We start from the raw sequence: 141,013 nt of genomic DNA, 5'->3' as shown, positions 1-141,013 counted from the left end.
TACATGAGCTCTACTTTTGAATGGTCTCCATTCTGCAACACTTAAGTTGCAACACTTAAAAATGTTAGATAAACATTTCACTAAAAAGAGTTTCCGAAAAAAATAAAAACATTCTATGAACAATGCATAAATAATGTTTTTGTGCTAATGTTTTGAGAACATTATTAAAGACTATTAATAATGGAAGAATGTTTGTTCATAACTTTGAGAGAACCTCGCCAAAACATTCTGAGGATGTTCCCTGTTAGCTGGATACATGCATGATTTGCAGATAAAAATTCTGCATATCAAATATGCATCTCTATCAGTAACTGATGCAAACAGATACAGGCTTGCCTTTGCTCCTATAAAATCTCTAAAATATTTATTTTCTTTTGTGTTCTTTTTTTTACTATGTGAATAAAGAAGTTTTAGTATATTATTCTATACTTTTTACGTTTAATTAGCTGGATAAGATATGCACTGTCATCTTTATGCATTAATATACAGCAGACATGCTTGTGTTTATGTGTGTCTATTAATCTGAGTTTTAAGACCTCAAGGTATCTGGCATTGTGTCACAAAGGGTGCGTGTTCTGCGGCCTGCCTTCACACTCACCCACACAGTTTCACACACGCACACATCAGACACCTCTGGCATTTTGGACTTGAACCAAAAAAATGTGCAGAAGAAACAGATTAGAAGAAGTAAGGAAGGAAGTCAGGGATGTTGGTAATGTTTTTAGTTGTTTAGTGTTTTTGAGTTAATGAGTTAGTGGACAAATGTGATTTTTTTATTATTTTTTGTTGTTGTGGTGTAGTTACATTGCATTTGCAGTTTAAAGCCAACTATGCAGTGCATATCACACATATCCGATTTGTATTAAAATCTAGCACATTTTATCTGTCAAAACTGTCAGTTTCTCACTAAAAATGCAGACAATCTCATCTCTATTATCCTTTCTTGATTGAGTTTTTAAATACTCAAATAAAAACTTTACTATCCTAGTTCCTGCATGCAAATAAATAAGTCTCCACAGATCTTTTCTTTGTCATTAACATATGACTAAACAGAATTACACTGATCTTATGAGCAGATCTAATATCAGACTTAAAGCAGCAAGTGTGAACAGTCTTGTGTTCTGCTGGAAGTGAGAACGCAGGGAAAGAGCTTTTCTAAAGGGATCATTTCACACCTAGAAACCGTGCTTAACACTCAGAAACCAGAGTAAATGCACCATGTCTGAGGTACATGCAAGAGAAAGCAAATATAGAGAAAGAAAAAGATGGGAAATGAATATAAGAAGTGTTCCCACATCCAAGAGGCCATGAGAGGGTCCCTATCACACGCTCTTGTCTTTTCACGGTTTCTATTGTGCTTCTTCCATCCCTGAATCCCTGAATGTGACAAAAATAGCAACCACTCAGGTTTTCTAAATCATTGCTGCTTTTTTTAATTTTTTTTATGATTTATTTTTTTGTGTGTGAATGTGAAATTTTTATTTTCTATTTTTAATATTTTTAATCCAAGTAATCAAATGTGCATTTCTCAGGATATTGTGATTGTCACAAAGCTCATAATTACTACTTATACTACAGATGAATTAAATTATATATTGAGTGAGAAAAAGTAGTCTGATGATGATTCTATTTTTTTTTTTGTTATTTTAAAAACGCATTTTACATGGCAAATTATATATATTGTTATGAATGTTTTTTGTAAGAGGAGCTGGTGGAATGATGCAAATTTTTTTATTTATTTATTTTTTTGTAGTAGTATTGTTGTATTATTTATTTTTTATTCATGTCAGTGTGTTTATTTGTTTTAAATGTTAGAGTATTCTATCTTAAATCAGATTTTCTCATTTTAAGGCTTTTGTATTCTACTGTATGATTTTGTGATATTTAAACATCACATCATCAGAGATTAAATTGCCATATGAACTGTTCAACATCAGAGCTGAATATAATAACCAAAATCAGTGTCTGTTTCAGTGTATTTATAGAGTGTGCAGAGCTGATGAAATTTAGAGCTGTGAGAACAAGACACTTTGTGCACCTGTTAATGCACTGCATCTGTCATATATTCACCTGCACTAACACTACTTATACTGCTTGGTTTATCTATTAAATGAGAAGAATGATAAAACAATCTTCAAAAACACATCTTATAAATTTGGTACAGCAGCACTACTTTTATCGTTTTACTCCTCGGATGAATCACCTCTGCTCGTATTATTCCCATTGGTAAATTACTTTGCATAAATTATCTTCTAAGTAAATGCATGTAATGCAAATGTGAAATCTCACTAAGGTTAGATTTAATTTTGGTGAAAATTGCTCTAAAGTTGCTCGCTTGGTGAAAATGTGATCTATCTACTCTAAAATGTACAACAAGATAGCAATGATCTAGCAATGATTCAATGATCTGAAAGATTCAGCTCAATTGTGATTGCACATTCAAACTTCCTCTGAGATCCAATGAAACTGCCAGATGTTACTCAAGATGTGCTTAAAATATATGACTTAGGGTCAAAACCCCAGATCACTCTGAATCATTCATGAAGCACCAGGACACACATGTACATTGTAATGGTAAAATTACAGGTGGTAGAGGCGTGACCTGTAATATCTATTGGTCAGATCTAATCCCAGTTTCATTCACACACACACAAATCTCCAAATCTGAGGTCGTCTTCACCTTTCTCCTCAGGCTGCACTGTGACTGTCGTAACTGAAGGACACAGAGTATGAAAACACACACTGACATTCTTGCAAGATACAATTGTCTCATATTTCCTTCCAGGGATTTGATCTGCCCATTAATGCTGTAACAGAAGAGCAGAAATGTGACACACTGTGTTATAGCACTTGCATATCATTGCTCTTTTGTTGATTTTGATTGCTTCCATTGTCCTGCAAAATGAGTAAATGCAAATGTGTGTGTGTATGTATGTATATATATAATATATATATATATATATATATATATACTATATATATATATATATATATATATATATATATATATATATATATATAGTGAAACTAGTATTTAAAAATCTATTACTTTTAGGATGATTTTAAATAAAAAAATCTATTGCTTTTAGGATGATTTTAAATTATTATAAGCTTAAATATTTTATCGTGTACTTTTTCTAGTTTTTACAAGTGTTGACATGCTACATTTGTCAGAATTTCTCTATGTTGGTATACTTTGCAATTAATTTATGTTGGTCTACTTTGCTATTAATTTGTAGTTTACAATTAGGGACTTTTTACTTTTTCTAGGAAGTAATAAACTATAAATTAAAATTGCACAGATACATGTAATATACAAGTAATTTTCAGTTAACTGGGTAATTGTACAATTTGGAGTGTTTATATAACATTTCATGCCAAGCATTTATGCAAAACAATTCACAAAACATTCATTTCCCCCCTAAAAAAGTTTGATTTTGTTATTTTTATTTTTTGTTTTGCAAAAGATTTTTGCAAAAGAGAGAGCATGTTCATTACATATATATATATATATATATACTTTATTTATTTTTTTTTTTTTGTGAGTGGTGAGTGGGTTTAAAGCAGCACACACACACACACGCTGTTCTCTTGTCAGATTAGTGTCTCATGTAAAGTTTGTGCTAGTGTGGTGTTCGATTTCTATCAGCAGAGCCGCTGAGGTATAATATTTGCTAAGCTCTTGTGATGGTCTGTGGGATCCTCACTGGAAACTGGCAGCAAAATTGGCATAAATAAGAAGCAATCCCTCATTAGACCAAATGAAAGAGGGAAGCAGAGAGTATGTGTGATAGGCATCTGCCTCTCTCTCCCTTTCATTCTTTCCCTGGATGGGTTAAGATGTTCCCGTGGGATTGTGAGGTTTCCGTGCTTTCCAGGATTTGTTACCACATTGGGAACAGCATTAGAAACTAAACATGTCGAGACCCCGCATACAAACGCTGGCGTACATGCTTATTGTAAATAACCTTGGAAGCAAGTCCAAACCATCACCCTGCTAGCCTTCAACACTCCTGTAACACGCACATGTGCCCCCTACAAACACACACACACACTGCATCCTTAAAATCTACCCACACAGAGAAAATGATCCCCTCACCACCTCCTACCGCTCACATCAAATTTGCAAGTACTTTTGTTCCAACTTTAGAGAGCACACACACCTCTCACGTGTGCAACACAAAATCTCTCACCCAGTTTCACTCTACAAGTCCTGTCTTGTTAGAGAGAATGCAAGACATACAAGAGAGAGAGAGAGAGTGAGAGGAAGAGAGAGACATTTTTTTGGATTTTCATCACAAGTCTTAACTCTATTTAAATTTTAAACAATTCATTTGTAGAGCTCAGATAACTACTGAAATCCTTAATGTTGCTAGATGTCCTTATAAAGAGGAAAATAATGAATAAAAATAATAATGAAATAAAAGTTTCATTTAATAATACATTTAGTATTATTTATTTATGAAACTTATATAAATGAAACTTAAATAAAGTTTCATTTAATAATACATTTAGACAAAGACAAGAGAAAGTTTTTGCTTTAACACCCGTTTTATTTATTTTTTTAAAATTTTGGCATTACACTGCCATTTATATAGAATTTGAAATAATGATCACAATTATCTACTACAAATGTTAGATGGCAATCAGAATCAACAACTTATCTCTAAGCCATGTAAATAAATGTAAAATACAGTTGTTACACAAAACAAAAACTAAAATCATAAAAACTTTTATATATATATATATAGAGAGAGAGAGAGAGAGAGAGAGAGAGAGAGAGAGTAATTGTATAAGTAATAAAGTAATTGTATAAGTAATTAAAGTAATACGATTGTATAAGTAATAAAATAATCTTTAATAAAATATTATATTCTATTTATAATACTTTCTTTAATAAAAGAAAAATGAAATAAATATTAACAGAAACATTTTATAATTTAATATAATTAAAAATTAAAGAGCATTTTATTTTCTTTTTTTATTTTCAACTTATATTTATTTTATTTTATTTTGCACTTTCATTTAGTTTAACTTTAACTAAAATATCTAAAACAGAAATAAAAATTATTAAAAACTATATAGTCATATTTAAAACAAAACAAAACAAAATTACCCACTTCTAAGGATAAAAACACACAAAATTACTAGAAGTGTAACTAAAATTAAAATCCAAAAACATAATAATAATTTCAATAATCGTAAAAAATAAAAAAATAAAAATACTACAATAGTATCTTAATGATACTAACACTGGTTTAAAAAAAAAAGTTAGCTAACAAATATGCCATCCCTTATCAATCCATTTCATTTGAAGCATTCCAATTCCAAAAAAATCACTGAAAACACTGAATAAATACATACAACAAAGGCTGATATATTTTATAAACATAGTTTTTGCATTTAGTCATTTTTACAGTTCTTTCAAATTTTAGACATTAAATGATGCTTTTTAAATCCTTTCCTATTTCCTGTTAATATACTTTTATAGTCTAAATGTCTGAAAATGTCTGTATTTCACATTTTATTTATTTATTAATACATAAATAATATATAATTATAATATGTAATCTATTTCAAATTTTATCTGAACTATTTAAGTGAAATTATTATCTGAAAAAATATATACATTATCAGAATTCCAGAATTTTGTCATATTTGCTCTTTCCTCCTTTTGCTTTGACATCACATGATCAATGTCACAGATTTGTTCATTTTATCAGTAACGTATATATAGTGAAAAATCCTAAATATTTCTTGTTCCTTTTGTTTCGTTGCTTCTTTTTTTTTTTCAAATCCCCAAACTGTTTATTTATTTAATTTATAAATTAGATTTTCAATCCTAGATTTTCAATGTGGACCACTTTACTGTATACCTAAAGCTTTAGATGTTTTTTTTTAACAGTTTCTTTTCATGCATTCTCTAATTAATGACTTCCTGTGTATATCACTGTATTTAATCCCAAAGTATAATGGGCTGGGAAAAGGATTATAATCTAGTGAAACTCCGTGGATTAACCAGTGAAGGGGAGTCATGGAGTGAAAGAATGCTCAGACACCTGCTGAAGAACAGAAGAGACTCGGCTAAGACAAATGGTGCATGTCATTATGGCTTTAGTACATCGTAAAACACGCCTGTAAATTAAAGGACGGGGCTAAGGAGAGAAAGGGGCGAACGTGTAAAGCGGAGGAGGTAGAAGTAAAAGGTGCTGGTTTGTGCCCACAGTCACACAACAGGTTCAACCTGAACCGAATGCTAACAAAGGCTGTGATTACAAGGTGCTGAAAAAATGAAGGAAGAGACAAACAAACAGAAAGAAAATGAAACAGGGCCTTTTGTTTCGACATGATGGCTTTTGAAAAGTCAGGGCTCATCGTAGAAAGCTCCTATTCCCCTGCGCCTGTGCTGTGTGTCTGTCTGTCTGTATGTCCATCTCTCCATCTGGATTAACCTCTCTTCACCACACACACAAGACGGTTAACATCAAGTCTGCACAAACAAACCATTATTGCATCAACACTGACCGAGACAGGTGACAATTCACTCGAAAAGTCGTCAAAGACACACACACACAAAGGTTTGCTTACCTATCCAGTTAGGACATCCCATAGATGTCTATTAAAGGCCTAAATCCTAGTCCTAAAAAAAACTTTTTGCAACTTTAAAATAAAAATAAATTATGTATTTAACACATTTTATATACTACAAAATAGTATATAACATATATATAACACATTTTATATACTTTATTTTATGCTTTATTTAAAAGATTTTTATGTTGTTGTGATCTAACCCTAACCCTAATATATTTATGAACTCATGCATATAAATAACCCGCTTGAAATCATCATATGCACGTAAGCGATCTTTTACATGCACATATGACATGTAATCGTGTAAATATAAAGGTTAAAACCGTGCATGAAATTCTAAATTCTTATTTAGTGCTTTATGGGATGCTGAAATAATGAAATGCTAAATAAATTCTCCTACCAAAAAAATTAAATAAAAATACAAATAAATAAATACCTAAGGCCCATAAGAGACCCAGAGGCTCCATAGGCCCATATGACACAGTAGGCTGATTATTATGCACATTTAGTTTCAGCAGACATTATTATAATTGATATCTGTGTTGACATGCAGCATCCTTCTACCGAAGAAAAAATAATGTGAAGTGCTGCATCCACAGAAACTTATACAAACAGTCATACTGTGCTCAGTTACAGCATTACCTATGTGTATTCATCGCCTAATTATTTGTATGCATAAGGCTTTACAAAACCTTTACTATCTGCCATGAGAACATTTTAATTAGTGTTTCTAAGGCAAATGTTATGACACATTATGAAGGTATGGATACACCCTGTTATCCTCTAATGACTGTCATTCTGATTAAACGAGTCACAGCCGCGTTATGCTTCATTTCTCCCTCATGGCTGCGCTCACATTTGGACTGAGGTGTCATTGTCATTGTTGTCTCTTGGATCAATGTTTAAATACCTTTGAGTGGGTACCAAGGCAAGTCTAAACCTGTGGAGGTTTTAGGAAAAGCCTGCCTTACCACAACCCTCTAACGAACCTTCATTCCATCGCAAAAAAAAAATCAGGTATCACCAGAAACTCACTTCCGGAGTAAAATATGAAGGCCAGAAATAGAGTGACATGGAGCAGCTAGCTTCGTTTTCATCATCGCTGCTGCAAACGCTAACGTTCACGCATTCTTGACTAATAAAACAGGACTGAGTTTATTTGCTATTTCAAAAACCCTTTTGTCAGAGAAGTTTTCAATACCTTTGGTCTGTAACTAACGTTTTGTGCTGGAGGGGTGGAGACAGCCACCCACATATGACAAGACAGAAGAAGTGACATGAAAAGAGAAGATGAATTTTAAGGCTGGAGGTGAGAGTCTGTGTAGAACCGCTCAACTGTGACTAACTCATTTGCATGGCCCCATAAAGTCTATGATGAATAATTATCTATTTTGAATCATTTATATATAAACAAAGAAATAAATAGTACTAAAAGCAAATAATAGAAAAATAAAAACATTCAGTTCAATATTACAATTATATAAAGCATATTGATGGCCTGCTAAAAAATGTCTTGTTTCATGTGGGTGTTAAAATCAAGGTGTGTCATACAGAGAGACTGAAAGGAATAGTTCACACAAAAATGCAAGTTTGATGACAATTTACTCATCCTCAGGCCATCCAAGATGTAGATGAGTTTTTTCTTCATCTGAACAAATTTGGAGAAATTTAGCATTACATTTGCTCACCAATGGATCCTCTGCAGTGAATGGGTGCCGTCAGAATGAGAGCTGATAAAACATCACAATAATCCACAAATAATCTACAAGACTAAAGTGCCATTGAAGTATGAGCCTGATGGGAACATGAATACAGGTAGAGTTGTAGAAATGCCTGACTTATTAGAGGGATGAAATGCCGACAACTGGTCTGTCAGCTAGTCTGAATAACCCCCTGAGTGTGAGAGCACACACACACACAGTATCATAAAAGCATAGGAAGGATCACAGGGCCGTAAAAGGATATGAAGAATCATAAGACACTGTGCCCTTAAAAATATGTCTAGTTTAGTGAAATTCAAGTTATGTTTTGTTTATGCTTTGTTTACACTGCTGCTTGATGCTTATCTGCTGTAGGCTATCTGTGCTGTGGAAATTCTCACTGATAATGAGTCTCTGAGAAATTCAATAGCAACAATCAGGTAAACCTGTTACAAAATGTGCATAATGTAATATGATATTTCCTGCTGTTAAAGTGGGTTGGAGGTTAATTTAGTATTAACATTAAGATTAGCAATTGCATGTATTCTAGCTTTTTTTAATACAACAAAGAAAGAACTGACTGATAAATGATGAGGTATTATATACCAGACCAGAGGAATACATTTTACTCAAACTTTCAAAGACTCTCAGGAGACGTTATGGGGTTATGAGTTTAAAAAAATAAATGTTTCTCAGAATTTGCTAGGGGAAAATAAAAATAGAACAATAACAAATGTTCCTGGAGATGCTGGATGAGAAATGTGTTCATATTTAAAGATTGGTCTGTTATAATCTGAGCACAGATTGTGACATCGCTAAAGAGACACATAAGAGATCTTTTTTAAGGGGAAAAATCTGAGAAGCAGGAGAATTAAGCTCCATTTTATCTTACTTGTCCTGGAGAAAAAATAAATCTTTGTCTTTCCTATGAAATGCACTAAAGTAACACCCTTGTTTTGTACCAAACCCACTTTCATGTATAACAAAAAGAAAATTATGAAGAATTGTACTGTTAATTTTTTGTCCTTTTGTTTGTTTCCAAGAAACTGAAGTTGTTACTTAACTGAAAACTAATATATTTCAGAAGACTTTGAATACAGCGCACAAGTTATATAGGCCACTTTAATTACTGTATTCTGTGCTTTTGCATCCTTTTTGAAGCTTTAAAGTTGCAGTCTCTATTAATAGTAAATTCATGGAGAGAAATTAATGACACTGCACAGTCTTCAGAATAACTCATTCTGAGTCAGTCAGGTTTCCATTTGTGGATGAACTATGTTTAAATAGTTTATGTTCCTTTTAATTGTCACAAAAACCCAATTTTAAAATCATGACGCAAAAGCAACGTACAGATATTGCTTATTTAAAATCATCATTACAGGTCTTCACTAAGACACCTTTAAAACAGGTTGCTGTGGTCACATACTGCAAGCTAATTTTGTATTATTTAGAGAGCCTTTGACTTACTCATATGTGAAGTATGTTTTCATTTCTGAGGTGTGATCTGAATGTGCTTCATATAAAACAACAGAAAAAAAATGCTGTGGTTAAAAAGGAATGTTTTAAAGAATCCTTTTTCAGAGAATATACACTTGCAACATGAAACAAAAACCACAGTTTTTAGCAGATGTCAGTAACAACCCAAAGTAATCCATACGTTAAAAAAAAAAAAAAAAAAAAAAAAAAAAAGCTTGTAAAAAGTTCAATTAAGTTGTGTAATAAAACGGAATGACACAGGGAAAAAGTATTTAACATGTGAAAAAAGGGAGGTAGAAATTAAGTTGTGTAATAAAACGGAATGACACAGGCTGTCAGGAATTAGAAATACTGCCTCTTGTCAGTGGAAATTAATATTAGCTGGTTCAGTCCCAACCCCTACAGTACCAGGATGAAGATGAAACTAGGGTAGACATTTCAGCAAGACACTGGTCCCAAACACAGCCAAGGAAACTTGCGATTGGTTTCAGAAAAAGAAAATAAAGCTGCTAGAGTGGCCCAGCCAATCACCTGACTTGAATTCAATAGTGTAATGATCAGGGTCGTGTAGGCAAGGTCAGATCCAATTGCAGCTTTTATTCAAACAAAGAGCATAGTCAGACAGGCAAAGGTCATACACCAGCAACCAGTGTCCACAGGGCAAGGCAAGAGAATAATCCAATACAGGCAATAGTCAAAAAAGGCAAGCAGCAAGTGATCAAAGGTGAGAAACAGGCTAGGGTCAGAACAACAAGACTAGGAAACAGAATACAAACACTTGGTATGGCAGCTAGGCTAATCAATACTCAGGCCCTGTATGTGAGCGAGTGCAACTTTTATGGTGTCCGGGTTATTGGAAACAGGCGAGTGAGTAATCAGAGGGGATCTTGGGAAATGGAGTCCAGGGTGAATGTCTGAGTGGCAACCTCTGGTTGTGAGCAGGGAACGGATCGTGACAGAGCCCTCCCCAAAGGAGTGGCTTCCAGACGCTCCCAACAGTATAATCCAGAAAGAAAGGGGAGCGGAGGCGGAACGGGGGAGGGATGGAGGACCAGGTTCATGTGCAGGAAGAGAACCTGATTCCCGAGGCAGAGCCGGCGGAACAGGGAATCATGGCGGAGCTGAAGAGTACCAGAGCAGAGCATCAGGGTGGAGCCGGCAGAACTGAGGACCACCAGGGTGGAGCAGATGGCCACAATAGCAGAGCAGATGGGTCCGAAGATCCCCACAATGGAGCAGAAGACCACCATGGCGGATGAGGAAACCAGGGCTGAGACTGAGAACTCAGAGGAACTGAAACATAGGAAACAAACAGTTTACTTATGGCCCCAAAGACCAAGGTAGAAGGCACCGTGAGTTCATTGAAAAACTCCTCGGCTGTGATAGACAGGACTGAAGGTTCATTAACAGCCTTCATAGCCGTGACAGGACAGGCACAGGTTCACAGACGGCCTCCATAGCCATGACAACAGAACGAGGATTCACAGGCGGCCTCCATAAATGCCGCAAAACAGTCAAAATTTTCACAACCCACCTCCTTTGTAAACCATGATTTTACAGGCTCATTCAGTCCAAAACAAAAAATGTCTTTTAAAGTGACTTAATCAAATGGAACTTGGCTAGATAACTCACAAAACTGCTGAACATAGTCCTCAATTGATGAGTCTCCTTGCCAGATACATAGAAGCTGGTCAACTGGGCTAGTGTCTTATAGCAACTTTTATAGTGGGTAATTGGAAACAGGTGAGTGAGTAATCAGAGGGGATCTTGGGAAATGGAGTACAGAGTGAATGTCTGAGTGGCGTGTGTGGCAAACTCTGGTGGTGAGCAGGGAACAGGGGGGTATTGCACAAAAGCAAGATAAGGGATTAAGCTGGGATTTTCCAGTTATCCTGGCTGAATTTAGCCCTGACTCGGTTGCATGAAGGGAGGCTAAATTAATCTACATTAAGTTACTATGGAGATTTACACTTTGCAGCTATCCTGCTCCGGAGCAGGCTAACAACCAGGCTAAGATTAATCTTAGTGATTTATCTGTTAGTTCTGCTGTCAGTCCTTCTAGAAATTAATGTTTTACAGTCACTCCATGGTCTTCTGCAAATGTTGCATCATTTTAATTATCATGCATTAAAATACAACATATACTGTCATTCATCTAAGTATCCCTATTTTAGTGTTGTTATGAAGACTGTTCATATTGCTGTTAGAGGTTTGATGAATGCATATGTTATTGCACTTGTTGAGATTATAAGAAATGGCTGATGAAGTTGCAAATGTGGTTTCATTTAAGTCCATGACGAGGTCAGTATGTAGTGTATATACAGGCTTATTCTAAATAAATGTTCCATTTGTTAGTATCTTTCAACTCGAATAAAGGAATAATAAAATATATTTTGAAAATGGTTCTACTCTTGAGGATGGCAACAACCTTATAAATATTTTCAGTAAACAACAAAATACCTTTATATGTTCTGGATCATCTGATTCTTCTTTTGAAGTTCTATCCAAACCTGTATGAGTTGCTTTCTTATGTTGAACATAAAAGAGGGGAAAAAATACTATGGAAGTCAGTAGGAGCCACCAACTGTTTGATTACCAGCAATCTTCAAAATATCTTCTTTACACAAAATTGACATGACACCTCAAGCCTTCTGGAGTCCAGTGACACGATCTCATCATCGTCAGATGTGCCTTCCCTCTGCCATATTCAATAGAACTTGTACTGATAGTTTTGACAGGATGTGCCAAGCCTATGATTTTAATAAAGAGAAGTCACCATCGGATCATAGTCTGGTGGCTCCAGAACTGTAAGTGTGTTACCAGACACTGCAAGGTAAGGCAAAGTCAGACAGTCCACATAACAAAATCTAAATACTTGATTGTTTTCCATGTGCAGTAGTACGGCAGTAATGTACCTTGTATGAAGAGGCCAGTCTTTCTTGCTGGGCCAGAGTCAGTGGCTGTCCCTCACTGTGTCCCTTCCATCACTGGCTTCCCTTTCAACTCCAGGGCCAGCTCCTCTGCTGTGGTCAAGTCTTGGGTTGGAGGGCCACCCCCCGCGCCAGATATAAATAGATAAAAGAGACATGAGATAGATTAAATAGACAGATAAAATGTACAAAATAGATCAAATACTGTAGATACGCATAGTGGATAAGTGGGTAAGCCTGGCAGACAATAGCGGACCAACTGAATGCATAAGTAGTCCAAATAACCAGTACTCCACTGAAGCCATCATAATTACAATTCAAGGAGTTATTTGTCATTTCCCTCATTCATTACAGTGAGGTGGTCTTTCTGCTGGACCTTGAGGCCTGTCGCACCTCCTACGGTGCCTATGGTGGACTATGCATGGCAAGGGCGTCCTTTTCCCTGAGGCAGGCCTAAACCTTGTTGATAAAACATACCATGTGGTTTTGCTGCAGGGTCTTCAGCTGGGGACCACCGCTCATTGACGTTTCGCCCCTTAACCCAGAACATCTCCTGGTGGTGGGGCAGTGAACAGGGACGTCTCCCTGACACTCCATGCAGGAAACCTAATTAGATGTTACTCCCCAAGCCTTATCACGTCGTTTCAACCAGAGCCAATGGCTTGCTTTCTCTCCTTCCTCCTCAGAGAGCTCTTTGGTGGATCTGCTCAGTGTGGTTCCCCGTAATCCCAGGTCCTTGAGCAGGCATGATATTGATCTGCCCATAAAGCCTCTGGCTCCCACCTCCACCGGGTACAGCCTCACTCTCCATCCACTTTCTCTGCACTATGCAACCAAGTCTGCATACTTCGCCTTCTTTCTCTCGTAAGCAGCTTCGAGTCCTTCCTCCCATGGCACTGTCAGCTTGATCACTATCACTGACTTCACAGCTGCAGACCAGAGCACCACATCTGGTCTTAATGTGGTGCTGCATATTTCCTGTGGGAACTGGAGCTGCCTTCCCAGGTCTACTTCCATCTTCCACACTGCCCCTGGTGTTAATAACTTGGCAGGTGGTCTCTTGCTGGTATGCATTGCGGGTTCCCCCTCCCTGAGTAAGTGGATCCTACATCAACTCTCTAATGGACTCTGATTATTTGCCTCCTGCCGACTTTTCTCCAGCACCTCTGCCAGCTTCCTAAGCACTTGGTCATGCCGCCATCTGAGCCGACCCTGTGTTAGTGCTGTTTTACAGCCGGACAGAACATGCTGGAGTGAGGCATTGATGGTCCCGCAGAGGTCACAGGATTGCTCTGTACCAAGCCATTGGTGGAGGGTTTTTGGGCTCGGTAGGGTGTTTTATGTTGCCCTAATGAGGAAACTGAGCCGGGCTTGTGGCAGTTTCCAGAACTCTGCCCAGCTGATTGCTCGGCTTGTAACACCCACCCAAGTTGTCCACCACCCCTGCTGCCCCTGTGCCACAGACCTTACTCTGAGCTCCTCCTGCTCAATCGTGGTGACCTCTGCAACAACTAGGTCCTTCCTCTCCTTCCTACTTGCCTTGGACCATAGGATGGGTGGCTCCCTCCATCCAAGGCCTGTCCTCCCTGTCTGGACCGTTCCCACAATTTGTTGGTGTTGCAGCCTTCTTATCACTCTCTGCACCTCTTCTTCCCTCCATTTCCCTCCAGTCTCAACTCTGGCATTTGCATCAGCCACTGCCCTGTCAGAGGAATCACTTAATTCCATCACCAGCCTTGCCTTCTCCTGCCTATAGCCCAATTTGATGGATTTCAGGGGTAGCTGGAGGGAATTCCATCCATACAAACCAGCAGCTGAGAAGCACCGTGGTAGGCCAAGCCATTTGCGAATGAAAAAGTTAGCTTTTGCCTCCATCCGGCTTACTGCTGTTGAGGTGACTTCGCACAGCTTCAGAGGTCACATCACCCTTGGGTACAAAGTGAAGTGATAACACCACACCTTGTACTTTCCAGGTAGCTGGCTTGCGTCAATCTTGGACAGGCCTTCTGACAACTGCTGAAGGATGAATTTCCCCATATCCTTGTCTGAGAGACCTGATGTATAAAGTCTTCCCAGGCTTCAGATGGGCTGATCCACGATGCGGAGGATATCTTCCCCACTGATGGTGAAGGTGACTCTGTCGTTTCTTTCCCCCTTTCGCAATGAGAGGCTCCTTGACTTCTGTGGCTTGAACTTCATTCTGGCCCAGGTGATCAGCTCATCCAACCTCCTGAGTAACCTGGTTGTACATGGGGCGGTTCGTAGCAGGCAGGTAATGTCATCCATATAGCTCCTTAAGGGTGGGAGCCTCTGACCTGCAGGCAGCCGGACTCCACCCACCACCTGCCTTGCTCCGATCAGGATGACCTCAAATGCTGCCACAAAGAGGATGGGAGAAATGGAGCATCCCATTGCGATCCCTACTTCCAGTTTTTGCCAACCAGTGGTGACTTTCTTCAGTGCAAAACACATGTGCATGTCCTGGTAGTAGTTCATGATCATGGTCCTGATGTTGTCTGGAATGTAGAAGAATTCCAAAGCATAGGCTATGAGCAGGTGTGGCACTGACCCATAGGCATTGGCTAGGTCTAGCCATATAACGTGCAGATCTTTCTTCTTCCTCTTGGTGGTTTGGATCTGTTCCCAAATCATGGAAGCATGCTCTACACAGCCAGGAAAGCCTGGGATCCCGGCTTTCTGACAGGTGGTATCTGAAGGTATCGATGTAGTTGTTCTCCGTATGCTGCTCGATGGTCTTAGCATTCTGTTGTTTGGGAATAGAGACTGCCACTGCCCTCTGCCACTCAGATGGTATAGTCTGCTTAGTCCAGGTGATTCTCATCAGGGACCATAACAGCTTCAGCACTGCTGGGCAGCTCTTATACAGCTTGTACGGTATTCCATTCGGGCCTGGTGCTGAAGCAGATCTTGCCCGCCGGATCACCTGCCTGATCTCGCTAAACTTTGGTGGAGATATGTCAAACAGGGCTGATGGTTCTGAGGGTCTGGGAACATACCCTGGCAAATCTAGCGGATTGTTCCTTGCTGGGTCACTGTACTGAGTGCGGATGTACTCCTGCAGTTCTTCTTTGGAGACATCCAGAATTAACAGTTGGACACTTTGCCTTAAATATGACCAGTGGACATGCATGTTACTTATGCAAGCACATGTATGATTAATTGCAAACACTTATACACTATGCGCATCTACAGTATTTGATCTATTTTGCTCATTTTTATCTGTCTATTTAATCTATTGCATCTATCTCTTTTATCTATTTTTATTTAGGTTTTTTTCTATCTAATTGATTTTATCTAATCTATAATCTGAAATAAAACTTTGTCTTTGTTATATTAAAGAAGCTGTATTTCCCTTTTTACATATTATATGTTTCAGCTCTTCATATGTTTCCATTAGAAGCTGTTGCTCAGTTGGCGAGAAGTATGCCGCACAGGTTTTATCCATTTTTGCATCATTGATTCTGTGATCGATCCCGTGGTCTGTTTCAGAATGCCGTGAACGTGCACTTATATCAACTATCTACACTTGGCTTGACATAGCTGCACACTCTCATCCTGGCTTAGCAAATGTGCAACAGACTAAGCCAGAATGTGCTGATTGAACTAGGTCAAGACGCGCCTTTTCTGTTATCCTGGCTTTCTTAATTCTACTTTTGTGCAATACCCCTCAGATCGTGACAAATAGAAAATAAGAACTAAAGATCAGAGTTCATAGAAAAGGCCCACAGAACTTTTATTTGTATTAATGTATTACTTGTGTTGTTATCAACATCTGGTTGAAAATGTCATGTTAACAGCATCTATAGAAATACATTTACTGAAAAAAATGGCGACGTGTTCAATAATTATTTTACCCACTGTATATATATATATATATACTGTATGTTAGTGCTGTCAAATGATTAATCGCGATTAATCGCATCTAAAATAAAAGTTTTTGTTTACATAATATATGTGTGTGTACTGTGTATATTTATTATTTATATATAAATATACACACATACGGTATATTGTCACAATACGCTACTGGAAAGAACGAAGGAGTCATTTATTAAATTCAACACGCAGCGTAAATCCACACAGACTGAAACTAAATACATGACTTTGGGAGGAGCACAGGTGAACAGAATTGCTAATTAAGAGACAACGAGGACAGGAACAGGAACGACCAAATAAGGGCACGTGAGGGAAAAACACAACAAAGACAGTCCAATCCTGACATATATTTTTTCAAAATATTTAAATGTATTTACGTGTACATATTTATATTAATATAATTTATATTATATATAGGCTATATAAATCTAGTTAATATATAAACGTATTTTTTTTTTTATATTTATATTTGTATGTTTTATTTTATATATATATATAAATCTAGTTAATATATAAAAAATACATATATATATATATATATATATAATAAACACAGCACACACATAAATATTTTGTAAACTTTTATTTTGGATGCGATTAATAATTAGCATTTGACAGCACTAATATATATATATGGTCCATGTGTGAAAATTATGTTGCATGCTCACTGAACCACTCTTTCACAATTTGAGCCCGATGAATCCTGGCATTGTCATCTTGGAATATGCCCGTGCCATCAGGGAAGAAAAAATTAATTGATGGAATAACCTGGTAATTTAGTATATTCAGGTAGTCAGCTGACCTCATTCTTTGGGCACAAAACATAATCATCCATGCAGTAATCATCCAATGGGAGGATCTTAACTATTTGCTTAGTTAAATCCAGGTGGTGACTTTTTTTTTGGATGGGCAATGTATATATATAACATGTATGTGTGTGTGTGTGTGTGTGTGTGTGTGTGTGTGTTTGTGTGTGTGTGTGTGTTTAAATACATATGATTTTATTCTTATTGAAATCAATTTTTGAGTGGAGTTTTGAATGGCTTTTTGAGTCTAGTTTATACTTTAGTCTTGCCATTGTATCCTATAAATATTATTGCCTCTTATGACAAATTGCTTGTGATGCTCCTTATTCGTAAATTGCTTTGGATAAAAGTTTCTGGTGACTAAATATAAATGCAATAAACAAGTAATAATTGGAATGATTAATAAACAAATGAATACATAAATTAAGAATAAAATAACAGAAAAGTAATTGCACTAATCAGGAAGTGCGTCTCACGGTGTTTAATAAAATAATTCATGAGTCAACAATAATTATGCAGCCTTAAGCCCAAAATTACAGTAGTAACATGTCTATAGATAGAATAATAGAGTTTCAGGAAGTGAAAAGTGTCAGTGTTGTGGACTTGTGTTGCCTTGTTTTACCCCGTCTTAGTTCCTGTTTCCCTTTTTTGGTCATACTACCTGTTCCTGTCCTCATTATGTTTATTTTGTTCCAGCTGTGTCTTCCCTCATGTCATCATGTTCATTATTTCCAGGTGTTCCATTTATGCATTTAGCAGACGCTTTTATCCAAAGCAACTTATAGTGCATTCAGGCTAACATTTTTTACCTAACGTGTTCCCTGGGAATCGAACCCACAACCTTTTGCTTTGCTATCGCAATGCTCTACCACTGAGCCACAGGAACACAGTTCCCTCCTTAGTTTCCTTGTCTACTTGAGCCCTGTGTTTCCCTGTGTCTAGTGTCGGCAGTTATGTTATCCCAGAGTTCCTGTGTTTGTAAACCTTTGCTTGTTGGATTAAAATCTAAATCGAAGAATTCTCCTGCATCTCCTCGTTCATCCCATTGAATCGTGACAGAACAACTGACCGTGACCGTAAGTGGTGCTCTTTCCACCCGTGTTTGTTTTTCGTTTTTTGAAAAGTGTTTTGTTTTTTCCCGTTTATTTCTACCCGCCTAAATGGAGGAATGTAGGCGGGTAGAAATATGACCCTCGTCATATTCCTTTGTTGGGGAAACCTTTTTGAGGTTTTTCGGGTTAAAAAACCAACCCATTCAGCACTCAAGCCTGCCGGCCACCACGAAGTCAAACCCGCTGGCCACCCTATTCACCCATAACCAAAAAAGGAGGACGAGGAAAATGGATGGCTCACGGCCCCCTTCTTCCCTCCTGTGTCTGCTCCAGTGCCCGAGTTTAGCCTAGCGAGGGCTCCAGTGCCAGAGTTTAGCCCAGCGAGGGCTCCAGTGCCAGAGTTTAGCCCAGCGAGGGCTCCAGTGCCAGAGTTTAGCCCAGCGAGGGCTCCAGTGAGTTTAGCCCACGAGTGCTCCAGTGCCCGAGTTTAGCCTAGCGAGGGCTCCAGTGCCAGAGTTTAGCCCAGCGAGGGCTCCAGTGCCCGAGTTTAGCCTAGCGAGGGCTCCAGTGCCAGAGTTTAGCCCAGCGAGGGGGCTCAAGTCCCCGAGTTTAGCCCAGAGAAGGCTTCAATCCTTGAGTGTAGCACAGAAAGGGCTCTAGTTTCCATGTCCAGCCTAGGGAGGGCCACTCTTTCTGAGTTTGACCTGTGGCGGGCCTCGAAAGACGAAATTCTCCCCAATAATTTTTTTTTGGGTGGGGGGAGTATGGGTTCTTATGTCCAGCCATGGCCTTCTGCGTTCCCGGTTCCACCATGGCTCCCCAAACTCCCTGTTCCGCCATGGTCTCCTAAACCGTATGTTCCATCATGGCCTCCTGAATGTCCTGCTCTGCCATGATGACCAACCCAGCCCCAGTGGAATTGTTACTGCGTGGGACGCGCCTTCCGCGAGGGGGGAGTAATGTCAGTGTTGTGAACTTTTGTTTCCTTGTTTTACCCCAGTCTTAATTCCTGTTTCCCTTTTTTTTGGTCATATTTCCTGTTCCTGTCCTCATTATGTTTATTTGGTTCCAGCTGTGTCTTCCCTCATGTCGTCATGTTCATTATTTCCAGGTGTTCCCTCATTAGTTTCCTTGTCTTCTTAAGCCCTGTGTTTCTCTGTGTCTAGCGTCAGCTGTTATGTCATCCCAGAATTTCTGTGTTTGTAAACCTTTGCTTGTTGAATTAATCTAAATCGAAGAATTCTCATCGTTCCTCCCAGTGACAAAAAGATAATTTTCTGGTATTCCCCAAATACATCAAAAGGTAAAGAGGAATTACACCTTACACAATCGTCCTGGAAGTCATTTTCCATTTTAGGCTGATTTCATGCCCCTTCTTTGAACTTCTGTTTTTTGCATATTTAGAGTCTGTTTGAGGGGTTATTTCCTGCGCCACAGATTTTTTGACAATGACATGCATAAACAATTTTCTGGTATATTATACTCATAAAATAACTACAAAAAAAAATTATGTACATGACAAATTGTACAAAACTCAACTGCAATGTCTTCACTGTTAAAACCTTGAAAACAAGCTAAAACTTGACTTCTCTAAGAAAGACTTTCTCTAAGAAAACTGAAATTGAAAGAGGCCATACTAAAGATTTTACTCTGAAACTTCACAGTAAGTTACACCATTCCATCAGGAGTGCTGTTCCCCTCCTGAGGACAAGCCTTAAGGGAAAGAATGTTCCTTTTTTTTCCGGGTGTCAGTGCAAAGGCGTAATTTACCACAGAGACAGAAGCATTATTAATTATTCATAATTAGTGTTGGAAACATCACGGCAGGAAAGCCTGATGCTCTGCAACTGCCTGATGCATCTACAGGCTACTGTAGCATCTCTCCAATGTTTTGTAAAATTCTTGTGCTTTTTATAAAACTATTGATATTCAGATCTTGCCTCAAGTCAAATCATCATTCCTGATATATTCCATGGAACCAGACAAGAAATCTGATGCCTTGCTGTCAGAGATGTTTTCTGTTCCTATTTTTACAGGTTATTTTTATTGCTAAAAAATAATAATAATAATAAAAACTACAGGTTTATTATTGATTCTATTTATTTATTTTTGTGCAAAATGTTATTAAAATTATTGTTAGGTAAAATGTCTTCCTTTTTATTTCCAATCCATTTGAGCTGATATCCAGACTAATCGATTAAATGTTTCTGGTCATTTTGCATATACTGATCAGGAGTTAAAAATAGTCCTGGTACTTACACTGGATGAAGGTTCACTTTCCACAGGCCTTTCACACCCAATCACATCTGAACATCCATACAGTGATGACACATTTCTAATAACATCAGTAACATGGGTGTACCTCGTCTTCTCTACAAAAAAATGAAATGACTATAGTTCCTTTTATCCTTAACTAAATGGTGAAAGGTCACAGATTTGTTTCATGTCATTCACACCATAACCTATTTACAGTTACTCATTATTGTCACAGTGTTTTATCTGTCACTGGCAGGTAAAAAAAAAAAATGAGAATACACCTGTTTCGCCTACAGGAATTAGTGGACCCTAAAACAACAGAAAGGGTTTGTGCGTCATTTTAGCCATGATATAACTGATGAATGTCACAATTATTGTTCCTAGTTAGAGCCCCATAGCTCTGGGATTTGATAATGGAAAATTGCAAAATATCAGTGTTGGAACGTTGTATTACTCAAGGTGAAGTCATAACTGCTTTCAGGCAGAATATCGTGGTCTTTGTCTCATATAAACACGTTGTTTGTGGGTATGTGGGTCATTACTCTTAATTAACTAAATAATTTCCAACAAAATACAGATGATAATTACCTCAAGCACAGATTGACACAATATCCTTACCACTGCAGGGAATTTACAAGACCTCTATGACTTTAAAATACTTAGCTACTGTATAAAATCAGCATTTGAGTTCACAAAATCAGATCTTAGTCTGGATATCGGGGGTCTGGTGTAAGGATGTAACTAAACATTCAAAACTGGTTGTTCACCAAAAGTAAATGTGTTTTAAGATATATTGTTGTTATACTCTTTTGTGTGTTGTTTTTGGGCCAGATGTGGTATTAGTGTGGTATTGGTCTGGGTGTAGGTCTTGAGAAAGTTGGATCTTAACTCCAACTGTGCTTTCTAGAGGTAACTACTCTCACAGAAACTGTATACCCAAAGCTGAGTTTTATGCCATGCTGTGTGGTACAACAGCAGAGTGTAACCATGACCAGACTTTGGAATTTTTTTTTTTTTTTTTTTTTTTTTTTACGAAGGTGCACTTGTGCCACCTGCTGTCCAAAATTGATTCCAAGTGAAGAACAGACCAAATTTTACAAATAGTAAGCATGATATTATAAAAGGTAAGATGTTGTATCCTAAATTAAACAACTGGATAATATTTAACTTACCTATATTTATTTCCGATTCCAATTTTCACTTTATTTTTAAAGTGCATATTACAACAAAGCGGTTTTATAGCCTCCATACTGTCACCATCAAAATAAAACTCGTCAAAGCAGTAAAATAATGTTATTGTGAATTCACTTGTTCTCCATCATACATAGCGTTTTTGTTGTTGTTGTTGTTGTTGTTTGCACAGAATGCGGTCCTCATCACATCCCTCGAATTCGACGTCACACAGAATCTGTGTACAACGTCACAAGTCACTTGACAGGTGTACCCGGAAAGAAGTACGACTTTTCGAAAATGGCGATCCGCGAAAGTCGCTGCCAAAACAGAGGAAAGTAAGCTGACTTTCGTCCGAGTTTCGACTGGACCGAGCTGTGAAACGGGCTCGGGGATGCGTATATAAACGGGAATGTCATCTGATGTAAGGATGAACAGCGTGAGGATGGCACGAGAGGAGGACGGTGTGGCGGAAGACTCTTATACCGTGAGTCTATGACGTGATGTTTGTAGTAAAAATCAAACTACACGTACAAACGAAACTCTTTTTTTACGAGTTTACAAAAACTGATCTTGAAATAACTAGTGTGTTTTTCTAAACTGGCTGTTTTAGAGCAAGGCAACCATTAAGTTCCTTGTAATCCAATTTATTTGCTGTTATACAGTATATTACATTCTTATTACATACACATGTACCGTAAACATTGTTTCCCGATGGTTGCGTGATGATTTACGTGTCCTGTGTTTTGTTTTTATATACACTAAATGTTGTATACTATTATCCTGTTCATGGGTGACACTTCAAAGCCTTGTTTTTGTGATTTATACACAGGAAAACCTCATTGGAACATTGTTAGCTATCTTTGGAAACCTGTTGGTCAGCATCTCAGTCAGCATTCAGGTAAGTGTGTATTTGCATCCTACATTTCTTAATTGCATTGTAATTCAGGGTCAGGGTGTGTTCAGGTTACGCCCTGTCAGGTGAAAGTCAGACGCTTTTATTTACTTCTCAACATCTTGTTTTATAACCCAGCTGTTGTTTGTTACAGTAGCTAAGGGAGTGGGTTTAATAAAGAGGTGTGAAAGATAAACACACGTTATCACGACTGATGTTTTCTCTTGCAGAAACAAAGTCATGTGACGTTGGCAGGAAATAAAGACCCGAGGCAATATTACTACACTAAGACCTGGTGGTCTGGCCTGATGCTGATGGTTCTGGGGGAGGGCGCCTTGTTTGTGTCTTATGCATTTGCACCGCTCTCTCTTATAGCACCACTTAATGCTGTGTCTGTTATATGTAGGTATTCATATAAGTCTGACTTACTGTTCACTTCCGTTTTACTGTTTCACATATGATATAATTAAAATATTCATGTTAATTTGTGATACAGAGTGTTATTTTAGTATCATGATACTATTATAGTTTTATTAATATTTTGAATTACTTTTCTTTGTAATTTTAGTTAGAATTCTGTGTATTTTTGACATTTTTATTTTTTTCTTGAAATATGTCTGTAGTTTTTTTTTTTATTTTAGTTCCAGTATATAAAGTTAAATTTAATACAAATGAGAAATGTTTCTTTAGCAACTATCTGAAATAAAATTTTTGTTATATTTTAATTTTATTTCAAGCAACAACCAATGGTTATTTTGATTTTCACAGCAAGCTCCATCTTGGGTTTCGTGTTTTTGCGGGAAAAGTGGAAGGCTCAGGAATTCTTGAGTGAGTTCTGCTCATCTTTCTCAGTACATACAAAGGAATACAAGAAACAAAATTCTGAAAAATCATACTGATTGCCTTCAGTTGCATAACTCACAACATAATGCTAGCTTTGATGTGCCAGGTGTATTTTCTCAGCTATTTATTCAAAAGATTGAGGCCATGAGTTGCTAAGCAACAAGTAACTAATTGCTAATATATTGTATTAGTAAAATAATAAATTAAATGCAGAGCAGTATAACATCCCTGTGCTTGTCTTTGTAGAGCGCTACATCTTAACTTTCCTGGGCTGTGCCTTGACGGCAGGCGGTACTTACCTCTTTGTGACGTTTGGACCAAACTCTCACGAGAAGCTGAATGCGGAGAACATAGTAAAACATGTTATCGGCTGGCCCTTCCTCTTATACTTGGTAATACACACCCTCATGTTTTAGAAAGTTATTGTGTGCTTCCAAATTTTAAATTTATTTCACAAAGGATATCGTTTTGATTTACAGTGCACATTATTTTTGATATATAGAAATATAATTTGTTTTGATGTCTGAAGGCACTTTACTTGAACAGTTAATTTTGTATCATTTTTTATTTTTTTCCAGCTTCTGGGGATCATTACTTTCTGTCTGGTGCTGTATTTCTATAAACAGCGAAATGCTAACTACCTCGTCCTGATTCTGCTGCTGGTGGCACTACTTGGTAGGACAATAGAGTCCATTGTGTGCATGCAACATTACTCAAAGTACTTGTTTAGCAAAGTAGCTTTTTTTGACATGGAAGGAATGCACAGATCAACAAGTCATCGTCTATTTTGCCCTCATAAATGCACCAGAGACCAAAATAATGGAGTTGACCTTTCCCTTGACCTTTGCCCTTTTAGGTTCAGTGACTGTAATCACAGTGAAGGCGGTTTCAGGAATGATTGTTCTCAGCATCTTGGGTCCTCTACAGCTGTCCTATCCCATTTTCTATGTCATGTTCGTCTGCATGGTGGCAACTATCGTCTTTCAAGCATCGTAAGTTCTGGTGTTTGTTGTGGTAATGTTTTGCTGTAGGTCAGTGAGCTTGGAGTGGAATGCTGTATGTTTTTATCTGACCTGACTTTCTTTATTAGATTTTTAGCACAGGCGTCTCACCTGTATGATTCCTCTCTCATCGCCTGTGTGAATTACATTTTCTGCACAACATTTGCAATTGTGTCAGGTAGGACTCCAAAATTTCTTTCTCTATCTCTGTCTCAATTAAGACGACAGGGTTGTCTTCATTTTGTATCAGTGGTCTCATTCTCATTCTGTTTCTTTTAAAACAGGAGCCATATTTTATCAGGAGTTTAACCACGAAGATGTTCTGCACATATGCATGTTTCTTTTGGGGTAGGTTTTATCTAAGTTGTATGTACATTACCGCTAAACAGTTTGGGTGAGATGTGGTAAAAAAAAATTTGTTTTGTTGAAAGATGTTGCTCATGTTCACTGAGGCAGCATTTATTTGATCAAAAATACAGTGAAACCATAAAATTGTGAAATATTTTAATGTTTTAAATATATTTTAAAATGTAATTGATTCCTGTGATGGGAAAGCTGAAAGTCTTTAGTGTCACATGATCCTTTAGAAATCATTCTATACTTTTTTTTTCAAGATTCTTTTTCTACAATTCTTAGAATTGTAAAACTTTAGGTTTTTTATAGTGTACTTTTGATCAGTGTAATGCATCCTTTGAATGGTAGTATGTAATCTACAAAATTGCTGAATTTATTAATTTGTGAAAAAGCTAATTATTTCATTTTCAAATTATGAAAAAAATAAATGTTTATATTCATTGACAGCCCTAAATTTTACATTTAATTTATCAAGATGGAAAATGCTCACTGTACTGCTATTGTATAATACTATGTGATACTCTGTAACACATCCGTGTGAGGAAGACAACTATTTGGCCATGAAATTCCACACAAGTTTGTTTTCTTAGCGGTAGCGGTGACTAACAGACTAGCGGTGAGGCCCTTGGAATCTAGGATTTGTTACCATGTGTCTGTTTAACATTACTGCAGGTGTGCTATATGCTTTCTTGGAGTGTTCCTGATCACTAAAAACAAGAGGAAGGCCAAAGCTTTTGAGCCATATGTCACTATGGACATGGCAAAAGGTATGAATTGTCATTTCTGTCATCAAGCCAAACAATTAATCATCCTATTAGATTAAACATTTCTTGTCTTATCGGTCAAAACAGGCATTCCAACCATTCACAACAAAGGCTGGGCTGTGCAGCCCGATTATAACGGCTCTTTTTCATATGGAGCACTGGAGAACAACGATAGTGTGACACCTGTGACGCTTCCAGTGGACCAAGAGCTATCTATCTCTCCCAGTCCTGTTAGCCCGTACCAACCATCAGAACTGAAAAAAGACTGAGCGGAAATGTGTCTGAAGTGCAATTAAGACTGATTTTACTTGAGAAATGCTACTGTGTGTTGACGCATTACTGATTTGCTTATTCACCGCACTTCTAGAGCACAGTTCCAGAATATTAGCTCATTCTAGAACTTTCTCTCGTCTGATCCTGAGCCGGGTAACCAAGTTATAAGAGACTTACTGTATGTTAGAACAGTGGTTCCCAACACTGCACATTTTGCTTGTCTCCTTTCTCTGACACACCAATTTCAGGTCTTGAAGACTCTACTAATGAGCTAATGACCTGAATCAGGTGTGTTTGATTAAGTAGACATGCAAAATGTGCGGTGTTGAGGTGCCTCCAGGACCAGGGTTAGGAAGCTCTGTATTAGAATGCAAATAAGGTCTTTCATTGGTGGCGTTGATTTTAATCTAAGATATTGGCATGTTATCTTTGTATGATACTCATATCTGTAATCATACCTTAAATGCGCTGACTTGTATCATGATCACTCTCGGTTTCCTATATAAAAATAGCAAATTTTGATAATAATGATAACCTGAACGCCTAAAAATACCTCTGAAAATTTGGATTCTGCTACTGCTTTGTACCAGAGATACTACAGCCAGTCCAGCTTTATCAACCCAAGGCCAAAGACTAATGTAGATTGCACAATGCCCAGCTAGTTATATACAAATATATATTTGGTACTTACTCAAATTACTGTATTCTGAAGTTCATACGCACTGTTCTCTCATTTTCAGGCCTGAATGTCTGCTGTGCCTGTTATTTATTCTCTCTGCTAGTCTGAAGCACACCAAATAGACATTTCTATACATATCTGCAGATTTGTAGATGTTACACTGGATATCTGAACACTGCTGGTGGTTGAAATGTACAGATGCCTTCTGTGAAAATTTAAGAAACACTGGTTGATATTTTATCATAAATTCCATTGCTTAAAATTATGTGGTACATTTTTTTTTTTTTTTTTTTTTTTTTTTAACACAAGTAATAATTGATGCTGTATTTTATCAACCAATGAAAGAGACACCATTGTTGAAAGATAACTTGACTAGTTATGTTTAAGTGCAATTACTACTGTTAAGAAATTAATTTTTTTTTTTTTTTTAACTTAATGTTGTTTATGCTATAACAACCATTCCACAAGGACAATCATTATGCCTTTAATAAAAATAAAAAATGTAAAAAAAATACCAAGCTTCAGTCAGCAGGTAGTTTAAAGCTTACCAGTGTATTAAAGCCTTGAATCTCAGTCATATTGCTGTGGACTGCTCTATAATAGAGTATTGAACGGAAAGATTAATTTTAGTATCACAAGAACTGACTTAAAATTGAGTATGTAAAACAACCTTTGTGTAATTTAAGAATATTATTTCACTAATTGTCTGTGTATCATGTATCGAGGACCATTTCTGTATTATTAAGGAGCCATATATTTACAGTACAGACTCCGAGTCTGCTTGTGCAAATAAAGTTAAACAGGCGGTCAAATTAATTATTAGTGGTCCCAACATCCGGTGAAAACATCCTCATACTGAGCACAGATATTGCAATGACCATTTCGACAGGAATTTTGATACTGCTATATGAAGGATAGCAGTTACATCCAATAAAATGTTCAGTTAGACAGTTGTTTTTAATTATAAACGGTCAAAATGAGTCAATTCGTGTGGTAAAAATGAATGTGTCAAAGATGATCCGTAATGCATTCTGATGTGACACCAAACAGGGCAGGTCGAGTCCGCTGTCACACGTCATCAATCACTGCTGTCAATCTTCCACGAGCTCGAACCCCATTGGCTGATCATGAGATAAACCTTAACATCATTGGTCATTCCTCACTGTCACGGCGTTTGATAGCATTAAACGAATTTACTGTTTATATGAAAAGACGCATTTCTAGTTGAGATTAACAATATTCCATTATTGTATTAAAGTTTATGTAGCTCGGATTTTAAAGTGGATGGCCTCTTGCCTGGGCATCGATTTCGAATCAGCTGCAAAGATAACTGGTAAGTCATTTATACAACTTACATGATCATGCTATTATATTTGACTTGATAGTTTCAGCGTGCTAATCGGTTTGTTATGAAATATAGCAGCAGCGATGTTTTTTCCCAGAAAATATTAATTATACGTAACGTTACATTATTCATTTTTATCGCCATGAATATACATTCAGCACTACGCATGTTTGCATTCGCTCCAGGTGAGCGAACACAACACTCTCTGTTACAGAGACACGCTTATAATAAGATTACACTCATAATGTACACACTTTGTACTCGTGTAACAGCCACTAGATGGCAACTTTTCAGTCTACCCTAGCAACTTTTTCTTCCAAAAGCACCTAGCAACAAATTTAGCAATTTAAAAAAATTATTATTTGGCAACTTTTGAGAAGTGACTCAGACAATAAAAAGGCACACATTTTCCATCCAAATTACACAAAAAGAGGAAACTACAGATGCCTAGCAGTACACACATCACGTGAAATGAGTTAGCTGCTATTGTTCAGTTTAATAACAATAATATTAATTGAATAATTTGATAATTTAATAGTTGTTCGTTTATGATACACTTTGTTAGTAGCTTGTACTTGCAGTTGTTAATCAGTTAGTACACTGTAAGAAAAATGGAAACTCTTTCAGGACATTATCCAACATCCATTGTAACCCTGTAACTCGAAAACACAATGCTTAATTTAAAATGCAGGTAAAAAACCATTAACATAGTAGATTGTGCCTTATTTTTTACAGACCTTTCTTAAAGTGTAGCATACTAACTACTTATACACTGCTTGTCATTGCGCAATGACACCACAACGTTACATAGCAACTTTCAGCAACAAATCAACCTTCCTTTAGCAACTTTCTCTGAAAATTAGTTGGCAACACTGACTGTGCATCAAGTCACTCTCATGTCATTTTGACTTTCTTTCTTTCTCTGTTGAAAACAGAATGAGGCAAGATATAATAAAACTCATGCTGCTAGTTTTATAAATGAAAGCGAATAATGACCAGATGTTAAGCACCATAAAAGGAAAATAGTACATTGGTCAAAGCATGAAAGTTTAATAGGTTTTTTTTTTTTTTTCATACGTTAGATTGTGTCCTCTCTTTAAAAATTTTTTTTTATTTTTACAGTGGAAACACCCACCAAAAGGCCATTCAGAGTAACAATAGCTCATCTTGTAAAATATACACTCTAAAAAACACTGGGTTAAAAACAATCAAATTTGGGTTGTTATTAACCCAAGGGCTGGGTAAATATAGGACAGAACCCATATTGGGTTAAATTTACCCAGCAAATTGGGTTGTTTATTTAACCCAGCTAATAGGTTTATTTATTTTTACTCTATTACTAGCTTATGTTTTACTTCATACATTAAATAATGTTTACAGATTAACTTAATTCCTCTAAACTTTTCTAAAATACTCCACACAACCAGTGGTTTGCATGATAACTTCCTTTATTTATTATTTACAGCATTGTTTATATCGTTTTTAATAGGCTATACATATTTCATATATTTAAACTCATTTCACAAACATTAGAAGAAAAAAATCAACATTAAAGAGAAGTAATTCACGTGTAATCGACCAGTCTCTGTTATTCTGTTTCCACCGCAACGGCACTGGTTGTCATGCCCGAGCTGGAGTCGTGTTCGGCGGGGAACTGTTAACGGATCGCCGCCCTGCGTTTCACTCTAGCCGAAACATGCTGTGACTCCATAACCTGTCAATAAACAAACAATGAACAGCTCTGAGGACATGTTTTAACATCCAAAGTATTATATTCTGTATCTTTATGAATAAAATCATTTATTTTATGCAAAGCATCAGGCTTTTCCGTCACGCGAAAACACAGCGACACTCCTTAAAGGTGATTCACCCCATACGCCTGTATGTTGCTCTGCATAAAATTGAACGATATACAGCACAGTAACGATTTTGTAGATAAAATAAAATGTACACAAACCTGTATTTTACCGAAGAATGCATCAATTCAATGGCGCTTAGAACCGCTCTCTTGTGAAGAAAAGAGCAAAATCCCCGCTTAACCTCATGCACGATTGTTTGAACTTATTTTTGACATTTTTGTTTTGTCACTAAATAATTAGTTTGGATGTCGCGAGTCAGTTTTAAGTTAATGACAAAAATTAATAAAGTGTTTAAAATAGTAACAATGAAAAATGAGTCAACATTTCCAGTTTATTTAAATGGGTGCTATTATGCTTTTTCACTTTTTCAACTTTAGTTAGTCTGTAATGTTGCTGTTTAAGAATAAAAAAGATCTGCAAAGTTACAAAGCTCAAAGTCCAGTTCAAAAGTAGATATTTAACAGAAATCACTTTTCAAAAACTACAACGAACGACTCATTTAGACTACAACACATATTTTCCGGGATTTGTGATGTCACAAATATTGACGAATGGGACGAGACCTGGTTGAGCTGCACTATGTCGGAGACACGCTAGTTTTCCCAAGGCAGACGAACGTAGAGGGGTTACAATCATCCATCCGGGTTTAAATCGTGCTCAAATTGATTTGATTTTGACACAATATTTACACTGAAGCTTGCAGGCAGCTAGGGTATAGTTTGTCAACATTTCAATTGGATGGTGTCATTTGTTCTAATGCTGTCTTCTGGTGGGGCAGTGGAATGATGCGTGAGGGTGGGAAATTGTGGAGCAACTGCTCAGAGGGTCACAGCAGTGATCCTGAAGAGGATGATGAAGAAGAGATGGCGTTTGGCGAGACTGAGGAAGACTCTGAAGAGATGATGGACTTGAGTGATCTACCTACAGCTCTGTTTGCCTGCAGCGTGCATGAGGCTGTGTTCGAGGAGGACGGGCAGAGGGTAAGAACTAATGTTTAAAAAATCTCTTTCTGTTCACAGTTGCAAACATTTGTTTATTCAATAGTTAACCCGAAAAATTAAAATTAAAATTTACTTGAAACGTGTCTCAGTGTTTTTTGGCCATACTTTGAAGGTCATTGTTGTTTTGGACCTCACTGACATTGTGCGGGCAAAAACAGTCTGTACAGTGGTAGAAAATTGAGTGAACTATTCCTTTAAGGGTCTATCTGAGCTTGAGATGAGGCATTGTGGGATGAAAGGCTTTCTCTTCCACACAACACACTCAGTTCCTCAGGCTTTGAGTGATTGCTAGGTCTCTTTATCTTGTTCAGCAAACTCTAGTTTTCCAAAACAGGCATGTCCAAAGAGGTCTTGTGAGCAGTACATTTTAACCTACATTCTGAAGCCAGCACTTTTAGGCCCCGAAGACAATTCTGATGTTCACACTGCGTTGCCTCAGCAGCATTCATGGCATATTTTTGCTGCCTGTTGAAGCTGTAACCTCTTACCTGAGGAGGGGCAGGGACTGAGAAAAGCTTTTACTTCCCCTGTGGTAGAGGAGATAAGGCGGAGATGTGATTTCTCTGCAGAGAGAGAGGGAGAGAGAGAGAGAGAGAGAGAAACAGAGTCACTCAGGTCACTGGCTGAAAATAGAGCATACCTGCTTCCTTCTGAAAACCTCTTGTGCTTCTCTGAAGAAATTAAACCTGAATATGTAAATGTTGTGGTGGGAACACAAATTAATATCTTGTTTGTGTACACACTCAGCAGTAGAACTAAAACCTGTTTCCTTATTTTCAGCTTGGTCTCTTCTTTGAGGCATCATATGCATCTTTAATTATTTTTTCCTTTAGGTCCACTTATAATATTAGTCAGGGTTTTTATTTTTCGGTATGGTTTGTTTAGCATCCTTTAATAACTGCTTCTTTACAAAGCATTATGTTGTGACACAAGAAATGTGCTGTACAAAATGTTAAGGTCAGACTGAAATGATCAGGGACCTGTTTTCTGACAAAGAGGAGGATTTGGTTGACCTCTTTTTCATTTTTCTCTTCAGAAATAATAATATTTCCCCCCTACATCTCCTTGCATAATTTGCCCAGTTAACATTTTATGTGCCGATAGTTATTTATTAGAAAAAATAACTAAAAAAAATTAGTTATTTCAGAAAATAGACCAGAAATCCAAGAATTTAGGAAAGATGGGCTGCTGTCCTCATTCCCGGAGGATGGCAGTCGACTTTTAGTCTTTGGCAATTTCAACATTCATCTGGACAAGCCTTATGCTACACTCTTCCATTCACTCCTTGCTTCATTTGATCTCAAACGACTTACCACTACAAGCACGCACAAATCGGGCAACCAACCTGACTTAATTTGCACACACAATTGCATTACAGACAACATTTTGGTAGAACCCCTACATATCTTGGATCATTTCTTCATTACATTTAAGCTACATTTTGCTACCTGTGTGTAGGGGTGGGCGATATGGAAAAAAATATCTTATCACGTTTTTTTTTTTTTGTTTGTTTTTTTAGAAATATCACGATTCAAGATTTTATCATGGTTTTGGTTATGGTTTTACTATTTTGCAAGTTGTCTGAGCATTACAGCCAAACTAATTTCCCTATTATAAAGACGAAGCCTTTCAAGGTAAAAAAAAAAAAAAAAAAAGAATGGCACATATTTAGGCCAAAGAGGGCGAAGATAAAAAATCTTTGGTTCTTATTTTTTAGTAACAAAGATAAAAGAATGACAAAGATACACATTACTACTACACATAATAATATACAAATAAAACAAACAGTGCTTTATTTTCAGGTACAGTAGGTGTATTTAGCAGAAGCATTCAAGAAACTGAATGAGTAAATATAAAAATAAAACACTATATAGATTCATTCCTATAGAAGTTGTATTAAATTTCTTCATTCAAGAGCAGTGAGTGATTTTTGTTTTATTAACGTTAAAGGAATAGTTCACCCAAAAATAAAAATTTTGTCAGCTGTCTGTCAATTCTGTCATAGTGTTTTATATTTATACCACCATTTACTCACTTAAAAGTGGTTTTAAACCTGAATGAGTTTCTTTCTTCTGAATATAAATGCTATTATGAGGAATGTGTAAAACCAAACAGTTGCTGGTCCACAGTGACTTCCATAGTATTTTTTGCTACTATCAAATTCAATGTTGACCAGCAACTGTTTGGTTACCCACATTCTTCAAAATATCTTCTTTTGTGTTCAGGACAAGAAAGAAATTAATGCAGGTTTGGGACCACCTGCCAGTGACTAAATAATGAGAGAAATGAAATTTTAGGGTGATCTATCCCTTGACAGTAATGACAGTAGGCTGCATGTTTAATAGTCCTACCTTCACTTTAAGACCTGCACGCATCTAATATCAGAGTATGTGAGCGGAGTGGAGCGGCAACAATTTCCCCTCCGCGCTCCAAGCATTTAATAATCACTCTGCTCCAGCTCCGCTCCGGGTTCACCATTTTCACAATTTTCAGAGTATGTGAGCGGACCAGAAACACTGCTCCTACTTCGCTCCGTGGCCAAAGTATTTCAGTATGTTTGAAATGTTCATAACGTAGCCTATATTAAAATAATAAAATAAATAAAAAACAGGAGAATACTTTTTTTTTCACATGCCAAACTAATAACATGGTTCTCAGCATTAAAAGGTATAATTGCTGCTTTCTGTTGTGACAAATTTTGTTTGTGATGAAAATAACAGTTTACATTTTCGTCTGTTATTTTATCTACAGATCGATGCATTTCTTACATATTTCTGCTCATTCGAAATCAGATACAGATGAAGTAGCACTGTACGTTTAGCAATTACGAAAGTGATTGCAGGTGAATGTGCTGTACCTGTTTAAATCATGCTTTAACCCGAAAATATTCAGTAAAAGGAACAGACAAACTCCTTGAGAACTAGCCTATAACTTCCCGCTCGGTTATTGCCGTCATTTATAACCTTCTGATTGGAGAGATCCAACTGTATCAAGCTACAGTATAGCTAAATATGTTTAACATGTGAATTCTTGCTAAATACGCAGTTATATTACGGGCCATTGGCATGAATTTTACAAGTGGTGGAGCACTCTTAGAGCGAGAGAAAACCACTGCACTGACTTTTAAAAAATCTGTCCCTCGTGCTCGCTCCAGTCAAAATCACACTGATCCACTCCGCACTCCGCTCCGCTCACATACTCTGTCTAATATACAGACACGTATACGTTTTTCTCTCAACTGTTTAGTTTCATTTTAGACATAACCAACTTCTACATTGTGTGTTTTGACAGTATAAGCGCAAAAGATAACTTCAGTAATCAATAAAAAATAAAAGAATAAAAGTTCAATAATCAGGCGCTGTTTGACAGGCTATACCGGGCGCGCTTCAGGTGTATGCGGCGCTCAGAAAAAGCACAGGTCAGACCAGCGCGCGAATGAAACATTTAGCAAGGAAGCAGAAGCAAATAATATGAGAGTAACTCTAACGCTGAGTCAACACTGATGTGAATGCATGTGGAGTTGTACAGTATATGATGTAGGCGCCAGAACTGCAGCTGATAGAATGTGTGCTGTAGCACGTGACGGTACTACGATATTTCTTCAAAAGCAGATCGTGGAGACATTTTTATGAGTTGTCAATGTCATATATTGTCATATCGCACACCCCTACCTGTGTGCCACCAACCCCTATACCGGTTACTTTTAGACGAAACCTACGCTCCCTTTCACCCTCCCATCAAACCAAACTCAGGACAGCAGAGAGAAAATGGCGCAAAACAAAAGATCTGTCAGACCTGAGTATCAGTTTTTTCTTTCATCTTTCTCTGCTGAAGTCCATACTGCCAAATCTTCATACTTCCACAACAAGATCAACAGTGCCCCAGACACACTTCATCTCTTAAAAACATTTAATTCCACCACTTCTATAACAGCTGATGATTTCGCCACATTCTTCACAGACAAAACTAGAACAATCAGTAGTCAGTTCTCAGCCCCCCACACACAGGACCTCAAACCAACCACACCCACTGCTAAAACTCCCATCTTCTCCTTCTGTCCCTTCACTGAGGCAGAGGTATCAAAACCTCTCCTCTCTAGCCATCATACAACATGCCCTCTAGACCCAATCCCCTCACACCTTCTCCAAGCAATCTCTCCTACACTTTTACCAGCACTCACACACATTATCAACACATGTTTCCTCACAGGCACCTTCCCCACTGCATTCAGGCAGGCTCAGGTAACCCCACTGCTCAAAAAGCCTATATTAAACACTTCTCTTATAGACAGCTATAGACCTGTCTCTTTCCTTCCATTCATAACGAAAAACCTCAAAGTTGTTTTCAACAAGGTATCATTGTTTCTTTCACAGAACAACAAACTGGATGCTAACCAGTCAGGTTTCAGGAGTGGCCATTCAACTGAGACTGTGCTACTGTCAGTCACAGAAGCCTTTGCGGATTGCAAAAGCCGATTCCAAATCATCAGTTCTTATTCTGAAAGATCTATCTGCTGCTTTTGACACTGTCAGTCATCAGATCCTCTTGTCCACCCTCTCATCACTGGGCATCACAGGAATTCCACTTTGGTGGTTTAAATCCTATCTAACTGGTAGGCCTGGGGAGGGGAGGTATCCAAAGCACATCAACTGGTCACTGGGGTTCCTCAGGGATCAGTTCTTGGACTCCTCCTCTTCTCCATATACACTTCATCACTGGTTCATACATCTACATAATCTGGATAATTCTACCATTTTTATTCTTATGGGAAAATGGTTTATCTTTGTTTTGATGATGATGATCAGACGGTAGTTTCATTTATCTCAGGCTGCCTGGTGGACATCTCGACATGGATGAAAGAACATCACCTACAGCTCAACCTGGCAAAGACTGAGCTTTTTGTCTTCCCTGCCACTCCAACTCTACAGCATGATTTCACCATCCAGCTAGGTTCTTCTACAATTACCCCATCAACTTCGGTCAGAAATATTGGTGTAATCTCTGATGACCAGCTGACCTTCAAAGATCACATTGCACAGACTGCTCGATCTTGCAGATTTGCATTGCACAACATCAGAAAGATCAGGCCCCTTTCTAATGGAGCATGCTGCACAACTTCTTGTCCAGGCCCTTGTCATGTCTAGGCCGGACTACTGCAGTGCTCTTCTGGCTGGACTTCCATCAAGCACAATCAAACCTCTAAATGATTCAGAATGCAGCGACACGACTGGTCTTCAACGAGCTCAAAAGAGCCCATGTTACACCTCTCTTTATCTCCTTACACTGGCTACGGGTTGTGGCTCCCATTTAGTTCAATATATTGATGTTTGCATATAGAACAGCCACAGCTCACATGAAAAAATACTATAGTAATTTATAGTAAATACTATAGTGTTTTTGAACCATACTATACTAAAATACTTGAAATAATTTGTTGTGGTAATTCTTTAGTTGTTGTGGTAATATAACAACTATAGTAATATAAACAGATTTTTTACCCAATCCCAATTTTAAGTCTTCTACAACTATAGGGTATGATACACTACAGTTTACTGTAGTAAAAACTAAAGTATATTACAGTATTTATTACAGTTTTATCAGTTCACTATAATTAATACAGTATGCCGTAACATTCATTAACAACGTGTTGTAAAAACTATAATACAGTATAATACACTTTACTATAGTATGGTTCAAAAACACTACAGTATTTACTATAAATTACTATAGTATTTTTTTTTTTCATGTGGGAGCTTAGCACCCGCCTACTTCCACTCACTACTACAAATCTACATTTCCTCCAGAAGTCTGAGATCTGCTAGTGAGCGATGCCTCATAGTACCATCACAGAGAGGCTCAAAGTCACTTTCCAGAACATTTTCGTTCACTGTTCCTGGCTGGTGGAATGATCTTCCCACCCCGATCCGGAATGCTGAATCCCTGACAATTTTCAAGTGACAGCTGAAAACTCATCTCTTTTGACGCTACTTGACTTCATCCTAAATTTTAAATTTTTTTTAATCTTTCTCTTTATTTATTCCTTCTCTTTCTAGCTTGTACTTATTTGAACAATCCATAAAACTTGGTATAGCGAGCACTTCCTGTGTCCGCTTTATCGCTTTATGTATTCCCCAATTGTAGGTCGCTTTGGATAAAAGCCTCTGCAAAATGACTAAATGTAAATGTATTTGAATATATTTTTAATATGTAATTTATTCCTGTGATGGCAAAATTACATTTTTAGCAGCAGGTCCTTGTCACTAGATTCTTCAGAAGTCATTTTATTATCCCAATTTACTGCTCAAGAAACATTTCTTATTATCAGTTTTTAATAAAACAGCATTTATTTGAAATACAAATCTTTGTAACATCTTTGTAAATCTTTACTGTCACTTATGATTAATTAAATGCATCCTTGCTAAATGAAATAATTAATTTCTGTTAAAAAGTCTTACTGACCCAAAACAAAAAGTGAACAATAGTGTCTTTATTCATTCATATTCATTTTTTCACAATCTTGCCCCATGCCGAAGCTTGCTTCTAGCTCATGTTCACATCCAGACTTCGTAAATGGCACATTCGAAATAATTTTTTTTAAACAATGTAAAGGTCTTTTTTAATTAAATTATTAATTTCTTAATCTCTTTGTGACTCCAGACTTTTAAATGGTAGCATAAAGAAAACCTAAAAATGACCATTAGCATATATTCTGTTTAGATTCCTGTTAGGTTGCCACACAAACCTCCCTGCAACATTCTTGGAATGTTAGTACGGTTCACAAATATAGAATCTAAAGAGGTGTTTCTAGAAGGTTAAGAAATAGTTCTTTAAAAAAATAACCAAACAGGAAACATATATTTAACTTGTTTCCAGGTAGATTTAATGGTCTTTTTTCAGAGCCATGCATTTGTTAAGTTTATATGTTTTCATAGTACAATTTGTTTTTTGCTTTCCAGAATAATTAAATTTTTAATGACATGATCACTTTGTAAGTTCAGCGGGCCGGTAATATTGCTTCATGATACTATGCATTCATGACCTGTCAATGAGTAAAACTGAGGCTTGGAAAACATTGCAGAGTGTTTCATTCTCGAGTGTTTGCTATCAGTACCAGTAAGAGCATGACTTACATCTCTGATATTGTGTGTGTGTGTGCTTTATGACTGTGAATGTTGGTGCAATTTGTGTGTTTGAATAGTATATTTGGGTCATGTGATTTGTGTCTTTGGGTGGAGCTGGGAGCATCTATGTGGGCAAACAGCTGGCCTTTATTTCTGCTTCAGAAACTAGAGCTCTCACAGACACCCCCACCCCAACCCTAAAAATCTCATTTACTTTATGTGAGTGGCACGAGAGAAACTCTCTTTCCCTCCTTGCCTTTCGCTCTCTCACACACACATGCACACACACACACACACAAATACACACTTCATAAGTCTTTCATTTGGTTGCGTCTGGCAACCTGGCGATGTTGTTTCATTAAGACTGTTGACCTGCTTTGGTGGCACGTGCCTTGACCCCTCCTCCCCAGTCCCCACTCTGTTCACTGAGCTGTATCAGGGTCAAAGTCCTGCCTGCCTGCCCCAGCGCCGAGACTCTTCAGATAGAAATCAAAACAGTGGATCTGAGCCATGTATCCTTAGATTAGGGTCTATAAATAGTCCCTTTATAAACTCACCCAAGAGATCAGGCTGTTGGGAATGATGGATTTGATGTGTGATCCGTAAAGATACAGTAGTTTACATTCAGCAGTCATACAGACTCACCCTGGGGTTTGAGATTATCTTATGCTCACCAGGGCTGCATTTAAAATACAGTAAAAGCAATAATATTGTGAAATATTATTGCAATTTAAAATAACTGATTTCTATTTTAATATATTTTAAAGTTTAATTTATTCATGTTATACCAAGGCTGAATTTTCAGCAGGCACACACGTGTTACATGAATCTTCAGAATTCATTCTGATTTGCTGCTCAGGAAACATTTCTTATTATTATCATTAATTTTGAAAACAGTTGCGCTGCTTAATATTTTTTTTTTGTGGAAAACCATGATACATTTGTTTCAGGATTCTTTCTGTAAATTACAGCTACTAATACAGTATTCGACCCAGGGTTTGTTCTATGTAAAAAAACACATTTTGTTTTTGTTATGCATGTTGTCTTTTTCATTTTTTATCATGTTAATAGTTTTACTTATTGTTGGGCAATTGCACTTTGATTTTAAAAACATTTTTTATTTTGTACAATAAAAAGTTTTGCTACTGTGTTCCCTGTTGACAAATCCAGCATATTCTGGTTAGGTATGTTTTGAAGCATGGCTGCTGGTCAGGACCAGCTTAAACCAGCTCATAACCAGCTTAAACCAGCACATGACCAGCTAAGGACCAGCTTAAACCTGTTCAAACCAGCTGCCTTGCTTTAAAACATACCTAAGCAGCATATGCTGGGTTTTTTGACAGCGTTGGATCAGCACTTAATGTCCAAGCAAAGCCACTTCCTTAAATGACACATCCACGCATTATTTATTATATAATAAGGTCATAAATAGATATACTGCATTGCTCATTTCAGTGCTGTGGTGAGCAGTCCATAGACCTGCTGCTGACCCGTGGATGAAAAAGAATTGTGAAGAGGATAATGAGAATATTATGCTGTTATTATTCAGGACAGGATGTGGCTCATTTACATAGGTGACATTTTGGTGTTGTGTATAAACAAGATCCACAGGGAACTCCATAGAAACTGCAATAGATCTAACTCAGTGATGGCTAGAAATGCACAATACCTTACCTCTGCAGTGTACTGAAAATACTGTCTGATCTGTTTTGTATGGTTTTTTACCTTTATTTTCCACATGCTTTTTTTCTTTTCTTTTCAATTATTTTTTTTTCAGTTGATAACTCAGCTTGTCTGTCATATTAAGTACCTGGCTTGCGGCTTTCCTTTATCTCTGTCTCTTCTGCATCTCATATCTGCTGCATCACCTTCTACTCCTCTATAGTTGCCTGCACTCTCCTGCACCTGAACTCTCTCTCTCTCATGTCTCTTTGAATCTCTCTCTCTCATTCTTCTCTTTGTGATATAAATAGCTTGCCCTAGTTTGTGATAGCTGCAGTGGTGCCAGGGGCTGGTACGGCATGGTATGTACATGAGCGAGGTAGACTGGCATGCACATTCGTAAGTCATGATGATGGTGCAGTGTCTCTGCAGTGCTGAGTGCATGTGTGTCTGTGTGTAACGAGACTGACCCTGTTAAGCATTGTCTCTTGCACAGATTGTCATGCAGAATCATCCTTCACTGTACTTTCATCATGTTTTGTTTGAAATACAAGTATGGGGAAGCTTTATTTTGATTGGTGTGATTGAATAATAACAATGGTTGAAATAGTGCTTTGTGTCTGAATGCAATTTATGGTGCACAAATTTAAAGGAACACTGTAAAAAAGTCAGTAGAAAAGAGAAAAGGTACTGGTCATTTTCTGCCAGGACATGTTTTTCACATGCAGTGTGCAATGTCAAAAATTAATGCAGAAAATAACATACATTGGACCCTATTTTTACTGGCTTTTTTAGAGTGGACAGTCCATTGGAAACAGCTTATTGCAAAGGGGGGGGGGGGTATATTTAATTAATTGAAGTAATGAACGAATACCTATAAAATGTTTATACCTATAAAATCTGTTTTAAATGTATAAAATGTAATAATATTTTCATATATATATATATATATATCAAAGTTAATCACAAATAGCTTTTCCACAAGCTGAGGGAATACTAGTATATAAAAGGCGCGTGGTGCACACACCTTTATTATAATATAAAATCCTTTTTAAAAAATAAATTGAAATTGCTCCGTTATGACACAACTCAAGTTTGCATTTTCTTAGCATAATTATCCAGCAGGCAGAAACTTCCCTCAGAAACTTACCTTTGTGGTAACTTAAAAATTTAAACCATTACTATAAGATATATCATCACACTATAGCCTACATAGTGATTTAAAATTGTCAAGACTCCCCAACCTTTTGTTTTGACTTCCTTTAGAGATCATGCTTTGAATAGGTGTATCAGTTACCCACCTGTAATTCACATCTTTATTTATTTATTTAAGGTCTGTGGTCATTCTGGCAGTATTCTGAGGTAATTTTATAAATTAGGAATTTATGACGTTTCCCCTCTTTTACTGCAAGTTTAGTTGTCACCTGAAACTGTTTCATGTGCTGTTAGTAAATCAAAGGAGCAGGACAACAATGACGACATCGTTTGTTGGCAAAACCGAACTGTTCTGCAACGTTCTGCGTTCACTTCTCTGAGGAGCGCGTGCACATCAGAAGACAATCAAACGAAGAAGGCGGTGACGTCAACGTGGCGGCTGAGCGCTCTGATTGGTCAGTACGGATGAACCTGAGCAGCCTTCAAGCGCTCACAGAGCAGCATCTCAGTCAGAGACAGCCAGAGAGTTTGAGTCAGTCCCCTCACCAACACACAAAAGACTTTCAGTCTCAGAGAGCCGCACAGATACAGAAAGAAGACTAGCGAGAAAGAAAAGAAGCGTAGGAAATAAAAAACCCAATTTCTTTATTTATCTGTTTATAAGCTGCAAAAGAGGGCATGCCATCGATAAACATGAAATTGGAGATGTTGACGCTCATCGCCTGTGATGTAGACACGGAGGTGTTTACGTCGGACAAAATGCAGGTACTGCAAGTTTATCTATAAACAAATTTAAAAAGAAAAAAAAATAGTTAGTGCATGCTGTGTTTATGAACAGTCTGTGTCCCTGCGCGAGGAGCGCTTTAACTGCATGCGCGCGGTCTGTGTGACGTTGCACGCCGCCAGTTCATTGTTTCTCATCGCTGGAATTTTTCTGAATGAATCCGCAGTTCACATTAACATTCTGCTGCATGCGCACCGATGGCGTCAATGCTCTGAACGACCTCGATGCGGAGCAGCTCCAGACGGGCTGCGCCACCCGTTTGTATGGGATGTGCACACTTAAGTTGCATTACATTAAGGCATAGTTCAAACCATAAATGAAAATTCTGTAATCATTTACTCACCTTCATGTTGTTCCAAACCCTTCTTTTTATTTCTGTAGAGCAAAATGAGCAGAATTCACTTTCATTGTATGCCCGAAAACTGTGAGTTCATGACATTATTCCTAACATTTGCCTTTTCCTTTTTTGTGTGTGATCTATACCCTTAAAATATACCCTTATAATCTGCTGAGATCTGCTGTAGATGCAATTGCTCCTGCATACACATACTTACCTTTGTCTTTTGCAGGTAAGCCAGGTAGAACTGCATGTATTCACCTATTATACTGCAATAATCGATGATAAAGCTTATCAAAAGCTTGGGTAATGGCACTTTATTTTAAATTGCTTTGAGTATTTGTTAGGATTCCTCATTTGAAATTAGTCCAGAAGTAGAGCACACATGCATTTCGGCATGAGCCAGTGCAGTTTTCTGCAGTGTGCAGCACTGAGAATGCACAGATGCATTTTTATGTCAGGATTCGTAGATTTAATATTTAGAGTTATATTATTATATATTTTTCTGTTACACCTTTAAACATTTGCCTCACTTAAACAAGCTTACAAATACACAAGTTTTTGCATGGACATGCATGTATGATGTTTGTGACAGTTGCTCAAATGAGGTTCACAAGAAACACTAGATACTAAAATTAAAAGAAAAAAGTGCCATTAAGCATGTGGTGTCAAAGTGTCAATCTAGTTAATGTGTTTTCCATGTTTGGTCAGTGTTTCTGCGCCGTAAACTGCAAATAGAGAGGCAGGCATTCAGACAGACAGGTGTTTCTGTGGCTATACTGCAGACTGCAGTGTCCTGCCCTGAGCGAGAAATGTCAAGAGTGAAAGAAAGACAATTTAAGATCTATGAAGAAAGTCAGAAAGAAAAATTGTCTGAAAATGTCAGTATGTGTGTGTATTGCTTCTAATCTGGGTTTTTGGCTCGGTTTGAGGACACAGGAGATTATAAAATGCAGCACGTGGGCAACAGTCACTGATTACACTGATCTCTGCACAACAGCTTGGTTTTGTTTTTACATTTTCTTTTTTATCCACCGCTTAAGGGTTTATTCATTTACTCTCTGCTCTGATTTTCTTACTGGACAGGAGCATTGAAAATTCACTAGATGTGTGTGTTTATATAAATAAATCGATAAGGCAGTGCATAATGAGTCATCTGAAGTTTTAACTCGTTTCATCAATGGATAAATTAAGGAATTAGAAATTATTTTCTGATAGGGTACATGTTGCGTTTACATGAGACATTATGATGGATAGGTTCACATAGTCTGTTAACCTTTCATCAACATTTGTCAGACTTGTTAGTGGAGCAACTGGGAACTGAGCGCACTCACTGGAACAGGTGTGGCCTACAGTGTGCGTGTGTGTTCAATGGAAAATGATGTGCTATGGAAAATATGCAGACATCAGCACATTTAATCTGAAGGTTATGGGCAGGACTCTCGACATTCACGCATAAGCACACACATGCAGATCCCCTCTAAATGGTTAACACATTGATGGCATGTTTGCCATAAACACGTGACTTTTAAAGTTTTACCAGATTTTGGCAAGTTTGTATTTTACTTTGTGCTGATTCCCATAAGAAGGAGTAATTGTCCATTAGGCATGATCAGTAGGCTCAATGTCCATAGCAGCTGTCAGATCTTGCCACCTTTCAGTGCACTGTATTTGTTTATACTGGCTTTTTAATTGATCTGTTTGTCATTGAATGGTGGTTGCATGATGGTCAGTGATCTATGTTTCGTCCCAAGTGGAAGTGACAGGAATTTAAGAGTTCTGGAGTGACAGTTCTACTCTACTTGCCTTTGAGCAAAGCATGAGAGACTTTTCTTACAGTTAGAGTGCTGTAAATCCCTTTGCAAGAAAGTCAAATAACAGTTAGTGATGGTCAGTCTTTCAGCTGATGAGCCTTTTCAGCTTTTAAACTGCTTAGTTTACAACAGTGAGCGCAAGCTAGATTAAAGTGATTACTAAGCTTTGAATATGGATATTTTTCTTACAAAAACGCATTAATTCGTTACAGGAGGCCTTTTTTCACCCCCCGGAGCCATGTGAGACACTTTTTATTATGGAAGGGCACTTTTTATTTCACGTCTTTTGGACTGAAGCAATTCAACACCCACTGAGTGCCAGGAAACAGCTTGAAAGATCAAAGACCATTTTTTGTTGAAAGAAGAAAGTCATATATACCTAGGATGCCTCAGTGGTCAGTAAAACGCAGCGTAATTTTAGGGTGAACTAACCCTTTAAGTATATTTGATTGTGCTAAAGTGGAACTATTGCAAGTTTACTTAAAGTACACTTCAAATATCTTGCATTTAAAAAACAATATTATTTAAAGATCATACAGTGATCTTCCTCACATCAATAGTGACATTAAAGGGATACTCCACCCCAAAAAGAAAATTTTGTCATTAATCACTTACCCCCATGTCGTTCCAAACCCGTAAAAGCTTCGTTCATTTTCGGAACACAATTTAAGATATTTTGGATGAAAACCGGGAGGCTTGTGACTGTCCCATAGACTGCCAAGTAAAATACACTGTCAAGGCCCAGAAAAGTATGAAAAGCATCGTCAGAATAGTCCATCTAGTCCAATAGTAGTTTGGCATAATTTTTGTATGTGTGTGTATAGAAAGAAACAGTAAAACAGTTAACATATTTGAAAAATGTGTCTACCAAATTGCCAACATGCAATAAAAACGTAAAACAAGGTCAATATGTTTGTATCAAAGTCAATGAGTGTTTTAATCTATCAGACAATTTGACCTTTTTATATTTTTATAAGAAGGCAAAGTTAATTCAGTTTGTAACATGTTATGTGTGACCCTCCAAAAATGTACCAGTATTTATGAATGAAGATAATTAAAAAAAAAAAAAAATAACATCAACATTGAAACATTTGAAAATAATGATTAAGGTGCATACACTCCTGAGTTTATTCAAGGAATAGGAAAAAGGAACATTTTTCAAAGATTTTGATTTTGGACAGACTATAGTCAAATGCTAATATTCTCAAATTGCCAAATAAATTGACGATTAATCAACACTGCAGATATCTCTGTCTAGAGTGAATGTCACAACAAATGGCACATTAGCTACAGCAGTGAGTGACAGGTAAAACTGAAGGTAGCATAGGACTAAAGCATACGTGGATCAGGTTCTACTCAGGTAGGTAACAGGATCTGAGCTTTGGCAGGTGGGGAGGCTAAAGCCTGCAGCCTGAGATATAGCCCTGCAACAGCCATACTAGGACTGTATGTCTCTCTCTCGCTCTCGCTCTCGCTCTCTCTTTCTCTTGCTCTTTCTCTCTCTCTCTTCACTCATCTTAGATGGACTGATAGATGGATGAAACCGAAAGATGGATGGAGGTTAGATATATCTGTAACCCAAGAGCTTAGGCAGAGCTCCGATGTCACTCTGAAAAGTTAAAGGCATTCGTAGGTAATGATGACATTAGACAAAAGGCTGCTGGCCACCCACTTGTGTCTGTTTTCCTGTGGGTCGGGTTACCAGCCGACACAGCCTGCACATTCTAGTCCTAGCACTTCAAACAACCTTGCTGAAACCTCAGTGCTTGCGGATGATAGAGCCAGGAATAAACATCTACTGATGTGACAACCCCGCCAAATTATGTAACTTTGTGGTCCGAGAATTAAAGTTATGCTCTGTAGGGTGGCACAGTGTAACTGAAACTTGGACCAGTGTCTTAAGTTTTGTTACAAGTGTTTCTTAGATCAGGATATCTGGACATTTCAAAAACATTTATAATTTTACAGTAAATTAACAGTATTAAGTTTACAGTATCAAGTAAATGCTGTTCTTTTGAATCTAATATTCATCAGGAATCCTGAAAAAATAGCAGCACAACTGTTGTCAACTTCAAAAATAAGAAATGTTTCTTGAGCACCAAATCAGCATTTCATATAACACCGAAGTCTAGAGAAGTGGCTGCTAAAAGTTCAGCTTTGTCCTCATAGGACGAAATTACATTTGAAATGTATTAAATGTATATTTTAATATAAGATTAATAAAAATTGTATAATATTTAATATAAAATTAATAACATTTATAAAATGTAAGAATATTTTCACAGTATTGTTTATATATTTATATACAAACAATACTGTGAAAATATTATTACATTTTAGAAATGAATAAATATAATAAATTATTTAGATATAAATAACAATTTTACATTAAAATGCATTTTAGCATCATAGCATCTCTGAAACATGCTTGTAAGATGCTCCTGGTCAGCATTCGTGAGAACTTACAGCGGTCCAAATAGGGAAAAAAATGCAAATTGGTTACAGCATGTGTATGGATCATCGATAGTAGAAGGTCTGTGGAGACCCTTTAATGATGGGCCTGTGAAGGTGCACAGTGGTCAGAATGCCCATGATGGCCTCTGTCCACACAGCCAAAAGCTCATAGAATGGGCACAAGCAACAGAAGGATGGAAGAAGGATGTCTGGTCTGATGAGTCCCCTTTTCTTTTACATTGTGTATACGTGGATGTAATGGCACCAGGATACACTACGGAAAGATGACAAGCTGGCGGAGGGATTGTGATGATGTGGGCAATGTTCTAATGGGAATCCCTGTTTCTGGCCATTCATGTGGACGTCAGTTTGATACAAGCCACCTACCTCACCTACCTCAACTTCATCTCAGACCAGGTTCACAGTTTATTACAATGGTATGGCAGTAGCCCCTTTCAGCAATTTTTCAGGAATGGTTTAAAGAAACATAATGAAGAGTTCAAGGTGTTGTCCTGATCTAAATATTCTTCAGAAGTTAATCTGATTGAGAATCTATGGGATGTGCTGGACCAACCAGTCCAATCCATGGTGGCTCAACCTCCCAGCTTAAAGGGACAGTTTACCCAAAAATGAAAATTCTCTCATTATTTCTCACCCTCATGTCGTTCCAAAACTGTAAGACCTTGGTTCGTCTTCAGAACACAAAGTAAGATATTTTTGATGAAATCTGAGAGCTTTCTGACCCTGCATAGACAGATAATGGTGGAGAACGGTGACCTGGAAGAGAAGAATTGTTGAATAAAGTCATTATTTTTGTTTACTTTGCTCACAAATGTATTCTCGTAGCTTTCTAAAATTACGGTTGAACCACTGATATCACATGCACTATTTTAACGATGTCCTTACTACCTTTCTGTACCTTGGAACATTTCAGTTGCATTACTAGCCCCTTTCACACAGCATGTTGGTCCCGGAAAATTGCCGGATCGCCTTCTGTGTGAACGCAAACACATCCCGGGATTGATTCCGGGATCGATCCCAGGTTGGGGACCTAGTAACATTGCCGGGTTCAGTCCTGGAACAAGCTCTGTGTGAACAAAATTTAGAACCAATCCCGTAAAGGGCGTGTCGTAGTGATGATGCACGTTACCGTGCAACTCTTTTACCGGGTGTTTTAAAGGCAGATCAACGTTCGCGATGAAAAAATATGTTCAAACTGTAATGAAGCAGAGATCAGGTAGTTCCTCACTATCCTTTCTGAAGCTGAAATTGTTCGCCAGCTTAAGTGAAAGTTAAGGTGCCTAGTGTTTTCGACTCGTACATTACACGTCACATCCTGATGTCACTTGTCATCACGGGACCTTTACGGGTTGTGTGTGAACGCACGCACAGATTCCGGGAGTGTGAATGAACCAAAATCTAACGATCCGGGAACAATTGCCGGGACTTATTACCATGTATTATCCAGAATCTCAGTGTGAAAAGGGCTACTGTCTTGTCAGAGAGCTCTCGGATTTCATCAAAATATTTTCATTTGTGTTCTGAAGATGAACAAAGGTCTTACAGGTTTGGAATGACATGAGGGTGAGTAATTAATGACAGAATTTTCATATTTGTGTGAACTATCCCTTTAAGGACATGAAGGAACTGCTGTTAACGTCTTGGTGCCAGATACCACAAGACACCTTTAAGGGGCTTGTAGAGTCCATGACTTGGCATGTCAGTGCTGTTTTGGCAGCACAAGGAGGATCACCACAAAAATAAGGGCAAGACAATTTTTTCATGTCAGAGAACCCCTATCAGATACCTTTCTATAAATATCTTGATTGAATTCCATATTGAAGAACTGCACTGAACATAGAAATCAGTCAGTTTAAGGCTTTTCCAGATATCAGAAATTCCCATAACGGCATGGAATTCTAGGATGGATATCACTGCGCCCATCTCTGAGTTCTTGAGAATCTCTCGGGGCTTTTTCATCAGGTCTGTCAATTGGATTTGTTCCCTTCCATTGATTCTAGTATAAAACCCACAACAGACCTGAGCGATGGCACCAATTCCACCTGAGCCAATCAAGATGACAGCATTTGTTGTTGTTGTTTAACTCTGTGCTGATAACGCTGAGGGAAAACAGTGCCCTCTGCATTTATGGCACTTGTGATGAATTGCTTCTGCCACTTACAGAGATTTCCTTTCACAGAAGGTCAGGGATCAGCTTATTTTTTGTTTTGTTGTTTTGTGTTTTGTGTGTTGGGAGTTTGGATCTTTGGTATGTGTGTGTATTGTTTGTGTTTGTGATTATATTTAGATTTTGTGTTCTGGGTTGGTCCTCCTGTTTCCAGACTCTGTTTTGGACAAAGACTTGATTTAAGGCAGCAAAAGTTCACTCATTATTTACTGACAGGCTGAACAATGAGCAACTGAATTACAGGAAACCAGATGTGATATAGTCTTTCTGGGGACATGTAATAAAATTTGTGCGTCTGTTGAGTTGAACTGTTTTTCGAGTGAATATGTTTTTGTCTATATTTAGGAATTTGTAATTGTAATACAGTGTTTCTTTGAATCTGCTCCAGTCACCCAAGGGCTTTTTGATTGGCGGCTAGTCGTCAGGGTTGTGTAACATCAGCAGGGTAATTAAAAACATCTCCCACTCGTTTAAAGGATTAATCTTCTTAATTATTTATGGTTCTATTCTCAGCCCAAAATCATGCTAGCGTCCCAGTGCACCATATGCCCCAGATTCTTGGGTCATACTCGCTTTTTAATGGCTTTCTGTATTCAGTACATGTGTGGAGCTTGTCCTAAAGTCACTTTCTGAGGAGACTGTAGTATGAGGACAAGAGGATAAGTATACTCTGAGACATGTAGTGTATGGGGCTGGTGATCAAATGCACATGATATTTTCACAATAATTTACCTGACGATATTTATTTAGGCAGCATTGCAAATATGTAGTCTCTTAACTAGTATTTCTATTAAAATCTTTATCAAATGTTGCTGTTTATCATTATGTAATACTATATAGGTGAAAATATAATTCTTCTTATTCATTCAGTGTAAAACAGTATGGAAAACATGGATGTATTTAATTTATTAAACTATTTTTTCATGTGTTTTACTCAAGCTATTTCCAACAATAGCTGTTTGGCTTAAAAAATGCTTCCTCTGTTTAGAAAAAAAAATCACAGTTACCATCTCAGTAGTTTACATTATTAATATTCAGTGCTAAAACTATACTTCAGTATAACATTTTTTAATATATTTATAAAGTTTTTGAGAATTATAAAGATAGGACTGAACTCATTGGTGCATCGGACAATACACATCAGTTGCATTACAGTTTTTCATGCATATGTTCTATCTGTAACATAATTGTTCATAATTGTTCATAAGTGAATGCAGTCATCTAGACACCACTGTACTTTGTGTTTGACAGACAGAAAAAATTTAATGTGTTTTGCAAACAATTAAATAGATTACAGTCAGATGCTCCACACATATTGTACTCTGCTCAATCGCTCTCTACTCACTCTCTCAAACAATTCTCTCAGTCTAATTCTCTGGCACTTCTTTTTAGAGGCTTTTTACTTCTAAGAGGCTTTTAGAGACTTTTTTTTATTTAGAGTGTCACCTCTCTAAATCTGTCTGTGACTCTTGGTCTGACTCTTCTATTTTAAGGAATTTCTATCCCAAGACTGTTTAGATCTCATAGTCTTGTGCATTCCATCTTTCTAAAATACCTTTTACAGAGGTCATAGATGGACTGTCCTGGACTAACACTTGATCTCACTAGCAAGATGTGTTTCCACAGAGGAACAGAAGCCTCTCCAAAGATTTCATCCAAAATGTCTACAGGATAGTGTGAACTATGAAGGTTTTGTTTTGCTTTATTTGGTTGCATTCAAATAAAAAAGCTAAATTATTAAATTAATTAGATGGATATTTTAATGAAGTGATAAAATAGAATAACACTATCATTTCAATCAGCCTAATGAATTACTTTTTTAATATGTAACTATCGCTTTTTCTGCTCTGTTGGGGTGTGAATATCTGCAAGATTGTAGTTTTCCATCAGTTGTAAATATTTCCCTCTGTCCTCCATTAAAGCTGACCACAGTGATCTCATGTGTCGCCACCTGCTTATGCTTTCCAGGCAGGTAAAAGGTGTATAATACATGTGATTGGCAGAGGTGTGAAGTGAGCTAACACACACACCTGTGCTGTTGCATAACAGAGTTACATAGGCCTTACATCACACCAGTGTCCTGAACAATTATCTGCAATGCTGCTTTGAAAAGGGGCCTGTTTCCTGCCTGTGAAATGTTGGTATCGGATTAAACAACGAGCTTTTGTTTACTGGATGCTGATGTGATCTTTGAAGTTTCGCTGCAGTGTCTGTCCAGCAACACACTGAAAGAGAAAACCTCGGCTCTCCTTTTTTGATGCTGGGCCATCATAATAGATACAATCATATATTTATATATTATATAATTTCTTTAAAAAAATGCATTAGGGATGCACAACATATCAGTACCATACAAATGAAATAAAATCTTTAAAAACATTTGTTATTTAATTAGTAATTAAATCAATTAACTAATTAATATTGTTAAATGTAATCTTTTGTAAAACTCAAAATAATTATCCATTGTTCATACTGTACATTTAAATTTAATTTGTCAAAGTGGTAGGCTATATAATTTTAATATCAACCACAGCATGAAAATAATAGTCTTCTTATATGTATTGGCCAGAATTTTAATTTTGTGCACTTTTATCAGTATTTATTTTAATTATATTTATTTTATTTCAATTCATTTTTGCATTTATGCATTCATATTTTACAGTTCATTTAATGTAGAAGCAGGTCATCATGGTATGTGTCCTCCTTATTTCCACAAATCTGATTTCAACATCACTAAACTAAAACTTCTTTGCACACGTGTTAATCTTTAATATGTTTCATTCTTCATTAAAGAAATAGTTCATCCAGAAATAAAGTCATTTATTCACCCTCATGTCGTTCCAAACCTGTATACTGGAATTTTTAGTGACACGGGGCTGTCAAGCTCTAAAAAGGGAAAAAAAGAACACAATAAAATTAGTCCATACACTATATATTCTGCCTTCTTAGCCAGCTTAACCAATGAAATATCCATGATAAACAAGTTTCACTTATGCATTTTATTTTTAGATTTGCTGGTGAACAGCATGGCAATTTTAGCACTAAAAGCATGGTGTTTTTAGCTGGTGTTGATTTTACATGCCACACACGCTGTCCCTTACAAACACAAAGAGCTGGCGTGACATGAAGGCGGATGTCCACTCCTTCCACCTGGGTAGTGTGTAAGTCTATACCGCTTGCAGGAAAGACTCAGAGCTGCACATGAATTAGTGATTGGCACATCCCCTCACCTCTTGTTACACAGTGTCTGAGTCCACAACAAACCTTCTGTATTTGTGGGAACAGAAACACTGAAATGCATATGGACAGCAAAAATTCTTCTTCTTCTTATAATTTAAATATTAGACAGTTTTCTTGCTCTTTGCTTGGTTGTTCTGCTATGAATGTTTTGTTTTGTGGTATCAATTTAAATGCTGGATTTTGTACTTTGGCACAGGGGCTGCAGACTTGACATCAAATTTATATCAAAACATATAAAACACCTTTAAATCTTAACAGTTAATGAGCCTAATCACATCAGTATTGTGTGGGATAAATCTAGAAGTTGTTCTAGTGTCCTTGAATGAACCTTTTGCTTTATTTTCTTCCTGTCACTGTTCTCTCTTTACTTGCTCCATCAGCAAAATAAAGGTCACTCTTCATATTTCACCTGCCCCCTTCTGTTCAAAACTATCCAAATCAGCACTGAAGGGTCCTGTACTGTGCTTCTAGGGCACAGGAAAGCATGATGCTAGTAGTTTCATAATAACACAAATGCTAAAAACATCAGCAGAATGGTGAAATTACACACTGCAAAAGTTTACAGTAGACAGCAAGTTATTTAATGCAAAACTGAAGCAGTTCTGAATTGTGTTTTGTTTGTAATTCTCCTCAGGAGCGGTTTGAGGCTCTGTTCAGGATCTATGATGATCAGACGTCCTTCCAGATGTTCAAGAGTTTCAGAAGAGTTCGGATCAGCTTTAGCACTCCAGAGGCTGCTGCACGTGCACGCATCGAGCTCCATGAATCCGATTTCAATGGCACCAAACTGAAACTGTACTTCGCACAGGTCAGTGCTTTAATCTTTATGTTTCATTCTTCATTAAAGGGATAGTTCTTCCAGAAATTAAAAATCTGTCATCATTTATTCACCCTTGTGTTGTTCCAAACCTGTATACAAGGAGATGTCTCCAACTCCAAAACGGCACAAATGAACATTATAAAATAAGTCCATGTGACTTGGGAATCACCCTTGTGTTGTTCCAAACCTGTATACAAGGAGATCTCTGTAATCAGATTTTTTACTGATTACAGATTACATGACAAAATTTGTAGTCAGTAGGAACAGTGATATTGTATATCTCTTAGATTACACATTCCTTTTGGTAACGTAATCTGATTACTTTTGGATTACATTTAGATTACATTTGTGCTAACCCCTATTTGATATCCAGAAACATAGAAGAATAGAAAGTTCAATATAACATTTATTTAAAAAAAAAAAAAATCTTTGCAATATAACATTTATTTAAAAAAAAAAAAAATCTTTGTAAATGCCTTTAATGTCACTCTTGATAGATTTAATGCATAAAATCTAAATAAAAGTATTAATTTCTTTTGAAACTTGCATATAGCCAATGTTCAATGTTTTTTCTTTGTGTTTTTCAACACAAAGGCAGATTTTTTTGTTTTTTGTTTTTTGGTATGTTATGTTTATTGGAGCATTTACAAATTCAACAATTAAAAATATCCAAAAACAAATACATACAAAAAGAAAAAAAAAAGATAATTATACCATCTTCTTTTACTTAAATTTAGTTTGTTGCTACACCAGATGTAAACGAGGAAGGGCATAGCAATCTTAACTTATGAATCTCAATCTTATGAATCAAGCAGGGTGCATAAGGCATTTGATTCATTTAACACATTGTCTTTGACAATAATAGCACAATAATAGGAAGCAGCATGAGCTGAGATCTTATGACTCTCAGTGTAACATTAGCAGGAGAGAAGAGGAGAGGAGAGTTCTTCATTTCTCCTCTCAGAGGTCTGTCAACTGGAGATAGTCAAAGAACACACAGTTCTCAGCATAGTAACACACACACACACACACATTGCTATTAATTATGTGAAATCAGACAGACACAATTATATTTCTAGAATCATTATGTAGGAAATGTGCTCCACGTGTTTTATTCAGAGCACAGAAAGAGTGGACGCACTCCTCACAATGATTCTGTGTATTTGTGTGCTGCTGTGTAGGAGTGCAGATATGATCTAGGACACCGTGTGTCTTTTGAACAGTAAAATAATAGCCTGTAGTAACTATGGTGAGAGTATTCCTTCAAATCAATTAGATCTGGGCCTGAACTGTGCTATATTTAGTTTAGAGGATGTATTTAATTTAAACGGAGAGGAGAGGAGTTTTTTTCTTGTACTGATTAGTCTTGTTTTTCACTTTATCACCCCGTCTTCTTTCTATCTGACCACAGGTGCAGAATTCAGGGGACGACGTGGACAAGACATACCTTGCCCCACCTCAACCTGTCAAGCAGTTCCTCATCTCTCCACCTGCGTCCCCACCTGTGGGATGGAGCCAGAACGAAGATGCCACACCTGTGATCAACTATGACCTGCTGTGTGCTGTGGCCAAATTGGGACCAGGTACAAAACACACACACACACACACACACACAGACAGTCAGCATACAAGCATATGCCACATACTCCCACACATACAATCAAGCTGTGCCGAGTGTAAGTATGTGTAACCATCTGAACCAAATGTATGTGTCCTCACTGTCTCAAACACTGATTATCACACCAAAAGTGGAAAAAAAAACACATGCAAACTTCTGTAGATAGATTAAGTGACCCCAAAAGCAGGAGTAAAAACATTTTCTTAAACTGTGCCTGTGCTTTTTTGTGAAGAGTGTTTTTTTTTTGTTTTTTGTATTTATCTTATGCCGGGGGCTATGCACTGATAATATACAATATAGAAAGTTCTTAAAGGGGACTGATATATTTATCAGTCCCCAAATGTGGTCAGTTTCTTCTATAGCATTATTTTGTTTGCCTCGGAGTGTATAAACCTTAAAACATATATTTCTGTCAGGCACTGGATGCAATGAAACCAGGATATGTAATGGTAAACTGAGAAACTATCCGTAAATTTTTTTTTTTATGTATTTAAAAGAATTGTCTTATACACACCAAGGCTACATTTATTTGATACAGTAAAAACAGTGATATAGTGAAATATTATTACAATTCAAACTGTATTCTATCATATGTTAAGATATAAGAAATAAGAAAGTAACAATGTAATAGTCTTTACTGTGATCAATTGAATGTGTCCTTATTGAATTGTATCAACCTTACTTTCGTTTTGATCAGTAGTGTAGATCAGCACAAGTTGTATTGAATGTTTATTCATGATTACATGAAAGTTATTATATATAAAAAAAAGTTATTATACAGTCAGTGTTACTGAGCAGATGAAGCATATGTGGGGGGGTCCCTGAATTGGAAAATGTTGACAACCCCTGATCAAATTCAATGGCAGATAAATTTTTTTAATGTGACTTTAGTGTTAAAATAATTTTTGGTGCCACATTTCCAGATCCCATTCCTCCATCTTCTTCAACATCTCCTGATATCCCTTTAGTGTATTATGAATTTAAATGGCAAGAAGGCTAAAATTATATTACAAGGATGCTGTATTGTAAAAAACTAATTATGTTATCAACTAATGTTTTAATGTGTGGTTGGTGATCAGATATTGTGTTGAAAAACTGAACTGTAATAGGTGGCAACAGTAAACAGAGATGGACTGTAAAACAGCTTTAGATGTTCCTCTTCATGTGTGCTGTGTCTGCGCCCCCTGCTGGTACATATCACAACACACACACACTCACACACACACACACACTGACTTCCTGCCAGACAAACCTTTCATCACCTCTTATTGGTTGACTCGTTACTATAGCAACCCTCATTCTGTATCTCAGTGTTTGTGTGTTCTCAATGGTGGTGCTTCTATTACTTAATCTTGGGGATGTAAAATAATTCTGTTTTACTAACAGTTGTAATCTTTTAATGTCTTTCAAATCTCATAATTGTTAGTGAGAGGACATTTATTTGGACATTTATCTATAAAATGTCAACCCGATGTGGAAAAGTTGGCAAAAACAATCTAACACAAAATGATTTAGGCTCCATTCTTCATATCTGGATTACTGAGTTTTCTAATTTTAATTGTTGATGATATGACATAATACTCTTATTCTGCTCTCCAGTTGGAGCGCCATATACATGTTGAACTAAATGCTATATATATATGTATATAATATATATATATAAAATATGTATATAATATAGTCAAACTGGCTGCTTTTCCAAGGCTATATTATTGTTGTTTTTGTTAGTAATGTTGATGATGATAATAATAAGGATAGATGGAAATATGGATGGATGGATGGATGCATGGATATGTAGCCTGAGAAGAGCACCATGTTGAACAAGAGACAAAAATAATTTTGTAAAACATTATTATTACAGAGTGTCTATTTACACTAAGTGCAAAAAGCCCACCTTGTCGGCAGAGGCTATCTCCACCCACCAGCATGTGATTCATCTAGTAACAATATTACACAAGACAGTCAACTGTCATTAGCGCCAGTGGCGCAGATGGTAAAACGTGTTTCGTATTCATTTTGACACGATCGACCCAGGTTCGAATCCACCTTTTGGCGAACTTTTTTCTATTTTAACAGTGTAAATAGAACCTATAGCTATTTGCACTTAGGGTAAATATATCAATAGACAATGCAAACATGACGAATGTAGAATGTCCGGGAATGTATTTGTACTAGACTTGAAAAGTTAAAAATGTCCTGCCCACAGAATGGCTTTCTTCAATGACGAAGAAGTTCATAACTAAATTGAGGACATATTTGGCTGAGAAGAAAGGCTTGAATTCTGAAACTAACTTCATTTTTTTTTTTAGTATGTGCATTAATTTCAAAAGGTGTTCACCTTTTATCTCTCTCTCTCTAGGTGAGAAGTACGAGCTGCATGCGGGTACAGAGTCCACTCCTAGCGTGGTGGTCCACGTGTGTGAGAGTGATACTGAGGAAGAGGAAGAAGCCCGGCCAAAAGCCAAGATCGTCCAGACCAGACGCCCTGACGGTCCCCCAAAAGTCTACAACTAAAACCACTGGCACACTTCACACGCTTTTCTCTCTCTCTGTGTCTCTTTCTCTCATCCAGGGAAAGGCACGCTTTATTTCAATAACAAAAAAAGCTAAACTAAGAATGGGATGGATGTGGAGGGGTGCTCCGTGCACAGGTGACGTGTGGTGTTCTGAACTGGACTCCTGGACTGAACACACTGTCTCACTGCTGCCTCACGGGACAGCCAGGGGGCGATGAGCTTGCGACCCCCCTCTCACAATCATAGCGCTTTCATTCCCTCATTTAGAGTCTTTGTACTGTAGCATTGAAGAGCAGTAATTGTGTTTAACAGTCGTAGAAGTAGGTTACATGTAAACGTTGTTACTGTTTGTCACTTTGATTGATCATCAGAGAAAATAGCGCTTTAAAAAAAGGAAGCAGACCCATTCTGCTTTCTCCATTTCTCTCTCGACAGCCGTGTCCGCGTTCATCTCCATATCGGTCAGGTTGGAACACCTGCAGAAGTGGCGCGGCTCGCTGGGATTGTGACCCATTTGCGTATTTATGCCTGTTCATACCATGCTAGAATGAAATGACAAGTTGTTTAATGGAAATGCTAAAAACGAAGGTGTCGATTGAAGTGTTTGTGTCATGTCGGTTATGATGAGAGGGTGTTTACTAAGTTAGATGTGTATTATTCTTACGGTGTATTTGATACCACACATTTTTGCATGCTGACTTGCGTGTTTTATACTCTATGTTAAAGCAACTTTAAGCATATCTGATCGCTGTCTTTCAGAGTCATTGGCCTTGGAAAGCGAAGAAACAGGTGTAAAGTTTGATATTTTGTATTTGTATAGCGCATCATTCACTTGCAGGCCAGATAAACAATTAGGAAAAAGCACATGGTTTTGGTCTTAGTTTTACACAATCTCTGTTTGGTGTGATTCTGTACCACTTGCATTGTTTAGCACTGACAATGTTTGGTGTTTTTCATATCTTCATAGATTTATTGACTATACATTGACATGCTCAAGTTTCTGTACTGATAATGATACTGTCATATCATTGTTAATTGTTAAATTGTGCGTTTTGCAATGACAGATCAAATCATATAAAGGGATAGTCCACTGAAAAAGGATAATTCTCTCATCATTTACTACAAACCTGTATGACTTTCTTCTGTGGAACTATCCCAGTTCTTTTCTGTCTCATAATTTATAAGCCTCCACTGTGTGAATTCATACCAAAAAGGTAAAAATAGATGAAAATGGATGGATGAAAATGTCATTTTAAGATATTTGTTTTAGTAATAATGTACAGTCAGTGAAGTAGAATGTCATGATTGACCAATCAGATTGAGAATTGCAGAGAGGCTTGTAAAGATGGTGGTTAAATTAGCCTTATAAAAAGTCACATTTTAGTCAAAAAATTCTTAAAAAAAAAAAAAAAGAATGAAAATTCAGTTAGACATTGAGTGATATTCAGTCATATTTTGAAATGCAATGAAAAAGAAATAATGCAAACAAATAACTGTGAAATACATGTGACTTTATAAATTGCCTTGCACCCTTGCTTACACGTGAGAAAAAGATTTCAAGTGTTTTGTTTAAAAGCCAGCAAATAACTTACTCAAAATAACTTCTTTTTTTTTTATTTTGTACTTCTGCATGCTGTGACTTTTCCATAGATGCAGTCTTTCCTGTTTGTATCTCACTCTGAATGCAGCCCTTTTCTCCTGCTTGTTTCATCCTGTTGTGTTTCAGTCAATACAGGGGTGAGAAACATGGTGAACAAAGCTCTTTGAGTTATTGATAACCAGCATGAACAAATGTTTTAGACTCTTTGAGGTTTGTGTGTTAACCTTTAAGACAAAAGGAAGAAGTGAAGTATATGAACACAAGAAGCATATTTGTACCGAGTTGTAAGATAAGCCTATCATTGGCAGCATAATGTATTGATATTTTTTACTGTCTTTAAGGCTGTTGTTGCAGTTGCTCCATATCAGTAAAATAATCTTGTTCTTTCTTTTCTTTTTATAAGGAAGTCTACAGATAGTCAGTTCTATCACCGTTGCTGTTCTGTTTGGATCTAGATATTGTCTAGTACTTTAACTGTAGTTCATGACCTGTGAACACGAAGCAATAATTTACAGTTATATGTCTGTGTCTCATATGGTATAGAATTTTTTTTTTCTATTTTTTGCAGAGCTCTTCTCTGACTCTTAGCTTGCTTTTGTTTGTGTAAATATGATTGTTATTTGTTTCTCATTGGCATATAAATATATAAATAAAGATATATATAAAGAACTGATTCTTAAAAAAAAAAAAAAAGATATTGTAATGTGTTTATTACACCCAAGTAGTCAAGTACCTCCCAAGGTGACAGAAAAGTGTGCATCTAGATTAAAGTCCATTATGATTCAATACTGTTTAAGGGTGTGAATAACGTTTATTGGCACCATATTTTATTAATCATAGATGAATAGGGTGTCCCCAACAGAAAATATTTACAAAATTGTGTGTGTGTGTCCCCTTCTCTTCCTCATTCCATCTGTGTTTAAAGGAGTGGTCATGCGTGGGCAAAAACTTCAATTCTCAATAGATATTGTCTGTGTAATTTTTTTTTTTTTTTTTTTTTTTTTTTTTAATCTCATTAATGCAAAAACAAAATCAAATTCAGATTGGGCCAAGCTTTATAAATAGCTCAGTTTGTGCTTATTGTCTGTTTTTGCCTTTTTTTTCTAAACCAAAGGTAGGTTTAACTGTCACACAATTAGCCTACTTTCCACTATCCAGTTTTTCTTTATCTGATAATAAAAGGAGGATCATCTCCACCTCACCAGGGGAGAATGGGACACACCTGACTTTTGTTTTACCTGTCAGTGAGGAGATCCCAGCCCAGTCTCCTGGGATACAAATACAGATACGAAGATACTAATTATACAGGCTCTCACATGTCCTGTTGGGAATTATTCTTTGAGGGAAATAATACGGAGCTTGTGAATCATATCCAGTAGCTTTGAACAAGATGTACTACTAGAACTAGATCTGCCTGTATTTGTAACGTTTTTCCCCTTGCGCAATGCAAATCGATGTGTATGCTGAAATCTTGCTTATAACCACTTAAAAGTGTAATACAAAGAATCTGATAATATACTGAAGATTGGATCACATATTACTTATACGGTATAATATTATCGACTTATTCATTTATAAATATCGCATAAAGTGGCCCCAAAAAGTATTTGCACACTTAATTGTAAGTCAAACTGAACAATAAATAAATAAAAAGCACACACATAAGCAAAATATTTAATAAGAGGTTTGTTTTATGTGCATATTAAAATCCTGGCAGATATCAATGACCACATATATTATAGGTGATATAACCGATAAATTGCCGATAAATATGTAAATTATAGGCCTATACTATTTTATCCAATTAATACAAACTCAAAATATCATTAAAAAAAATCAAGCACCAGATATCAGCAAATAGGCAATGCTATCTATATCCAATATCAACAAATGTTGATAAATTAAACACATCAATTAAATAATTTTATCTACTTTTATTTTGTTATCGATTGCAATGTAAATCATGCCATTTTAAGAGACCAAACTCTTGGGGCCACTGTATTGTAGGTTATGTAATACCTTGTTTTTGCAGTCTCTCTTTGAGGGAGAAAAAAAGGTAGCCACAGTGTGATATATGGACAAACGAAAGCAGCTTAAACTATGTAAACAGAGTAATCTTCGGGCCGGATGTGTAACTGCAGTGCAGTGTGTACCTGCGCTCGCCATATATTTGCTGATGACCAATGGAAACTTCAGCTCTTATCTTGTGTACGTGTAAAGCAGACAGTCTATGCAAGATTATTTGAAGAGCGAGTTGTTAATTGACTGAATTATTAATTATTGTTTTAATCATGCATGTCTATTGAAGATACTTAAGGGTGGGGATAATGGTGCTACTGAGTATATGTTGAAATAACATGAGGTCAAAATAAAGGTTTGCAGGATATTTTTGCTCTACAAAATTATCTAGTTTTCAACAGGAATTTAAAATGCTTTAGTAATAATAACGGTAAGATTAGAGTGTGCAACTATATATGACGCCAAAAATCTCTGAAACGAACCCACGAAAGTTACACACACACACACACACACACCAGACGAGGAAACAACACTGCTCACGCGAGTTTAATTGCAAACATTTTTGGGTAGTACGTCGATAAAGCAAACAAGCACTATTATTAAGTAGGCTATCACTTTATTACATAAGTACATATGACACAAAAAATGTGTTGTTTAAATTGTCTTTAAACAATTGAGGTGAGGCTAACTGCTAGTGGCGTCAAATTACAGTTTGTATCTCGAGTTGACGAACCTCGACAGACTGCATCTTGAAAACATGTACATTTAAATGTTTAACAAGTAAGCAGAATTTAAAATATCCTTTAAAAGCTGACATTTCTGTAAAGATGCAGAACAGTCCCTCAGAATTATTTATTTTGCAAAATAAGGAACAGCTCATTCCATGGCTTTGTAAAATTCCAATTAATCAATCAAACCAGATGATGTAAGACTGGCAGCGGTGACCATTGTGGATCAGTTTTGTTTGAACTAGATTGAGGCCAAGGACAATAGAGTCCCTTCTGTAAGTCTCCACTCTCCTCCAGTTGTTTGTGAAAGTTGAGCAGGACATTTAAACGTGTTCTTGTTATATAATGATGCCATCTAAAAAAAGAGTGCAAACTGCCAAACACAAGAACCACGAAATTTCCCACTGGGACAAGCTGTATCAGGGACCATGAAAAAAAGAGTAGAGAAAGTATGGTAATACCTGTTATTTCATTTCGAACATATCTAAAACAGAAAGTGGCTGTCTCACAAAAACAATTAAATAAATAGAAATACAAAAAGAAAGAAAGAAGGAAAGAAAACACTTTTGCTCTTTACAGGTAACTTGACTCCCGCTGAGGCATATTGCACTGGCTGGGCGACTGGAAAACCCATGAGTGAAACTCTATCATGAGATCCCTTAGAGGAAGGAATCCCTCAAAAAGAACAAATGTTCCCTTTCTTTTATTGACGCATTGTGTGTGTGTGTGTGTGTGTGTGTGTGTGTGTCGGGGTGGAGGGATGAAACATACCCTTTTCTGAAGAAACTGCTTTTGAAAAGAAAGAGTTGCAGAAATCACCAAGGTATGACTCATCTTAATTATGCTGTTATAGTAATATTCAATTTAAATGCTAAATAATTAATTACACAATAGAGTTTTGTCCAATAACTTTATTTCAAAATAAAAATGATTTGGTCAATAATGTCTGATAATTCGATTAGAATAGGTTAATTGACTGAGTGAGAAAAACAGGATATTCATTAACCAAGTGAATCACAACAACTCTGATGTTCTGATATCTGCTCAAATCTATTTGCAGTGGAGTGTGTGTTAAGGATGTATTTGAAGGGAATCTTATTGGATATTTAAATGTGGCTGATAAGACATCATCTGTAAACCACATCAGCTCTCTCTGTGGCTCTCTGTTTTTGCATGTGTACAGCATGTGTGCTAATCTTGTAATGATTTTCTACTTTTCTACATTCTGTTACACAGATGAAGTCAATGAGAAATGCAGTGCATGTGTATGTGTGTGTTAAATTAAAGGTGAGTGCTGACCGAGAGCGGAGTGTGTGAACTGTGTTGTGAATGTGGCACGCCTTGGGGGCCAGGCCAGACCTGAAAAACCAGCTACCGCTTTCAGTCCAGAGAGCTCTGATATGGCACGTCGTGTCTACCTCTCTGCCAAGGGCTGAAACCATCCCTCGCTTTCGACTTCTTCAGTTTATAATCACGCCTGAAGTGAACATTCAGTCATTTCACCTGTTCAGACTCATTTCAGACAGGCTTCTATTGTGTTTTTAATTCCCAGCTCTGTTGGCGGCAGCGTGTGTGTGAGGGAAGGAGCGTGTGGACTATGCTCACTTCAGTCAACTGAAGGAGGGGGAGTGGAGGAATTGACACTGTGGAGAGAGAACTCCACAACGGGAAACTGATCGTACAGGTAAGCCAATAGGCAACCAAACTTTACCTAGTATTACTTTGCACCTTCAATTTTCTGTGTGATTTGTCACCTTTCATCTTAGGACCCCTGAGGGTCCCTGGCTGCATGCCTCCAGGTGTGTGTAGGAAAGATACATAGATTGACAGACTGTATATTTAAAGCGAGTTGAATAAGTAGCTATTATTCAACAGGTGCCAAACAGGTGCAAACCACACAGTAAAAAAATATTTTTCAAACTTGTAAAGAAAACATTATGTTTTAGAATAAAATGCTATTTCGTCAATATTATTTGCAGTAACTTTAAAATTATTTGTGAAATTTGCTAGCAATTACCAAATGAAAATTGTTTTTACATTTTAGACATTTAGACACTTAAAAATGACTTGTTGTTATGTAATATATTCTGGTGGATTTAGTCAAACTGAATCATATTTTTCACTCTTTCCAAGTTTCCAAATGAAGTTAACACATGAAGCACCTAAAATTTTAGTCTGAGAAACAATAAGCACTATATGATGTCATGATTTAGAATATTTGATGTTAAGCCTTGATGTCGGTTTCCTTCTGCATCTTTTGTGTTTCTGACTAATGTCTAAAAGATTAAAGATTTTAAGATATTATTATCTATAAAGGTACTGAACTAATAAGTTCCTTTTAGGAACTATTGCAGAATTGCTTTCCCCTTTATTGAGAGGACCCAAGAGGATTTTCTGTTTTGTACATCTTGTAGAATCTGAATAACTTTAACTTTCCTTTTCACTTGCTTTTGATGTGATTTTAGACTGACATTGCACACAAAGCTCTGGCAGGGCAGTGAATGTTTATTGTGTTCTGGCATTCAGGAACAATACAAGAGGTTCCTGTAAACAGTCCGGTTGATTTCTTTTAGATTTAGAAGAAATTTTCGATGGTGTATTTTGAAGTTTTTGTTTTTATTTTTAGCAAGTGTGTAAGAACTAAGAAGTTGGAGACACGTTTAAAAATCTGTCTTCAGACGGACACATACCTGTAACAGAAAGTGATGAATGGGCCATTGTTTGAGTCAGGGGAACTGAGGACTGATCTGGTGTGTATAGAAAGGCTGTAGTCAGGGCTGTGACGTGCACTGGAGGTCAGACATACGTGAGCGCACCTGTGATCTAATCATTTTTTTACTGGTTAAATATTTACCCATGATCTTAACCCAAATCGATCACATTTATGTTCTATAGTGTGTGTAATTGAATGTTTCAACAAATCGATCGACAGTGACACACATACGTTTATGAATTTGACCTACAGTTTATCATATTTAGTTAAAAATAGAATGGTGGATTTACATTACATTAGAGACGGGTGGTTAAGTTTTAGTCAGAAGCAATCATGACAGCTTATTTAAAATGATCGAATGAATATATAATTATAAGCCAATTGTAAGAAATGGATGAAGCAGAAACTTAATAGAAGTTTTGCAACAAGTTATGACCACACCTTCATTTTGCTTGCAACAGTGATTAAAAAGCACTTCAAGGGAAGATAGAGATTGAGAAAGGGTGAAAGATCACAATGATAGCTTTCTAGAGTTGCGGCTTTTTATTTCTAATCTTTCATGAAAAGGTATTCAGACTTATATATGCCAATATTTTTTCATTTATTTTTTTCAGCCAAGATTTAAACTTAAGTTGAATTTAGCTGAAATGTGGCTCTGGCAGGAATCAAGGTTTGTCTTGTTCTGTCCCAGCTTCTCTGTTCATCTGTGAGTTTAAAATGGCTGTAAATGAAATCAAGTGGCACAGGCTGACACTTGAAACCTCAGAGTGTATTATGGTCTGTTTTATGGTGGTGTGAAACTGAGCTCCATACTGATGTCCTGTGATTCACCTTGTAGCTCAGGCAACAGAATTTACAACTATTTGCTGTTCTTCGGTGGTACAGGCGTTGTATTTTTCTTTCCATCAGCGCTGATTGCTTCTGTCAGAAATACTCAAAAGAGCCAGCCTCGGACATTATGGGCTGTCTGGAACAGAAGAGACTGCTTTACAAAGTCGTGTTGAAAATAACAAAGATGAGCCTGGCAACTGTATAAATAAATTCAGATTAAGGTCTAAATTTTCTCTCAAAAGTAAAGTTTTCTATTATTGTTTCAGATCTAGATTATTCTGATTACTTCCGCTTCCTGGAGGTGATAAATAATAGATGGACATCTGTTGATAATATCATGTCATGTAATAAATATGTAGCACCTGCTCATGAATTGTTAGGCACAAAAAAAATGTCTTAAGAATTTCCAATATTATAATTCTGACTGAATCCTAAGAATAATTATAATAATGCTCTTTAAAATAATCTTACAGTTACCATTGATTTAATTGTAAAAGTAGAGGAAATGCACACAAACAATTAAGTATATCAAATATCATCTGATATCGATAAATCTCTAATTTTCCATATCCTTAATCAGACTAGGCATATGAGCTCAAAATCTTTGGTTGTAATTCACTCCAAAATCCATCACAGTTTCACAAAATTAGACAACTGGTAAACATATTTTTCACAGATTTGCTCATTCAGACTGAGAAGACTTTGTTCTTCAGGTCTTCCGCTGCTGTGAAGCCCACGCTGTCAGAATGTGTAATAGCTGTTATGAAACTGAAGGTTTTGCATGTTTTGTAGTTGCCGGTCTATTTGAATATAATCAGCAGGTGAAGAATAGACTTCACCTGTGCTTAAAAGTCTGTAGGAGTGAGAGAGTCAGCAGGACTTCCACTGTATGAATGCATTTGGTTGAGTGATTCGGGGGGAAATGGATGGATTCATGTGTGTGCTGGGTTGTTAAGCTTTTTATAGCCAATGCCGTTTTGTTTTAAAGCAGCTCTGATTGTATCGTCGAGGATACTCCACAGTCTATTAAATCTAAAGCCAACAGCAGCTGTATAATTTTGAGGCTGCGGTGAGCCGCTGCAGTTCAGTGCATCAGTGATGCATCATGGCTGAGAGTTCACCGAGTACAAAACCCTGAAGTAAATCAAATTTCTTCTGGTTTGAACCATGCCTCTAATTCATCCCCAGAAACACGCTGGACAGACTGTGCTGAAATTATGACTAAAAAAGGGAAGTTGATGGGCGTGAGATTTATTGCTGACAGATATATGGGAGAATTATATACTCTTCTCAGTCTTTCTTTGACAGATTGACATAAACACATAATCATTCTGTACATAAATAGGGACTTGACATGAAACCTAAATCTTTAAATTGGTGCCAGATAAACCATGTAGAATTAGCAGGACGGCTCAAAAGCCATAAAACAATGCAACTGTTTTGAGATTACAATACACAATTGTGTCTCTAAACTAATTAGTAGTTCGTTAAACATAATGAAACTTGTATTCAGTGTGGTTAAATTCCCCAAAACAGCCATTTGGCTTAATTAACGTCTTGATTTTTATACAAGGCAAACAGCTTTTTCAAAATCATTAGAGCTAAAGGCACAGCACAAAAGGAAGAAAACATCGAGTAAAATGATATTAAGTCATTCCTTCTTTATGAATTTTAAATTAAGGATATAGTTCACCTAAAAAAGAGAATTCTTTCATTAATTATTCACCCATATGTCATTCCAAACCCGTAACACCTTTGTTTATCTGCAGAACACAAATGAAGATATTTTTAATGAAATCTGAGAGCTTTCTGACCGTAATTTTACGAAGCTACAAGAAATCATGCGTCGTGATACTCTCCAAAATGGAGCAGGGGTAACACGAAGGAGAAGAATCGTTGAATAAAGTCGTTATTTTGGTTTCTTTGTGCACAAAAAAGAATTTGCGTAGCTTCGTAAAATTACAGTTGAACCCCTGACGTCACATGGACGATTTAACAATGTTCTTACTACGTTTCTGAGACTTGGACATGGTGGAACCATTGCTATCTATGCAGAGTCAGAAAGCTCTTGGATTTCATCTAAAATATCTTCATTTGTGTTCTGAAGTTGAACGAAGGTCAGGTCTTACCGGTTTGGAATGACATGAGGGTGAGTAATTAATTAATGACAGAATTTTCATTTTTGGGTGAACTATCCCTTTAAAATCTGTAAACCAAAGTGGTATTGTATGTTGAAACTTTTTTCCTTGTTTTTCAGGACAAATCTAAAGATGCAAAGAGCCGTCACAGCAGCCGTGACCCAGTCCACAACCACACAGAGCACCACAGTCGTCACCAAGTCTAGAGAACAAATCCTCACGCAGAGTACGTTACAGATCTGTACTTTATGCAGATAAAGTCTGACACCCTGTTTACTGAGACACCACACGTCAAAAGCAAATAGAACCCATACTAATTAGCGATTCTGTCTACACTGGATTCGGTTTCTGTCGTACTCCATCCATTTGCGCAACTGACATGGAGGACAAATAGATTTGGAAAGTTCATTTTGACATGTCCAGTGTAGACAGTCTCAAGCTGACACTGTGTGAAAGTGAGAAGTCTAGAAACATGAGCATTACTGTGCCTTACTTCCTGGAACTTGTTCTACAGCATATTTGAAATAATTCACATTCAATTTTGTATGACATATTCTACTATTGTTTTCCACATTTTGTGATCAAATGTTTTGATGTGTTTTACTATGTTAGATTTTCTTCATATAGAATTTTGCTTACAAATATTTTTTCTTTACATATTCATGTTTACGTTTTCATTGAATGTTTAATAGGGAATGTGTGGTTTTCCCAACCCATAATACATCTAATAAATCATTCCCTATATTGTTGTGTTCATAGGCTCAGGAGCCATGATAGCTGTAATTGTCATTGGTATAATCATCATTCTCACATTTTTGCTGATAGTCCTCAAGACATACAACAGGTATGGCAACATTTTGATGTGAACCATAATGAACGAGTTACATACCATGAGGTGAATACCTTATCTCCTCACAATAGCAGAACAAATTTAGACAGACCTTGTAATGAGGCCTAAAAATAGATAAAGACCTATTCATTCCAACCAGGCTCACACTACATTCTCCAAACCCATTAGAAGACAAGAACACTTAAAAATGTTCTCAGGGCTGAAAGGAACATGTTTTGAAAGACTTTCATAGCTGTTACATTACGAGAACTGAGCTGAGTTATGTTGTTTATCATTTAAAGGATGAACCAGTATTAAAACCGATATTAACAGGCAAATTGTTTTTTCCATGTTATGGCCAGTAAATAAACAAATAGCCAATATTAAAATTCCACACTGTAAAAATTATTATAATTTTTATTAAATACATATTATAGGGGCATGTTTACAAGGATATATTTTAGTCGTTCTACCTAAAAAATTGTTTAATTTAATGTTACTTGTCATTTCTTTGTGAATATTTGTGAAATTTACTAGTAATTTCTAAGTGAAAATAGACTCAAGGTCCTACATAATTTTTTTTCAGTATGTACTATTTTTGTCTAAAAAATAAAATAAAAATAAAACACTAAAACAATATTGTTTTAAAAGCTACAATTTCAATTATGCATCAAAACAAAGTACAGTATTAAAAAATCAATATTAATTTTTCAGATTTGCTAATTTAACAGTGTTATTAGTGTATTGCAATGCAATTCTTTTTGCATGAACAATTCCAATAGCTATACCACTAATTCTGTTAATCAATATGCTACCAATTTTTTTCTTGTTTTATTTATCAATCCATTTTTACAATAATTTATCTGACAGGAGGACCCATGCGAACAGGATGCTGGCTGGAGGCTCCAATAAACCACGAAAGAAGGTGTCCTCAACTACCACAAACACAAACCTGGCCATGAGCAACGTGGGTGTAAGCTCAGTCTCTGGAAGCTTTGTTCAGTCGAACGCGCCTTCAGAGAACGGGTACAGCATTCCTCGGGCAAACGTGGATCGGAGTAATGGGGAGCATTTCAGCACCAACAGCAGCTCAACTATTGTGACAATACATGACATGCCATCAGTAGATAACACATAGCAGACATTATCTGGACTCACACGTGCAAAGATATTAACATGAACAAAGAACCAGTGGAAGAGGCCCGGTCATATCTAAACACCGCCGTTAACAGAACGGTCACTGCCCATTTGGGGTTTTATGGAACTTTGATAAAAGTCCACTTTAAAAAAAACCTGTGTATGATATTGAAGAACCAGAGGAACACTTGACATGATTATAGTTTTATTTTTAGCACTGGATTTGGTAATGAAATGTATGTTAAAACATATTTTACTGCCTTGAGCTGTAAACTCTTTTTCTTAAAAATGGAATTGGTGGGAGCCAGAATTCAGTTAAGAGATGATAAGGATGCCTGTCAATTTAACTTGTGTATTACCATGATGTGCACTGTAATAGTGAGAATAATAGTTCAGAAAAGATTGTTCAAACAATATACTATAATGTATATATTTTACATTTATGCATTTGACAGATGCTGATTCATTAAAAGTATAGATTTTGTTTATGCAGTCTCTGGAACTCAAACCTATGACCTTGACATTGCTAGCTATTTTAAAAGTCTAGCCTAAAATGCTATTGTTGAGTTGGGAAAAGACTCTTGAGATGTTACATTGTGGGAAGTGTTAATTACATCTTTAGATGTGCCAGCATTTCCTGCATGAAACAACCATAGTGCCCAGTTCAGTAACAAATGTTTTAAAGAGTTAGTTGAAAAGATTTCACTCTCATTGAACTTGCTTTTGAGTTTGTGGTTTGAATCAGACTCGGTCAGTGAATCTGATTACATGAAAGCTGATTACATCACTGAATAATCAATCATTTATCAGTCAGATTTCAAATAAACCAGGAACCACTGTTTTTTTAAAACATAAATAAACAGTTTTATTCTAATAAATATTATTCTAAAAGATTTTCAAATATATATATAAAATATAGGTCAAGATAAGATGAACTGTAATGTTGACTCGTTACAATTCATGAATTGTCCATCGTAATCACATTGACTGGCACATATACAACTAGAATCACTACAATGACCACCAAAAGGGAACTAAACTACTTTTGTGATTTGTCAACCAAAAACAGTCATTTGATTTCCAAACATGGTTTAATTGTAGTATCCAACATCTATCATTTGTCAGTTGTTAGTCTGAAGCTGTATTTAAAGTAATGCAGAAAATGTCTCCTGAAGTAACCTCAAGAAAATTTATTCACAATCAGCAACAAAACAAATGTATTGCATAAGAATAAAAGAAAAAAAAAAGAAAAATACAGCAGCGCTTGATTATATAAACATGTAGAAACACTTTTTTCTGTGAGCAGTTATACCAAGCTCTCTGGCTAATGTTCTAGTGCAACAACTCAACAAAAACACAATATAAACTTTTTCTTGAGGAGCTCAACTCACATTTTGTATGAGAAAAGACATTTACAGCTATAAAGAAAAGATGCAAGAACACATACTTTGAGTACTACTCCAAGGCAACCATGTCAAGAAGATCAATCCTCTCAATGCAACAGTGTCTTTATTAGACCTATGATAGTGTTAATGTTTAATATCAAGTGCAAAAGTGAATTCAAAGTAATGGATACTGGAAGTAAATGATTGTTAAAAGCCTTCCTGAACAGACCTGCGAATGGCGTACATCGTATGTGTCATCGTTTCAACATACTGAGTGTGGAATTGTCTGTCTTGGATCTAGAGTCCATCTATTGCTGAAGAATATGATTTAGTGAAAGAATGATTTTTTTTATTATTTATATTTTTCTGGAAAGGAATTACTTCGAGACCAAAGAGAGTACATATAAGGCATTGACCTGTTACACACTTGGTTTGTTTGAAAGAAAACCAAGACATAACTCTATAAATTAAGTACAAATAGAAGCAGATTTCACCTGAGAAGGAAATGGTGCCACAACAAGTATGGCACACGTCACATACACACAACATGATGGCCTTTGAAGTTAGCAGAATACTGAGAAATCAAGTTATGGATACTGGTTAGACTGCTGTGTTCAGATATTTTAAGTGCTCAGTTAAGTGCAGTAATTCTGTGGGACTTAAGACAGTTGGGCCTTACTGGCTTGGTTTCACGCTGGTAAGTGCTCATAACCTCTAAAAATTGTGCCAGTTTTTTTCACCTGATCTAAAGTTTCATTCATTAAGAAGGTCTTTTTCAGCCAACTGTTTGGTCTTTGAAACCTCTCTGCGTATGCTTTTAACGTACACTCAAAAAATAGTTTCAGCAACAGCAGAAAATTACAGAATACAAAAATAAATATGTTTGCCTTTCACTGAAGAGCAAATGAAAATGAGAAATATAATATTTTTGGACGCATTTCATGATGCAAGAACTCCACACTGGATCACGTCCGAACCGTAACGTCTAGTCATCGGGCTGCGAAGTCTTTGGGCGTGACACCTCTTGCCCTGTTCTGATTGGCCAAGATCAGACTCTTCCACATGGCTTCGGTTCTCACTTCCTGTCCGCAGCCGGGTCCTAATTTGTGGGGAGGAGGCTGGATTTGTATTAAACGTTTTTAAGGAAGAATTTTGGTCCGCCACATCATTTCCGTCCTGTCCATCTTTCCCCGTTGACGTTCTTTCACTCCGTTTAGGGATTCTGAAACTGCCCCAGTTTTTCAGATGCCGCCCATTTGGCACTATTTTTCCCTGATGTTGACTTGCGTTTGTCTTCCTCAGAGATCCGTTATACGTGGTCGAGGCAGTGACTACAGAACTAGCAGTGGTTCTGCTGTGAGACAGCAGTAATCTGTCATCCATGTTGTCATGCTCAGTCTCGTTCTTCACCGTGTCCTGTCTCAGTTCCCACAGCTTGCTCCTCCTCCTCCTGTCCTCCAAGGGGCGCTCGCTTTCCTCATCTCTTCTATAAGACTCACCTCCCCTCAACCTGCCCTCCGACCGTTTCGCTGTAGCTGATGCTGCAGTCTTACAAGCTCCAGAGCCTGAATCGACGACCCCGGAACTGGGCAAACTATCCATGACCAGGCTTTCCAGTCGGGGCATCTTTGGAGGCTTGTCTGCTTCAATATGCTTTGAGACTCTAAAAGGGTTGCTCCCTTTCTCGTGATTTTGAACAGTGGTGCCCAGGGCACTGTTCTGGCCGTAGTGACCCTTCAGAGGCTGGGGGGATGTAGGTACAGGAGGTGCCGTCCGAAAGTAAAACATAGCCTCCTCTAAACGTCTAGTAGAAGATATACCTGACCAGGAGAGAAGGCAACTGTTAAAAAAAGATAAAAACAGACTAAACGGATCAACTATTCATCAAGTGCATGCAGTAAGCGTCATACTAACCAGCGACGCGTCCCTGCTCGAGCAGCCTGACGTGATGATGAAAGATCTGCTCCTGCACTCGGCACAAGGTTCGTTTAGTTCTCTCCCGACGGCTGACCATGTATGTCAAATTACGCACCTGAACACACATATATGTAGGTGAGACACACTAAATAAAAAAAATAAAAAAAACTAGTGCTGTCAAATGATTAATCACGATTAATCACATCCAAAATAATTTAAAAAAAAAATTTAATTTTAAAAATTTTGGATTTGATTAATCGCGATTAATCATTTGACAGCACTAAAAAAAAACAAAAAAAGAAAATTCTGTCATTTACTCAAACTTATTCATTCATCTTGAGAACGCAAATCAACATACTCCTAATATTTTCTCATCCTTAGCACACAAAAACCAATGGGGCTTGTTCTTGCGTGACAAGCAAGCATGACTGAGCTTTCGTTTACCATATTTGATTTGCTCTATGCATGTACAATGTTAATATATGAACAAAGGCCTAAATGAAATCTATTCATTTTAAGTGATTGACTCTTGGTTTCATATAGATTACTTCTACAATGTATTTTTCAACTAATAATGTGTGATTTGGTTGCATGAAATTTAAATGAAGAATTATATGAGAGAATATTACAAATATCTTCATTTGTGTACCGAAGATGAACAGGTTTGGAAGAAATCACAAGAGGATTAATAAATAATAATTTTTCATTTAAAATATTTTTGGGCAAACTAACCCTTTAAGTGTGGAGTCAGTTTCCACACATGGAAGACATGTTCTCATCAGCTGTGGTAATACATCACATAATAATCTAGAGGCTTAAGAACTACTCTGTACAAATATCTGTTTCTGTTTGCAGTGGGAATAGTGTTCAGGTTACCAATCTAAAATTCCTGTAGCTGGAATTCACAGGTAGTTTCCATCTGGTATCTTATAACCAAAAAAAAATAATTCAAATTCCTCCACTACTGACGTCTTCACTCATAGCCTATTATTTGAACGGAAAAAAGGGTGTATTTGTGTGTATTTTCTATCTGGGGTTGGCCTAGCAACATATTTTATGGTCTAATGATAAAGATACAGGTGTTGTAATGACTGTGGCGTGACAAAGCAACACAGAAATGATGACAAATGTTAGTGATGACACTCATTTAAAACCTTAAAAACAGAATCCAATATCTGATTACTGGGCCATGGTTATTTTCATACTTAACAAAACCCACACTGAGCAAATCACTAACTGTTTATTTGAAATCATGAAGAAAGGCAGAGTTGGGATCCTGCCGTCTAGCAGTCCTGAGCTGTGATTGGCTGCCGCTGTCTTCCCTTATATTGATTCAACTGGTAATGTGAGGTAATATGTTTACAGAAGGGCTTTGCAAAACTTACCCTTTCTAGATCCTGTCTTAAATGGGTGAAGAGACGGAGTCGCCGCAAAAGCACTTCCTGTTCCCGCCGGGCAAGGCTGTCCTCTTCCTCTTTCTTCGGCATGATGAGCGGCTGGTTAAAATTCACCTTTCTTTTCAATTTCCAGTATTGGAACAGGAAGTCCACAGTTTCCAGGGGCAACTGCAGGTGCTCTGCGACTTCATCAGCGGCGACGAAACGATAGAACTCGTCCTCCAGCTGCTGGACTCGAAGTTTGCGCTCGCTGAGTCTGGTCTCTTCTGGGTTTTGTGCGCGTCTGGGCTGTGACGAGGATGACATGTCCACTCCCCTATTTCTCCCTCTCTCTCGGCCGGTCTGGACCTTCACTGGCCTGTCATCATCTCCCTCTTCCTCATTCCAGTCCACGCCTGAGTGCTTGGGACAAAAAGACTTAAACTTGACTTCATCCGCCTCTGTGAGGATTGTGTTCATCTTCAACCCACACTGCAGACCGCAAGTCACGTGGAACGCCACACGGCAACTTTTGGCAGAACACTAGGGGGATTTAGAAAGACAGGATCTCAGGATTAAAGCACAGAACATGGGGAAAATGTGAAGTGAAGTTTTTAAATAAATTAACAAAATTCTACATTTAAACCAAGTAGCATGAAAAAAAAAGAGAAGAATTACCAATGTTACTATTGTTACCTAAAAACTATTGTTGTTAACTGATACAAGTCTACAAAATATAAATATTATACTGTATAATTGGCAGCTAACTGAAATAAAGTACTACAATTACTAAAAACTAAAAATGCAATAAGAGTAAATCAAAGCTCAACAGAACTTTAAAAAACTAAATAAATAACAAAAATGTACATCATTTCAAAGGTTTTTCAGAAATACTGTTCATTCTGTATGTGTCATTTTTTCATTGAGAGAAAAAACTAAGCACTTTAACTTTAAATTACTGATGCCATCAAATAATATTATTTTATTCTCCAGAGCTTAAATTGAGAGGAAATATTTAAGTTTTATATGCACTTTGGACCCTCTGGAAGATTTTGAATATCTGCATGAATAGTAAAATAAAACTGATAAAAATCAGCGCTGTGTACCTGAATACAAGCTCCTGTTTTCTCTTTACACAGGCAGCATATTAAAGCCCATCTGTTGCTGGGTATATGAGACACATTAGTGATAGGCTCCATCTTCTCAGGGTTACCAATGCTTACCTAGAGATAAAGAGCACACAACAAAGCTCACACACTACTCTTAAAAAAAAAAAAAGTGCTGTCAAACGATTAATCGCATCCAAAATAAAGGTTTTTGTTTACATAATATATGCGTGTTTACTGTGTATATTTATTATGTATATATAAATACAAACACATGCATGTTGTACATATTTAAGAAAAATATGTTGTTTATATATTAAACATATTTATATAAAATATGAATATATAAAGGTATATACATGTTAATACTTTCAAAATATATACTGTATGTGTGTATTTATATATATATACACATAATAAATATACATAGTACACATACATATACAATGTAAACAAAAACTTGTATTCTGGATGCGACTAATCATTTGATTGCACTAAACAAAATCACTTTATAAGTCTTAGTTTGTGCATGCATCCTTACTTCTGGTATCCAGAGGGCACAGCTGACGTGGACCCACTTGGTGCCACTTCGAGTGGGTTTCATAGCCCCGCCTTTTTTAGGACACAGATGACATTTGGGAAAGATGCCCAGAGCACAGGTTCGACAAAGCCAGCTGCCCTCAGGAACCTTCAGTATACCGTAACACGCCTGTGGGGAGGTACACTGTTATATAATTCATATACGCTCACACATGCATTCAGACACTCACAAACACACACACACACACACACCTGATGCACACAGATGTTGCACTTGTCACAGAACACCATTTCATTGTTGTCCTCGCCGTCAGGGGACTGACAGACGTCACACACCACGTCCTCATCGTACTCAATGCCAAGCCCCTCTTCCGTTTCCATGGCGTGGCTCATGTTGTCATAGCAACGGCGCTCAAACTCCTCCATGACCCGCTCCATCATCAGCTCATCCATGAGTTGCATGCCTACGAGCAAATCAGTTAGCATCACGTGACATTTGTTTCAACAGTGTGAAAGAGTGCATAACGGGTCAAATGAAAACTCCAGACTCACCCATCTTGCTGAACTCCTCGTTAGCGATCTGCAGCCAAACGACATCCTCCTCATTCAGGTCATAGCGACACATGCCATCAGCCAGCGTCTGAATACCCACGTACCCCAGCATCGATGACTCAGATGAGCGAATCAGCTTCTTCGGCCTGATGAACAGAGGAGCGGGGCATTTCTCAGCTACAGTGCTGCAGGAAAAATCAAAACAGGAATAAATCAAGCGCAACCATTAAATAAGAATAGTGCGACAGTTAAAAAAAAAGCCTCATACCGCACTGTACACTGCGGAATGGAGTCGGGACTAACAGGGACTTGAACCCCTTTCTCCCACTCCTGCCGCCAGGGATCGGCCAGCTCATAATAATCCTCTGGATTCAGCTGGTATGAATCATGCAGCTTCATAGCAGTGATCAGGTCTGTCCTGAACACCTGGAGGGGATAGAAAAAAAGGGGATGTGACTATCAGAATATGCATGAAAATATATGTGACAAATATCTACAACATTCTCATCTCTGTCTGTTAGGGTCGTATGTGAGGCCGAATTAAGTGTAAAGCAGTTCTTTGTACCTCTGAGGGTCTTTTTCCATTCTGTTTCCTGTGCTTGGAGTTGGAGTGCTGAGACCAGGACGTGGAGTTACCTCAAAGAGACAGAAAAACATGCATGTAATGTTTTGTGCTGAAGTTCTGAGAAAGAGGGATAATTTGTGTTTTAGCAGCAACATTAGTCATATTAGTTTGGGAAAAAAAGAAGGCAGTATTAGTTTTGCATAAGGAGAGGACTTGTTTTGCTCCTATAACTAAAGGGCTGAATATTAAAAGCAGTATAATGGGAATTGCGAGCGCCTTTTCTCCTCTATTGTATTGAGTGAAACGGCATCTAGAATGAAAAAAAAGTTTTACTGTGTAAAGTTTTTAAATGACTGTGATCTCATGTGAGTGACAGATTATTGTCCCGCCTCGGCACACAGCTTCAGAACAATTATGTTCTTTTAAGAAGGAGAGGAGGTTTTTGATTAAAGATGACAAGGACACATGAATAAAAAAAGATAATAATGATGTGGATGGATAATTTATAATAAACATTGCAATATTCCAAAAAAGTAATACTTTTCATTTCATGGTAACTTTAGTAAAATGCAACTTCAGTATTACCAGAAGGTTAATATAGATGACTCGAGGCAAGTTGGTACTAGAAAATAAAAGTATCTGTCTACTTACTTCCATTATCTGAGTCCTCGCTGGTGCTCGGGACACGGCTTCGCTTCATCGTCAGTTAACCGTGGCCTTCAAGTGATGCAGAAATCTGCAGAGGTTGATCAAACATTAGCAGAACATTCCTGAAAACTGATCCTGCAGAGATGACTGTCTAGAGCGCTTTCCTGCAGCCAGCCGCAACTTGACAGATTCTGAGACTAATTCAACTTAAAGGCTATGTCAAGATACTTTATATAATTCTATTTGAGCTTAATATGCAGAATCAATTTATAAGTAATTCGTACGCCGATTCCTCCAAAAAGTGGTGCTAGCCAGCCGCTGCTGTTTGGTTGAGCATCGCAACGTAACATCGGGGAAACCAATGCCGTGGGTTTGAGGGCAGGACTATCTGTTGAACAGACCAATGGCAGACTGAAAGTGACGTGACATACAGCCAAGTATGGTGACCCATACTCAGAATTCGTGCTATGCATTTAACCCATCCGAAGTGCACACACACACAGCAGTGAACACACACACACCGTGAACACACACAGCAGTGGGCAGCCATTTATGCTGCGGCGCCCGGGGAGCAGTTGGGGGTTCTGTGCCTTGCTCAAGGGCACCTCGGTCTTGGTATTGCCGGCTCGAGACTCGAACCCACAACCTTAGGGTTAGGACTTAAACACTCTAACCACTAGGCCACGACTTCCCCAAAACGTACAAATATCATCTTTAAGTAGGTTATTTTGCTCTAGATATTAAATATATGTTGTGTACACATACCATTAATATTCAATTCAATTATATTCCATTATAATTCGATTTTTGAACCATCCAATCCATCCTGTTGCAAAACAGCAGACTGTCAAATTACTGAGCAGTACTCACATGCCTGAAAAATCATAAAACTAATAAATAAACAATCCTTGTATAATGCACTTTCTAGTTTAAAGCTTTATTAAAATATTTTGATAATATATTGAATATTTAACATGGGTAAAGCTGAACTATTTTTCATTACGGAACAGCAGAAATACAAACGCACAAGTTTGTATTTCTTATATTGTGTTTTTATTAGTATGTATGCGACTAATTAAGCAAAGGAAACCCATTAATATATATATATATATATATATATATATATATATATATATATATATATATATATATATATATATATATATATATATATATATATATATATAAACAGTTTAGATCTGTCAAACTTAATGAGTTTAACCAAAATCATAAAGATACATTTAAAGACACAACTTCAAAATCTCACAACTATCTGCTTATTTCAACTGTATTAGAATAAAAAACAAACCAATAATTCTGCCCAAACACAACGTCCATCACTCCATGTAAACAGCAGCTCTTTTTATATAATGCTTTATTAATTCAATGCCACAAGAACATGAGGTATCACACATTCACATGATCAAATTAACATGAGCTGCTAGAGAAAAAAAGAGAGAAAATAACATAAATTTCAATGCTTTCAGAGCATTACGTTTTCATTCCTTTTTCTTTTTTGTTTGATCCAAGAGATTTAATTATAATTTAAAGTCATTTATAAAATGTGCAAAATCTGGTTTACATTGAGCCCACTTCTTCATATGTATATGGAATATTCCTAACAACATAAACAAATGTATAATATGTTGTCCTTTACAGTTCTAATTTTTGTTTTCTGTATAAAAAAGTACATCAAATGTACAAATTTCTGTTAATATAGCATTCAAATCCTTCCAAAATAATCTTGAGTAAATACAATGAAAAAAGATGAAAAATAGTTTCTTTTCTTGACCACAAAATTCACAGGTATACAAAATATTAAGCTTAAATCTTTCCAAAAAATGCTTAGCATGATAAATAAGTCTTACTAAAAAGAATACATTCCTTGAACCAAGTATGACATAATAAAGACTTGTTTTTAAATAATATGTCCTTGTTATTCCATATGAAATAGTTGTGGGGTGAGTAAACAGCAGCTCGGTGTGAATGCTCCGTGTATGACGCTACTGACAGACCACGCCCCTTGACGTCACACAGCTGTCCATTTCAATGCCAGTTCGAAATTGAAAACAAAACTATTATTATTATTATTATTATTATTATTTTCCCCACTGAATCCAAATTAATTTCACAGTGTTTTAATACAAAACCTCCGCTGCACTTTCGTATATTTAAACAACAACTTATAGTACCAAGAACATACAAGTATGTTGCTACACTCGTCGATCAGAAAACTAATTTTTATCGCACATATACATACATTTAGCAGATTTAACTTTTAACGCAAACCCCAAAGAACAGTTTATTTCCCACCGTTATTTTCCCAACATCATTGCAGAGCTGAATCCGGACCAACCCAGACTGTGGCACGGGGAAACGGTCTAACACCCCCTGAAACATAACCGAAATTCATAAATATATACACTAAAACTACAAAACATGATGCCGCTTGCTGGTTCAACACTAAAACTTTTATGTTGAATAAGATAAGCCGCACAGTCAGGCCAGGACGCGCGCGCCTAACTTGCGAAATGACGCTTGGGCACATACACGCGCACGCGCACGGCCAGCAGCTACGCGATCGAAAGTAACTGCCAAATTTCAAAGCAAACCACACCATAAGCTTATAGAAATTACAACAGAGGCCAAATGCATGTACACATTTATTTAGGGCAGCGTCTGCTGCTGCTCAACTTAGTCTTTTGGCGCCATTTTAATGACGTTTTACATTTGCACCGGACCATCTGCATGAAGAGCTCGCGGAAATCCTGGAAAACACTTGTACGTCCCTGTCTGTCAAACATGTATGCTACAGCACAGCAAGAAAATGTAGTGTACCTACATTAAAGGTCTTGCTGATCCTGCGCTGGCGTTTCTATGTGGCGCTTGCTCAGAGTTTGAGTCCTCCTCTCCTCTCCTCGCCTCTCCTCCACCCCACACACACACACATACACACAAACACATGCAGGTTACGTATGCGCTGCTGTATTCCGCGTCCGCCTGCAGGGGGAGCCAGTGCTCACACACACACACACACACACACACACACACACAGGATCAGCATCAGGACTTCCATTTCTGCTGTTTCATAATATCCACATCTGTTTTAGAGATGATGACAGGGATTTGTTTTTTTGTAAATCTCAGGTTTAAACCTACTCATTATTTAATATCATGAATCAATAGGGAACCTCTGTAAGTAAATAAAGATTTCATGTTATGGCATCACTATTAATGAGAAGTAGGTTCAAATATATTTGGCCGAGATACAACTATTTGAAAATCTGGAATCTGAGGGCGCAGAAAAAGTTCTTAACAATGCATATTACTAATCAGAAATTAAAATTTGATATATTTACGGTAGGAAGTTTACAAAATATCTTTATGTAACATGATCTTTACTTAATATCCTAATGATTTTTGGCATAAAAGTGAAATAATTTTGACCCATACAATGTATTGTTGGCTATTGCTACAAATATATCTGTGCTACTTATTACTGGTTTTGTGGTCCAGGGTCACATATTTAATATTTTAAACATCAGTCCAGTTGCGAGTGTAACTGAACCTTTCGGGAAAGGTACATAATACAAAAGCTGCAAATCACATGAGATCAATGCACAACAAAATACTTGGATCATTGTTTCCTTTTATTTATTTTTTCTCGGTGGACAAGTATAAATGTGAGGCACAAGGTCAAAGGCGGTGCAAGGTTTTTACTAGAAAAAAATACACAAACAATACATAAAAAAAAAAAATCAGAATGCATTCTTTTTTGTTCAGTAGAAGGATTGTAAATTAATTGTATTAGGACTAGCCTATATGACACAAAAAATCATGTTGTAAAAATTAAGTAAAAGTAAGTAAATTAAAATTGAGGCCAGGAATTGATATTTAGACTTCAGTTTTATTTATTTTTTTGACTGTGTTAGTTATAATAACCACTAGGGGTCACACTTAACCACGTGTCAACACCAACGTGCATAGATACACAAGACGAGATAGAGGGAGGAGCTTATTTTGACACATCACTGGCCAATCCACAACCGCTCCTCATCCCACCCCTTCTCAGACTACATCTGGTAGGCCTCAGGAGTCAAGTTCACAAATAACTAAAGCTAATTGGTACTAAAACTGTCTTTTGAAGGAATCTTAAGGATCACTCTGTGCTCACTCTGTGTTGGAAAAAAACTTCACAAAACAAGCCAAGGTGGAACAACAGATGCCTGACATGTGCATGAACAGGATCACTGATGTGTCTGCAGATAAGGCAGAAGGGGTCTGATTAATGAGAACGCTTACAATACACTTGTGCATATTCATTTGAGAGCCAAAATAGCATCGTATGATTTTCCGGTCCGACAGACTTGCACGTCTCTGAATCCTGCGTCGGTGAGCAGATGTGTGTAATGAGAGGGTGGATGCTCCTTCCCTTCTGTCTGGACCAGCATGTTCAGAGAAAACATCTGAACCATAGTTGGACCCCGGCGGTTCTCAAATAACAGGGCCTCTGCGATCAGAACGCCTCCACCTACACAGAGATGGTTAATGCTGTCAAAACTATCATTTTAGGGCCACTTATTAATATTAGTGACCAGTTAATGGCATCGTTTCTCACCTGGAGGACATGCTGCATGAATCTTCTTCAGCAGTTTGAGATTTTTGTCCTCCTTCCAGTCATGAATGATCCGGGCCAGAATGTATAAATCTGCAGGAGGGATTTCTCCCTCAAAAAAGTCCCCTGCAAACACAAAACAACATATACCTAATTGTTTTATAGATGAGAAATGCCATACTAGAGTTATGAAATTTTTATTTTGATTTTATCTTATTTAGTTTAGTTTTCACATCATCAACACTGCTGTTGAAAAGTTTGGGGTTGGTATGATTTTTTAATGTTTTTGAAAAAAGACTCCAAGGCTGTATTTACAGTATTGGATCAAAAAATACAATAAAACAGTGATATTATGAAATACTGTTACAATTTAAAATACATTTTCCATTTTAATATATTTTAAAATGAAATTTATTCCTGTAATGGCAAAGCTGAATTTTTATTAGCCATTTCTACAGTCTTTAGTCTCACGTGATCCTGTGTGAGTTAAGATATAAATAAGCTGTAAATGACTATAAATGTTATACATAAAAATCTATTGTAACAATGTTAATTTTAAACAAATTAATGCATACTTGCTGAATACAATTTTCTTTTGAAAAACTACTAAAAAAAAAAAAAAAACTTACTATCTCAAAATATCTGAATGCTATGTAGTTTTTTTTTATTGTAGTTTTTTTTTTTACAGTGTTTTCTAGATTTCATTTTTTACATTTTCTTAGTTAATGTGCTAACTGGTATCATTTAAAAATGCCTAACAGCATTGAATTTATCAGGACTGTGTTATTGCCATCAAGTGTTTAATGTGTTCATGTTTATTGCAGATGGTTTTATGATATATTGTATAAGAAACTAAAACATTAATCTGAGGCCATTTCTGTATTTTAGTTTTTCCAAGTTATTTTAGTTTTTATTTATATTGTAGTTAAGACAAATGTTTTCTATTTCAGTTTTCATTAACTATATTAACACAACAAGCTTAAAATGTACTGTGGTCTGGGCAGCCATTAGATTGTTGTTGTTTTTGACAAGTTCAGAAGGACAGAGAATGGGTCAAATGTGAACCATTAACAACGTTACAATGCGTCATTACGCACCCTCTTGAAAACAGATGGTGTCATCTTGCTGGGCGAAATGCCGCTGAGCAGTCTGGACCACAGCCGGGAGATCCAGAACCGTGACAGTGGAGGAAGGATACTCTTTAGCCAGCTCTCGCGCTAATGCACCAGAGCAGCCTGCAAAGCAGCTCAAAATAACATGACTTGCAAATCTACTACATCTTGCATAATTCATAAAAAATAGTTTTTCTACAATTGTGAGCTTTTTATTTTTAGCTTGAATAACTGTCATAAATAAGCAAAGAGTCAAAACAACATTTATACTCGCCTCCCAGATCTATGACGGTCTTGAAGTTAGAAAGATCAAATGCTGTCACTATGTCATGACCGTCAATGACCCATGTAGAGTTCATCAGACCCATGAACTTCAGCATCTCCTCTTCTGACCTGAAACAAAACATTGCCACCGGTGTCAACACATGGATTTGAGTTTGAATGGTGTATGGTCACTTTTGATCAATTTAATGTGTCATTGCTGAATAAAAGTATTAATTCCTTTACTATACAAATCTGGAAAACAATACAAACATAACTGATATCTGTGACTGAGTAGAATTTTTTTGGACTAATACTACATACACTACAAGGAGAAACCCACTGGTATAAATGTATTATAAATAACATCAGCACAGATTTTTGGTTAAAAAATAATTTACATTTTGAACCTTTTCCACATGGATTCAGATGAAAGTTAGGGTAAAAAAAACATGGTGACATGCTACTTCTCTAAAAACATATGACCTGACATTAAACAGAAGCACAATCTTAAAAAGTAAAAATATTATAGGTATAAAATTAAATGTAATAAAATTATGGGTAAAATGAATACAAAATAAAAATAATAAAAACGGAATACAAATCTCCACATAATCCCATGCACCCAGATTACTAGAGCGTGAGATGTGTTCACACACACACACACACACACACACACACACACAAAACCATCACAAAACCCCCAACGATTCCAAAACATACATACAATAACACAAGTCATTCTTTCACATACACACATAATAGTCGGCTCATATATAGCTCACACACACACACACACACACACACACACACACACACACACACACACACACACACACACACACACACACACAAACACACACACACACACACACACACACACACACACACACACACACACACACACACACACACACACACACACCACCCCTCCAGACGTGGGAACAGCCTGTCATAAAGCCTCAAATTTGTATTGGTTTCAAGTCCATGACCTAGAATCACACTGCACCAGAAGCTAAGCGCTTAAGACTGCATCACTGGAGTCAAAGAAAGGACTTTTAATCTAGTGACGTCTAGGGACAACAGTAAAATTCACCCAAACGGAACTGCTAATATCACACAAACCTGTATATGGCAGAGAAGATCTCTTCAGATGGGAGGCCAAAGGTTTTCTCATTCTGGTTCTTTCCTTCCCTGAAAGTTTTCAGGTATTTTGATTATACTATTTTTTTAACTAAATAAAACACAAATCCTGATGTATCTAAAAATCACTACAATGAAACATTTGTCACAGAAAAAGGATTTTAAAGTGGCCAGGGATCAAGTGTTTCTCAGTTGTTAATGGATGATAAAAACTGCGATACCTACCTAACAGCATCTACCAGATTGTTCCAGAGTGGGTAGATGGTCTGAGAGTTATAAATGATCAAATCATGTAGAGATTTGGGGCTGGTCTTGGCCAGGTATTGATTAGCAACATCTGTACTGCTGTAAAAAGCTAGGAGAGAAGACAAGAGTAAAAGTTTGGAGACTTGGAGGATATTTTATAACAAGCAGATATTTACATTTATCACCTTTACATAACAGAGCAATCAAGGTAACGTCCAGCTATTTGTGGAGGAATATAAAATAGTTAAGCAGCTCACCTGTTCCCTGTACCACTTCCACATCCACAATCTCAATGGCAACCAAAACATCCAGTAAACGCTCTACACCATCTTCACTGGTGCCAAGCTTCTGTGCCACTTCAACTGCGCTCATGGGCTTTTGGGATTGGAGGAGGAGGTCAAACACCCCTAACTCACAAGCTGAAAATATTGCCTGGAGGAAAGCAGGGATTCAGGATATTCACATAAAAAATGTCAGTGAGAACTTATGTTATTTATGTGTTTGTCATTTCTTTAAAAGGGTAAAATGCACTTAATGCAAATTGTAACTGAATAGATATTCTTGCTTTTATACCTGAAACCATTTTCACAAAAATAATGTCTTAGTCTTATTCACAATGTTAATGACTTTTTTTTGCCTCTTGTGGTTCATATAGTGACTGCAAAACTCTGTGCATAACAATTGTAAAATTATTCTTGTGAATTCTGTTCTATTCTATTATCTAATTCAGTTCATGCAGAATCCTTTCTGGGTTTTCTGGGATAACAAAAGTCCTGAGTCATCTCAGTGATTGACTCGGTGGCTTTTAATAAGTTATAGGCCTGTCCTGCCAGAGGCGAAATCAGACCTGGTGGCCACAGAGGTAAAAAAAGACACAACGGGGGACATGCCACAAATAATAGATGTTCTCACATAAAACATTTACTCATAATCCAACAATAAATGTAAAGTGTGGTGAACACATTATTAAAACGGTCTGCTAAAGATGCCTCAGGCGATTCCACACCACAAAGATATTCATAGATTGATATTCATGCACTTATTTTGATAAACACTCTATTATAGAGACGTCTCTCATAAAACACACACCTTGGAGATCCTGAATCCATTGAAATATTCCAAAAGCTTAAAAGGATAGTCCAGTTCACTCTGGGATAAATGCTCAGCCATGATGAGAAACGTCCCTTCTGTAAAAGTCAAGCTCACCATCAGCTCCAACTTATAATGTCAGACCCTCTTGACAAGTGAACGTGAAATATCAAAGTAGTCAGTAAAGTTAGTGTTGGAAGATCCAAAAATTATTGATATTGCACTTTAACCACTTAGCCTGTGCAGTACCTTTTCAAAGAAAATGCTATAAAATGTCTTATGCTCCGTTTTGCATTCTTTGCCTCAACTCTATTAATGTATTACAAAATATAGACGATTGAGATACACAAAAGCTGAAGTCATCATCAGCTACTGGTCCAGACTTACCCCAAAATAACATTTTAAGCAATTCTGCATTTTATATTTACATTACCAGTCTGTATGCGTTCTCCCTCTCAAATGAGGCTCATCTGAATCTGTGGTGGTCCTCACACTTTCACAAAGCCGGTCACAGTGAAACAATGTATTGTGTAACCAACCACAAATTCATTCATGTGAGCTTTCCACGAGAACATGTACAGATATACTCGATGATGATGCGTTGACCACAGTGCTGTAAAAATAATACGAGTTGATCGCAGATATTTCGTATAAAGCTGCAAGATTATCGACATATGCAGAGTCTAAACCTGCTTGCACAATTCTATGCTTAAGCACTGTAGTGTTTATAAGAAAACCAGACTTACCCAACAAAAACTGCCGGTTTGATATGCAATTCCGTTCTACACAATTCTACTGCTAATTCGACTCTACTCCAACAGTCATCTCATGCAAAATAAAGCACCGTTAGCGAAATGATATATGAAAGAATCACACTGTGCCTATGTTCTATAGCGATGTCCGAATCCTGCACCCAGTTCACAGTTTGAACGACTCATTCACGATTGAATCGGTCAGAGCGGCTCCGACTGGGAAATTTGACTGAAAAACAAAATACACATAAAAGCCTATATATGCCTTTACTGAAACGTTTTTGAGCATGTACTTTGACACGCCGAATCGCCGGTATATGTCACGAACGACGCTATGACGTGAAAGAATCGCTGGAATTTTTAACCGGTCAGAACGAACGGTTGGAAAGAACCGATTCGCGGAATTGACTCGGACATCCCATCACTGGTAGCCTAACGTTACGTGCCTCGGTCTGTTAGAGAACCATTAGGGTTTTAGTGACATCTGGCGGATAATACCGAACGATTTCAATAATGCTTGTTAGTGTTTTGTCATTTTTAATGAACAAAAAATAAGTCCCTAATGAAATCATCCTTCAGGAAGTGATTATTTTTAATGGAAAGACAACAATAATAATACAGCATTAGCAATGGATATTAACATCTGAGACTGACCACAGCAAAGTACCCTCTTTTTTATATACTTTATATATGTAAGTTCAAAAAGTATTGCATAAAAATATAGTGCTACATTTAATGTAACAAATTTGTGGATTTTTTTTTTACGTGCACATTTCATTTGAATCAATTTAATTTTTTTGAAACTCCAGCAAATTATTTTGGAATTATACAACAAAACTATCTCCATACTCAATCTGTGCTGTGAAGCTGTAAACTGCAATGATTTGAAACAACAGTTTTGTTTCATTGCTGATTGTGTAAATTGGTGTGCGAGATGCACACAGTATTGATAAATTACCGTGAGTAAATTCTTTTCAGCTCTTACACGTTTGCATGACATTTCACACTGCTATTTCGTGCTTGAAAATATATTTAAGTCTGCAAATCTATAAAAATGATCTGGACAAACTATTGCTATTACTCTATGCTATTTTTGCATATACACTCTCAGTAACTATAACTGGAACATGACAAATACCTCAACCAACCACAAATTTCCTGCCCTGTTCTTTCACACAACCTAAACGCTTTACTATGGAAGCACAAAATCTTTTAACTAGTCCAAAACTCCCCATAAATTTGGGAGTCAACCTAGTGGTTTCTCAACACACTTTACATGTTAGTGTTTACAGTCTCAGCTGCCACTTTATAGTTCTTTGATTTGAAATAATGCCCTTCGTGAGAAACAAAGCCTATTTTTGCACTTAAGATAACACAACAGAGGGGCAGAGAGGATAACAGTAGTTATTAACCAAAGGTATTTATTTCTGCAACAACACATTCTTGTCCTCCTCCCCCCGAGCGCGCACGCACACACATCCTTGCAAACTCCATTTAAATACATGACGTGAGAGCCAGCATTACCTCAGTTTGCTGCACATGCTTTAATAAAATGATACACATATTTACAGAATCCACAATTTTTTGAATTGCGCCTCATCCCCCTCCCCTCAGCGAAGACAAAGTATTCTTCCAAACTCATAGTTCCCCTCTCCAGAAGAAAAACAAAATATAACACTTAAGGGTGGATTTGAAAATTACCCACGATTAAAAATAAATTCAGCAGAAAAAAAACAAAACAAAAAAAAAGAGGGGAAAAAGAGATGGAAACAGAGAAAGAGCAATGTATCTTTTGGCCAGTACAACACAGCAGTGCGTGGAGTTTAATAACAGCGCAGATATGGCAGTAACACTGAAATAGCTCATAAAGTCTATGTACAAGATCACGATAATGGCGGTCGAGCCTCTCGTGTCGGATTCGCTTACAGACGTGAGCACGCCTCGTCATACAAACTGTGAGGAAATTAATGGGAAGATGCCTTGGCTTTCGAAAAACCTCCTAAGAGTATGCATTTTGGAAAGGGCAGAGCAGAACATGTTTTATCTTTGCGTTTTCTCGTACCTGTATCCTTCTACATCTCTTGACTATTCTGTAGTAAATCAAATGGAAATAAGGCACAATAACTACGCTGACTGTTTCATTAACAGGGGAAGGGAGAGTTCTGCTGACCAATGAGCAGACAAGTTGATCCAATTAAACTAGCGTACTGATCTTCCCTTTGCATCCCAACCAGCCGTTCAGATTTACACTGTTTAAATAAAACAACAGTTTTATGGCGAGAATGCTAACGGATACCCTCTCCCCACAAACATTTCCCATCCTGAATGTTTTACAATCACATTGTGACAAAAATCGCTACACACTAGTGTTGCACACAATACAAAAATAGCTAAGAGCACCCACCCACCCCAGACCCTCCCAACCTTTGGATTGATTGGCTGATGGCAGACAATCTGGCTTTTGGATTGGTTACCATATCCACTCGACATTTACTTTGATTTAAAACGACAACGTTCTCACTGTCGACAAATAAGCATGAGATTTAATGCTTGAGAAGTGTTTGAGATGTGTGTTATGGTACAATTATTACACAACAACACCAAAAAAAAAAAACTAACTTAAATGGAAACAAAAATAATTAAGAGACCCCAGTTGCAATTTTTAACCTGTTGTGTACTGAACTCCAGGCATCTGCCCCGCTCTATGCATGTGACCTTTGAGGTCATGAACGGTGAAGTCCCCAAAGAAAATTAAGTGAATAAAAATGTGTGTATTCAGTGTTTCCTCCTTTTTATACATCTCTTCACATTGTCAGTCCAAGTCTGAACGCGCAAATGTGCAGGATGCTATAAAAGCCTCAGGTGCGCTCCACTTTCCATTGGGCTGTAGAGTAAATGAAGGAGGGTTTAGACTGTATGACTGACGATTTAGGGTGAAGTACTGGTGGTTTACGGTATAGTGTTTGATGGTATAAATCGAGTGTTTAGGTGGGACAGGAAGATTGAGGGTCAAGGAGCAGGTATCAAGAACAGACAAGAAGAGTACAGGAAACTCTGACAGGCTATTGGTCCGTTTTGGTAGAAGGACAGTCAGAACAGCAGGGGGCTTTCAGACAGATGCGTTTATCTCTGTGGTGGAGCAGTAGTGGGAACACGGTGCGATCGAGGTAAAGGGCAGATTCTGAGGGGTTTAACTATTCTGGAGGGTGGCCTTCTCAGTCCTGGGCTTCAGCTGCTGTGGATGTTTCAGCAGATCATTCGTGTTTTTGATGATCCTTCATGTCCTCTTCATCTGTGTACTCAGACGGCTCGTCTCCTGGCTTCAACAAACGGCCAACGTAGTCATATTTCTCTGAGAAAGAGGAGGAACAAGTGGAAAAAGAATTAATAAAACTATTTAAATATAAAATTGCATATTTATCTTGTGCACAAACTTTTGGAAGGACTCTTATTTGGACATTGAACTTTGGTAGTAACAACTAGGGATCAGTTAGCATGAACCAGCTCGCTTCTGTTGGTTGTAAAACATCACCTTGCTGCACAGACCATCTTTCTCCATCAGTGTTATTGTTAACTACAACAAAACTAAAATAATTAAAAAGCATTTGTTATTTGAAATAAAGCATAAATAAATTAAAATATATATGTTATTTGAAAATTTAAAAAAAATGCAGCTTTGGTAACTAATTGAAATAAGTTTAAAACTAAACCTAATAAAATTGAGCACATAAAATTATTCAAACTTATATTAAAATTAAAAACTAAAAATATCTATAAAGAATATTAATAAAATTATATTATACAAGTAACACTGTTTCCTTTGACAGCCAGTAAAAAAAGAAAAAATTTTATATAAGCAAGTTTTATACTAAATGTTTATCCAATTTTTTTTTGAGGGTCCTTCTAAGGCGTTCAAGAGATTCCATTCAAGATTTTTATTTTTATTTGTCATTTTTTTTTATTTGTCATTATTATACGGAGAGCATATGACCAGCAGTGAAATGTAAGTGAAATAAATTCACCATGAATTCACCTCTGATAGCAACAATGCAAACAAGCAGAGTGAAAAAATTGTGTGCTTTATCACCAGAGTAACTTATAATCAGCATTATAAGCAGCATTGTTATATTACATGCCTGATTTCCCCCACAGGCGGCGACAGGGAAGTCAAGCTGTTTGTCTCACATTTCCTCATCGCACACAGCAACACAAACAGATATGAGACTGTTCTACACTGAATCAATCAATCTAGATCAGTCAAGTATAAACCTTATTGTATATGGCTATAGAACAAGAGTCACTCTCCCCAACACACACACACACACATAAACATATATAAGTACATTAAGGGGACCACATCATCTTATCCAAGAATCATTCATGTGATTCATATGTGATATTCATTTATTAGTGCAGCTATTGAAGACAATGCAATAAAAAGAAGTCTTTTCTTGACTTTGTTTCATGGTACCACCTACTCTTTTAATCTAATCTCTTTTAACTGAGACCGTCTGACACATCACCACTGAATAATGCTGCAGGAAACACTGATATATGGCCATGCATTTTTTTTTATAGCTCTCTGACCTAGAGTGAACATGACAATTAAAGATTACTGTCACTCATCATCTAGAGAATTTGCCCAGTACCCCATTCCTGCATCAGCTGTGTGATTACAGTAAATGTACAGATCAGCCCTAACCAGCACAACAGGAACAACATGCAGAGCTTGTGGACCAGGAGGAGTGAAAACCAACTACCTACCTAACATTCACAACTTTCCTACCTGCAATTACCCGAGAGGCCAATAAAACCTTTCAGAAATTATGTGTTTTCTTTCTGAATTCACAGTGGAATTCTCCTGCTTACCCATGAACTGCATCTCCCATTCTCGAACGCTTTCCATCTGTACAGCATTCAGGTCTGAAAGATCATCGTACTCGTCTCGTAACGCATCCTTCTCCAGGCAGAATGTTGCCAAACCCCGAGAAGCATCACGTCCCGCAAAGATCCCGTAGGGGCCCTCTGGAACAACAGACATACTGTGAGCATAAAGGTCAGAAAGAAAAAAATTTAGGAACTTCTGCACATTACAGATGCAATAACCAGAACTGAATATGCAATACGGCCAGGGATTCATCAATTATTGTCTGATCTGAAATATATTTGTGGAATTAAAATAACTATGCATTAAACAAAAATATAATTAAACTTTAACTGAAGTTAAAACTAAGCTAATTATGCCTCCAACGTTAAAATGTAAAAAATAATTAATAATAAATAAGAATTAAAAATTACTACTAACAAGGGCTTGGTGATTTTCCCAATTTTATCAATTAATTCAAATTTATTGTTTTGCCACGGTTCTATTTTTTAGAAATCTCAATTTTTAATAGAAATATTACCAAATGTTAGAATTAAACACTTTGACAATATGCCGGTGATGACAGAAAAGAGAAAAGAATGATCCAACTGCATGTTGACGCAACTGATTAACCGCTTGTGTGACGCACTGTGTGAAGGACCATAAATTTAGCACTAGGCGTCATTCACACAGTGCTTTTGTTTGGACAAAGATGCGACGCGGGCAGTGGAATAGATAAAACATGCAAGCAGATGGGCGTGAACTTCTTTTAACTTGAGCACAGTGTTTTTGGAAGCCGTTTCATGCATGAGACACTGCAAGAGACGCGAGCGCAACAATCGCATCCATGTTTACACAGAAAAAACAATATGCAGTTGTAGTTTTTGCATCTTTTCTGCAAAGATATTTAACAAGTGATTTGTTTATCATTTATATCATGTTGACCACTTTATGTGTGCTGCACTTGGAATAGAATTTTCTTTAACTTGAGGGTTAATAAAGAAAAAGTAACTTGAATCATGTTGTAGTTACATTTTCAAGTTGACTAGTTAAAAATCATATAAAAAAAAAAAAAAAAAAAAAAAAAAACGAGAATCGGTCAAACATTCTGGAAAAATCGAGATGTTAATTTTTTGCAAAATCGCCAAGCCCTACTACTAACAATAATTAGTATAAATCAGCACTATTATTTTTACTACTACTACTAGCAGTAGTAAGAGCCCAACTGAAATGCAATCAAAACAAAACTCTACTATGAACCTACTAAAAGAAAACAGTTGTAGAGTCAGTGCGTCAGACAATCCCAGGCAAGCAGAAACAAAAATGGAGAGTCGTCTCAAAAACAACCAAACAGCTGAGATGAATGGAGCCGCTCACGCAAACCAGAGGAATGCAGGTAAAAAAAAAACAGTTACTCCAAAACAGCTGTGAGAGACTCTATGAACAACACACCACACCGGGTGAGGAAAAGAATGTAAGGTGCCATTAAAATACACTATGGCTGTGTCTACATTAATCTGGAAACATCTGAAAAATGCTCTCAGTCTACACTAACGTTTTCAAGTGTTTGCCAAAAGTTTCTCATTTACACTGAAACATCAGAAAACATTCAATTTGTTAAATTTACTGTGCATGTGTAAAACCTCATAAAAGGCAATACGATGATATAGATGTAACAGACACAATGGCCCGATACTGATATTTTAAGCAGCTTTTATAAAAGTTCCTTAGAGGAAAACATTACATTGCATCCTGAGACAGTAGAATGGCACTGACATATTTTAAGATATGTCAGAGCAACATATATTCAGCTGAGACAGCTCAAACATGCATTTTAGTCTGGGACTAGCTTTAAGCCCTGTCTGTGAAACCGGGGCAATAAGTTTTCGTGCAATTCTTCTTGTAGGATCATTCATTTTATTCATGAAAATCTCATCATTCACCTGACATGTCCAGGTCACGCTCACTCACCATTATATGTTTGATATGAAATGCAACTGCCCTCATGTTTTGCCGCAGGACAGCAATATCCAAGTAAATTTCCTGTCATCTTTGCAGGAATGTAATATGAAGAGTGTACAAAGTAACAAATCTGTAGCAACAGTGTGAACGTGAATAGCACATAACAGGCACAATACCCGTATAAACATAGATATCTATTGGTACAAAGATAAGGAGGAAGATAAGAGGACAGGCACATCTCTAATACTTGCTGCATTCAGAGTTTTACTTCATATCCTCTTGAACAGGAACTAGAATCCATGATTCATAAATAATATGACAGCCAAAAGCCTTCCAGATCAGGCCTGATGATGACTAGGCCGCTCTGGCATGTGTAGCTTCTTCTGTTCTCGGTCTTAACAGAGAGACCGATCTTTAGTCATTGTTTATTCAGAACAGAAGGCAATAGAAGGGACAATCAGGAAGTCAGCTTTTGATGCTTCTTTTTTTGGTTCATCATCTGATCTCCATGTGCAAATGCCAGTTAGCTTAAACACACACACATACTCTTTTCTTCAGCAGTTGAGCAATGATAGTCTTAGAAGAAACAAGCAGGTCCAGCCAAACATTGACCAAAAAAGAACAAGCCGCCCTATGGTCGAGTGATAAGACAGCACGTCTGCTTACAAAGTACAAACCTATGCTTATAGTCTCATCAGGTTATAAATGAATGCAGCAACAGGTAAATAAAGCTGATCTCATATTCTGTCTGGGTGAAATGGCACAAGATGCCACACGGGACTACAGGTGTCTAAATGAATGACGAACTGGTCAGAGTCTGGTCTACTGCTGACATCACACCTTGAACGCCCCACGCTCCCCCATAAACGCCACAGATGGTCAGACAGCATATCTCATATACAAATATAGCTGAGGGAGATGAGATGCCCAATCAGAGGCTCTAGTTTGAACTGTGAATCAAAACTAGGTAAATGCAATCAACGGCTGCGATGATCCTGCTACAGTTTTATGTGCATTCTTGGTTTCACTTCTGACCTAGGTCTCCAAATATAGACTCCAGACAGACAAAAGACTGTTGTTCTGGCTTCGAGAGCAAATATTTCAAGTATTATGTGTAGCAATCAGCTGTTCTGCACAGCCTATAAACTGCTCTTAAAGTACAGGGGGGAAAAAAACAGCGTTTCCTTGCAGGGGAGGGAGGAAGGAATGAGGCTCGGTGCTTGATTTCTTAACCAAGACCACTGCTAAACTTAGCTGACCTAATATTCATCATAGCAAATTAAGCTGTTAGCTTTACATGTTTAAAATAATAAGCATATTGATTATTGAATGGTACAGCTCTACCTGTACAGTGCATATCTGAGGGGTGTGCCAGCTCATGGCTCTCACCCCGTATGTCCACGTCGCACATGGCTCTCGTTCAAAAATGCACTGACATGAAAGGTTGAAGCCTGGGAAAGAGTTCACCAATACAAAACAGAGCGGTAGAAAGGTGACCGCAGTTACGAATGAGTCAGAAAGGGCCACGTCAAGAGGCTGGCAAACTCTGATAAGACATCAGACCACCCTGTGCATCATCACAGCAGGGGTTTATGGGAGAAAGAGGCTTTGTGTGACCAGTGTTTACCAATATTAGCTTTCCTCTGACCAGAGTATAAGCTGGTTGCCACAAAAGCTATTCTTCTATGACAAGCTGTTGTTTATTTAGTAATATTTATTTACACTTACCTTCTATGATTTTAGCTGCTTAAAATTATGCATAAGTTCTTATTATTACTACAGCAAGTACATGTAACGTGTAAAAAGGACAACAAAACAAAGCGTTGTCAGTAATCTAACTGTATCCTTCATTATTTCATTAGGAACTACTCGTTAGATGTTAGTACTTAATTATTGATTAATATCTATCTATACAATCAGCCACTAGTACTTGCTCAACAGAGACTGGTCACTGCTGGAATAAACCACTAGTATATCCAGCTATGACTTGTAACTATTCCGTTATTACTACGTTAGTTAAAGATGGACAAATCTGAAATATTCACTGTATGTATTTCCAATTGTTGCTGGCACTTCCAGTTTTAGCAAAAGAATAAAAAAAAATAAAAATAAAATAAAATATAAGGTTACTTTATTTTAAGATCTCCTTGTTACAGTGTAATCAGAAATAAGTACTGTGAAGTATTAATAACCACATACACTTACTAAGTTATATGGTTATGATTTGTGGTTAGTCGCTTGTAATTAAAACAGAATGCACAGTTATTGCTATAGTAACGTGTAACAGGCAAACTGTGAAATAAAGTGCTACCGAGAATATTAATAAGGTGTTTATTATCCAGTAGTTACTAGTACGTATTCTAGCTTTGGCAGACTTTGCTTACTGGATACTTAACGTTAGTACCTTCTCCACTGCTGAAGTTAAAAACCCCGCTGAATGTGGGTGTGAGCCGGAGCCCTGCGCTCTCCTTACCGCGTCCGTAAAACTTTTTGCCGCTGGTCACGTCGAAGACCTTGGTATTGACTGCCATGAGGATGCGCGGGCTCTGCACGCCGTCGTACTCGCGCAGCTGCTGCAGGGTGAAGTCGCGTCTCCTCATCTTGGGAAGCGGCGAGGCCTCGCTGCCCCGGCCCGCGTCCGCACCCGCCCTCCGCCACCACCGCACGTAAACCACGTAACACGCGGCAAGCAGGAGCACCAGAACGCTGAGATCGAGCAGCATGCCGCTTATACCGAGACCAGCCCCCGGATCCAACTCCTCCGTCGTGCCCTGCCCGCCGCTAGTGTCCTCCGCTGCACTCCTACCGTCCCCATCGTCCGCCATACTGCAACGATAGCGCCTTCCCACAGCGCGCGCCCGCCCAGCTGCCACTCAGGGGCGCTTCTGATTGGCTGTCTGTCACCGGAACACCGCGTTGGCTCCTGGGATTTGTAGTTTTCTGTCAGAGTGGCGCCTACAAGACCACCAAACGCATGCGACCAGACAAAGGCTTGAAATTATGAAAAGGCGCTAACTGTTATGATTATATTTATCAGTAGCAACCGCGAAAAAATACTCAAGTATGCAGAAAATCTGCTTTTCAATTAAACTGCAACTCAAAAGTATGTTCTATTTTTATCTATCACACAGACATTAAACAATGAATGTGTATTAATTACAATACTGAATAATAATATAAATATATATTATGTGATAAATATTATATGGCGGTCAATAACTTAAAAACTAATCATAATTCAACAAAGATAACAGTATCCTTTGTGAGCCCGTTATCTTCACAACTCAGAATTTACAATCTTTACTTTTGCTAAAGTGCAAAACATGCATTCAAGTTCCTTGACCCCTAACAGTTTAGGTAGGCTGTACATATCTGTTATTGTTGAAAAGTGTCTATTATTTACAATGTCTAAAGTAATTGTTTATAGTGTAGAATAAATGTTTTTTTACAGCTGTCAATGTGTTTATCATGTCTGTAAGAGGGTTCCCGTAGTCATGGTAAACCTGGAAATATTAGGGAATTTTAAAAGGGTCTTAAGGCCTGGAAACTCATGAAAATGTTTATAGTGAACAGTAACACACATGCTTCAAGTTGTGCTCGGTTCTAAAATATTGCCTATTCGTTTTTTGTGAGTGCAAACTATTTATTAGCTACTTTTTAAAAATCATTATCCAGGAATCCAACTGGAAAAGTAATGGAAATTGTTTTGTTCAAAATGTGGATCCCTGTGTAAGATCCAGTAAAACAAGGCACACGCTGACCTGACTCAACAAGAAATACAATATATATTATTTTGGGGTTTTATAAACAGATTTTAATATATTTTAAGATTTTTTTTTTTTACATTTTACAATTTATGAGGAAAGAAAAAAATTAAACCGACATGCATACCAACACACAATCACACACAAACAAAAATATCACAACAAAATGAATCACTAAAAATGAATTGATTGAAATTAGAGAGCTGCTTAGAATATTTTTTTATGTACAGTTTTCATAAGCAAATATGATACAATCGGGACATCAATTCAGTGTCTGATTAATGATCATAAGTGAGAAATAAAACACTGATTTATTGTTATCAGCAAATAAACTGCAAAATAAAAATATAATGCAAATAAAAGTATTCTCTGGGCCACCATATTTGTAATATCAATAAAAAAGATTATAATCAATTAAGCTTTCAAAAGAGAGTAAAACAATAAATTATCTCAAACTCAACTCCAATAGGATTCAAAATTTAAAAGAAAGAATAATTCCTCTCAAAAAGATAACATTTCTTAGAAACTTCAAGTACACAGATGTTTACCAATTTAAGTCACAATGATCAAAAGGTCGAAGATGTTTTCTCCTCTACTCTGCACCTAAACTGGAGATGTGGCTTCTTTGAGATCACCACCTCCGCAATGTGAACGGCACAATATTCGTTTAAAAGCAGGAGCATCCTGTAGTTCCTGATGATGTGAACACTTTTTACAATCCCTCGCCACTGATATCTACGTACTTCTCTGATATTCAGCTCAAGACACTCAGCTAATCACAAAAGCATAAAGAATTAAGTATTCCACCAGTCATATTTCCTACACAAGCTAAAAGAGCAAAAAATGCAAGAAGCTATATAGTGTGTTATCTTTTGTCACCCTCAGTTCAAGTTTTTTTTTTAGTTTGATGAGCTTTTTTACATTTTTAAAATAAATGAACTAAATATGTGTACAGTGCATTTCGCACAAAATTAAAAACACTTAAAAACCAAGAGATTAATTATTTATGCTGACAGAGCTGTAATATATATATATTTTTGTTGCTTTTGAAATGTAAGGCATTTGCATAGGTAAAACTAATTTTAAAAGAGATAAAACTGCATTCGATGGAGGAATGCATCTTCTGTAAACTTTAAAGCAAAACAAGTTCACCATGCGTACTTGATTCTGAAACTAATAACTGCGAGAAAACAAACAAAAAAAGAAAACAAAAAGATCTTATGGAAGTTAACCTGTCCAGAAAAAGCATCTTGTACAACACAAAGATATTTCTGGTTTACTCTTCAGTTTGTAAACGCAACGGTCTGACAGTTGGTCTTTGCTCTAACGGTTTGACTGGCTCACTTCTGAGGTTATGGTGTAAAACGTAAGCCTGCACCAGCACTGAAAATCTGTTCACAGATCTAGAGTTAGAATCACACTCAAATACTGTATATAGTGTAGCAAGGGCTTCATTTCTTTGGCTGTTGGGCATCTTTGTTTTAGCTCGCCGCCGCCTCTCCTTTACGAGCATCTGATGAGGTATTCTTCTTCACATTCTCTTTTGTAGACGGGTCATTAGCCCTGCTGCTTTTGGCGGTCAGCGGTGCTGCTTTCTGATTGGCTGTGACTGGCCTGGCTGATGGTTGATTGGTGGTTTTCCCTGTCGTTGGGGCAGCGGCTTGATCCGTTGTGGTTGTTTTTGCCATCACTCCAGCGGTTGGTTGATTGTCTGAAGACATCCTGGCAGCTGGGGTCTGTTTCGATGATGATGATGAGTTGTGTCGTCTACGTTTCACCTCGTCTCCTGCGGAGGACGAGTGTGCTTTCCTCCTTACTCCTTCCTCTGCCATTGGTGGCTAAGAGAAGGGAAATTACATTCGGTTTAGAGTTTAACAAACTAATATTAACAGTTAGAAAGTGATTAAATGTATATCGACTTATCCTATTTATCCTATAAAGCCTACTGTTATAATGTATGATCAACAAGATCAAAACTGTGCTGAAAAAACGGTTGCACACAATGTACTACCTTCTGGTTTCTGATCGATAGTTTATACTATTGATAGATAAACATATATAGATTTGTCTTTTTGCTATAAAATCTTTATTGATTTTTTTATAAAGTAAACTTAAGAATAATCTTTATATTGTTAGTAATATTTAACCTCGTTAGATGTTTATATCATATTATATTTCTTGTTAAAAAGGGAGTATCAGTTCTGATATACATCAGGCATTTGAGGAATATTTCTTTGTACTTCTCTCATTCATCAATTTATTGCACTGCATTACATGTTTTGTCCCCCACAATAAAAACTAGACAGCTTTGGCCACTAAAACTATATCTTACTGATATACATTATTCAGAGATATAAAGTGACTGCTCTAGTAGTCTATTATACTGTTAGCAAATCTCATCAGATGACAAGCTATCAGAATTTCATTATACTTTTTGGCCATGAAAATATCAACAACTGCACCAAGTTGCATATTTTTGCTCAATTTGGGCCTTTGAATAAAAGCTTTATTTTTCCTTAAGTATGAGCTCCATGTTTATGTATATTATTATATGAGGCATAATAACCTCATATGCATAAAAATGATAATAAATAATAAAACACATGTAAACCTTTTTATTTTAGATTTTGTTTAAAGGTTTAAAAAACTGTTCCATTTCAGAAAATGTTTTTTAGCTACTATTTCGCATGTTAGGCTTTACGGGGTTAATGTATTATTCTGGGATCACATTCACATGTAAGAGTGCTGCTTATACTCACATCTACTCTGAAATCATCAATGCTCTTGAATTTGCTGAGGTATTCCTGGAGTTTGGGGTCAATGGGCTGATTCTTCACCTTTGCGTATTTCAGGAAAGCCCAGAATTTCTCCAGTCCATATAGTTGACCTACACGCATACACAAACCCCCAAACATCAGATGCAAGCACATGATGACACATCTTTCAGCAAAAAAATGGTGGTTTACTAACAAGTTTCCGCCAATGTACTGAGTAAGTAAATTTGAACCACAAAACACCAGACACTGATATGATTGGCGATATGCAGCAAAGTAAAAAAGGCAAAATGAACATTTCTGCCTTTGCATGCTTTTTTTTTTTTTTTTGCCAAATTATGATTGTCTGACCTTTCTCATAGTCGTGGATGGTCTCCTCCTGGAAGTCCTTAAAGATGTCTTGTCTGAACCTCCGCTCTAGTCCATAACTGTAGTACCGGAACAGACACTCCAGTCCGTACCTGTTTAAACATTTGAACACCCATTAGGAAACCAGTGTTGGCCTTCCCAGGTAGCACAGCAGGTCGTATACAAAAACCTTATACAGCTAATCATTTGCATGTCTTTCAACATTGCAAATACTATGCATGCAGAGCTAGTACAGTTTGCACTGTCATTTTGTGCGAAAAAAACAAGCCCAAGATTTTAAAATATACTGCAATGATCTGGGTTCCCAGAAGAGATTTATCAAGGTTTTACGAACTATTTTGTTGGTAACTGATTTTGTTACCAAAAATTGTTGGCAAATGCTTTTTATTTTTGTATTGTTGCATGAAACAAGATTTATTGTTTAAGAATCTGCAAGAGTTGTGATGTTGATAGCATCTTAAGTTCAAGATCCTTTAAATATTTTGCATTATGAGTTTTGTTGATTCAAAAAACAAGTTAAATAGGAGTCCAAGCCCTCAGCATTCAGGATACAGTACTGAAATACACACACTTGCCGAACAACAACTAATACAAACAATCTGTGAGTAAACAACCGGAAGAGTTCCCTGTATAAGAACCAGACAGACCTTAAAGAACAATGTTCAGACTTGGTAGCCATTTTAATGTGGATGTGTTTGTATGTTGTGTGTTATATAGGTCAAACATGAACATGCCAACTTCAACATTCTCTCACAAGAAATTGCTATGATAGCCAATATTTCATTTATATTTCATTATTTTTAAGAATAGACATGAACCATTTTTCAAGTCTTCTGTAGCCTCTGTAAAACAAATCAAAGGGGAATTTTGATGCATTTGTAATACCAATAGTTTATACCACCATTTATGCATATGAGCAGGAACCTTTTTATTTTCAGCATGTCATTTATTTACCCTTTTGCCAAACTGGGGGCACTTGAGAAGGGGTCAAATGAACTTGGTTGACTTACTACCTGGAATTTGTTTCTCCAGACAAGGTCTGCAGATAAAATACAGAATCCAGGACTATGACCTTACCTGTAGTTCTCTTTGGCATCCTCTAGAGCAAACTGCTTGAACTCCTCATACATCTTTCTGTTGAAGTTATCTCTGAGGAAGAAGGACCAGAATCTGAAGAGAGTGTTCATCTCCTGAGACTGACCCACACCTAATCGCTTCCTCTCTGTGGAAAGAAAATACACAAAAATGAGAAATTTAAGTAAAGCAGGTATATCTATATATAAAAACAGATATAGAGAACAGCTGTTGTGTAAAAAACAAACAATCACCGCACCATTGAGGCATCGTCTGCGATATTTGTGGTAAACTTGCTGGGTGAAGCCGTTTTCTCTCATAAGCTCATGGGATGGATGGAGGAACTTAGGCAGGGACTGCGGGGTGCAGCCATAACTGCCTGACAATGCAGGAGCACCTTCTGACGGAGATGCATTCGAGCTGCTGTACAGAGGACGAGGAGGATAATGAGAGAGAAAGAAAGACTGTTTAGCAGAGCCTACTATCTGAAACAATTAGCTGACGTGTTTCAAATCACAGAAAAACATTTGCACCTCAGTGTTGAGGGCATGGCATAAAAAAAAAAATACACTAACCTGATGGAGGAAGTGCGGGGTCTGTGCTCTCGTGAGTCCATCACCCAGCCTACATGGCACTCCAGAGGAGGGTTAGAGCTGTGGCGGGTTTTCCTCTTTCTGGGGGTCTAAAAGAGGGAGGGGGAGAAAAGAAAAATTAGAAATAGGCACCTGGTTAGGACAACTGTAAGAACTCAGGTGATTAAGCAAAAACATTAAAGGGACAGTTCACCCAAAAATGAAAATTTTGTCATCATTTACTCACCCTCATATTGTTCTAAATCTGTACGAGTTTCCTTCTTATGTTGAACGCAAGAGAAGATATTTTGAAGAATGCTGGTAATCAAACAGCTGATGGTCCCATGGACTTTCCCGACTATGGAAGTCAATGGGGACCAATAACCGACTGGTTCTTCAAAATATCTTCTTTTGTGTTCAACATAAGAAAAAATCTTACACAGGTTTGGAATGACACGAGGGTGAGTAAATGATGACAAAACAGGTAATAATCTCAGGTAATACATAAATATAGTTACAAAAATACACATAAAAGTTTATCCTTATAATCCCAGAATATGTTTTCCTAGTACAAACATACTTTTCCGTCAAGGTTGCCGCTGTCTTTGATGACAGGGTAGAAGCGTGGGGTTTTGGTGGGGTCCTGTCTTCCAGGGGTCCGTGGTGTACGTGGGGTGCGAGGCACACTGGAGGATTCTGGGACATCCGTGGGGAGAGAATGAGCCATGCTAGAATCATCTAAAGAAAAAGAACAGACAAATTATAATTACTTTATATTATAATTACTTAATTGTTTGCTTGTTTATTCATAAGATAGATAGATAGATAGATAGATAGATAGATAGATAGATAGATAGATAGATAGATAGATAGATAGATAGATAGATAGATAGATAATCACCTGTCTGACATGGTGGAGGGGGTGGGATCTCCTGGATGGGGTCAATGGGAAGTTTAGGGGTCAGAGTTTCAAACTCATCTTGGCTGATCACGTTTAGCTTTTTGAAATTCTCCACATCCTAAAAACGTTGAACATATTGACACATTATAGAGAGTACAAACAAACAGCTACAAGAGGGCTAAAAGCATAAAAACTAGTAAAACAAGCAGAGCATCACACTCAAGTTTCTGCCTGTAAGAACGATGAAGTCATAAGTGCTCTGTATTTGACTGCAGGCTGCACTTGATCAGGTTTACCCATGATTATTACTTGCAATGACATCCTAATAGTCCATCATAAAGACTCAAACCCATTTGGCCACTGAAAGTGAAGCTTTTATCATATCAGAGGCATTAAATCAGACAAAACATAGTCGATCAGGAGTTTGCCAAGAACACAATGTCAAATTGACATTTAAACACAGGTCAGTGGTCACAATGGTACACAGAACGTATTAATGTAAAAAAGTTACACTATCATAGTGACATCATAAACTCTAACTGATCTGAACAAACACATGCACGTGTGCTCTTTTCTGTCATTTTGTACTGCGGTTTATCAGGCGTCTGTACTTTGAACTTCAGCCCACAGAGACCTTGGCACAGTTAACACAGGTGTTACGACTCCCACGAGTGGGAACAGGTGGGTACCCCCGACACAACTGTACAATTCAAACACATATCTGTGTAAATTGTAAACTTGATATGCCCTAGTTGAGTTAAATTAGAGAAGATTCTTTCAGGGTTTTTGACATTTGCAAATGGCTCAGATTCTGCTGATATTAGTATGAACTGGCTCATACAACATCAATAAATGAGTTTTTGTCCTAACTAAAGAAAACTGCGGTTGAGAAATAAATCAGCAAAGACACAATGTGCTGCCTAATGTGAGATATGAGATCTTAAGCAAATATTTTAGCATATTTCTGGTCACTACAAAGCAATTCCAACATTTGCAGAGGAAAATTCCCATGTTACTGCTGAGCGTGGACATTTATCTGAACTCAACAGCTGGTGAACTAACACCACACTCGGCATAAACTTCTCTGTGTTACTATTACACACTCATTTTGGATTAAAACACATTAAAACATAAAAATATTTTGGTATACACTATGGCTCAAAAGTTTGGGTTAAATAAGATTTATTTTTTAATGAAATTAATACTTTTATTTAGCAAGAATGCATTAAATTAATCAAAAGTTACTGACTTTTATATTATTACAAAATTATTTTATTTCAAATGAATGCTTTCTATCCATCAAAGAATCCTTAAAAATTATTATAGTTTCCACATAAATATTAAGCAACATAACTCTTTTCAACATTGATGAATATAAGAATTTTGTCTGAGCAGCAAATCATCAAGTGAGACTGAAGACTGGAGTAATGATGCTCAAAATTCAGTGTTGCAAACACAAAGAAATTATATTTAAAAATATATTAAAATAAAAACAGCTGTTTTAAATTGTAATATTTTACAATATATTTTGATCAAATTAATGCACCTTTGATGAGCATAAGAGATTTATGTTAGCACAAGAGAGTTAAAGACTAAATGTATATGTAATGTAAATGTATTTCAAAAACAGAAACAAAATCACCTTACCAAACAAACTTTTTTACTGTTTATTTGATGGGGGAAACATGATGCAAGATGAATTTGAACTCAGTGTTGCTCATATGATGGAAACTGCACAGCACCATTATAAGAAATATAACTTTTCAGCATGTAAATGATGTTCATCAATAATATAGTGAAAAGGAGATTTCAGCCTAAAATGAAAATTGTCATCATATCAAACCTGAATGACTTTTATAGGACACAAAAGATACTTTGCAGAATGTCCAAGCTGTTCTAAGTGGATGCTGACCTTCACTTTTACTATATGTAGGTGAGAAGCTTGGATATTCTACTGAACTCTTTATTGCTACATGTAAATTATTTTTGTAATGTTAATACATAATTTAAAAAGCACAACCATTCTCACCTTGGCATTGGCACACTCTCGCTGCCCTTCTTCCTGTGTCCAAAGATCCTGTTCATAGTAGAACAATCCATCGTTAATGGCTTTGGCAAGGTCAGCTGTAATTTTGGCACGTGACACATGGTTCCCCGTTCGATCGCCCCCAGGATGTTTCCGCAGGTGAGGGGGGGTCTGAGTGACAATCAGGATTTTGTTTACGTCACGGTCGTCAAGTTCATCATCAGAATCATCATCTGACCAATCGGTGAAGGTGTTCTTGCGAGGCGCTGCGAGTCGTTCTATTTCTTCATCAAACAGGAAGTCCAGCTCCTCCTGGTCTGCCTCAGGCTGCTGCTTTGGGCTGGACTGAACCAATTCTGTGCGCTCCTGAAGCAAACACAAAACGTATCTTATTTACATTTAATAAATATGAAAAAAAGAAGGAAAGAAAACAGGAAACACAGAAAGCAGGCGGGGATACTCAACTGCAGATGGGGACAACTCAAGAAGGGGAGGAGGAGGAGAAGAAGGAGGAGGGCTAGGAGGAAGAGGAGTTACTGAGGTCTGCACATCCACAGGACAGGAGATGAAATAATGGAGAGAGGAAATGATGGATGAAGAGATATGGAAAAGGAAAGATGTGTGTGATCAAAATGCTCAAGCACAGTCATGTGTTATAAAGGAACAAGTAGAAATGAGAATAATCCAAAATATAAAAAAAAACATTTGTTTTAAAAGTATATAAAAAAATTCTCCAAATTGACACACTACAAGTGTTTTGTGCATCCCTATTGTTTTGCTTCATACACCTCATATCAGTAATTGGCCAATATTTTCATTTATTGATTTTATACAGTATTATTTAAAATAGCAGCACTATTTAAAAAAAAAAAAAAAGAAAAAAAAAAAGAGATTATACTTTTATTCAACAAGGGTGTATTAAATTGATCAAAAATGATAGGAAAGACATTTATAATGTTACAAAAGATGTCTATTTCAAATAAATGCTTTTCTTTTGAACTTTCTTTTCAAAGAATCCTGAAAAAATACATCATGTTTTCCACCAAAAAACATTAATCAGAAAAACCGTTTTTAACATTAATAAGAAGAAATGTTTTTTGAGCACCAGATCAGCATATTATGATATAGAATCAGATCTGCAAGTACCTTATTTTTTCCAGAGGAGTTTCTGTGTCGTTTTTCCACCTGTATCCACTGCTGGGCGTCGGGATCAGAGAGAATGCTGGACTGCTCTTTAGGCGTATTCACATCTTTTCTAGAGCTGCTTTTTGAGTCTGAAGGAGAGGATTCTTTGGACTGAGATTTGGCTGTGTCTGGGTCATCACTAGTTTGGCCATTTACCAGAGCAGGTTCGACTGGGGAGGACGACACTGTGGCACATGTAGAGGGAGCGATTATCAGCAAATAAGTGATTGTGATGAGGGCTACTATTTTCAGAATCAGGCAAAATAACAGTAGAATTGCTAAACAACACTGCAAAACAATGACAAGTACAATAAAAAAGCTATCAAACACATCAGAACCTGTGCTGAGGGAGGTGAATGTCTGTCCTGGGACGAACTCAGGGCAGTGAATGAGCTGGGAAAAATCTGTGCGCGGGGAGTCCAGAGAGGGACCCGGGATAGGCCAATGCTCAGGCTCCTCTTTCCTACGGATCTGCTCATCAACAAGCTCCACGACTTCACTGTTCTTCACCGCCTGCACATACACATAAAAACCAGATGTAACATAGCCTAAAGATATTAAACTCAGATACAGCAGAGGTGAAGAGTCAATAGTCACCTCCTTAATGAGGCTGATATCGGTGGTAAGGGCCTGGACTCTGTGGAAGCTGGCAATCAGAGAGATGGGCAAAAAGCCTTTTGAATCCATCTTCCTCCGCAGGAAGAAGTCACGCTCCAGGTTTGGGAGACTGAAGTAGTATTCACTAAAAACAAACAAACAGCCATCTATAAACTCCAAAATAATAATTAAACATCTGCTGCCTCAAATTACGGTGTATTTAAATCCTAACTACAAAAATAACTACTGCATTTGTCATGTATGTGTGCAATTAAGATATAATTACATACAACTTAGATAAAATTACATACACATTGTATATTTTAAGCTTTGTACTTAACCCACAAAAAATATACAAATAAAACAGACTAAAATACCTCTGAAGAGTATGTGACCCTGGAACACAAAACCAGTCTTAAGTGTCAATTTTTCGAAACTGAGATTTATACATGCTGAATAAATAAGCTTTCCATTGATTTATGGTTTGTTAGGATAGGACAATATTTGGCCGAGATACAACTATTTGAAAATCTGGAATCTGAGGGTGTAAAAAAATAAAAATACTATGAAAATCCTCTTTGAACTTGTCCAAATGAATTCTTAGCAATGCATATCAAAAACGTGATCTTTACTTAATATCCTAATGATTTTTGGCATAAAAGAAAAATCGATAATTTTGACCCAATGTTTTTTTGGTTATTGCTAACAATATACCCCAGCGACTTAAGACCGGTTTTGTGGTCCAAGATCACATATATATATTTGTAGAGGCTCATTTAATAATTTTATTTGTTGCATGCCCATCAGGTATAATGGAAATGAATTATATTTTTTTTTTTTAATTAAAAATAAATTAAATAAAATTTAATTTTTGTTTTGTGTGTTTTATATATAAAGACAAAACAGATTTTAAAAAGTCAAGAAAGTGAGTACTAAAGGTCTGAGAACACTAATAATCTATTTTTTCTAATAATCATCTTATTATTATTATTAATTATATCACAAACAAATCAAGTGAAACACTAAATTGAAAATATAATATTTCTGAGTATCTTAGTATTTCACATGTCTCTTTTAATGACAGCAGCACATAATCTACATGAACAAAATTCTATAATTTTATTTAATCTAATCTAATTTTCCAAAATCCTAAAAATCTACACTGAAAGAACAATCTCAGACTTTCAGACCACATTTTATCTGTAAGGCAAATTTTTACAATGTATTGTAGTAGAAACTTGTAGTAGAAAATAATAACAATCATCATTATAATTTTTTATAGAATTTCAATACATAATTATGTGCAATAATTTAACAAAATGTTTACAACAATATAAAAGAATACAGCTATAATACAAACTCTTTCAGTCTGATATTTGACTATTGGAGAAGTCCTTTTAAAAATGTCCATTAATGAAATGTATTGCAATTTAATATTCACTGTAGTGCAAAACACATGTAAACACATCCAAGAGCAGCTCCAGCTCCAACAGTCTCGTTCTACAACTGCTGCACTTAAACTAACTGTTATATGTGCAAAGACAGAACTGACTGGATGTCTTGGGAATAAAAGACAGAAATCTCACATCCTTTAGTTATCTATCTATCCATTCCTCCCCCTCTTTTTCCAGCAACATAGGCCTATGCATTCACAGATCAGCACCTCTTCTCCTTCTATCTCTGTCCTCTGGGTATTGTGTATTTTGTGAGGTGAGGAGCACAGCAGTCCCACAGCAGACGGCACAGAGCCTCTGGCAGGATTCCAGTGAGACCAGGTGCAGTGAGACCAGACCTCCACTATCACTGCTGAATTTCATATTTAAATATTGTATAACAATCTTATAGAGTTTTTGTGGACAAGCAGTTAGGAGAAAAGTTGATTATGTATCTCCTAACACATGCAAGTTGAGAGATGTGACCGATGATATACACCAACCAATCAAACGCCTCCTTAATGTATAACATACATGAACATAATGTGCTAAAACTCCTGTAAGAAGCAAGCTAGGGTTGCAAAAATGTGGAAAATTTCCAGCAAATTTACCGGAAATTTTCCACCCCTTTGCAATCCTAGAAGCAGCCCTAGGAGGAACGCTGCAGCCTCCACCCAGAACACACCTCACATTCCTGCAGCTTTAGTCAGCCGAGGTCGAGACGCCCCTTGTGCCACACTGCAAGTGTAAATGATTCTGGGGAGTTTCAGCGGTGGTGTTTTGCCAGTTTCACTCACTGGTATGTTTAGGTGCGAGGAGAAACTGGGCTTAGAGAACATGCAGGACAAGGAATACAGAAACATGCCAAATGGAGACACTTGTACGCTCTTTTTAAATAAACTATAAAATTATTTTTAAATTATAAAAATAAACATACAGAATTAGATGGATAAATAATACACTATAAGATGGCCCAAAAACATCCAAGACACACCACTAAAAGTAGAGTTTCGGCAATGAGCCTATTTTTACCAAACAGCACATGCTGAACACTGAGCAGAAAACATGTTGAAAAAGCACAATATTGCAATTTATCATTGCAGTGTTGCAATAGAGACTATTATGAAGCAACATAAATTAATGTTAAGATGAAGTGAAAGTTGAAGTCACTGCAGAAGCGATTGTGGCTCTTTTATTTAATATAAAAACTTGTTTGTGGTTTAGAGTGTGTAGAGTGTCTCTTCATATTCCTCTTTTTCACAAACAAAGTGAAGACTCAACCAAAGTTTTAACAGCCCTATCAAAATCTCTGCATATAGGAAGGATCTTTTTAACTGACCTGTGAACAGTTTTTCCATCAGTAAGCATTGATCTAAACTGTTTTTGAAAAACAGGTTTCAGATGTTAAACGGCCAGTGTGTGTGTGTGTGTGTGAGAGAGAGAGAGCTTCCTGTAGACTCACAGCTTGTTATGATCACAGCGTTGAGTGAAGTAAGCTTGGCTGAATTCTGTGAATAAGATTACATGGGCAAGAACACACACACACACACACAAACAATAACCTCATGCTGGGTAGTAGAAAGAAAACACACACTTTAACTATGCACACTGATACACATTTTCATTTCCACATGAAATGCAAAAGTCATTATTTCTGACTTACTAGGAAATGCTCCCACACACAAACACACACACACAACGCACCCAGCGTCCTATGTCCTAATCTCTCTGACCCAGATCATCTGACCCTTCCCCATCATCCATAAGGCAGACGAGCTAAATTAAGGACACACACAGACAGGCAGTGCCAGGCCACCCAACGCGGCAGCTGCTCCCTCTACTGCTGGTAAAGTGTGAAACACCAAGAATATAATACAGCCATGTGTGCACTGTTTAGTTTAATTTTACTAAACTACAGAGAAGTACAAATCCTCATAAAGTCCGAAATTTGTTGTGATATGACCAATAAAAAGAAACCATGTGGTAAACTTAAAGCTGGAGCGCTGGAAAAACAAACAAAGTGCTGTATTTTGTATAAATTCAAAGAGAAGAGAGACACTGAACTTACATTTGGCGTTTGATGTATTCTTTAAGTAAATTCTCCTCAATCGTATACATCTGCACGCGATTACCATCGTCATAGTAATAGACCATATTAGTGCCAAACTCTGTTGGAACTGTGGACCCATCCGGGTACGAGTCCCGGTAACTGTGGGAGTAGTCATATCGACCTGAAAAAAAAAAAAAAGAGTTAATACATGATGTATATTTCTATACATATACTTGACACTGAATATGTGAAACCAAAACCCTAAAGTGAAGTTGTATGACTAAACTATTTTTACGCTTTACAGTGAAGAAGGATTTTAAAGTTTAAAGGGATAGTTCACCAAAAATGATATTGATAATTACCGTATGATTTTACTCACCCTCAAGCCATCCTAGGTATACATGACTTTCAATTGGAGTAATATTAAAATATGCCCAGGCTCTTTCAAGCTTTATAATGGCAGTGGATGGGGTTTAATATTTTTTATATTAATATGTTTTATATTTTGAATATAAAAAGAGCATAATAAAAGAGCATGATTCCATCATAAAAAGTGCTCCACACAGCTCCGGTGGGTTAATAAAGGCCTTCTGAAGTGAAGCAATCGTTTCCTTTGTAAGAAAAATATCTTATATATTATATAGATTTAAATATATTTAAAACTTTATCAAATGTAATATCTAGCTTCCACTAAATGTTTTGTGTGTTCACGAGAGATGACGTAGGACGTAGGCATAGCACAGGCTCCGGTAAGAATATTCTAGTCTCATGAGAACCAAGTTTTGTTTACAGCAAAGACTCTTGGCTTATATCGAAATCCTCCAACATTTTTCTTTACAAATCCTTGTTTTGTACTTCTAATTTGTGACCGGTGTTTTGTTTTGCTAAGTCCTACGTCATCCGCTGGAACGCCACTCTCTCATGAACACGCGTATGTCAGTTAGCCGAATCTAGAGATTATGTTTTATAAAGTTCTAAATATGACAAAACACATTGATTATCTTCAGAAGGCCTTTATTAACCCCTTGGAGTCATGTGGAGCACTTTTTTATGATGGATTTATGCACTTTTATTGGACTTCAAAACCGCATCCTTAAACCCCATTCCAAAAAACTTAGAAGAGCCAGGACATTTTTTAATGTAACTCCGATTGTATTCATCTAAAAGCAGAAAAACATATACACCTAGGATTGCTTGAGGGCAAGTAAATCATTGGGTAATTTTCATTTTTGGGTGAACTAATCGCTTTTAGTTGTTTTTTTTTTTATTCACTTCTACTTGTCTGAAAAACAAGTGCCTGGACAAGCATAATACCAAGCGTTGGGAAAGACTTATGTACCTTAACAAAAAATAATGCTGAAATTCAGTGCATTTTATTTACTAGAATGTCATAAAGAATACATCTTTAATAAGGATGTATTCACACCAGGAAAGTCCGCTTGTTCACTTGGTTCGGACCAAATACAACGTTGATTTTTTTAGTTTGGTGCGGTTCGCTTTCACACTTTCCTTTTTGCAAGTGAACCAGAAATTGTAAACAAAACCACATGTGTACTTAAAGTCATCCATTCATTGGTTCATCCATTCAACCGTACCAGAGTTGGTTTGGAAGTGGACCGAGACCACTTCTTCAGCTGGGTCTCGGTACGGTTGTTTGGTGCGCACCCGAGTGCGATTGCTGTATTCACACCTGCCCAAAGGATCCGCACCAAGGGGGGAAACGAACTTGAGTTCGCTTCAATCGAACCAAACAAGACTGATGTTTAGCTTGTTTAGGGATGTTTATCCGTTACCTCGTCCACGACCTCTGCCTCGGCCGCGACCTTTGCCCCTGCCCCTGGGGCCTCCGCGGACATTGCTGCCCTCGCTGCGAACGCTCGCTGTGTCATCAAAGAAATCTCTCTCTCTCCGCCAGCCTGAGGAACACACAAAAGAAAAGGACAAAATAAGAACTCAGATTAACAGAGTAAAATATTTACAGTCATCTTGAATTAAAAAAATGAACACTAAAGTCTCAGTTTATTACCTCTATTGTTTTAATGGCAGCAGCACTTATGCTGCACAAACACATCACATTTGTGTAAAACCTGATAATCATGTTTTCCAGCATATTTTGAAAGTCTTGAGATTCAATAAAAGCAAAAACAAATGACTGCCTGTACAAAGCAGTCTATATGAATTCATGACATATATTTACTTATTTGATAACGTTCTTTTTATATTCAGTATTTAATTGTGTCACAGTATTTATTTGTTTAAAAATCATACAATAATTTGTATGTGTCAACATTTGACATTTGTACCCCACTATATTCATGCTAAATTCAGATTAGTATATAGGAATATAAAACAGTGCTGTTTCTTCATATCTATGTATTGTAACTGAAAGAGAAAGAAGCTTTCCAAAACCAGCCCAGGGGCTTTTAGTAATGCCTTATATCCTCCTGCAGAGGTCTTGCCATAACATTTAGACACTTATTCACAGCAAATTACCCCACACTAACATCTAAAGACATATTAATGTGAGATTTATGAAGAAATGAAGGAACCATTTGATTAAGTAATCAGTATTGTGTAATACTTCAAGAATACTGAGTGTGTGACTGTGCACATGTGTGTATGTGTTAAGACATGCGTGTGTGATTTAAAGCATTAACGCGTCTAAAACCCGCCCAGGCATCATGAGAATTTCTAAGCACTCAATTCTTCTAGCGTCTGTCTTTTCTCTCTCTTTTTTTAGCTGGAGGTTGCTGGTACACGTGTGATCATGTTCAAGTTCCCACATTTTTTCCTAAAGTTTGTAGAAGTGTTATGAAGGTGTGCCCAGTCATTTTTTTTCCCACGTCCACTTTCCAAACCTTTTTTTTTTTTCTTCATCTAAAGAAATGAGTAGCACTTCTGACAAGTTTGTTTAACCATTTGATACATGACATTCACAAAAGTGGACAGATGTTTAAAAGCCATTTTTAACCATTCAGAGTTTTAGGTTACAAGGGTAATTACCTTTGACCCTTACCCATAACCCTACATGACTGTTCACTTTACATGCCGTTGTTGTTTTTTTCTTTAGCAAAATACATTATTATTATGATTATTATCTTGTTTAACGAAAAAATGTTTCCTTTTTTTAACAGTTAATCCATCTACAGGCTAAAACAATCACTTCAGTGAGTGTGTAATGATCACTGATGAGACTTAGAAACTAATTACATAAGTCCCAGATTTATTCCACATAAAGGTGGTTCCCTATCAAGAAGACAAATGCTGGGAACCCCCCTATTATTGGATGTGTTCTCTTTCAGAATAAATTCATCATGAGTAATAAAAGCACCTGCGAATAGGACATTTTTATAATGGCTTCAGCAATCAATTTTGAATAATGCTGAATTTATGCCAAGAGGAATTAGTATAAAGCTCAACGGCCACTGCAATTTGTTCACTTTCAAGGACTGTGAATGGAGTTGTATACAGCATACAGTACTGGAAATAGTGTATTATTTGATCAGCTGCCTAAAGTCAAAAATCAAAATCAAAAAGTTAATATAACTGCTTATTCCCAACAAGATAACTGTTCAAGCAGCTCTGAAAAATGAAGGGGTCATATGTCCATAAGGAAGCATACTATGCTCTGAATTGGAGGCAGCACACTGCACAGTATGCAGCAAACAGTAAACTGGATATGCAGTGTGACTCTGAATGCCTGTTTATGTGTTAATGTTGTTGTCTGCCTTACCTCCTCTCCTACGGGGGGCACTGTTGTGCGTATCCTCTCCATCCTCTGTCTCCTGTTCGTTCGAAAGTTCTGTGATTGAATCCGACTGTGCCTCCCTGTTCTCCTTACTGTCACTCCCATCACTTCCGCTCTCCTTCTCTCTCTTCTCTCCCCCGCAATCCTTCTTCCTTTCCCTCCATCCGGACGTCCCTTTCCTCACCTGCACGTTTATCACATTCTGCTGCTGCTGAGGAGCACAATCAAATCAATCTCTCAGTAAATTAAACCTGAACTTAGTAGAATGAAGCCAGCAGTCCAGTCAGTGAAAACAACCGAAACGTATGCTTGAAAGAGAACAATAGGTTACTTGCGTAACCCCGGTTCTCTGATAGCATTAAGTGAGGTGTCTCACTATGGGATATGCCACTTCCGTGTATTCCTCAGAAACCCAGTTACATTACGCCAGCCCCAATTGGCTAGCAGACATGACGTTGCGTCAGGGAGTGGCTCCCTCCTCTCGGTATAAAATGAGCGACGCAACATCATTACAAAATTCAAAACAAGCACACCTCTTCCCCGCTTCACACAGCGAGACACCTCACTTAATGCTATCAGAGAACCGGGGTTACATAAGTAACCTATTGTTCTCTTTCAAGCATAAGTTTTGGTGTCTCACTATGGGATATCCTAACTCCCATATGGCCAGATAGCCTGTCTCGAAGTCTCCTGCCAACCAAAGAAACTATTATAGGGCTGCCTCCACTATCCAGTGGGATAAACGCTGTATAGTAATCGGCTTCCCCATACGCGGCTTTGCCCAATACACAAACAGCTGATCACTCTCTCTGAACCCTTTAGTCCTCTCCGTGTAAATGCGTAAAGCATGCACCGGACATAGCATATTCAGCCTTTGCTGTTCAGCTGAAGCAAAAGGCGGTGGGTTAAAGGCTCTTAACTTGAGAGGAACAATAGAATTGCAATAGACCACCTTGAGCATAAAAGCAGGATTAGGTTTCAAAAGCACCCCTGCATCCACTGACATAAATTGCGTACACGCTGAATTCACAGAAAGTGCATGAATTTCACTTAGGTGCTTCGCTGAAGCCAAAGCTAAGAGCAGCGCTGTCTTAAATGACAATAATTTCAGGTCAGCTTTTTCCAGTGGCTCAAATGGAGTCACAGAAAGCGCATCAAGCACCAGAACCAGATCCCATGACGGAAAGATCGGTTTTGAGACTGGCAAAGCGCGTCGCGCACCCTTCATAAACCGGCATACCAAAGGGTGCTGCCCCACAGTTTTTTTATCAAAACCTACATGACAGTCAGATATTGCGGCCAAAAACACCTTTATTGTTGAGAATGCTTTACCCTGATCTATCATATCCTGCAAGAACGATAGAATAAATGCCACTGAACACTGAAAGGGGATTAAGTGTCTAGCCGCGCACCAACGCTCAAACACGCCCCATTTACATTCATAGAGTGACCGAGTGGACAGGGCCCTAGAATTCTGTATAGTTCTGATGACACTGTCTGGCAGACCAGCCGCTTTCATATTTAGCCACTCACTGGCCAGGGCCACAGTGCCAGGTGTTCTGGATGAGGATGAAATATCAACCCCTCCCCACCTGTGACAGCAGATCCCTGCGCAGTGGCAGGGACCATGGCTCTGCATACAGCATATGTATGATCTCCGCCAGCCAAAATTTCCCTGGTCACCGCGGAGCTACCAGTATCATTCTTAGTCCCTCCTCCCTCACTCTGTGAAGGGCTGGAGATATCAACGCAATCTGTGAGAATACGTACAGGAGGACGCGAGGCCACTCGTGCGCCAGTGCATCTATTCCCAGAGGCGCGCTCTGATCCTTCAGAGAGAAGAACAGAGGGCATGGAGCATTGTAATGCAACGCAACCAGATCTCACTCTCCTCTGGGAGTGCCGTAATGGGTCTAGTCTCAGAGAAGCTAACCAGCGTTGAAACTCTCTCATAAATAGTCTGCCTAAGGGAATGACTATTAGAGCTGAGGCCATCAGACCTAATAGTCTGAGGCATGTGCAAAAAGAAACATTGTTCCCTTTCTGAAATTCAGCCAGGCATTTCGTAAATTTTTTTACTATCTCCTCTGACAGTCGCACTCTGAATGTCATTGAGTCCAGTAACAACCCCAGATACATTATTGACTGTCTGGGAACTAAAACACTCTTTTCGGTGTTTAATTTTAATCCCAGTTTTTGTAGATTTTCTAGGAGCATGGCTGTGTGATCTTTCGCTTTGTGCTCTGATTGAGCTGTCACCAGCCAGCCAGTCGTCTATGTAAGTAGCTAGAAGAATGCCTTTCTCACTGAGCGGAGCTAGGGACACTTCTGTAAATTTTAAAAATACCCTCGGGCTGAGAGATAGGCCAAAGGGAAGGACTAGATATTCGTATGCCACGCCAAGGAATGCAAACCTTAGAAATTTCCTGTGGGGTGGATATATTCTTGAAAATATGCATATGCATGAAAATATGCATCCTTCATGTCGATTGATGTAAACCAATCGCCTGGGCGCACCAGTTTCAGAAGTGTAGAATGGGTGAGCATTCTGAACTTGTACTACCTTAGGTATTTGTTCAGTGCGCGAAGATCTAATATAGGGCAGAGAGCACGAGTCCCTTTTTTCAGGACTAGGAAGTATCTCGAGTAAAACCCACTGTGACTTTCCTTGGGTGGAACCACTCTTATTGCCTTTTTGTTCAACAGGGAGGTAATCTCGTCCTGAAGAACATGTACTAATGCCCCCTGCACCTGAGAATAAATTATTCCTTTGAACTGCAGGGGAGAAGTGGTAAACAGCAGTCTGCAACCGTACTGTACTGTTCTCAGCACCCAACAGGACTGCATGCATTTTTGCCAATAGTTTATTTGCAACGTTCCGGCACCATTGTATGGCCGAGTCGAAAACAGGTTTGTGGTCTGTACTGCACATGCGTGAACACTTAGTGCTTGGAAAGTGCTTGGAGTTTACGTGGCTCACCACCTTCAGCGGAGCGATGACTCCATGAGGTGGTGTTACACTGTGTTCTGATAAAGTGTTTTGCAACATTTTTGGGGGAAACAGTGAAAACTTTATTGAACTTTGAACACATAAAGTGCTTGTGATTAGTGGGTGGGTGTACACCACTGCATCGTCTCTCATTCTCTTCACTGCTCTGCATCCCCTGGACCAACTTGGCTCTGGTTTCCCCACAGAACATCTGTAAACATCTGAACTCGTTTTCTGATGAACAACTGAGGGTCGGGGACTAGCGAACAAGGAGGTTGTGAGCGGAATATTGATTTTCTCCGCAGCGTGTTTGCACATTTCTTGCAGATCCACACTAAGAAGCGGAGAGGATGGTGCCTCGCCCGCCTCCTCTGTGGATCCCGACATAACGAGGGGTTGTGCCAGTTGTGCAGGGGGGAGAAAAGGGGAATCCTCGAAATCTTCCTCCTCTTCAGAGAGAAGGAAATCTGATTGCCCCTCTTCCTCAAATTCAAACGCACCCTCCTCCTCCTTGTCCATGCTGAGGACACCGGCCAGATGGGCGCATACATCCAGTTGTTCACCCCACGATAGAGTTGCTGTGGTGGGCAGCTCTATAGGAATGGGTACCTGAGGGGCGGAAACCTGAGCAGGACTAGCTGACATGAGGGGATCATGGCCAGACAAGCTAGCTTGGCGTGCTAACCTGCGATGGAGGCTCTTCATGGTGAAACGCGCGCAGCGCTCACAGGATCCGGGACTATCGACCGCCATTTGAGCATGTTTCAGCCCAAGACATGCAGAGCAGACCTGGTGTGTGTCTTTGCATGAGATCTTGTTCCCGCATTAGCAAAGCCACGGATCTCCCTCGCTAGCTACGGTAGTCTGCATTGCTGCAGCCATAGTTGCGGTACTGAATGACCCTAACAATGAGCTGGAATGCTGATTGAGGGGTAGGCGAAAGCGGCGTGGTGGCCAACAGATTGACTATAAGCACAGTACCATAATGATAAACCAGCAACCAGCGTGGAGACTAGTTGACGGCTATCAGTTGGGTAAGCTTCTGGTGTGAAGCGAGAAGAGGTTTTTGAATGTCGTAATGACATTGCATCACTCGTTTTATACCGAGAGGAGGAAGCCACTCCCTTGACGCAACGTCATGTCTGCCAGCCAATTGGGACTGGTGTAATGGAATTGGGCTTCTGAGGAATACGCGGAAGGGGCATATCCCATAGTGAGACACCGAAACGTATGCTTGAAAGAGAACCAACACATATACATTTCTTCCACAGGTCTAAAGGCACGTGATACGGAATGAACACTCCACGAGAGTGCATAAAGGATTCATTTCATAGATCTTATCTCTGACATAAAAACTGACAAAAACATGCAGAAGAAGAGACATAAAGGCATAGTTTATTTACTCAAAATAATTTCTTCCATGGAACACCAAAGATAATGTTTAGTTGAATGTCCAGGCTGCTCTTTCCTATTCAATGAAAGTGGATGGGGATCTTTACAATCATGGTCAAAAGTGGGCCATATTATTTGTGTGCTATAACCCATATAATGTTCTGAAGAACTTTGAATGCACACAAGTGTGTTGGGAAAGTTACTTTTAAAAGTAATGCACTATAATATTGTTACTCCATAAAAAAAAATAACATTGTTATTTAGTTACTTTTTATGGAAAGTAATGCATTGCGTTTTTGCCACTTGTGCTGGGCTTGCTTTTTTAATTTTATTTTTGTTTTAATTAATAAGCCTCAGTCTAAAGGAAGTGACTCTGCACCTCACTCCCAATTTCTCTTAAAATGGGCAAGGTGTCAGTGAATAAATGGGAAAACAAAGTAACTTCAGATATTTCATTGTAAATTTAAAAGTAATGCGTTACTGTACTAGTTACTTGAAAAAGTAATCCAATTACGTAACTAGTGTCACTTGTAAGTCAATCCAATATCGTTGTATGGTAAAGAGCAGCTCAGATTTATTTCTAAATCCCCCTTTGCCTTTAAAAGTAGAAAAAACAAAGAAAGATGAGGCTCTGGAAAGACAAGAGGTTTAAGAATGCCAGGATTTATTTCATACATGTATAAAACTTTTTTATTTTTATCTTATATTTTCTTTATAAAGTATTCTTAAACCTTTTTGACTTGTAGACACCCAGCTTCCAAGCTGACATCTGAATATCTGAAAAAAATTATAGTTATACTTTCGGACGTTTCAAGAAATAAATTTTAGGGTTCACTTTTTCTTAATTACCATTTTTTAGTTTTTTTTCCACAAATAGTAATTTTTCTACTTTACAAAATATTTTTGAACTTGACATAACAAAAATTCATATTCATTATAGAAATTGCCATGATTTTTGATTTTTTTTCCACAAATAGTAATTTTTTTATTTTATAATATGTCACTGTTTCCATTATGTAAATCAAATAATAAAAGCCTGGAACTGAACAAACTTTAATACAAAACAGCCAGATTGAAATTTAAATGCAGTGTCTTCCTCACCTCCTTATTGGCGATTTCTCCAGGGGTCGGCCAGTTTGTGATATCACTGAAGTCACCTGACTGTAAATGGAAACGAAAGAAAGAGAGAAATAAAGTTACATCTGTACTGAAAGTTCCCATCCTTCATCATGATCTATTACTACAACAGCCAACTCCTGTGTTAGTATAAAAATGGGAAACAAACACCTCCCATTTGATTTGAACAAACAGAAAAACAAAAAAGCAGGATCATTCCCTAATGTTTGTCAACTGAAAGGCAATGAGCAGATGCATGCTATCTCAATGTCCAGTTCGAATGATTTGTAAAGAGGCAGCTGCTCCACTCCACTGATGTCTGTGTTCCAAATACTCCTGAAGTCGAGTTTTAACCCTACCTGACAACTTTGTCAGTATTTAACACACAAAACATAATTTTGACTCTGTGGGGGAAGTGTGGCTTTTCCTTTCTCAGAGATCATTTGACCTTCTATTACCGGAGGAACGTCAATCATTCCTCAAGCTGCGAAGCAACCCAGAATTCCAAGTGGCATATTGGATTCCACTATCGTCCCAAAATGGGTCCTGGGTGTCCCAGATGCTAAAGCTAGACGGTAGAAACTGAATTTGTAAGGCAGTTAAAATGGTATAACAGATGTGAACTAACAAGGGCAGTCATAACAAACCAAACGTGTCACAGTCCTTTAAAAAAACTAAAATGCATGAGGGATGAACACAGAATAATATGCTAGGGGTCACGAATGTACAAGGGAACCTGTCAAGTGGTGTATGTGAGAGTAAGTGGAGACAAACTAACATGCCATGCCATGGAGTCAGTCAAAGGGACAACTCTACTGCCCCTGTTATGACTAAATCTGAGCTCTCCATGTGCTCTCTCTGGAATGCCCCGCTGAGGTAAAAGTCAAAAACTTATGTGCTGACTCTCTGTTGACCATCACCCACACAAAAGACTGAACAGAGCGAACAAATATCCACTTAAATACAAACACAAGCCAAGCTGCTCAATAACTGACTGCTGCTGACCCCTGATCCAGACCAGGACATCCAGAAACTAGACTGTTACACAAACAGACTGGAGGAAAAAACTGCCACTTTTACAAATAGACAGCCCAATAAATAAATAAATAAATAAAAGATCTCCATATGGATTTATATAGTATCTATAATTAATGACTGAGATTAAAGTTTATTGTTTCACCTCCATTAAACAAAAAATGCAGGTCACGTGGCCTCCTCTGATGGCGATCCACTGCATAAAAATGACTAACCTTACTGGTCTTCCTGGATCTGGGTTTGCTGGCACGGACAACTTTTGTAGGACTCTGGGGTTCTGTGGACAGAGAACAAAATCAAGAGAGAGATTATGTTTGATATAGTTCATTAAATAAAGCAAGGAAGCAAGAAAGCAACCAAGAAAGCAAGCAAGAAATAATTTTTTATTTTATATTGTCATTGCTGTTATTATTATACCATAACAGGCAGAAATTACGTTTGCAAAGTTAAGAAAAACTGACTTCTGCAGAGTTAAGAAACTACAAATGCAGAACTATGTCAGTCAGCCACTGAGTGTGAGGCCTGTCATAAATGCTTAAATATGGAGCTAGTTTTGTCTTTGCCTGTGGACACGTGCAGTATGACCTAAACATTCTGAGTTTAACTAAAGTGAGGGCATTTACACATTAAACCAACTCCTACATATTACGTTTGTACAGTAACCACCTTTTAAACCAATTTCAAACAGGAAAAACTTGAGCAATGTCGTAGCAATGCCTTATAACACTTGGTAAAACACCTCTCCCAGCTTTACAGGGCACACAACACACTATTTCAAAACAGCTGTTAAGTACATAAATACAATGTCTGGATTATCTATAAAACACCTCCAGGCTACAAAGTTTAGTTAATTAATAGCTCATAGTATGACCATAAATACTGCATTTCTTTAATCACGTGCCTCATGAATGAATACTGGATTTTCATCCTCTGGGTATACCAGATCTGCACTCAGTCTACAATCGTCTCTCTCTCTCTGTGTCCAGTGTAGGTAGGTCGATACAGACTAAGTGCTGTGGTCAATTATCTGGGAACAGCTTCACTTAGATTGTAAAGCCACACGCCAGCACCTGCACAGCAAGGTCCTCACCCACACGCGTAAAACATTAACTTCCTTTGCGAGATGAAGCAGCAAACAACATTTCTATGAGGGCCAGTGAAAGTGGAGTCATCCGTGGTATTCAAATCCCCCCAACACAATGACACGGCCCCTATGGGTATTTGTGCCGCTGTTCACACAACCAAAAAAGCAGCTACATCCTCACAAACTGGCCCCACTATAATAACAGTCACACCAGCAGATATAAACAGCGTTTTTTTTTTTTTTTTTTTTTTTTTTAACAGCAGAAGGACTATGATGCTAATGATAACAGTGTAAATGTTGGTGTAGTCTAGCCTAACCTATTTAAAAGACAAGAATGATCTTGCTAAGGAAGTTAGCACAATGTATGTGACACAACTGTATGTCTGACTTTGATGAACATCTATCCTTTCATTGCAACATCGGGGGCTTTACAATTGCACAGGAGGAGTTTCTTTGTGGAGTTTCTAAATTCTTTGTGGTTGTGGAGAAACAATCATAAACACTCTAAGATTAACATTCTGGTCTTAAATGATCAGATCAAATCAGCTTTATTCTTCAAAAATACAGCAGCATTCAAAGCTTTTTCCCTGTGGGAGAATCAAACACTACTTGGTTGAAATTGCCAACAAAACCGGTTCAAATTTCTTTACTAAAAAAAAAAAAAAAAAAAAAAAAAAAAAAAAAAAAAAAAAAAGCTGTCAGGATTAAACAGGCAATAGAGAGGGACGCCCATTCCTGGGAGTGTCCGGGGTCCTTTATCATTACTGAAAGGATGGCCTGTATTGATAAGGCACTGGGTGCTTGCTGACAGTGTGGGGTGTGACCATACATACAAACTTACTGATACTGTCCCACCGAAACCTTTCAGTCAGTAAATACGGCCTGAGGCTTAATAACTTAATCAGATGCAAACGATCATTTAAATCACTAAAATGTCAAGCCACTTGGGTTGCTCTTGCTATGTCAATAAATAAAAGCTTAGCAAAAGTTTGTCAAGTAACTAGGGTCAATGACATGTTAAAGAAAAAGAAAAATATATTTTTAAATTATAAAAAAATATAAGATGTACTCTTTACATTCATGTTGGTTTCATATAGAACATTTTCAAGAAAAGTTTAAACTTAATTTGTTTAAAAATGTCAAGTGGTGTAACTGTTAATTAAGTAAACATTATATTCAAAGCTTTCAACATTGATAATTATAAAAAAATATTTTTTGAACACCATATTAGAACATTAGAATTTCAGAATATCAGCATATTAGAATGATTTCTAGATAGAATGATCTAGGTTCTATCTAGGGTTATGTGACACTTAAATGGTTAGTTCACCCAAAAATGAAAATTCTGTTATAAATTACTCACCCTCATGTCGTTCCAAACCTGTAAGACTTTTGCTCATCTTCAGAACACAAATTAAGATATTTTTGATGAATTCCGAGAGCTCTCTGAACCTCCCATAGACAGCAAGGATCCTACCATGATCAAGGTTCAGAAACGTAGTAAGGACATCGTTAAAATAATCCACATAACATCAGTGGCTCAACCGTAATTTTATGAAGCTACAAGAGTACTTTTTGTGCGCAAAGAAAACAAGAATAATAACTTTTTTCAACAATTCGTCTCCTCCATGTTGAAACGCCTCTCGGGCATGCAAGTGCAATTCCTATCTCTTTGAATGGGAAAACATCAAATTCTTTCAAACTGTTCACTAAGCTTACAATCAAATTTCATATTTGAAATCACCAAAGAAATCTGACAACAACTGTGTCATAAATGTTTATTTTGCTCAAATATTATTCAGGCTAGATCAAACAGTGCGCACGCGCAGTCCTAAGTGCACGTCTCAGAACGCAGACTGTTTCTATGGCAACTTGGACTACTAACGGCAGCTGCAGTGATGCGCTGCCTTAACTGATTAGCAATTGGCTCTTTCATTCAGAAGGTGGGGCTTCCTGCAATTGACCTATTGGTAAGCCCCTCCCCTCGAATGCAGCTAAGCCAATGGCAGTTAAGTATCAGCTGTACGGGGAGCGGAACTTGGACATCTTTAGGTTTCAGTGTCATAGAGAAACATTGGAAGATCCGAAGTTCGCATCAGTTTAATGGTGTTTATGCTACAAAACTGGAAAAACGATGTGCCTAGGCTACTTGTAACACTAATTCCAATTCTCCTGAGAGGATAGGCAATGTAATTTATTTTATTCCATTTCCTAAATCAAACCAAAACAGAGCAAAATGTCCCTAAGCATTCAACCCCAGTCACAATGAAGATGAAAACTTACCGATAGGTCAACTGAGCAGCCATATTGAGCACTGCATTTTTTCCCCTTCAGAACTATAGGAGTGACACGTCTTGGGTATTCTATAGTGCAACTTATGTCACAGATACGTTTTTTGCGTTTAGATCAAAGCGTAAACAACGTATACACAAACATAAGTTGCATACATTGTTTACATATGTGATACTCTCCAAAATGGCGCCAAGGTGACGCAGAGGACACAAATTGTTGAATAAAATAATTATTTTTGTTTTCTTTGCACACAGAAAGTATTCTTGTAGCTTTGTAAAATAAAGGTTAAAACACTGATGTCACATGGATTATTTTAACTAAGGGCTTACTACGTTTCTGAACCTTGATCGTGTTAGGATCTTTGCTGTCTATGGTAGGATCAGAGCTCTCGGAATTCATCAAAAATAATTTTCATTTGTGTTCTGAAGATGAACAAAAGTCTTACGGGTTTGGAACGACAGGAGGGTGAGTGTTTAATGACAGAATTTACATTTTTAGGTGAACTATTGGAGTACTGGAGTAATGCCTACTAAAAAAAAAAAAAAAAAAAAAATCAAGATTGCCATCATAGGAATAAATTATTTATTCATAAAATACATTAAAATAGAAAAGTTATTTTTAAATTGGAATAAAAATTCACAATATCACTGTTTTTATTGTTTGTTTGTTTTGTTTTTTGTTTTTTTTAATAAAAGCAGCCTTAATAACTATAAAAGGCTTCTTTCAAAAACATCTTACCATCCATAAACATTTGAAAGGTAGTGTAATACAAACAGTGCACCAGCAACAACTAGAAAGAGTTTGAAAATGTGACATTCACATTAAGCCACATAAGTTTATAACCTCAAAAATGACCACATACAGGTATCACTACAGTAAAAGCAGACAAAGCTGCTTACAACAAACCCTATGGTTGTTTGACGGGGGGCAGTCTATTCTCAAATGTCAGCTAACAAGTCATGTGTACATACTCTAAGACCAGAGTAATGATTGTTAAAACACTGCTATCAGTCCATGCATCTGACAGCATTCTGATCATTCAAAGCAAAGCACACATTTCGGATTTTCAACACAGATCCCTGAGGATCAACCTGAGAGCTTCTTTCACATCACAGTCCCATTTGTAAATACTTGGAATCGTGACATGAATCCTACATTACAGAAAGCACAAAGATCTTTGGCTTAGCAAGGTCAGTGAGATCTACAGCTCTGTTTATTCATCAGAATAATGACACAAACAATGCATATAGATTGATTTATAACTCACACAACAGACTGTGTTGGATTGGTCAAACCACAAAGGAGAAATGCTCATTTATGACATCTCCATTCAAACTGAACACAACTGTTTCTTCATAAGGAAAAACAGGAAATTAGCCATGTAATTCAGACACTCGACAATGTAATTCAGCTGAGGGGTTTGATCATTCAAAGACTGACATATTGGAATTTAATCACCATACAAAACACTGATTGCCCAGGAGTGGCTTGAAAACATCATCTTTATTTGACAAGATGTCTATCACCCAATACTGGTTACAAAGAAGAAAACAAACAAACAAAATAATGGGCAGTGATGCACCAAAAGTTCAGCAATCGAAAATAATGAGCCAATACAGCAAAAAAACTAAACAAAACAAAGACCAAAATTGGTTGTAGCATCTATTTCATGCCCACAACGTGAAAAGGTGACAAAAGATAAACAAGTTGGCAAAATTTAGCAGAAATGGGGATCGCACCTTAATTGTCAAAACTCAATATATTTATGCTATTTTTGGAAAAAAGACTGCAAAATTGAATGGTGACCTACAGCAATCAGATCTTTTCTTCTGAGATGCACAAACTTTCTTAAAGAAGTTTCAATCAGCCCCTGAAATAACATTCTCAAACTAATGAGCATAACTGTACATCTGCAAATATCTTGCTCTTCTGGTTTGTGATCTCCTTACTACCGTCAGTGATGTTTCGTTATTCAAACCAAGTTATTTAAAGGTGAAGTGCCTTTTTTTACTGCATTAACATTACCTGTTTTCAAACAGGTTTCCTATACACTTCCCCCGTCAACCACAGTCAGACAAACAGACAGTGTCACCCAAAACCATTGCCATTGTTTGAACATTGGTCCATTGCTGGAGCCAGTCTATTTGAAATCAAACCAGAACAATGTGCCACACTTCATCAGGGGAATTAAACTACGAACAGCTAAATTATTGCGGTCTCTGTTTATTCTTAACATCACCAATGTACATACATAACACTCTAATGTGAACAAAACCCATCAGATGGTCTTATCAATGTACACAGAAATATTCAGTTTAGGGAGTGGTCTGTTACAACATTCCTTTAAAACTACTATATTGTCAAAAGGTCAGCTCAACAGGTGAGCCGCACACTACCACAAACACAATGAGGATCCAAAAACCAAGTGTTCAAGTACTTTTGAAGTGCTTAACAGCTGTGTAAGTGGGGTTGAAACTCAGTGTGGAACGGTGAGGGTGTAAAGGCCTCTCACGAGCTCCTGCTGGAGTTGCAGTGCTCAGCACTCCACGTGCTCCCGTGCAACTCGATCAGATGGGGTGGGGAGAGGGGTTAAATCTGCCCACATCAGCAAGTCTGTCCAAATACACCCAAATGATTGAGGCACACACGGGTCTGTCGGCAGAATGATGTGGGAACGGGCGTTTATTCCCACTACCACCATATTTGGTCACATCACAAATGGAAAAAAAAGCCTACGGGCTTCCTGACAACAACATGCAGTGCGCTTAACTTAACTAAAACAACTTAAACTAGCCCCAAACCTATCAAAATAACGTCCATGAGTAAATATGAGTAACATAACAGGGACAGGTTCTTATGTGTGTGTTTTTACGTATTATCTAACTTTAAAAACAGTTTTGTTTTTAATCAGGCGAGCTAGGACAGAACAGCATAAGTCAGCCAAACCACAAACGAGATTCCGAGACTAAAAGCCTTAAACACTGCAGTCACAACCACTTATAGATCCTGTCAAATGTGTGAATAAAACAGAGTAGTGTGTCTTTCAGTGCTTTATAGCGCATTAGTGGATTAAACGATCTGTGGTGCTAGCGCGTTGCTAAAAAGCGATGTCCGATTCGTGAATGAATCGTTCTTTAGAGTCGGACCTTTTCAATGAGAACCAAAGCGATCTCTGAAATGTTTACGAATCGGGGTGTTACAAAATAAAGCGTATTAGAAATATGTTTAACACTTTATCGAATGCCAGTTTTATCTAACACTGCTGGTATCAATAAATTGTGTTTTATTCAATTAAAATGAGCAAAAATGAACTCTAAAACCAATTCATGTAAAATCTAATTATAGTCTAGTGTTTGAACCCAGTTCATAAGAACGAAATATACTTTTATAAATCAAATTACAATTAACACTCTTAATAATGAACAACAATAAGTGGCCAAATACGTTTTTATTAAAAGGTTTTAGGACAATATGTCACAACAGGTTGCCAAGGGCGACGTCATAACGTACAACAATGCCTGAATCAGTCAATCCAACGAACTGTTCAAACGAACCGACTCGTTGAACCATTAATAGTGCTAAAGCTAACAGGTCACGCCCTCGCGACTGATTGGTTCGTTTCTCTGACCATGTATGAAAAACAAACTTTACGGCTATGGGCACAAAGTTTATCAATTATCATAAATTGAGAGAATAGACGTAGTTATCACATGTTTCAAAGCACAGCTGCACGAGCACGCGAAAAAGTATATAAAGGTGAAATGACAGTTTAATGGCCGCTCCTGTTTGCAGTAGCACATGCAAGCTAACAGAGCACATGTGTACATGAGAATAAATGCTGTCGGAGGCATAAACGTGTGTGTCGTGAGCATACACTACCTACCTGTTTGTAGCGAGCTGTTGGTGGCATTATTAGGAGGGCACGCGTTCCTCTTCGTCCACGGGTTCACTTTTGGCGGAGGAGCCTCGATCACTTTCTTCTTGGCAGTTTCTGCTTTGTGGCTTGATGCATTCTGCTCGTTCTCCTTGTCGTTCGTGTTGTCCGTGCTTAACGTTAACCCATCCGCTATGCTTTCCATGACCCCCTGTTTCTGATGTTTAGAGTCGACCTGAGGAGGATCCTGCTGCCCCTCCTCGTGGCTGGCTCGATCAGGTTTCTTGGGTCGATCCGTGTCCGACTTGTTTTGGTTCCCTTCGCCCAAACAACTGACTGTCACGTCCAAGTCACTCGCAACTTCAGTGGTCATGGTTCAAAAGCGCAAACGCACACGCGTTGTTATTTTCTCGATATCCAGCAACAGTTATTTTCCAGCGCAAATGGAGAAAAGGACTCGGTCAAAGCTGTTTTGCAGCTAGAGCACGAGTTGACAGCCAGCAGCTTGAAACGCGGCGGAGAGCTGCATCGGACTTTTTCCTCTTCTTAAATGTCAAAATGCTCGATCCCTTAAAGAAGCCATGCTGTGCGATCACACTAACTGAGTATAATAAGCCAGACGAAAAAAATAAAACCTTTGCCAATGTTTTCAGTCCACTTCACGATTTGGCTGTTCTGCAACTCGCCTAAATAAAAGGAAATACTACGAACGGCCACGAGTCATTGGACGAGTGTGTGGCGCCTCTCTGTCGCCCCTCGCGGCCACGCGGCGGTACTGCAGAACCGGAGAACGTGGTTGATCAAAGGCAGGGTTGCCATGTCCACTTTTTTAAAGAGGCTTGTTTTATTTGTAAAGTTAGCGGGTTGAATTTTATGTGCTTATTTCCACTCGATAGTGCTTGGTTCCATACCACAACAAAGAATGACTGACCATTAAAAGTCAAATATCTTTTTTTGCTTGTTTTGCGTTTAATGTTTTATAATCTAAACTAAAAAAAAAAAAAAAAAATACAGACTGAATGTCTATACCTCAAAAATAGTTTTAATTAGCAAAATAATAATATAATAATAATAATAATGATAAACTAAAAATAAAATATGGCATCCAGTTACTGTAATTTGTTTCCTCTTTCACTTCAGTCTCACCTCAAATTATAAGTACACAACTTTCCATTTTTTCCTAGGTAGATGAAATCGTTTTATTTGTCCTTTATTCTCATGGTCAGTAAAAGATGCAGCTTTACCTTGTTTGATTTATGTAAGTTCATTGTACAATACAACACATCAATTCATTCAATCAATCATTTTTCTTTGTAATTCCTGTTAAGAAGTTTAATGTTTTGTTTGGGGCTTGTTTTTCTAACGCGATCTGGCAACAGTGAGCAGAGGCAGTCTGACGTGGCCTTTCCCTCGGTCAACACACATAGTCACAGACTGTTACAAAAACATCAAACGGGGTATCACTCAGATTTCATCAGCTGGTTTAGACTGTTTGTCAAATTACAAACGTGAACACGTTTACAGATAGACGTTTTAAGGAGTAAGTAACGTTAACTGAGTTTGGTTGAGCATCACACCGAGAGCACAACAATGTGCTGTTATGTGTATGTTTATCAGAAATTGTGCTATTAATAAAAGAAGACAGATGAAAGTAACCGTTACTGTGGATGTAACTCAAAATGTTTTGGAAGAAAATGGTAATGAAAGTTTGTAATTACACCACCAGATGGAGTTCTTGCACAAAATTGTGACGCTCCTTTTATTTATTGTTAAAAAACGTCACGTGATAATTAACGTGATAAAAATATCCCGTTTCTGCTTCAACAGTGGACAAAGAGCATAGTCGTCATAAGATATCTTCCCTAAATTTGACAAAGAAAAGTAGTGCAGGGATAATGTTTGTTTAACGTCCTCAAATGACTGGTGTGACATGAAATGTCAGGCTTTTCAGTTCGCCTCCGGTTGCCACACTTTGCAACTACAGTTCAAATTTGCAACAAAATATTCAACTATTCAAGTGTTTAATTGAAGAAATAACACAGTACTTTTAATGCACTGCTTTTCAAATAAATTATATGAAACATTATCTTTTAAAATGATGAAAACCACTAATACACCACAGTACAATCATGCATTTAATTAAGAAGTATATTAAGGATATAAAGTCCTCTCTTCGAAAATGTTCAAACTGATGTTTATGAAAATTCATATTAAATTTAATCAGCTAGCAGATGACAGTTCTGTGGATCATCTGTTTATGTAAGAGTGATGTACCATGTTCTTCCAGAGCCATTTAGTCAGCTCCTCGTGACCTTACACAGTAAAATGAAAAGAATTAGCTGTGAGGAAACTTGTGCTAGCTTTGTCATACCAAGCCCAGAGATGTTGTTGGGTAACATTTCACAAGACATTATGACATCAGTTCCATCTCCTACTTTTTAAACCCCAGAGCAAACCCAAACATTATTGTGATAAATCCTCCCTTTCACCATGGCACACTCACATTGGCATAATGAATATATTTGGACAGTTTGGATGAAGAATTGAATGCCATAAGCATTAAAAACCCAATCCTCCTCTCACCAACCATTTCACATCAGTTCAATGCATGTCTTAAATTTCAGGTTCAAATCCAGCACCTCCTGCCCCTCAGTTGAGCAGAACATTCAGCATGGGGGAGATGAAAAGACCAAACTGCAGTCTAAAGATCAATTTAAAGCATTGCAACAACCTCTTGGTATTTGAAGATAATCCTAATCTGAGGTTGTAAAATTGTGGGTCAAATCCAGGACAACATTAAGAGCATTGAGAGAAGGTATTGATGCCCTCTGCTGGCCAAAAGAAAATACTTGCTGATTGTAACTGGCTTTAAATTTATTCATAAAGAGAAGTCACTCAACTAACTGAAACATGAAACCATGATGAATTCTCACAAACATTATAAACAAATTAGAGAGACATCTTAATACTCAATATATCATTTATTTCCAAAATCATGGAAAAATAAAAATAAAAAACTTTTTTTTTTTTAAGCTGTTGTTATGGGAAGGGTTTTGATGGCTAGTCCTCCAGCAAGATGTCCACCTCCTCCATGGGCACTCACAGACGCAACTCCTTCTCAGTCATAAGGTCTAAAAACTCTTGCACACGTTCAGGGAACAGCTGCACTGCATCCATGTACAAGCCCTGCAAATACACACATGTACAAACTGTAACGCACATTAGGAGTCTGAAAGTAAAGTGTTAAGTGTGCAGACATGTTCACAGTAACATGCTTCTCAGTACCTTGTGTAAGTACATCTTATCATACCTTAACCCAGGGCACTGCCTGTAGGGCCTTGTAGAGGATTCCACTGCCCCTCTCTGCATTCCCATCACATACCTGTAGAAAACACACAAGAAAGCAGCTCACAACCCCTTACCTGTAGCTATTTCTGAACATTGCTCAATTGTCATTTGTTTACAACTTTACCATGAAGTTCAGATACATTCTCTGGAGCAGAGGACAGTGGGCCCCATGTTCAGTTGCTGTAGCGTTTTCAAACAAACAGCAGATACGGTTGCTAAGACCATTATTTGGCATGGTAGGCAGGGCTTCTCCAGGACGATGAGACCTGGACAAAGATGAAATCAGTTACTAAATCAGATTAGTGTTACTACTCAGGTAGCTAACTTTTAAATAACTTTAATTAATTGGCTCTGCATAAAATCTCAACCAGCTGTTCTTCCGCCGTGGCAGAAGGGTGATCTGAATGAGATCACTGACTGTAAAACACTATAATAAAAAGCTACGACACTGACCTTTGCTGCAACGCTGAGAATGCAGCACACTTGTGTCACGTTTTGAAATGTACTTTGACACATTAGCTACAATGTGTTAGACTGAGCTTTGCCAGAAGTGTTTGTTCACAAAGAAAATGAAACGAAAGGAAACTAAATGAAATGACAAGAAAACAAACAAAAAGGAAATTAAACAAAATTGACCCTTTTGCAAAAAAGTTACTGTTGCTATGTCCGACAAGCCATGCTGCACTCACACTACACGTTCTGTTCTGCTGTAAAAAATACATTGAAAAGCAAAGAGGAATCTGACAACACGCCTCCAGAGCAGGTTACTTCTGGTATGAAAGGCCTTTGACATTTTTTCAAAGAAATTCAAACAATAAATACTGTTTTGCGGCTCTTTAATGTGTTGTGACAGATCACTGTATTGCCTCAGACCAATCGTCTTTTAATATTTGCTTAAAACACAAAATAAACATGAATGAACATCAGAACTATTTATTTCAACCGTGAAAAGATGTCAATACACACAATATTCAAGTTTAACCCCACCAAAGTTTATCTACCCTCCTGTCAGATTTTTTTTGTCAGACAAAATGGCGGATTCGTTGTTATGATTGGTCAGAACGCCTGTCAATCAAGCTCTTTACAAGGGCCAATGGAGAGAGAAAAAAAATAAATAAAACTGAAAAACGAAAGTCCAGTAAAACTCTTTTTTCCTCACCTCTGAACAGAGACCAGCATCTGTCTCAGTCGTTGCTCTGAAGTAATGGCGAACAGACACGGCACAATACTGTTCGTTTTCTTTGCCACACTGTGGAAAAACCTGCGGGCATGGCCTGCGTTGTGATAGCGGTTCTCTGTTTGAAGGTAGAGTTGCCATAATGAGGCGCTGAAGGGTAGTAAGGAGAGGGCATCTGTAAGTGCTAGTCTTAGCTGAGAGAGAGGAAACACACTGGTGTTGGCGTGGTGGTGCAGCAGTGCGACATGTTTGACAGCAAACTGGAGCTCCAGTATTGCTGCCTGTGCCCTCGGCTAATTTAGTGAGAATGTAGACAGCTTTGGAAGTGGGGACTGTCCCACTGTTTCAGGCCTGCTCTACCTCTAATTGGGCATAGAGAAAGCAGAGGTTACAGAGAACAGGATCATTAAGGCCTGTAGTCACGCCCATGCCCAAGGCAGTGTCAAATACTTTGCGTGCCTCCTCCAGATTACCCAGAAGCCACTCCAAATGGGCATACTCTCTCCAAAGTGCCAGTCTGCCCCTGTTATCTGGCTCTTTTATCAGTCATTTCGCTAACCGTTTACTACGCTTCCCCTGAGACTTCAGTCGCCTTTTATTTCCACTGCGTAGACATCTCAGCACCTACAATAGAAAAGCAATGAATAAGGCTGTAGACTAACACAAACATGAAAGTAAAGAAGTGCAAAAAATAGTGGCTCTGACAATAACTTTAAAGAAATATCAGGGCCATAAAATTAGAATTTCTATATTTATATTCATATAATTCATATGAATCATAAGATTATAATTACAATGTAACATACATAAATAGAATTTATAGTAATATTAAATATCATACCATACAATTATATAAGTTTATATAATATTATATAATTTATTTTGTATTTAATATAATTAGGAATATGACTAATAGAGAGGTCAGTGGTCGCTCCGGGTCTGGACCCTCTTCAAGGAAGGCGAGATCGTCCAATAGAATGTTTAAGGAAGAGGTTGTAGAGAACCTTCCTGAAGGTCCAGGCAGACCTAGGAACTGCAGGAATGACAGGATCAACTGCAGCTGGAGATCTGGTCTGTCCACATGAATCATAGATGGGCCGATATCATCAAACAAGACCTGCATGGAGACAGAAAGAGATTTAAGCATAAATAGAACACTGATAACATCTTTAAAAAATTTTATGACTATACATGATTGAACTATAAACACTGAGTGTAGATGAGCATTTCAAAATCCATTTTAAACACAAATATGCAAAATCATCTGCATATGTCATTTGGGTTTACTCATCAGGTTGTCAACAAACATCGCACCTGCCTGTCGGGGTCTTCACAGTCCTCTTCTGATTGGCCCTTTGTTTTATCTGGTCTCCATGGGAACCAGTGGTTTGCCTCTCGGGATGCCTCCACATCTAACCAGATCTTCCACTTAGGCCAGGTCTCGTCTTTGATCTCGGAGTCATCCTGCTCTTCGTCGTCATCCTCATCTGCAGGCCAGAGTTCACTGAAATGTTAGCTCTCAGAATCAATAACAAAAGGCTTTGATTTGGGGGTGATAGAAGGCATGATGTTTTGGAATTGGTCAACTCTTTGTTTTATCTTTATCACATGATTACCTAGTCCCCATGTCTGCGTAAAATAGTCAGAAATTCCAAACATCAAAATAGCTTTGCACAAAATGCTGAAGCACTAGCTATACCACCTCTTCCGGTTTGTCTGATTTGTCGTTCTGTTTTCTGACTTGTTATTTTGTTTTCGAATTTGTCATTGTGTTTTCTGATTTGTTATAATGTTTTCTGACTTGTTGTTGTTTTTTTCTGAATTGTTATTTTGTTTTTTAGATTTGCATTTGCGTTTGTAATTTGTTATTTTGTTTTCAGATTTGTAATCTGTTTTGCCCTTCACGGTCACTGTAAGATACAGTGAAGAAAGCAGTCAAATTCGCCACAGAATCAATAACATCTCTGTGATATCTTGTGAGAAGCATTCTAATTCAGGGCAGAATTCTGTTAAAGCCGATATCATAACAAACGCCACTATTGTGGAAACCAGGAAAACCACCATTCACCATGGATTTAACATAGTAATAACATAGTAATTACTGAATTTGAAAGCTATTTTTAATGTGACATTCTAATAAATGTCTATTTGACATCTGACAGGAAACATCTTAGAGACGTATTGCAGATGAGCAAGCACTCTAAAAAATACATCTTGCATATATAAATGCAGACATCACATAGACATCTCCGAGATGTACTGTTCATGTGCGATTAGGGTGAGTGCTTTACGGTCAGGTGCTGGTGCCACCTTCTGTAGAACTTAATTGCACTGGTGCTGGTTTTCCTCAAATGTTTGTCTGAAGCCATACAATGTTCCTCGAAATCAGAAAAGTCATAACAGTGTTAGAAGAATGTTGTCTGTGGTATATTTTCACTGCAAAACAAATATTTCCCGCAAGTCATTTTAGGCCGCAAAATCAGAAAAAAGTTCCGCAAAATCCTGGAGGGACTGATTAAAGGATATAACTTTTACAAAGGGTTTTAATGCATTTGGGTTTGTGTGTACTGTACCTGTTGTCTAGTGGGAAGGTTTTTCACACTGTCAGACTTGAAGAAAGTGAAGTCCAGAAGGGCTTGGAAGAGACACACAGTTTTCTCAGTGTGACCCACCTGCCGCAGGAAATGGCACTGCTGTAGAAAGATATCTGCCAGACAAGAGAGAACACTTTGTTTCATTTATGATTAAAGATATCTGTGAAATGAGAATTAATATGATTGAAATAAAGTTTTAACCAATACAGACATAGATATAGGTAATACTACAGTGCCACCTCAAGAGGGCAGCACAGAGTCACAGATCTGTTCAAGGAAAACTTTCCTCAAAAACGATCTTTTACTCAACCACGTTGTTCCATACCTGTATGACTTTTGATCCAAGAAACATAAAAGCTTTAAGAATATAAATGATGAACATATTTTATTTTCTAGGTTAACTATATTCCTTTCAACTCATTTCTGAACCTCAGGCATGCATTCAACATTGACCCTTCACCTCATAATAGACCTCATAATCAGTCTGGTCCAATCTGTGTAAAAATAATTGTGTTTGTGTGTAGATTTCAGCTCAGTTCAGCAAATGTGGGCCCAGGGAGTGCTGGTCCAGATACACGCTGCACACTGAGCAGAAATATCGAGGTGATAGTTTAATTAGGCTACTTGAGAAGCCAGTGATAGAGAGCACAGAAAAGCAAGGGGCCTGGCTCAAAATCTGATCATTCATCCACACACACACACACACACACGTCACAGAGATTTTAACGCCTGTTCATTTCGGCGAATCCCAGTACAGGGAAGCCCGGGACAGTGATGTTTGTGTTCTGACTCTCTCTAAACAGACCCACACAATACACCCTCTAAACTAGCTGACAAACAACATGCCAATCTACTGAAAAACACCACATCATCACCTTTTAATGTTGCCTGCCAGTCGATCCCTGCCACACACACACACAAAGGTTGGACAGCCCCAAACATACTCCAAAACTTACACTTGCACAAATTGCACATGAGGTGCTTAACTCAACAAATAGTTATGCATGTAATCAAAACACATTTACAGTTTCCACCAACTGCTGTCACAGCAACATGAGGGGAGGGAGGGAAAAAAATACCCACGGCTGCAAATTCACATCTCTGAACAAGTGAAACGCAAACTATGACAATGCAAAAATGACCAGAGGACACTATGAGATATTAACAGGAACATGGTGAAAAAGCTATCTGGAGATTCCAAAAGTTGCTAAACACTTGGCAAATTTGGTAAGTATCTACATTTTACAAGTATAAAATTTGGCTATACCTAAGAGGTCCTCCACTTCCTGGGTGCCTGGACATCTTGGACTGCACTGAACGTGCTTAAACACTTTCTGAACACGCTGTTGACCTTTGACACTGAGAATGTGCTGAAATGACTCTGTGTAAAGAGAAGATACTTCCTCCATAAAGGCGCGCTGTTTGGATGGATGAACGCTAGTTTCTTCCACCCTTTCTGCAGTGTGGTACGCTCCCATAGTTCCTTGCACAGGCCGAATTTCTCCAGTTTCAGGTCCACGTTGGCAGGGTTACTTTCCACTGCCCTCTCCACAATGGACAGCTTCTTCTCCAGCACAGCACGAAGAGACATCTTCTTCATCTCACCATCAATGTCAGTGTCACTGGCAGCAGAGAATGACCTAGAACCAAAAGCCAGTTCATCCTGATCAGAGACAAAGAGAGAGAGCAATTTATGTTAGGTAAGGAAACAACGAAACACGCACTATTCCTCTCTGGAGGCCTACCTGGAAGTGTACAAAGTCCAGCCACAGCTGAGTGTCCGTAGGATTCTCCTATAGCTTCCTGTTAAACTCCTCCACCCGTGGACTCAGAAGGGTCCTGCTGCTCCCTTGAGCCTCAACATCCTGCTGATCTCCCTTGACCTCCGGTTGACCCTTGCCCTCCAGCCAAAGGGAGGTTCCACGGTCATAGATGCCCAGCGGATTTATCCACGATAAGGGTGCCTGGATGGAAGAGCCCTGCTCTTCAGTGCAGGCTGAGAGCTTGATGTAGGTATCAGTTCTGACGGCATTGCCCTCAGAGACTACGGGGAAAGCAGACAGACTATCTGACTGTAGCAGCTGACGGGTGAAAGGACAGAAATAGCTTCTTCCACTCGCTTCTTCTCAGCGCCACCATCGTTCCAGTTCACAGCCTGCATCCTGACGTCTAACCCCAGGCATGAGCCTCCATTCCTCTTATACCTGAAATGCAAAACAATGCTGAACTGGTGAAGAACCACTGAGCTTTGCAGAAAATATGAAGAAATCTTTTAGATTCCATCTGGGCCTACTGACAGATGAAGGACAAAGTAAAAACAGAAGTTGGCAGGTGTCTGAGTGAGGATGAGATGACTTGAGAAGGTGAAGGGAAGAGATCGAAGACGAGGGATTTGTATCCTCTTTGGAGCAGCACTTGACCTTCTCAAGAAAAGAGTGCCGTGATGCACCTCTGTACACTCATTCTGTACACACTCTTCACACATGATACCGATCAGCTTTAGAGGAGTGTATATGGTGAGAGGGGGATGTCAGGAGAGAGGGACAGTGAGAGAGAATGTGAGTATTGATTGTGGTCACTTAAGTTACAGGTGGCAGCTCTGACACCAGATTAAAGCTGATAGGAGCTGGAGAACAGCCAGGTGTGAGATTTGTTGCCTCTGAGCAGCTAATAAACCCTTCACTATAGCCTACAGTGCCAGAACACTGGAGTAAATAAGACCCAGAATGACACTTATTGAGAGCACAGGCAGAGAACTTTAACTACTGCTGCATGCTGACATCAAAATAAACTAGATTTACATTTCCAGAAGAAAACATCAGTGCTTGCAAGGCAGTGAAAGACATTTTAGGCTTTGGTTTGGACACCTCTGCAGTATGCAATATCACAAAGATTTTAAAAGGCAAGCATTTTAAAAGTGAGTGCATTTAAACTGATAACTATCAAAACATAAACAGACATGTGCTCATTAACAAATTACGGGTAAAGGGGTTTACATGTAAAGCAAAACTGGGCGAACAGGTAAAATCTTATTCCCTGACACAGGTTTACTCAAACCATAAAAAAGCGCTATCAAAGGTATTTACATAAATCAATTAAACGTTGTCAAGTTAAAAGCATAATTGGTGTAAGATATGCATGTAAACATACTACATGTACTCAAACTGTAATCTTAATTAAATCCCAAAGACTAAAAAGTCTGTATAAGCAAGCAATCCATTTAAAATTACTTAATCTACAAATCAAAGAGTCAAATCCTATAAGTATATATGTGTGTGTGTGTGTGTGTGTGTGCTTGCCTTGCATTCTAATTGTTGTAAGCATACACTTACAGTACTATAAGTATAATATAAGTTAGCCAATATAGACGTATTTATTAAAAATTAACTCACTCAATAAGCAGTGACCAATAAATACAAACTCAGTAGCCTATTACAAACAGAATGGAGTTGGAATGCAGAAAATTTTATGTGGATTTCAAAGGGTTTCCGCAAACAGAAGTTGGGGTTATAAAAGCAGTTGAAAGAGAAACATGAGCACAATACACACTGCAGCTCTCTCGTACGCACACAGTCGCAGTGCTCCCCTGCATTATAGAGCATCTGGCACCTTCTGCTGCTGCTGAGACTGGCTGACCTTCAGAGAGCCAAACAGAAAGAATGAAAGAGGAGAGCATCTGTGTGCAAGACAGACAGACAGACACAGAGATAGTGAGTTAAGTTACCTGGCTATGTCTCCCCTATAGAGAGATTTGTATTCCCAGTTGGCACGGTCAGCTCTTCTGTCAATACAGAAGGGGGAGTCAGTGGGGGTCTGGAGGTCATCCAGCCAGATAAAGGTCTCGCTCACCCGAACCTGAGCTTCCTCTCTGCAGCCAAAAAGATGAAAGACAAGGACATTAAAAACAACACACACCATCATCCAAAAATCCAGGGTTAAAAGTGTCTTAAATAGACAGTCCAGAATTACGGTGATGTTTTGTGCATTTTAATGTTTTAAAACAATCCAAAGAACAAAGAACAATCTTTGTAAGGTACTTGCAAATCTTTCAGATTTCCCCAAAAGAAACAGGTCACCCACAAACTGAAAATACCTGCTTTTGTTGTGTACAAAATAGCTGCATTATCTTTTTTTTTTATTTCTACTTCAATGTTTAGTGGAAGAAAATAAGTCATACCATTTGAAACCGCATGAGGATGAGTACATAATGACAGGATTTTCACTTTTGGGTGAACTGTCCCTTTAAGAGATTAAACGTGTGAAGCCTTTTAAGCCTGGTATAGATGTAAGTGGGTACAAAGATCAGAGACTGACTGTGGATCAATGTACTGCGGGATTTTTCTATGAACACACCTGTCAGCATTCTCCTTTTTTAATGGGTCACTGGGGTAAACTGTGTCTGATTCAGATCCACTGCTTTCCGAGTTATCTGTGTTCTTCTTCTTCTTGTGTTTTTTCTTCTTTTCCTTCTCTTCTTCGATCAGCCATGGCTGTCTTCTCTCTCTTTACGCTTCTGCTCTCTGCATAGACAAAGAAAAAGGAAGTTCACCATGTTCTCTGATAAACAGACACTCAGCAGAAGTATACCTTTTACAGTCAATTTAATATTTCAACGTGTTTAAATATGTATGTGTGTAAATATTAATAAAACTGGGTACTGCATTTCAAACTTTCAAAACTTTTTTTTACAAGATTAAGCTTGAAATCAAATAATAAGATCCCCTTTAGTTCTTTAATCACACAGGTGATAAAGTTAATTTATTCAGTGATTAACTGCACTGTGCTTTAAGGATCAGATGACCTTTTGCCTGCTGGTTCTTCTGCCTCTGCTTGCACTCTCTCTGTGGCCCACTGGTGAGTCTTCAAAGCATCTTCTGTGCTGAAGCTCTGATTACTCAGCCATTCCAGATCTGCTGGAGTTGAGAGAAGAAACTTTCGGTCAAACCAAATTAGCTCTGCAGGCCTCTTAAGAAGTGAATAAATCAGTCAGTCATGACAGACAGCCTGTCCAAATGAAGCAAAACCTCAGAAGACCACATCTGATGTGATTCACACGCAAAAACAAACAAACTGTGCATTAAAGAGGGTTGATTCCCTTAAGCAGGTAGAAAGAGAGAAGCATGATGCTATCTATTATTCTGTGGACAGCCTGGGAAGAAGCCAGATGCATTACTGACCTGGCCGATATTCTGCACAAATCCCCCACAGCAGCAGAGGTTATCTGCATGCAAGAGCAGTTTGTTCTTTTCTACTGTACTCAACGTGAGAATGCTCCTTTCCCAATAATTTGATATTGATTAGCTGGGATGTGTCTTCATCTAGTTTATTAAGTGCTCAAAGATGGGATCCACTCGAACAGAACGGCTGACTGATTACAGTGCGCTGAACTGCAGCCAAATCCATAAGTAAGGTCCAGTATTTGGCATACAAGATCATTTGTGACTGCAGAATATGTGCTAGTTAGTGGTGCATATAAGCATCACTCCAACTATTGCTCACTTTGAACAAACCCAAAGTATTAAACTTTTGCAGTGTAACTTGTCACAAATATTTGCATATGGACAAAATTGTTTCCAGAAAAAGACAGAATCTAGTGTACCATAACACCACTAAAATAAAAACAGAAGATAGTTCCTAACAACATGCACAATATTTTTGTATTTCAAATTATTTAGATTTTAAAATACGCCATGTGGCACTGTTTTTAATGTTTTAAGAGAATCGAGGAGCAGAGATGCTTCAGAAAGGATTTAGTTCAATGCAGTACTTTCCAACAGATTCATCACAAATCACTGATAAATACGTATAATACTACAGATGAGCGAAAATTATCATAAAATTCAAATTGACACTGAATTTAAACTTAAATATAAAGGCTGTTACGCACATATTATTACTGTTGATCCGCGTGTGATGCAGTTGTGCTCAGTTACAGTAAATCATGCAGCGTGTATAGTAATAATCAGCACAACTGTTAGGCTTTCTTTACAGGTTCTCTGATCTGATCCTGTATGGATCTCTAAACGCAGGTCAGAAAGAGCTTACCTCCAGCACCAGTAGATCTGTTATTGCCTGACAGCTCAGCGAAGGACAGGAAAAGAGCCATGTTTCTTCACACAGATCAAAACAGGCGCGCGCCGCTTACGTCATCCGCCTGCGACCTGGAAGGAAAGCATGCAGCGAGTCAAAGACTCCTTTGAACAGTTAAAGAACCAGTTACAAAAATGATTCAGCAGTTCGTTTATGCTATGACATAATTACAACATAGATCAGAACACCGGCCCTGACATAGATGCAGGCTCACAAAAGAGTAATTTAGAACCTAAATATAATTTACAATAATAAATTTAGACATTTAGCAGACGCTTTTATCCAAAGCGACTTACAAATGAGGACAGTGGAAGCAATCAAAATGAACAAACGAGCAATGATAGGCAACTGCTATAACAAGTCTCAACTAGCTTAACGCAGTACACGTAGCAAGGTTTTTCTTTTTCTTTGTAAAATTATACAATAAATAAAAATAAAACAGATAGAATAGAGAAACAGCTGCCTAAAAAAAACAGAAGATAGTTCCTAACACTTAACAGCACCACAGTGCTGTTAAGTGTTATCACCGTACCACCGTAATGTTATGCAAAACATATTTGAGAAAGTGTTAGATTCCTTTTTTGGTTTTGTTAATTGGATAATAAATAAAAAGAAAAGAGAATACGAAAATATTAGAGAAGCTAGTGTTAGGTTTTTTTTTAAAGAATAGAATTAGAATAGAGAGTGCTAGAGTTAGAGGGTCGAATAAAGATGGGAGAGATGTGTTATTAGCCGATTCTTGAAGATGGATAAGCACTCAGCTGCTCGGAGTGAGCTGGGGAGGTCATTTCACCAGA

At 37.6% G+C, this 141,013-nt stretch overlaps 8 protein-coding genes across 12 annotated transcripts; 3 read left to right on the top strand and 5 right to left on the bottom strand.

Moving 5' to 3' along the window:
• Positions 1-22,143: 22,143 nt before the first annotated feature.
• nipal3 (NIPA like domain containing 3) lies at positions 22,144-26,990 on the top strand. The gene is made up of 11 exons (XM_042742385.1): positions 22,144-22,368; positions 22,714-22,782; positions 23,007-23,178; positions 23,545-23,604; positions 23,866-24,011; positions 24,198-24,294; positions 24,476-24,611; positions 24,710-24,798; positions 24,905-24,968; positions 25,647-25,741; positions 25,826-26,990. The coding sequence occupies exons 1-11, from the start codon at positions 22,294-22,296 to the stop codon at positions 26,005-26,007; spliced, it is 1,185 nt and encodes a 394-aa protein (XP_042598319.1). The 5' UTR covers positions 22,144-22,293; the 3' UTR covers positions 26,008-26,990.
• A 423-nt stretch (positions 26,991-27,413) lies between these two features.
• Positions 27,414-58,150, top strand: rcan3 (regulator of calcineurin 3). Of its 2 annotated transcripts, XM_042742386.1 has the most exons (5): positions 27,414-28,023; positions 30,673-30,874; positions 52,285-52,458; positions 53,882-54,053; positions 56,448-58,150. In XM_042742386.1, exons 2-5 carry the CDS (start codon positions 30,677-30,679, stop codon positions 56,600-56,602), a joined length of 699 nt encoding a protein of 232 aa, XP_042598320.1. In that variant the 5' UTR covers positions 27,414-28,023; positions 30,673-30,676; the 3' UTR covers positions 56,603-58,150. The 2 variants fall into 2 exon arrangements, with proteins under 2 accessions (XP_042598320.1, XP_042598321.1); XM_042742387.1 differs by lacking the exons at positions 27,414-28,023; positions 30,673-30,874 and adding an exon at positions 41,333-41,598.
• A 4,133-nt stretch (positions 58,151-62,283) lies between these two features.
• LOC122140165 (non-compact myelin associated protein) lies at positions 62,284-69,087 on the top strand. Its single transcript, XM_042742384.1, has 4 exons — positions 62,284-62,635; positions 66,753-66,859; positions 67,393-67,477; positions 68,333-69,087. Exons 2-4 carry the CDS (start codon positions 66,766-66,768, stop codon positions 68,598-68,600), a joined length of 447 nt encoding a protein of 148 aa, XP_042598318.1. The 5' UTR covers positions 62,284-62,635; positions 66,753-66,765; the 3' UTR covers positions 68,601-69,087.
• Positions 69,088-69,768: 681 nt separating this feature from the next.
• jade1 (jade family PHD finger 1) lies at positions 69,769-79,669 on the bottom strand. Of its 2 annotated transcripts, XM_042742383.1 has the most exons (12): positions 79,531-79,563; positions 79,002-79,079; positions 76,692-76,776; positions 76,041-76,111; positions 75,744-75,901; positions 75,476-75,660; positions 75,176-75,387; positions 74,925-75,092; positions 74,384-74,500; positions 73,287-73,820; positions 71,899-72,016; positions 69,769-71,804 (listed from the first exon to the last, which is right to left on the bottom strand). In XM_042742383.1, exons 3-12 carry the CDS (start codon positions 76,738-76,740, stop codon positions 70,924-70,926), a joined length of 2,493 nt encoding a protein of 830 aa, XP_042598317.1. In that variant the 5' UTR covers positions 76,741-76,776; positions 79,002-79,079; positions 79,531-79,563; the 3' UTR covers positions 69,769-70,923. The 2 variants fall into 2 exon arrangements, with proteins under 2 accessions (XP_042598317.1, XP_042598315.1); XM_042742381.1 differs by lacking the exon at positions 79,002-79,079 and having other exon boundaries at positions 79,531-79,669.
• A 648-nt stretch (positions 79,670-80,317) lies between these two features.
• Positions 80,318-87,164, bottom strand: asmt2 (acetylserotonin O-methyltransferase 2). Of its 2 annotated transcripts, XM_042742380.1 has the most exons (10): positions 85,901-87,164; positions 85,588-85,767; positions 85,155-85,252; positions 84,323-84,497; positions 84,045-84,174; positions 83,802-83,870; positions 82,690-82,808; positions 82,401-82,538; positions 81,307-81,429; positions 80,318-81,219 (listed from the first exon to the last, which is right to left on the bottom strand). In XM_042742380.1, exons 3-10 carry the CDS (start codon positions 85,233-85,235, stop codon positions 81,008-81,010), a joined length of 1,047 nt encoding a protein of 348 aa, XP_042598314.1. In that variant the 5' UTR covers positions 85,236-85,252; positions 85,588-85,767; positions 85,901-87,164; the 3' UTR covers positions 80,318-81,007. The 2 variants fall into 2 exon arrangements, with proteins under 2 accessions (XP_042598314.1, XP_042598313.1); XM_042742379.1 differs by lacking the exon at positions 85,588-85,767.
• A 146-nt stretch (positions 87,165-87,310) lies between these two features.
• Positions 87,311-95,579, bottom strand: pgrmc2 (progesterone receptor membrane component 2). Its single transcript, XM_019121258.2, has 3 exons — positions 95,206-95,579; positions 90,776-90,931; positions 87,311-89,258 (listed from the first exon to the last, which is right to left on the bottom strand). Exons 1-3 carry the CDS (start codon positions 95,555-95,557, stop codon positions 89,161-89,163), a joined length of 606 nt encoding a protein of 201 aa, XP_018976803.2. The 5' UTR covers positions 95,558-95,579; the 3' UTR covers positions 87,311-89,160.
• Positions 95,580-96,700: 1,121 nt separating this feature from the next.
• larp1b (La ribonucleoprotein 1B) lies at positions 96,701-127,743 on the bottom strand. 2 transcript variants are annotated; one of them, XM_042742377.1, is made up of 19 exons: positions 127,017-127,743; positions 119,973-120,034; positions 118,708-118,767; positions 113,211-113,436; positions 111,271-111,393; positions 109,496-109,658; positions 105,995-106,139; positions 105,736-105,910; positions 105,359-105,582; positions 104,678-104,755; positions 104,216-104,578; positions 102,187-102,304; positions 101,866-102,023; positions 101,289-101,395; positions 100,973-101,136; positions 100,717-100,861; positions 99,622-99,731; positions 99,256-99,383; positions 96,701-98,334 (listed from the first exon to the last, which is right to left on the bottom strand). In XM_042742377.1, exons 1-19 carry the CDS (start codon positions 127,378-127,380, stop codon positions 97,978-97,980), a joined length of 3,270 nt encoding a protein of 1,089 aa, XP_042598311.1. In that variant the 5' UTR covers positions 127,381-127,743; the 3' UTR covers positions 96,701-97,977. The 2 variants fall into 2 exon arrangements, with proteins under 2 accessions (XP_042598311.1, XP_042598312.1); XM_042742378.1 differs by having other exon boundaries at positions 113,211-113,433.
• Positions 127,744-129,969: 2,226 nt separating this feature from the next.
• Positions 129,970-140,396, bottom strand: nrde2 (NRDE-2, necessary for RNA interference, domain containing). Its single transcript, XM_042743111.1, is given in 17 exon segments — positions 129,970-130,193; positions 130,318-130,389; positions 130,480-130,621; positions 131,515-131,807; positions 131,809-132,156; positions 132,419-132,649; positions 132,847-133,019; positions 133,149-133,161; positions 134,106-134,267; positions 135,397-135,789; positions 135,872-136,233; positions 136,236-136,330; positions 137,851-137,994; positions 138,480-138,631; positions 138,634-138,646; positions 138,928-139,045; positions 140,172-140,396. Coding segments are annotated over 17 exon segments (2,898 nt in total). The 5' UTR covers positions 140,233-140,396; the 3' UTR covers positions 129,970-130,067.
• Positions 140,397-141,013: the final 617 nt, after the last annotated feature.

This window comes from Cyprinus carpio, chromosome B17 (assembly GCF_018340385.1).
Source record: "Cyprinus carpio isolate SPL01 chromosome B17, ASM1834038v1, whole genome shotgun sequence".
Taxonomy (NCBI): domain Eukaryota; kingdom Metazoa; phylum Chordata; class Actinopteri; order Cypriniformes; family Cyprinidae; genus Cyprinus; species Cyprinus carpio.
Note: the sequence above shows the minus strand (reverse complement) of the source record. Positions and strands in the feature narration are given on the sequence as shown.

Bases quoted from the DNA above. Each gene is read 5' to 3' on its own strand.
- nipal3 (XM_042742385.1), top strand. From the start codon at position 22,294: ATGTCATCTGATGTAAGGATGAACAGCGTGAGGATGGCACGAGAGGAG. The intron at 22,783-23,006 runs GTAAGTGTGTAT...TTTCTCTTGCAG, and splicing joins GCATCTCAGTCAGCATTCAG to AAACAAAGTCATGTGACGTT. The intron at 23,179-23,544 runs GTAGGTATTCAT...TGATTTTCACAG, and splicing joins TAATGCTGTGTCTGTTATAT to CAAGCTCCATCTTGGGTTTC.
- rcan3 (XM_042742386.1), top strand. From the start codon at position 30,677: ATGATGCGTGAGGGTGGGAAATTGTGGAGCAACTGCTCAGAGGGTCAC. The intron at 30,875-52,284 runs GTAAGAACTAAT...AATTCTCCTCAG, and splicing joins TCGAGGAGGACGGGCAGAGG to GAGCGGTTTGAGGCTCTGTT. The intron at 52,459-53,881 runs GTCAGTGCTTTA...ATCTGACCACAG, and splicing joins TGAAACTGTACTTCGCACAG to GTGCAGAATTCAGGGGACGA.
- LOC122140165 (XM_042742384.1), top strand. From the start codon at position 66,766: ATGCAAAGAGCCGTCACAGCAGCCGTGACCCAGTCCACAACCACACAG. The intron at 66,860-67,392 runs GTACGTTACAGA...TTGTGTTCATAG, and splicing joins AGAACAAATCCTCACGCAGA to GCTCAGGAGCCATGATAGCT. The intron at 67,478-68,332 runs GTATGGCAACAT...TTTATCTGACAG, and splicing joins GTCCTCAAGACATACAACAG to GAGGACCCATGCGAACAGGA.
- jade1 (XM_042742381.1), bottom strand. From the start codon at position 76,740: ATGAAGCGAAGCCGTGTCCCGAGCACCAGCGAGGACTCAGATAATGGA. The intron at 75,661-75,743 runs GTATGAGGCTTT...TTTTTCCTGCAG, and splicing joins ATTCCGCAGTGTACAGTGCG to CACTGTAGCTGAGAAATGCC. The intron at 73,821-74,383 runs GTACACAGCGCT...AAATCCCCCTAG, and splicing joins AAACAGGAGCTTGTATTCAG to TGTTCTGCCAAAAGTTGCCG.
- asmt2 (XM_042742380.1), bottom strand. From the start codon at position 85,235: ATGGCTGAGCATTTATCCCAGAGTGAACTGGACTATCCTTTTAAGCTT. The intron at 84,498-85,154 runs GTGTGTGTTTTA...GCTTTCCTCCAG, and splicing joins ATGGATTCAGGATCTCCAAG to GCAATATTTTCAGCTTGTGA. The intron at 82,809-83,801 runs GTTTGTGTGATA...GTTTTGTTTCAG, and splicing joins ATCTTCTCTGCCATATACAG to GTCAGAAGAGGAGATGCTGA.
- pgrmc2 (XM_019121258.2), bottom strand. From the start codon at position 95,557: ATGGCGGACGATGGGGACGGTAGGAGTGCAGCGGAGGACACTAGCGGC. The intron at 90,932-95,205 runs GTAAGGAGAGCG...CTGTTGTTCCAG, and splicing joins CAAAAAGTTTTACGGACGCG to AGGGCCCCTACGGGATCTTT. The intron at 89,259-90,775 runs GTAAGCAGGAGA...CCTCTTTCTCAG, and splicing joins ATGGGAGATGCAGTTCATGG to AGAAATATGACTACGTTGGC.
- larp1b (XM_042742377.1), bottom strand. From the start codon at position 127,380: ATGACCACTGAAGTTGCGAGTGACTTGGACGTGACAGTCAGTTGTTTG. The intron at 106,140-109,495 runs GTAAGTTCAGTG...GTTTGTTTTTAG, and splicing joins GAATACATCAAACGCCAAAT to TGAATACTACTTCAGTCTCC. The intron at 98,335-99,255 runs GTGAGTATAAGC...CCCTTCTCTTAG, and splicing joins TTGATGATTTCAGAGTAGAT to CCACCAATGGCAGAGGAAGG.